This window comes from Cololabis saira, chromosome 9 (assembly GCF_033807715.1).
Source record: "Cololabis saira isolate AMF1-May2022 chromosome 9, fColSai1.1, whole genome shotgun sequence".
NCBI classification, from domain to species: domain Eukaryota; kingdom Metazoa; phylum Chordata; class Actinopteri; order Beloniformes; family Belonidae; genus Cololabis; species Cololabis saira.
In genome coordinates, this window is record NC_084595.1 from 37,163,354 (window position 1) to 37,285,249 (window position 121,896).

At 40.0% G+C, this 121,896-nt stretch overlaps 4 protein-coding genes across 5 annotated transcripts; 3 read left to right on the top strand and 1 right to left on the bottom strand.

The window, feature by feature from the left end:
* The first annotated feature begins 30,870 nt into the window (after positions 1–30,870).
* Positions 30,871–100,221, top strand: gpat2 (glycerol-3-phosphate acyltransferase 2, mitochondrial). The gene is made up of 22 exons (XM_061730252.1): positions 30,871–30,948; positions 58,550–58,660; positions 60,298–60,368; positions 60,487–60,597; positions 61,034–61,156; positions 62,989–63,088; positions 64,548–64,681; positions 64,941–65,040; positions 69,762–69,941; positions 74,753–74,851; positions 75,546–75,628; positions 81,322–81,440; positions 81,730–81,800; positions 82,057–82,217; positions 82,324–82,427; positions 85,808–85,992; positions 86,536–86,613; positions 87,217–87,342; positions 96,632–96,752; positions 97,508–97,576; positions 97,914–97,969; positions 100,088–100,221. The coding sequence occupies exons 1-22, from the start codon at positions 30,871–30,873 to the stop codon at positions 100,199–100,201; spliced, it is 2,394 nt and encodes a 797-aa protein (XP_061586236.1). The 3' UTR covers positions 100,202–100,221.
* A 786-nt stretch (positions 100,222–101,007) lies between these two features.
* fahd2a (fumarylacetoacetate hydrolase domain containing 2A) lies at positions 101,008–108,676 on the bottom strand. 2 transcript variants are annotated; one of them, XM_061729449.1, is made up of 8 exons: positions 108,642–108,676; positions 107,746–108,011; positions 107,408–107,624; positions 106,055–106,114; positions 105,815–105,977; positions 104,006–104,114; positions 103,347–103,434; positions 101,008–101,610 (listed from the first exon to the last, which is right to left on the bottom strand). In XM_061729449.1, exons 2-8 carry the CDS (start codon positions 108,009–108,011, stop codon positions 101,548–101,550), a joined length of 966 nt encoding a protein of 321 aa, XP_061585433.1. In that variant the 5' UTR covers positions 108,642–108,676; the 3' UTR covers positions 101,008–101,547. The 2 variants fall into 2 exon arrangements, with proteins under 2 accessions (XP_061585433.1, XP_061585432.1); XM_061729448.1 differs by having other exon boundaries at positions 108,524–108,648.
* A 425-nt stretch (positions 108,677–109,101) lies between these two features.
* Positions 109,102–116,218, top strand: zgc:152830 (uncharacterized protein LOC767682 homolog). The gene is made up of 16 exons (XM_061729450.1): positions 109,102–109,218; positions 109,978–110,019; positions 110,124–110,214; positions 111,047–111,195; positions 111,273–111,381; positions 112,939–113,066; positions 113,142–113,241; positions 113,337–113,412; positions 113,530–113,615; positions 113,899–114,003; positions 114,118–114,193; positions 114,279–114,397; positions 114,485–114,568; positions 114,677–114,734; positions 115,746–115,927; positions 116,010–116,218. The coding sequence occupies exons 1-16, from the start codon at positions 109,208–109,210 to the stop codon at positions 116,145–116,147; spliced, it is 1,554 nt and encodes a 517-aa protein (XP_061585434.1). The 5' UTR covers positions 109,102–109,207; the 3' UTR covers positions 116,148–116,218.
* A 1,958-nt stretch (positions 116,219–118,176) lies between these two features.
* On the top strand, positions 118,177–121,162 carry pcna (proliferating cell nuclear antigen). Its single transcript, XM_061729451.1, has 6 exons — positions 118,177–118,618; positions 119,676–119,773; positions 119,874–119,941; positions 120,034–120,228; positions 120,492–120,615; positions 120,687–121,162. Exons 1-6 carry the CDS (start codon positions 118,398–118,400, stop codon positions 120,761–120,763), a joined length of 783 nt encoding a protein of 260 aa, XP_061585435.1. The 5' UTR covers positions 118,177–118,397; the 3' UTR covers positions 120,764–121,162.
* Positions 121,163–121,896: the final 734 nt, after the last annotated feature.

The following is a 121,896-nucleotide window of genomic DNA, read 5'->3' on the forward strand; positions in this document are numbered from 1 at the left end:
CACTTTCTTGGAGGTTACATACTTGTGGCCAGGGCTGGTATGGTTTATCTTGCAAGAAAGAAGTGCGCAAAGAGTAGAATTATCCATACTCATTGGGGTTTTCTGTGTGGCCATTTCTCCTGCTTTTTCAAAAGGTGCAAAAAACACTTTTTGTCATCAACATCAACAACATCAACAACAACAACTTCCTCTGTTTTCCAGGCTACCGGTTCTTCACCTGAGCTGTCAGATGACAGCATTGTTTTTTGTTATTATTGTATGTACAATTGTATTTTATTGTTATTAATATTAAACATTTTGGCTCCAAAAAGGCTGTAGAGTCATTTTGGGAGGTACATTTTAGCATATTTCATTGTAGCTATGGATTTAAAGCTCATTAAAAGTCGCCTTGTTTATATCAGGGCAGGGATGTTGTGAGTGGAGCATTCCAACCGCTACCCCAGAAAATCTCCCTCTTTTTCACAGCCCAATGTTGGCAGGTATGGGTATGTATAGTTTAGTTCAGTTTAGTTTAGTTTATTTAAGGATCCCCATTAGAAGCACACAAATGTGCCTCTAGTCTTCCTGGGGTCCTGAACATAAAAATACAGTACAGTGCAGTCATACAATAAAAAAAACGACAACAAAAACATTTTAAAAAAACAATTAATGTATAAATGTAAATGTATACAGTCCATGACTTAAAAATATAGAATACAAAGATTAGTAATTGACAGTGATTACAGCTGGAGGTTCCTGTGAACAGTTTTAGAGGCTTCTCTTTTACTATTGCGGTCTATGGGAAAAAAGCTTTCTGGGCCACATGGGATTTTTTGTTGCAGTACCGCGGTTGGCCACTGGAAAAAATCGGCGTGCTGCGGAGTGCGAGACCCGGGGGCTGGAATGTCCCCGGTCGGTCCTCCAGATGGCGCTGACAACAAAAAACGTCACGTGACTGATACCAGAGTTCTTTGTATCTGCACTCGATTGCTGTTCCTCCAGAAGACCCGGATGTCTGGCACAGTAGAATTGAAATTGAATTTCAAGAACTGAATTTGAATTGTGAGAGCTGAATGTAGATTCAGTTTTTCGGAATGTAGATTCAGTTTTTCAATGCAATGTTTCAAATTAAACAATACAAATTCAAATTATGTGATTCAGATTCAGTTTTTTAATGCAATTATTCAAGTTGAGCAATTCAAATTCAAATATAAATGATTCAAATTCAGTTTCTAGTGGCACATATTTCTGCCCATACTCCCCCAGCAATACACCCCGGCTAAGCAGTGACCTGAAAGGGCTGCTGAACATAAGAGACAGGGGTTTATTGATGTTGCTTAAAGGAGCCGTGTGTAAGAAATGGCCAAAACTGGTACTGCAGTCACTTTCAAAATACTGTTGAGCGGCGTGTACCCCGGAGGAAATTGGGACTGGCACAGCTGATTTAGCGGAGCTCTTTAATGCAGAAACAGAGAATGAAGACTTCGATGGGTTTGATTAATGTAAAAACTGAAATAAAGTAGCCTACAATCAAACAAAGTTTTGCTCCCGCTCTATTTTTAAATACGCACACTCGTGTGTGTGTGTGTGTGTGTGTGTGTGTGTGTGTGTGTGTGTGTGTGTGTGTGTGTGTGTGTGTGTGTGTGTGTGTGTGTGTGTGTGTGTGTGTGTGTGTGTGTGTGTGTGTGTGTGTGTGTGTGTGTGTGTGTGTGTGTGTGTGTGTGTGTGTGTGTAGACGGCGCCTTTAGGTTCGGTGCGCCGTGTGGGTGTTTTAAATACAGAAATGACACAAAACTTTCCACACGGCGCCCTTATGGTCGCGAAAATACGGTATTTATTAGGGGTGTGCAAACAAGGGTACCTCACGATTCGATTTCGATTATTGGAGCTTCGATTATTTGATTCTTCGATTATAACGATTGTCGATTCGATTATTGGTGCCACGATTCTTCGATTATTGTGATTTTTAATGCTTTTTTCCATACAAGATTGATTTTGTCTTCATCTGTGGCTACATTTGTAAATAAATAGCCAATCAATGAACTCAGTTCCTCTAACAACACTCATTAAGTAAATAACAAGGTTGTTTGAACATTTGACATTTATTTTTCAAAGACACAAAATAACGTATTCTATGACTATGTAAACATTTGCTCTTTGACTTACTTAACTTTGACCAGGGAAAGCTGCACTTGCATGAGAGCGCCCTCTATTGGTGGAAAACACTGAAAACGGTCAAGCCCTGGATTTAATGAGTTCATTAATTCAAGTAAACAAGATATGTACTTCCATCAAATTTATTTAGTGTAAACATATCTGCCATATTTCAAGTGAACAGTAAGAAATGTGCATTCTTGAAAATGAAATGATTCCGCAGCTTATTCAGTCTGGAATCTGGATAGGATAACTTAAATTTTTTTTTTTTTTTTTTTTTTACTGGACCATAATCGATTACAAATCGTCACGTGACGCATCGCGATGCATCGACACATCGATGAATTGCACCCACCTCTAGTATTTATATATGAAATGTCAGATAGGTCATTTTTTGACGACACCCCAGGGTGCTGCGACACCCCGGTTGAGAAAGGCTGATGTAGGTCAAGAGAGATTCATATTGATTTTCACACTTTTTTTAACATGACCCCAGCGCAACTCACTCGCACAAATGCGAGTGGATACATATTTCTCTTCGCACCGGATTATTTTTATTCGCAAATGCGTTTAAAACTGTCGCACTGTACAGCCCTGCACTGTTACTTTTTCCAAGTAAATTAGCGTTAGCCAAACATTTAGCTATGAATCTTACCTGTCCAGGAGAAAATCAGCAACGTTGGCGTCTGTCTTCAAATTCTTCTCCGCTTTCAGCCGTCTCCATCTATCAAAAGCATCTCCTATACAAATCCTTGTTTTATTTCGGACCTTGTCACGACGTAACTCGGATTCATAACGAGGTCTTTTAGGTTTTGGAAAGCTAGACATTTTTTCATCCAACACGTTCGTAGCGACTGCTGTGATAATTAGAGTCGAGCTGGCAACCCGGATGCCGAAACACTACTGACTTCGTGATTGGGAGATAGGTGGAGGGTGGAGCTTCAGGCCAAAACAAAAAATGACAACATCAGTTGAGGGCTGCAACTCCTCTTTTTAAACGGGAATATTGTGGCTTGAGTGCTGTTGTCAGTGACATAAGTATTTGAAATGAACATGATTTTTAAATGTCTGTTGACATATCGGGGTCATTTTATGATGTGTTTTATTATTGCACATACGGCTCCTTTAAAGCCAAGCTTGGAGAGGGGAAGGAAGTACACAGTAAAAAAGCTGGAGAACTGGACAGCAAGCTGGTCAGAGATGGAAGAGATGACGGATTTCAAGGACGATCAGAACGATGGAGTCATTGGACTTGATGTTTTTCAATAGGGTCACCTCAGAAGGAAGCTCAGCATCCTCCTCACCTGCCCCCAGCTACACAGACCTATCTTGTCTGCCTGGACACAGATTCATACATGTATCAGTGAAACTCAATTGTTGTCCCCAACCATGTCGGGAGATGCTGGGGCCCCCTCTGTCTCCCTTTATCGCTCTCTGTGCCCTGGGGTCCAGGGAAGAGGCAGCTGGACTGGACAGGAAATAGACTACAGATCCAGATGGTGTCAGTTCAGAAGGCCTGTACAGACCAGCTTTGTGTAATTCTGCAGCACCTCTTCAATCCTAGCCTAATCCAGGAAAAAAAATCCAGTGCTGTGGATGATATCCTGCCTTATTCCAGTACCAAAATGAATCTCACGCAATATTTCAAAAACTATAATAACTGTAAATAGAGGCCTGCTTCTTGTAAAGGCGTGATACCTGAAGCAGTTGAAAAAACATCCTCGACTGGTAAGCGGTCTGACCTGTGTAAACCTGTGTCCAACTGGACTCTCAGCAGTCTGACCAGCACTTATCCTCCTGTGATGTTCTCTCAGATGTAAGTCGCTTTGGATAAAACTGTCTGCTAAATGACAGTAGTAGTAAATGTTACACAAAGATGCCTCAACAACAGAAGCAGTTCATAGAATTGTAGAGAGATTGAGTGAGGATATCAAATGTGTTTGCCAAGATAAGTTAGTTTTGTAGCATATCCGTGCATTCATGTAATCCTGTGGTAGGTAGAGCTGTATAATGCATGAACATCTGAATGAGAAACATATCAGAATCTGCTTTTTAATACCCATATAAGTGTGGAACATATATCTATATTTACTTCTTGCATAAAAAAAATATCACATTGCACTTTACCTTGCACATTACTGTTATTACGCCCACTTGCCCCATCTATAGAAAAAAAAAAACCTACCTGTCTGTCCTAATCCCATCCTGCTGAGCCTCAGTGAACATTTGTGTGTTTCCAGTGGAGCAAATGCAATCTGCAAGTTTGTTTGACTTTAGGGCTTGAAAATTACTTTGAAAAAATTTGCATAACAAGAAACAAAAAGAATTATATTGACTCAATGTGCCTGCTACAGCCTGGGTACCAAAGCCATGTTTTTATGAGAAGGGTTGCGTCAGAACTCACTGGTGGCAGCAATATGATGAAAGTTATTTGTTAATGTTTTATAATGATCACTGTTTTAAGGTACACCAACTGGTGCACAGGATCATCGGGGGTTTCGGGTCTTTCAACAATTCGGCCCCCTCCCCTAGGCGACTCAGCTGGGGTTGCTCAACCCCCCAGCTTTTGTCCAGGTAGCACTATTGCCCTACACGCCTCTCCCCTCTTGATCCACAGCCACTTTGATGCCACTTCTGCTGCATCAGTGACCAAATTGATGCTCCTTCACTGGCTCGTCCCAGTGATGCCAAGCATTTTGTAGGCCCTGCACAGGGATTGGCCCACAAACCCTCAACATCCCACCTTAATGGGTTGGCATCTTGCCCGCCAACCATTGCTTTTGCACTCTACTCCACTAGCTGTGAGCACTTTGCTCTCTTCCTCTTGTTGGCAGCCTTCAAACTGTCCTCCCAAGGCACTGTGAGCTCCCAGAAAATTACCTGTTTTGAGGCCACTTAGGTGAGCACAGTGTCTGGCCTCAAAGTTGTTATGTCAACCTCGTCAGGGAACTTCAGGCCAGAGGAGTTGTTCCGTGCAGGCGGTGTTGGCTTTTCCCTAGCTCTGACAAAAGCAATGTTCTTTATTGGGTAGAGGCTCTTGCTGTGGCTGATCCCGCTGCAGATGGAATCTGCTATGGTTTACAGGACCTGGTCGTGTCACCAGTTGTAGCGCTCTTCGTCTAGAGCTTTTGGACAGCAGCTGAACATGTGTTCCAAGGGTCTTATCTGTCAAAAGGAGCAAGCTGATCACTCCACCTTCCCCCAGGTGAACAGATTGAATGGACTTGGCGCCATAGACCGCTTGGATTAGCAATTTTATCTGATGGGGTTTGGCTTTCCACAGCTTGGCCCATGTGACCTTGCGCTTCACAGTCTGCTCCCATCTCGTCCAGGCACCCTGCTGCCGCATTCCCACCATCTGGCAGACTCGTTTTTCCTCAACTCCTACTCACACCTCCTCAAGAATCAGAGACCTCTTTTCTTTCCCCCCTGCCTTGGCTAAGTGATGTTCTTCTGCTGCCTAGGCCACCTATATCCTGTGCCATTCTGCCCACCAACACCCTTTGCTTTAATCTAGACCTTACGACGTCCACAGCCTCAGCAGTTCCCCACTTCCGCTCCATCCTGACTTCAATCACCACCTGGGAAACTTTGGGTCACTGGACTCCCAATATAGTAGCAGCTCTTTGTCCGCGTCACAATGAACTCCTCGCTCAGGCTGCTGATGGGGAGCTTCAGCTTGTTGTTCTGCCTGTATATAGCGATACTGCTTAGGCTTAGTGGCTGTCAAGTGTATTTAAATCAACATGGCTTCCCACACTTGAAAAAGGAAGAACTTGACGAGACTCAGGATTTCACTCGTTTAACTGGTTTATTAATCCAGTGAAAAAGGAAGGTAAAAACTGGTAGTCCATTTGAATTGAGTCCTTTCCCATGCATTTTCAGGATTGTGAAGTGTTTCTTTAGATCGCTTCGGCTCTCCTCCGCTCCGTTGCACACAGCCAAATGTTTGTAATGTCCTGTTAGCTGCTGATTAGTTAATTGCGCTCACCTGCAATTAACGAATTAACTAATTGGTGGCGGAGTAATGCGCCCGCTGTCACGTAAAGCAACACGCTACTGTCACGCCTGCAGCCGCACCTCCCGGCAGGTCGCCGCAACAGTGGCAGTCCCAGCCAACTATGCAGGAACCTGCTGATCCTCATCTAATGCCTTCCACTGTTGAAATGGGTCTTCATAGACAAAGAGGGGCCAGAGGATCTGAGGGAGATTATCATGGTGGTAGATCCATGCCTTGAACTTTCCAGGGAGGCTGGACTTGTCAGCCACGGCTAGCCAGGTCTCCAGGTTTTGGTTGGTTGCTTTTGTAGAGGCTGAGTCTCTCAGGCTTCAGTTGAACACCTTTCCCAAGCTCTTCACAGGTTCCTCAATGAGTGATGAGAGAAGCAGAACTTGCCAGTAATCTTCTCTTTCTTCAACACAAGGGACCCCCACTTATCTGGCTTGAAGCTCATGCGAGCCCAGGAAATCCTGAAGACTATTTAGGATCCACCTGCAGCCGAGGACAGGTGTGGTAGTCACTCTCAGGTCATCCTTGAAGGCTCAGATTGGTGCCTGCCAGACTCCAGACTTGGACAGGGGCCTCCTACACTGAACTTCTGCAGACTCCAGCATGTTCATGACGAGTGCTTTCTGGAATGCTGTATCAATGTAGAGGTTCTTCAGGACGTAGTCTGTCAGTCGCCTGGCAATGAGGCTGAAGAAAATCTTCCCTTCGACATTAGGCAGCGAGATTGTTTGGAACTGATCAATGTTCTGAGACTTCTCTTCCTTTGGGATCCACACACCCTCTGCCTGTCTCCACTGGTCTGCTACCTTTCCCCTCCTCCAGATCTGCCAGTCTGTGGAGCAGTCTTGGACAGTTCTTGTACACCTTATAAGGTACTCCACTGGGACCTGAAGCAGAGTTTGCTTTTGCTACCTCCTGGATCTCATTCCAACCGGACTCCTTCCCCTCAAAGTCTAGACTTGGTGTTGGTTGATTGATCAGGGACATGCAGTGGCCTAGGTATTGTTCCCTATGTTCATCACTGTAGATTTGCTTGAGGTAATGGTCTACCTCAGCTTTGGAACAGGCAAGTTGACCGCTGCGCTTCTATCTTAGCATCTGTTTCGTGAACCCAAATGGATTTGCTAGAAAGGCAGCTTTCCTCTTGGGCCTCTCCTTTCCTCATCCTCCTATTCCACTTAGCTCTTTTCAAGGTCACCAGCTTCTTGCGGATTATGCTACATAGCTCCACAAGAGCTCCGCTCTCCTCTTTGTTTGCAACCTTGACCTGCTGCCTAAAGCCCTTCAGCTCCTGCCTGAGCTGATGCATCTTACTGGCTCTGTTGTTCACAGTGTAGGGGAGCTTCACTTCCCGATTCTCCTCAAACCATAACGTATCTACAGCTAGGCTGATGATACTGGTCGTATCGTATTGAGACGTCATTCCGCTTTCCCTTTGGCAGTTGCTTCCACGACGGTGTCAGCGTCTTCATCAAACTGGAGCCACTTCTTCTCCTTGCTAGCGTGAAGCCACTTCACCCGACAGTGTTCTGATGTCCTGTGTACATCAGGTGCTTGCATTACCTTGAGGCTCCAGGCCCTGTTTACCCTTTTCCACCAAACCGGTTCCAGGGTTCGTTCCGGGCCAGTGCTTAATTTGGAACAAGGCTTTCTGTTTACACTGACAAAGAACTGGCTTCGGGCCAAAAAAAACAGTTACAAGACGAAGTATGGATCCAGCAAAGCAGCAGTAGTCTGTGGATGAGACAACTTGTCTTTTGGCATTGGATCTGCCGTTTTCAATGAAGTAGCCTAAAGCCACAAGCAGCAGCTGTCAGTGATAGTTGTTGCATAGTTGTTGCTACGCGCCAATGCAAACTACGTAACTAACGTTCGCAGCAACGTATCTGACGTTCGCAGCAACGTAACTGAATCACTGTATCAGGACACAATGAAATTGCAACTGCCTAGTCCAGTAGTATTAAAAAAACAAAGAGACAAACATACAGTCACATGACGAAGCCACCCATTGTACAACACAGACATATTACATCAGGTAGGAAAGACACAAGATATAGACTTTACAGAGAGCAGGATAAAGTGTGAGTGAGAATATAAATACATTATGTTTGAATTTGAACTGATTTTATGCAGTCAGGATGTATGTTTGTTGAGAGACTGAATGGCTGTGGAGAAAGAATTGTATAATAGTCTGTTTTGTGCGTGTTTTAATTGACCTGTAAAACCTTCCTGAAGGCATCAGTTCAATGAGGTTAGAGGAGTCCTTTTATGATATTTATTGCTCTGGAAAGATGACAGGTGTGAGCAATGTTCTTCAGTGAGGGAGGAGCCTATGATTTTACCTCCTGACCTAATAACCCTGTCCAGGGCCTTTTTGTCAGCCGCTGAATAGCCTGTGTACCATCCTTTGTTCTGTCCAGTTGGATTCTCTTCTGCCCCTGAATGAGAGTGTGTGTGTTTAAGAGTTATGTGTGTTGTAAGTGCATAGCCTATGACACACTTCTTCAAATTTTCATTTTCATAGATTTAGATTAACAATCATTTTTGCAGGGAACGCACGGTACTCTATATACTGTAAAGTCAACCACTCCAAAAATGAGTAATAGATGAGAGCCTGTGTTTCAGGTCAAGACTCTGTGCTACAACTACATCTCACAAAGGTGGAAAAGTCATTTAAATGTGACTTAAATTACTCAGAATGAATCTCCCAGTAATTGCAGTACTAGACATTTAGAATTGATGAAGCCTTTTGGATCAGAGGTGAAATGTCTTTTATGAGCAAGAGAAAAGAAATCCAGTGACTGACTCGAGGGTTTTCTCTATGAACGGTCATTAAAGCTTTAAGCACTTTGTGGGCAAGTTTGAATTAAAATTGATCACTTTGCTGCGAGGATGATATCAAAGTTAAAAAGAAAAAACATCATTATGATCACTAGCTGATATTTGAAAATGTTCACTATCTGCCTGTAGTTGTGTTTACTCAACTGTGTTCAATCAGGGTTCCTGGTTGTGTGAGAGATTTGGACCTGACGAAGCATAGTATGGGTGACAATGTTTTTTCTCTAATGCAAAATTACAAAAAAATTGTCAGGCCAACACAGAAATATAGAATTGCAAAAGCTCAAAACTTTGCCATTTAACCTTCCCCCTTGTCTAATATAGATATACCAACTATATTGATCAATTTAAATATATAAAAAGTGCTGTTAGAATACATCTGGAAATGTAGCAGATGTTTCATATAGTATTGATGTCTTAATCTGAGCCATTTACAAAACAGTTTTGTTCATGTGTACACCAGTGGTGTGAATTGCGAATGATAATACAGATTTTATCTATCTAATCATGTATTTGATGGTTCCAAGAGATTTTTCTAACTAGTCCTTTGTTGCTACTTCTGTGAACCAAATTGTAATCATCTTAATGAAGTCTGGTTGTGGGGCTGCCTAAATAGAAGGAAACTATAGATCCACTATTCCACAACCATGGACAGGACCTTTATCAAAAAGGTTTTTGCATTCCTTTGAGAGGGATGATTATGCAAATAGTAATGAATGTTTGAGGATGGGAAAGGTCTCCAAAGTCCTTTTCCGTGTAATGATAATAACGATGAATTCTACATATAGCATAGAGTCCCATGTTCCTTTTGTAGCCTTGGACTCAGTAAACATTACAAATATAATGAGGTCTAACATAATCTCTAGTGCTAGGGTCTTAATTAAATACATGAGGTCACAGTAGCTTCCATTCTCACTGGCCAGAGGTGCAGCGTGACTGAGAACTGAACAGTGGGTTGCAGAAACTGGTAAAGAATTGGCAATTTAGACTGCCAGATAGCTTGCTTGTTTGAGCAGGTGCACCATATACAGAGGATCCTCGTGGAACAAACCAAGGGTGAGGTCCCATCTGGGACTGTGCCCCAAATTCCTCTCAGTCACTACTTTACAGGAATGGCCATTAGAGCTACAAAATCTTAAGGATAAGAAAGAAAATAAATTAGGAAGCTTTCAAATATTATCCTTGAGTTGAAACTGAAATCTGTATTGTAGGGATAATATGACTCATAATTAGACTGTAAGCTGGAGCTTTCTTTAAATTTCAGGGTAAATATGTTTGTAGCAATTTTAGCTTCTATATAGGCTGCATCACGGTTTCAATTACACAGTTTCAAAGGTAATTTGTGTAAAATTATGATGAAAGCCACCCACAAACTCATATTGACTAATCTTGTGCTCCCTACTTCTCACAGCAAGAGGAAAGAAAAATCTTTGATGGAAACGAAGGACACATTGTACATATGATGTCACCGGCATAGAATCCATTGTAAACTATACATTATACACTGGATAGTGGAACATTTTTGAATCAGTGTTGTTAAGGTTCATGAGACTGCATTTCTATTGGCAGGGCTTTCAGTGGTGTTGTGGCTGAATAACGTGTTTTAATACAGGCAACCTGAAAACCACAAAACATCACGTGAGGGGTTGCACATGGACATTTTCAGTCTCACCTCAAAAACAGAAGAACTGGAGATCAGTTCTTATGGCAAATGGGATTATATTCTTGTGAAAAGTAATTATGTTGTTTGCAGAGCAGGAGTGTGAAGACCTGGATGATTTTGATGTAGCTGAAAATGGTCTGTCAAGGACAGCTAGGCAAGTGATGCATTTCAATGACTTTTTTTTTTTGGTGAAATGCACATCCAATCCATCGAGATTTTTCATCTTCCTGCTGACTTCGCTCATTATCCTGCTCTTCTTGGGGTTAGATTCAGCTTCACTGCAACATTCTAGGTCCTAATACCTCCCTTCTGCAGCTGCAACAAATCTGACATGTCTTGTTTTTTCTTCAAACAAATATACAATCCCTCTTGCTGTAAAATCCCCTCTTAACTCTCTCCTTGATTTTTTTTTTTTTTGGAAGCCATGTTGATTGATAAACTCTTTCAGCATTTCAATTTTTGAGGCAAGTCTGGATTTGTGGATTGGGTATGGATTTTCACAGAAATTTTTAGTATTTGTACACAAGCAGCATTTATTCTCAAGTGTAATAGTGGCAATAGTTGTTTTTTTGGCATTTGATAAAATTATTTAGTGCATTGCTCCACTAGTTGTTAATACCATGTATTGGTAAATACAAATAAATAGTTTTAAACAGGATGACGGTTGCATTACATTATTTTGATGTTGTTTTTTTCCTTTCTGGCTATATTTAAAAAAATAAAATAAAAATTAGACTAGAGCTGCTCTGGACTGGACAACTAATTAGATAGACTCGCTTTTAGCAGGGCTACCTAAGCTCTCAGTCATAAACCATGAGCAAAATATACTGGTATCACATAGAGCTCCAATCTTTTTATCTGTACCAACAAAAGACAACGCGTCCCTTAACAAGAAAAAATACCCCCTTCCAATAACACCTGTGCGTCTGATGAAAGCCAAAGTAAAAAAACACTCTTCAGTGTTATCAAGTTCCCAGCACATTTTAAGAGTCCTTTTTCCTTCAGCGTACAAATCTGCTGCTCAAAAGCCATTATGTCCTAACTGGATGGGGGGAAGGTAAAGTATCTGTCTCTGGCTGTGGCTTCTAATGCATATATTATCATTCTTTAATGCACCCAGGTAATAGACATGATAGCAGTAAAAAGTTTTTTATGAAAATTCACTCCCCCATACCGTCTGAATGCACACAAACTGGACCATATACATGGGATCATTAATATTTATATGTCCACACACTGGATACATAAACATGAATGAGAGGGATGATCATTGGGTTTTACTGTCCTCAATGCCTTTCTAAAGAATATAGCAATGTTAAAAAAGACACAAAAAAGTATATACTGTAATTATTGTAATACTGTACATTGTCACTGTCAAGGTCAAATTTATTTATAAAGCACATTTAAAAAGAACCAAGATTGACCAAAGTGTGCTTTAGTGGCAGAAATCAAACATTATGACTAATACACATTAAACCAAGAGAAAATCACAACACAAACAAAATATTAATGCTTAGCCCACATTGATGGTCACCACGTAGAAATGAGTCTTGAGCAAACATTTGAATGTAGCCACAGTTGGAGCTGTTGTGGTAATTTTTCCGAAGAATGGTGTCAACGAGAGATGCTCCTCAATGACCATCTGGCTTGAAGATCTCCCACCTTTTTAAAACAATCAGTAAAATCTTAAAAGCTTTCCCAATGCAGTGGAGTGGTGCCAAAATAGAAGTGATATGCTTCTATTCAATCTTGCACCTAAAGCTGACGACTGATCTAAACCAATATACAAGGAATTGCATATATACAATCGTGGTTATACAAGCATTTCTATCTCAAAATCATAAGATGTGTAAGGGTTCACTTTGGCCAACATTTCCAATTGGAAGAAAATGCTTTGAACTAATCTGTTAATCAAATTTATATGAGCTGTCAAAAATCTTGCCAAATTTTTTTTTATAATCAAATAAAAGCCAAGAGAGACATCACTGTCCCTCAGCTAGTCAGCACATCCAAACATACTTTCTATTTCACTTTTGTTGAGATGGAGAAAGTTAGTGTTCAACCAGTTTTTCTTTTGTAGTAAATTAGAACTACTTGATTTTATTGGCAGATAGGTTAGGATGTTGTCTGCAAAACAAAGGAAGTACAAATTACATTTAAATATTGACCTAAGGGTAGCATATACAAAGAAAACAGTAATGGGCTCCAAAATGGACACTTGAGGGTACCCTCCACAAGAAGAGAGGGGCCACAGAAGAAGAAAACTCTGAACTGATCTGTACAGAAAAACATATTTAACTGTCAGTAGAATATAACCTAAACCAAGCAAGAGTTGTGCCCTTAATGCCCACACATGGTTAAAGATGTGATGAAACAATGAGGTGATGAACTGTATCAAAAGCAGCAGTTAAATCTAAAAGTACTATGTGGTTTATCGTGCTATTGTGTTTCAACAGTTTCAACTTTTCTGCTCTCGCTCTCTTGCCGATGTGTGAAGGATCAAAAAGATTGCTCACCCAGCTTTTAAATGCATAAAAAAAGTTTATTACAATAAAAGAAGGCATAAAAACAGACTCTGCAGTATCTGGTTTCTGTCTGAGCCAATTGTGAAAAAATCAACAAGCATGCAAGAAGATCATTAAAAATTCATAAAAGGGCAGTTTTACATTTGTGGTGAGACTGAAAACCAGACTGAATCTTTTTTATAAAAATATCTAAAAAAAATGTAGTTTGTTAAAAACAACTCTCCAAGACTTGAAACGAAAAAGGGTGTTAGGAGTTGAGCTGAAAATAGGATGATGTAACTGAAAGGTCTTAATCATTCTTTTATGCAAGGAGTGGAGCTGCCTGATGCCCCAAAAACACCTGATCTGAGAGACATGATCAATAAAGCTAAAATACGACACATGGTTTCAAAAAAGGTATACTATGTTTGAGATATTATTTCATTGTCTGATAAATAATTGTGAGTAATTGGCTTAAACTGCTGGAAAACAGCTGAATCCAAAAGAGAAACTGAGGGCTTGTTAATAACAGAGGTTGAAGAATGCAGAAGACCTGACATTTTTCAGTAAAGAAATTAAGAAAGTTCTCACACACCATATTTGATGATACCACCAAAGTAGTGATGATGATGATGATGATAATAATAAATCAAATAATAAATCACCTTATCCAACCCTTCCTCTGCCTTGAGGAATGTATTTCTCCTTTAGGAACCAATGTAGCTGTGATTTATCCACTCATACATGCGGTACAGAAAGCTGGAGGATTGTTGGCCTGCAAACACAAAAACTCCTTCAGTTTAACTTTAGTTTTTCCTGCTTATTTATTTTCTACTTTCACTGGCCAGATGAGTTTATACTTAAACAATATGATTTCCTGTTTGGAATTAATTAATTGTTGATCAATTAAATTCAATTATAGCTGTGTCCAGAGTTAAATAGTTTTTCTCAAAATGGCATGATTGACAGTCATATTTGTACTTTGGCAGTTCCCGTCGGTGTGGCAGATGGGAAGCTGCACTGTTGTTGTGGCTGCAATATCCACTTTGCTAAAGCAGCTAAATGCATTCACTACTTCATATTTATACAATGGTGTATTTGTATGACTTACGTGACACAACTGTCTGAGAAGAAACAATGCATTGCGATGCATTTCAATGAATTCAGATTACTTTTGGTGAGTTTGCACAGGCCTGACAAAGTTTTGCCCTTTCAGCCATGACGAGAGAGCAGTGAATGTAAACGCACTCGTAAACAACATAGTCACCTGACCATGGCAACTTATTCATCCTTAGGGGATGGTTAGAAAATTGTAGCAGCAATGTCTGCACTACAAATTATCAGCATTTTGATACTGACCAATCTAGACGTGGTACCACTTTATAACTTGTTCTTGATACCGTTGCGGTTGGCAATAGAGACTGATGATAAATTATATTTGCAGATGTAAATTATCTTTTTATTAAGCAGCTTTTCCACCCTTACACGATTGTCAACAAGATATACTGTACAGTTTTGCATTTCCAAAATTTAAAATCACTGACAAAAAGTGGATTGCTGTGGTAACCTTTCATAAAAATCTGTAAAATTAGTATCAGAGGTTATTGCTGCATATTTGGAAGGAAACTAAATGCTTGACGAATGCTCTAGGTTGAATATTGCAGGCCACCATGAGCACTGCACTGAAATAAAGTTAACTTTATAGAAATACTCCCCCTGTTCTTTTGCCATACATTTTACGTTTTGTGTTTTTCCTCACGCAGTCGACTCTGCTACAGTAAAGAATTAAATGGAGGATATGTAAACTAAAACATTTGTAGAGAAAAAGTGATTAATTTTTAAAATCCTCAGTGGCTTTCAGTAAACAAAGAGGCAACTTGTGTACGGTATAATGATATATTTTAGTTTGAAGTGACCCTAATTGACTTAATCAGCAGAGGAGAAAATCAGGCAATTCCTGGTACAATTAATTAATTTTTGATTTATCATTATGTTGATTGGTCAGGCTGAGACAAATTATCCAAACAACAATGTTTGGTTTAAGTTTCAACGGATCAGTGCTTTGCTGTTAAAATATATACAATAAAAATTGAGTTCCCAGCACTTCTTATGATCTATTGAAATGACTCGTCGTCCAAAGGAAAACCTCTTCATTTGGACCAAATCTGACTTTCTGTATCGATGGCTGGGTATGCAGCTTTCTCCACTTTTTCAATATATCAGGAATCTTAAGCCAAATTCAACTCCTGGGGCATCTGTTGGTGCTCAGTCAAACTTGGTAATCTTGACGGGCAAATTTGCATCACTGACAAATAGCAAAGCCATCTAGACAGTGCTGACCTTTGAGGGAACAGAGAGCCGGAGCCGGCAAAATGGAGAAGACTATTGTGTTTTATTAGCTGTGTTGTACAATTCACTGCTCCGTTATAAGATAAAGAGCTTAATGAAAAGACACAGTTTGCTTACATTTATGAGTTTATTAAACAGACCTATAAATAACCTGTTTATTAACAGCCTTCTTTTGTTACTGATTGATTGTAGATGTTCAGTCTGTTGTTGAATAAATCATGTAATTAAATTCCAGCATGTATAAACACTGCAGGTGCATGGAAATCATCTGAGCTATAGTACCCTTCTGCATTTTTGCATTTTGCATGGAAGACAAGAGGGGAAACGTGTGACAAAAGTTGTTTTACTGCGAGAGAGGACAACTTTTCACTCTTATTGGTTCTTTATTTGGGGGGCTATAACTTTTTATGCTTCTGGCTCTCTGTCTTCCTCTGGCTAGGCACATGTCGACACAACCCTCTTTTCAAGGTAACGATCCTTCCCAACTTGACAGTTTGGACGGGTACTGCCCGTCCAAACGGTCAAGCTACAAACTAAGTTTAAGTAAACATTATTCACACAGGGGCTTTAAGGTCGGCCTGTAAAACAGAAAAGCAGAGTAGAGTTCTATTTTAACAAGTACACTAGAGTCAGAAACAATGGGAAATTATTTACATTTCTTACAAGCTAAAATGCATTTATTCTTTTTTGCGGTATTTGGTTCTGTTATTAAATATGTGTATTACTATCAAGGACAGTGGACCATAGCCTTGAGATGAAACTTGTTCTCTGACACGGAAAGCAACATATTAATAATATATAACTCGGAGGCAGAACAGACCGTCTCAGTAGACCGCCAGTTGCTGTTTGACTGTTTGATCCTATACCCTCTGCCTCACTACCACAGGATTTATTTATTTTTATGTTTTGTTTTGTTTTTTTGTATAACCAGTGTATAACCAGGAACATTTTTAATGAACTCTATGGTTAGCTACTATACTACTTCTTTTACTGCTACTACTGTCATTTAGCAGATGCTTTTATCCAAAGCAACTTGTATCTAAGAGAACAACACAAGCACAAAATGACAGGAGGGTCCAGCTGGATCAGTGCTGGTCAGACTGCTGTGAGTCCAGTTGGACACAGGTGCTGCCATGCCAGTGCTATCTTTTTTCTTATTTTTTCCTTTGCCCAACCCAACAGTCCCTTTTATACAAGAAAGCTACGCCTAAAAAGACACCATCTTGTCATAAGTGCATGCAGCTTATACAGTGCTGATGCAGAAGTTTGCTAGATGCAGAAGTGCTCCTTAAAGAGCTGAGTCTTTAGCTTGCTCTTAAAAGTAGGTACAGACCCTGCAGATTGGACAGAGTTTGCTAGGTCATTCCACCATCGGGGAACCATCAAATCAAACTTTATTTGTTAAGCGCTTTTCATACAAAATAAAAAATGCAACGCAAAGCGTTTTACATAAAACATAAAACTTAGTAATGCCCCCCCTCACACACACGCACACAGACACACACACAGACAGGTGTAAGCACACTGCGATTCACACAAGTATATGGCTGGGCACTGAGGATGCAGGTGAGGAAACGGTATTAGGGAGCCATCCACGCCAGGAGGTCTCATAACCCACAACCACAAGGGGAGCGTCCACAGAGACCATCCCAGCCCGGACGGATAGAGAAGTCCACACCACAGCCGTAAAGCCCTGGTGCAGAGCTCCACAACCATCCAGGCCAGAACGACCCCCAGGATGACACCCCTGCAGGCCAGAGTTCACTCCCAGCATGGAGGCTCCCCATGAGGAAAACACTGGGGCTAAAAGCTACAAGAAAGCAGGATAAGATGGGCTATAAGGTTAAAATATACGCTAAACGAGTTTAAAAGTGTAACATAAAATACTAAAAGTAGGTGTAAAAAGCAAGACCTGCTAAAACAAACATAACAACTTAAAGCCATAAGAGCATAAGACCTGGGTTAAAACAACAATAACAGCTAGTTTAAAACAAGGGTATACAAGAAAGACTAAAAGGAATCAGCTAAGAGCCAATTTAAAAAGGTCAGTCTTGAGCCTGCTTTTAAAAACATCAGCAGTCTCTGCGGCCCTGAGGTTCTCCGGCAGGCTGTGCCACAGACGTGGGCCGTAGTAGTGAAATGATGCCTCACCGTGGGTTATGGTTCTAACTTTGGGAATGATTAAAAGGCTGGTGACGGAGGACCTCAGGGTCCACGAGGGTTTATAGGGTAAAAGCACATCAGACAGATAAGAAGGCCCAAGACCATTAAGAGATTTAGAAACTAATAAGAGAACCTTAAAATCGAGTGGAGAAGATGAGTGTAGCTATTGATTTCACGCCATGTTGTGGTGGAAGCACCAGGTGTCTTTCACTGGCTGAGTGGAGCTGTCGAGAGGGAGTGTATCTCTGGATCAAGTAGTGAAGGTAGGCAGGAGCCGTTTGGGTAATTGTTAGGTAAGCCAAAAAGCAGCAATTTGAACTTGATGCGCGCTGCAACTGGAAACCAGTGCAAAGTGATTAGCAGCGGAGTGACATGAGCTCTCTTGGGTTGTTTGACGTGCTGCTGCATTCTGTATCATCTGCAGAGGTTTAATTGAGCACGCAGGAAGGCCGACTAACAAGGAATTACAGTAGACAATGACCAGAGCCTGAACCAAGAGCTGTGTCGTAGGTTCTGTCAGGTAGAGTCTGATTTTCCTGATGTTTTAGAGAGCAAATCGGCACGACCGGGAAACCGAGGCAACATGTTCCTTAAAGGTCAGCTGGCTGTCTAATATGACTCCAAGATTCCTAGCAGAAAATGTGGACACAATTGTGGTGGAATCCAGCTGCACGTTTATCTGAGGAGGTAAGGAATGACTGGCTGGACAGACAATAAGCTCAGTCTTGGACAGATTTAGCTGAAGGTGACAGTCCTTCATCCATGTAAAGATATCAGAAAGACAGGCCGATATTCGCGTTGAGACGGCCGAGTCGCCAGGTGGGAGGGAAAGGAAGAGCTGGATGTCATCGGCATCGCAGTGGTAGGAGAAGCCATTAGAGCTGATGATTTCACCTAGTGAAGATGTGCATAGTGAAAAGAGAAGAGGGCCAAGCACCGATCCCTGTGGCACCCCTGTTGCCAGCTCATGCGATCTGGACACTCCTTGCCATGACACTCTGAAGGATCTTCCTGCGAGGTAAGACATGAACCACAAGAGGACAGATCCTGAAATGCCAAACTTTGAGGGTGTGGAAAGGAGGATGTGGTGGTTGACCGACGCAGACAGGTCAAGCAGTATGAGGACTGAGGATAGACCAGCAGATCTGACAAACCGTACTGACTCAGTAACTAACAGAAGAGCAGTTTCAGTTGAGTGGCCCTGCCTAAAGCCAGATTGATGTGGATCATACAGGCAGTTGTCGTTGAGAAACTTCGAGACCTGACTGAAGACAGCTTGTTCTAGAAGTTAAGACATGAACGGGAACAATGAGACCGGCCGGTAGTTTTCAACATGGGCAGGGTTGAGTGTGGGTTTATTCAGCAGTGGGGTGACCCGAGCTTGTTTGAAGGCATAGGGAAAGATACCAGATGTAAGAGAGGAGTTGATAATGTGGGTTATTGCTGGTTTGACTGTTGGTGAAATGCTCTGCAGGATGTCGGTAGGAACAGGTTCAAGAGGACAGGTTGTTGGTTTTGAGCCGACTAGAAGTTTAGAGACTTCATCCTCATTTAGAGAATGGAGGGAGCAGTGAGAGGCGCCAGTAGGAGGCAAACTTTTCTGCAGACAACATAGTAGGAGGTTGGGCATGTGGTGGAGAGAGAAGAGAGTTAAATGCCATGAGCATTTCTGATTTTGTTCTACCTTGGATACCTTGGCAGCCTTTAAGCTGGATGTGAAAGATTTTTGTCGGTACTCAGACAAGTCAGTGTGCTCTTTGGATTCGCAACACTTTTTTCTGCTACCCTAAGACCAGCTCTGTGGTCCCTCAGAACCTCTGTGAGCCATGGACTGGGAGGTTTCTGTCGAGCTGGCTTGGACACCAGAGGACAGAGTTTATCCAGAGCGGAGGTGAGTGAGGAGCAGAGAGTTTCTGTAGCCTCATTAACAGATAGTGTGGAAAAGTCTGAGAGGGAAGGGAGGTTAGAGCGGACCTCATTAGACAGCTGTGTAGGGCTGAGAGAACGTAAGTTTCTGCGGTAGGAAACCATCTTTGCAATCAGATGAGTGACATGAGGAAGGGAGATGGAAAATTTAACCAGGAAGTGGTCTGAGAGGTGCAGTGGTGTGAGAAACGCATCAGCTGTAGTGCAGTTTCTGGTCATCACCAGGTCAAGGATGTTACCAGCTTTGTGTGTTGGAGGAGTCTGGACCAGTGTAAGATTGAAAGAGTGGATGAGGGCCAGAAACTCATTTGCCTGTGTTTTGCCAATGTGAATGTTCATGTCTCCCAGTACAATAAGTGGAGAGCCATCATCAGGAATGTTAGAGAGAATCATGTCCGGTTCAGAGATGAACTCATCCATGTGTCCTCCTGGAGGGCTGTATATGACCAGAATGTAAGCAGTGAAGGGCTTAGAGATTTTTACTGCGTGATATTGAAGCGATGAGCAGTTAGCAATGGGACAGATGGATGTGAAAATCCACTTGCTCGTACATGCTGGTACAGTTTACAATCATAAGCACAGTGATTGCTCTTGGGTTTTTGATGTGTGAGGGATATTGCAAAGCCAGTGCGTATTACAAATGCTCAGTTTTAGTCAAGTCAAATACACAGAGGACCAATCGCCCAACTATGGGGGCTATAGACAACTCTGTTGGCCAGATAAAGCTGCAGAGTTTCAAAATCTCTCAAGTGAACTACAGTATTATGTAATAGCACAGTTTTTCGGAGACATTTTTTAACTTGTGTTTACTTTAATCATTAATAGGTATTAAAAGACATCATTTTAGCCAGAGTTGGAGAATTGGCAGGTTGAATGCTGATGCTTGAATTATTCCCCTTCAAGTAATAACACATTATGCCTCATATTTAGCCTTCTGGTGACATTTATTAAAAATGGAGTAAAATCTGCATTTATATTGCGTGTATTAGCATAATATAGACTCTGGAGGAACATCTTTAAGTTCTTGTGGAAAGAGAACTTTTATATTTAGCGAAACAGAAATAGTTTTGTGCCGCCGAAGCACGTTTACTTCTCATCACATATATGATTTTTTATTAATTAGTGTTATTTTATTCATGTATTTTTTTACACTGCATTCAAAAATTGTGAACAAAAAAGGATTGGAAAAATCAGAGGTTGAAAGACAAAAAATGAGGGAGTGGGAGACTGTGGTCTTTGTTAAGCAAGCTGTTATTATGGAGCTAGAACAGTCTCATAATTCACAAATGCACAGGACAAGTTTTACAAATGCACGGACCGATTTGCAAATACACACACCGTTTCACACGTGCACAGGACAAGTTTTACAAATGCACAGACCGATTTGCAAATACACACACAGTTTCACACGTGCACAGAACAATTCACACGTGCGTAGGACAAGATACACAAATGTATTTTTGATGCACACACAAATATAACCTGATTTACACATGTTTTTTTGTCTGTGAGCTGCGCTGGATTTGTGTGTGAGTTTTGAGACTCTCCTGACGTGACAAGATCCACACGTAGGTTTTTTTTAACACGGAAGGATCTGCAACCAATCAGATTAAAGGGGCGGATACACCTGCTGTTTGAGCTGCGTTAGCGCTGGTTTGTCGGGCTGATCAACCAGAGCCGTCAGGAGACTGCACTCCAAGTCCTGCCGATGCAGCAACTGATGATGAAAAACAGCGGAGATTTTTATATATTTGCTCCGTTTGGTTTCACGAAGTATTACTGTCCCGCTGATTCATCTCAGAACCAGACAGACAGCAGAGAGCTGCTGCGCTGCCTGGCGGGGACGAGCAGCGGCCAGGTGGAGCAGCATGCGCATGTCAGGAGATTAATTTACCCAAATATCTGGAGTAACGTCGGTATCAGTCGACTGATAACCGAAGAACCTCTGTATCAGCTCAGATGTTTGATGATCGGTGGACTAAACCCCGACCAGCATCATCACGGCTGCATCTTCCCATGCATGACTCTATCTGCACCGGGAATGTGTTGATCTGCCACCGCTGTTTTGACACACGTTTGTCTCTGTGTGGTGGCGATGTCACATCATAAATGTGAGGATAACAGCTGCTTGTTTCTGACCTCCGTGTCTGGTCCCTGGTCAGCTGGTCTGACCGGGACCAGCGCCACCCACGGCCAGAGCCAGAACGAGACTGCAGCAATATTCACCCCCGTCAACAGGCTTGTTCTCCTGAAAGACACCTGTAGTTCAAATATATATATATCTCCGCTGTTTCTCATCAGCTGCTGCATCGGCAGGACTTGGAGTGCAGTCACCTGACGGCTCTGGTTGATCAGCCCGACAAACCAGCGCTAACGCAGCTCAAACAGCAGGTGTATCCGCCCCTTTAATCTGATTGGTTGCAGATCCTTCCGTGTTAAAAAAAACCTACGTGTGGATCTTGTCACGTCAGGAGAGTCTCAAAACTCACACACAAATCCAGCGCAGCTCACAGACAAAAAAACATGTGTAAATCAGGTTATATTTGTGTGTGCATCAAAAATACATTTGTGTATCTTGTCCTACGCACGTGTGAATTGTTCTGTGCACGTGTGAAACTGTGTGTGTATTTGCAAATCGGTCTGTGCATTTGTAAAACTTGTCCTGTGCACGTGTGAAACGGTGTGTGTATTTGCAAATTGGTCTGTGCATTTGTAAAACTTGTCCTGTGCACGTGTGAAACGGTGTGTGTATTTGCAAATCGGTCCGTGCATTTGTAAAACTTGTCCTGTGCATTTGTGAATTATGAGACTGTTCTAGCTCCATAGTTATTGGTGACATCGATCTGTGTGCCAGAGATGTTGCGGACAGTCTACCTGCAGAGAAGTAGGATTTTTCTTATTGCAGTTTTCTTTTACAAACAAAACAGTGTGCAGGATTTTATCAAGTACGATCTCCTGATAAATTTTTACATAATGATTATTGCAAAAATATAAGGTCTTTGAAGAAAAATTTACTGTTAAAGCCTTAATTGTTATGGTTGTGCTTGTAATCAGGGATTTATAATTATGGAAAAAAAATATTAATAAGGATTATTTTGATCAATGTTTAAATCACAATTATTGAACCGTCCTTGAAGCGTGTTGCATTTATGAGACTGTTGAAATTTCTAAGGTAAATCTAAATTATGGATGAAATAAAATTTTTGCCTGAATCACTTTTATTCAGGCTAACAGGAAATACTGGTATAACATCACTCTTTAATGTTTTTGGCCAGAAACACCAGCATGACTGTGGTACTGTATTACTTAAATAAACAACCTTACATTGCACACAAACAAGAGGAAGGAACTACTCCACTGGCAAATGACACACATCCTGAAGGATGTGTGTCATTCAGAACACCAGACAGATATGTGGCAAAACATTCTGGATCACATTGTTTGTGATTGTCGGGGACCAAAATTTATGTCAGTTACTAAATATTTGTATGTCAGTCCGATTCCTAGTAACTATTTGAGAATATTTGGTTTATTGCCATATGTGGTTACATACCGTATTTTCCGCACTATAAGGCTCACTTGAAATCCTTAATTTTTCTCAAAAATTGGCAGTGCTACTTGTAATCCGGGACACCTTATGTATGAATTTTGTTGTGCTTACTGACCTTGAACCAATTTTATGTGGTAAACTGTGCTCAAAAATGTCTGTCAATGTTTCAGTGCGACTTTGGTAGTGATGAAGCGGCTCCGCTTGATTGATTGTCGGACCATTCACCTAACACAATAAAGTCGTTGGTTGATACAGGTTGCAACATCAGACAACGTTAGATAACTAATTATGTAGTGCCGGCAAGCAACCAACATCCAACACCTAGTCCATGTTACCTTACTATAATTAGATGTAGAGCCAACGTTTTCCCAATTTTCCCAGACCCAATTTTCAAATCTATATCATCATCCAGTTATAATCAAATGTTGGAGTACAACTTCAGGTGACCGCTATCGCTGGCAACGATGAAACAATCAGAGAAAAGTACGTAGTACTAAACTTACCTCCACCAGCTTTTATTTGAGGATTGATTAAAAATGTGAGTGTATTTTTCTGTATTAGTTACAACTGAACAATATTTTGAGTTATTGTGAATGAGTTGAATAAAGTTCGACTTACCAGACTGTTTTGTTTCACTTCATATATGTTTTATCATGCGCCTAAAAACCTGGTGTGCCTCACGTATGAAAGTAGACCTGTTCATTAATATTGCCCCTTGTAATGCGGTGCACTGAATGGTCCGCAAAATACGGTATTTGATTTAACTGATGATGGATTTGAGATTAAGCTGCAAATACCAACTGGAAGCTGTTGTCTCACATGAAGGTTCCTTTGCTCTCCCTCCAAAACATTCACATAGATTTATGTCATGAAGGACATAATTATCTATTTTGTTTTCTCATTGTTACTAGGAATTAACTGAAATCAGAAATAACATTTGTCCAACCATATTAAATGATTAAATAAGGCATGTTGAATGAAATGCGCTTTAAAGCAGCACAATGTAACTTTCATCTTTTGTTTGGCGGCTCCTTTGGATAAAAGCGGTAGTGCTTTACCAGTAGTGTGGCAGGGTTCCTACCATGCTCCTCAAAGTTACATAGTGCCAGTGAAGGCGATACAGACCCCTCAGACCATGACAGAGGTGTCATTAAACCTGTTGGAAGTTGATGTACCATCACAATGACTCTGGAAATATTAGATTAAGGTAGAAAAGTTACATAGTGCTGCTTTAAGGAAAAGAAAATTTTAATGACAGTGCTTCTGTCCAACTATGTTCCTTCCTGTTAGTACTTTGCAAACAGTGGGGGGATTCTAAGAATCTTCCAGTTGCTCAGGCCACTGTTATATCCTGACTAATTGATTGCGAGTCTCTAGAAAGACACTTAATGAATTAGAAACTTATAACTTGATTGTAACATAAATAAGGTTTTTATATAGCTTTAACTTTCTTGGAATGGATTTTCTTGCAATATTTCTTTGTGCTTGTGCAAGAGAGTCAAAAAGAACATTCATCCAAGATAACTTTCTGAGCCACTTCTTATATCAACAGCACCGATAATGCAGGTATTGTTCTTTATTACCATCATCAGTTTTATTGGTGGTGTTAATACTGTGGTTTGTTCCTCTGGCACTCTAATGCAGAAGAGATGAGTGGATAAATCACAGCTAGATTGGTTCCTGAAGGAGAAATAAATTGTTGAAGGCAGAGGACGGGTTGGATAGAGTGAGCGGCAGAAGGACATTAAAGGCAACAAAGAGAAAGTAGGATGTTATGAAAGAATGAGCCAAATAATCTAACAAACAAATGGGCAAATATGTGCTATTTGTCAAGTGAAAGTTAGAGGGAAAAGGCAGAAAGAATTGACTTGCTCTTGATTGTATTTCTTTTGTGGGCACAAATGTGAATAAAAGAAGAAAATGCGCACAGAATGGTCGAAAAGATAGCAAGACGATACAAAGTTTTTTTTTATCCGAGTTTAGATAACTATTTTTCTATTTCTTTATAAAGATACTAACATAACATGCAATAAATTGGCAGATTAATCAGTTGGCTGATTAGTGATCTTTTTTTCTTTTCTATAATGAGCATGCACAGAAAAATAACTTTAAACCACAAAAGGATTTAATTAACTCAAGACACCAGGTAATATATTCATTTAGGATCCTGTACTTAGATTAGACATTAGCTCAGATCAGTCCCATCTCTCTTGAGAACAAAATTACTACACGTAAACATCTGTGTGCCCTCCCTCATAATCAATTAACTTTTTTTTTTAACTCTTAAGCCTTTATCTGCAGAGATAATGTCCCATGAGTAAGTTAGAGTTCAACTTTTAAACACGATATGCTAGGCAATGAAGACCTTTATGAACAAACAGTATGATAACCAGCCACATAGTTATTCTTGTCCAGTGAGACTTTTTAAAGTGTAGTAAATGAGACACTACAGCCAGCATGGTGCTTGAACTAGATGGGAATTGAAAGGAAAATCTCTGCTCACATCTGAGTTGTGGAAGGCTGAACCTTACAGCAATAAGTTTCTAATCCAATCAGTATTTAACATCCTCCCCAGTCCTTCAAACCTCTTCTGTTCAGGCAAGTCTGAAACACCAGTATGTACTTTGTGGCAAGGAAGAGGAACCCTGGAGCACATGCTCAGCAGCTGCGAACAGCACTTAGCGAAGGTTGCTACTGCTGGTGTCACCACCAGATGCTGAAGGCGGTTGCCAAGACCTTATGCACGGCCATCAACCACAGCAAGGAACTCAAAAGAACATCACATGAGAAAATATTCATCCGAGCAGGAGAATCCCCAAATTCTTAGGCAAAACCTCTGGGAGGTCTCCTGGGAACAGCACATGATTGGCAGGTGAGGGCGAATCTGGGGAGACATCGGAGGTTTCCAGAATCCATCACAAACACAAGCCTCCGACCAGACATCGTCACTGTATTCTGAGGCATCAAAACAGCTGGCCACACTGAGAACTAGCTGTGGGTGGACTGGATGGAGGAGGCCAATAAAAGGAAGAAGGGAAAATATGCAGAAGTATTGGAGGATTGCCACAGTCGGCCAGGGAGCGTGGTGTATGCCCAGTCAAGTGGCTTAAAGGGGCTTTGCAGGCACTCTGCAAAGCCTAAAACACCCTTGGCATCACTACAGCCTGCAAAAGGAAATCCATCAATAAGAACCCAGAAGATTCAGAAAGGCCTACAGATAGCTGTGGGCCATTAGAAGCAAGGAGTGGGCTAATGCTACTTGGATGCAAGCTGGGAATTGGCCCACCCGGGAGAGGGGTTCTGAACTTGAAAGACCTGAAACCTCAAATGACTCCAGGTACTTCACTGAAGATGTATCCAAATGCATCAATAGATGTATGATTCAATCAAGACAGGGTTTCTGTGTATTACAAGTGGTTGTTTCATTGGACAGAAATACATCCCACTTATCTGAGGAGATATTACATTATAAAAAAGTGATATGGAGTCAATTGTTTCTTCTTGCAAGATTTATTGCCAGTGTGTAGATTTTGAGACCCCTTAACGCAATTCTGGCTTAGATCCTGATCATAAAAACGTATGTAATGTCTAGCTGCATTTTAAACAATTGTGATCTTTAAAATAACAAAAATAGTTGTCATTTTGGTTTTGGTATAATCAAGCAGACCTAGCAGGTAGAATTCAAAACTATTTTACTGCATAGGAAGATAGCAGATAGACACTGGAGCTGGAATTATTGGCACTATTGTTTTCCTCAAATGAAAGTGGCCATGGAAGGGTACTTTCTGTATCTGTAACCTAATTTTTCATCATCAAATTTGATTTACAAAAAACTGGATTGCCAAATGTACTTCTGAAAACAATCACAATGCCATTTCATGTATTTGTTTAAATGGGACAACGCACATTAATTAACATGAGCACTGGAGTCCATCATGTAAATGTGCCAGATTTAGCCATACAGGCTAATTTACATCTGCAGTCCTTGGCAGGTTGATGGCATATATAAAAAACATTGAAGGAGAACACACTAAAGCACAGAGTACAAACAATTAGTAAAACCATGACATAACTCCGAATAATGACAAACAACATAAATGAAGAACAAGAGCACACAAACAAATTAGCTCACACAAAAGCACATAAGCACAAACAGGTAGTAAAAACAATAACCTGACCCCTATACCAGATTATGACAGCATGTTTGATCATCAAGTAACCACTGTTTTGTATTTTTAGAGAAGGAACAAAGAGATGTGATGTTCCTTAGTTCTATGGGTATAGTGTTCCAGGTATGAGCTGCTCGATGATGATAGGAGGAAATGTTGATATGTTTGTTTTTTGATACACTTGTCGCCAGGTATGTGTAAGAATTATTTATAAACTGATCATAGATCTGACCAGCATTTTAAGTGAAGACAGCAGCTGCATGTAACATGCAATATTTAATCAGCTTGGAAAGGCTCCCCCATGACCCTGACCAGACAGGTATAGAAAATAGATCGATGGGCTGAAAAAAATGATTTACTTTTTTCCTGACTAGTGTGACACTGTCTTGCTCACTTCCGGTAACAAAAAATTTAAAGTTGAGGGAATGGTAAAGAGAACACAATCCTTCATGCACAATGGAAGATGATATCACAGACAAATTGAAATAAAAATGTGCAATGAAAGACAAATGATGAAAAGTGCCAATTGAAATTGGTGCAAGTCAGTGTTTTACTATAAAAGTAGACTTGGAAAAACATAGCTTCAAGCTTTTGGCCATGGTGGTAAAACATAATTCAACAGCAGCAAGGATTGGTGCAGTGACTGGGGAACCAAGGAGGAAGAGTAGAGAGAGGGGATGACACAGCAGGCTGAAACAGAAGAAAGCAAGGCAGTGCTTTGTGGAGTGATTAGAAGTGCTCTTACCCCTGGCTACCACTGGGGACGTCTATGTTCTCCATTTGAGAGCCTGGTTGTTTATCTGAACAGCTGGTTCAGAGAGGGAAGGGAGCAGGGATTCGTGATTAAGGGTGTGTTGACACTTTTGGTCCGGACCAAAGCAGATGTCTAGTCCTGCTTCACTTTTTCTTTGGATTTTTTTTCTTCTTCCAAACAAGCAAATCCCTAATAAAAGATCACTCCCTGAATGGTTTCTCTCACTTATAATAATGAAACTTTTAAAACTTCCGTCTATTGTTGAAAATGAATTATGTATGGTGTAGGCCTGGGCGATATATCGAGATTTTAATATATATCGATATATTTTCAAACGCGATATGGTACGAGACAATATCGTTTATATCGATTTAAAAAAAAAAAAAAAAAAAAAAAATTACATTTTTTTTTATGATTTTGATATAGCTTATTTTGTGACAAATTGACTTGAATGTTTTATTTGAGATTTGCATAAATGTTTTGTTATTTGCACAACTGTCAACCTCAGTGGAAAAGTCTGCCTGTTACTGTCTACATTGTATTAATTGCACAGTGTATTTTAATTTAATTGTTATGCAGGAAAGGGATATTTGTTTTATTTTATTCAAGAAGCATTTTTATTCTATATATGCAGGCAGTTTATTTTTATTTCATTTGTTTTATACATTTTGATATTGTGCAGACCTCTGTTAATAAAGGAACCTGTGTGACATTTGGCACGAGGCTTTGTATTAAAACTGACTGTTTTTTTAAGGGTTTGCCTCAGAAAAAAATGAAGCTAACAGAGATGCTATGCTATAATGCTTTGGGGGAAACCCCAATTATGGCACAGAAAAAATATCGATATATATCGAGTATCGCCATTCAGCTAGAAAATATCGAGATATGACTTTTGGTCCATATCGCCCAGCCCTAGTATGGTGGTATTTGTATCACCTGAAATGTCAGAAAGAGCTGTTAAAACATGTACATATGAACAAAATCACCGGTTGGGCATTATAAAAGCTTGTTTATATCCACTTGCCTATACTGTCTGTGTCCCTATGAACTTCCTAAGTGCACATCAGACTGACATTTCTAGACATTTTTTTCTTATATAGAGTACATCTTTTGTAGCTTGGCAACTATCATACCTCCAAAATTACATATATTTTTTAAGACATTCTGGAAACAGAATAACTTGTACCAAACGAAAGCTTATCACTCCTTCCTTAGTGCACTGTCAAACTTTCACTTTCAAAATGAGCATGTTGTCGTTTTTTAATGCGAATACCAGTTGTATGGCTGTTTTCCATTGGCTGGGCCGGTGACAACATGATTCATAAATAGTTGTCATCCTCAATAGTGGACATGGCCAATTAGTCTATGGTAAAATTTGACCAATCAAGACAATCCCCATGTTTTATTGAAATCCCCAAATAAAGATAAAGTATTTTATAGTTTCTGATCCAAGGTAAGAATACAGTTACAGCACGTTTTTAAGAACAGAAATATGAAACGGCATGCTACTTTAAGAGCATCATTAGCTGTATGAACTTAGTGCTTTGTGGTTAGCACTGTTGCCTCACAGCAAGGACGTTCCTGGTGTGACTCATGCATCTTTCTGTGTGGAATTGGCTATTCCAAAATTGTCCAGAGTTGATTGTACGTGTGTGTGGTTGTCAATATGTGCAATGGACTGGTGACGTGTCAAGGGTAGGCTCCTGCCTGTCACCTGAAGAGAGCTGGGAGACGCGCCAGCAGATCTCCATGACCCTGAATAGGAATAAGCAATTTCTATTTTTTGGTTTGAATTTGTTGGAGTAATCTCCATATGCAGCCAAAACACTGGCCCACCTGGGTGGAGGAGAGGTGGGTTTATACTTTAAGTATCTTTACAGTGAGTTTGACAACTAAGACAAAAAGTTAGGATTCTTTAAAGCTCTGTCATGGGTGCTGTGATTTATACCACTGTTTCAGTGAGAGAGAGAGAGAGAGAGAGCGCAAGAGAGAGAAAGAGAGTCTTTATTCATGATGTACTAGAGAGACCACCAGAAGGGTGTGATAAATTAAGTGTCAAGTTGTTCGCATGATGAGTCTACAACACCAGAAGCCTCAAAATGAGCTCTGTCTTTCTCTTCTTTTTCTCCTGTTTTTATCATCCCGATAGCCTTTATCGTTTTTCTTTGTATCTTTCTTTATATATATATATAGTGATGTGAGTACCTCAAGTCTCTGGATGTTGTAGGGCTGACTGGCTTGACACGCCTCTGCATTGAGGGGGGGGAGAGGGCAAAGTGGAGGGGTCCCCGAACCGGGGTGGTGGTCCTTCTTTTTAAAACGGGGGACCGGAAAATGTGTTTCAACTATAGCCTCTTGTTCCTTGGACTGCTTTTGCCTTGACTCTTCTCTCTCACTCTAATCTTCAGTTGTGCTCTGAGTCTCACCTTCATTTGACAGAGGTGGTCACCTGACATTTTTATATGCTGTAGAAACCCTGGCACAGACAATCCAAGAGGACCTCTTAATTAAAGACAACAAAATAACCTCAAGTTCGGCTCAGGCAAGGTAGAAATGGCAGCTGAAGCTAGGACAAGAGGTTTCTTGATGTTATTTGGTCTTATTGTGAATCATATCATACCGTACCAACTTTATTCATAAAATGTTTAAAACAACCACAGCTAAAAAAAAAGTGCTGCACATGGGCGAATACTAATAACTATAAGAGACTTAAAAAGTCTCAGAGATTGAAAGCCAAAAAATATAAATGGGTTTTAAGACTAGTCTTAAAGTGGACAGTGAAGGGGCTTCCCGAATGTAGGATATTCCACACATGGGGAGCAGCAATAGAGACAGCCCTGTCCCCTCTGAGCGTCCTCCTAGATCTCGTTACCTGCGAGTGACCGAGAAGGTGAGTAGGTCTGAAGAAGCTCATAGAGGTAAGATGGTGCAAGATCATTTAAGCATTTACAACAAATGCAAGAATTTTGAAATGAACACTATAAAACGCTGGCAGCCAGTGGAGTGAAGACAGGACAGGTGATGTGCTCTCTTTTAGAGTACCAGTTAAGAATCGTGCAGCAGCGCTCTGAACCAGCTGCAGATGAGAGAGAAAAGACTGACTCACTCCAATGTTCTTTGTGTGGCTGTGATTATAACATGAAAATATATTATTTATGCCATAATGCCTTACCCAAAGATGTGTAACTATAACAAAAGTAGATGCCGTATATCTGGAGACACACACATATCAGAGAGGACACAAATCTATGGTCTGCAAGCAGCTTGTCAGTGTGACCCAAAAACAAATGGGTCTCTTGACTAATGACAAGGTGTGATACTGTTCCAATACTTCATCTAGTATAGACAAGACTAGTAAGAACAGGCAAGTCGGCCAGCTTGTAAATTCTGTTTTGTAAATTTATTTTCAATTTTTTCTCTGTCCAGTTTTAAATTGCAACTGGCCTGCAAGAGACTCACAGCTGTGTTTGAAATAAGATGCAAGCAGAAACTGGAGTGGTGGTCTGATATTTGTATCACACCACCATCTGATAAAATCATCAATCTTCAGGTTCAGGTTAGCAAGACAAGAAAAATGATGCCAGCATCGTGGAACAAACTGGTTTTCTGCAATAATTTAGCATAAAATGTCAGTGTTTCCCCTACCATTATATTGGCCTGGCGGGGCCGCCAGGCCAACGAGACCCCCCGCCAGGCCTAAAAAAAAAAAAAAAAAAAAAAAGAAAAAATCAATGATTACGTTTAGGAGCCTCTGCGCAGCGCTGTTCTGCAACGGGAGTCAACCTGCTTCGTTGCCTAGTAACGCTGCTGAGAACGCGGGCATATTATTATGGGATGTATAGAGTTTGTAGCTAGTCAAAAAAAAAAGAAAATATATCGCGGGCGACAGACAACATGATATAAAGAAATGTTTCTGCCAGGTCCGTGTGTTTGTGTTTGCATGAGACGCTGCAGGGAAGCATGAAGGAAAACACAGCCCGACGACGCACCATGCGTCCGCGGGGTCCTAGTGCCAGCCATGTATGAGCGTCAAGGCTGATTTATGGTTCTGCGGTACAACAACGGTGTAAGGTACGCGGCGACACGCACCGTACGTGTGAGTCGCCTTGTACCCTACGCCGTAGGCTCTGCGTTGGTGTACCGCGGACCATAAATCAGCCTTTACCGTCGCTGACACCGGTCCGACTGGTGACCCAGTAAAAAACAACACATTTAAACATCTGGCTGGGATCCCTAATGGCTTAATAACCATAAATACAGCCCTTGGTTGTACCACAGTCCCCATGGTACATTTCCAATTTGTTGTTTAGCTTACATTTTTGTTCTGATTGAGCTTTTTTTGGTAAGCAATAATGATGAAAATAACACAGACAATAGATTGTCTTTCCACTAGAACCACTAAAGGTTTTTTTTTCCCCAGTCAAATGCATGTACCGTAACTCTGTTATAAAAAAACGGGTAAAACAAATATACAATGTTTAAATAATTTATAACTGATATAATCTCAATTGTGAATAGGGATGTTTTGTCACATATGCCGTCAGCACAAGCAGCCGTTAAAAGATGATCATCCCAGAGGGTTTTCATAGAGATCCCTCTGAAATATCTAGAAAAGATGTGCTCAATGCCCGTATGGGTCAGACTTTTCAGGCCCATGACACTTTGGTTAAAGGTTAGATTAAATGTAATTATTTCATTGAAGTGATATCATTCAGCAATATAGGCCTACAATGATTTTTAATGTAAAACTTTGTTATATTGCTACATGTCCAATATGCCGTCCCACGCACCTCGTCTGTTTAGGATTTTTTCGGTGGGTACCACCGGGCCTGAAAAAAATTCTAGGGGAAACACTGAATGTGATATATGCCTCATATAAATTTAAATAATTGGCAAAAACACAATGTGCTTAAACTGATTACACACAAACGATAACAGGCAGATGGATGGATAGATTCTTTGTCATTGCACATTTCTGTACATAAATACTATAGCAGTTGGATAAAAGGGAATCTATTGAAAAAATAAGTGTGAATCGAATTTTAGACTTGTTATATTGGCTATTTGTAATTGATGAGGTCATACAACTTGAGTCAAGTTTTGCAGGATAAATAGATAGCAGGAATGGGATTAAGTCGGTTCAAATTAAATCTCGAAAATACTGCAGGTTAGTTGTGGAATTAAGTGGTAAATTCAGACCACCCATTAAAGGGGACCTATTATGAAAAACAAGTTTTTTCTTGTTTTAACATATATAAAGTGGTCTCCCCTCACCCTGCCAGCAGAGGGGAGATAGGGTACGTGTCGATTTAACGCAGAACCGTGGACACGCTTTGATACGCAGCCGCTGCTCTTCTCCCCAGAGCGACGCTTTGTCTCCTCCCCTCCTACACGTCATTCAAGCAGCCAATCAGCGCAGAGCCTCATTATCATACCCCCCCCCCTAGGAAAGAAGCACAGAAAAAGGCTTTAGAAGCGGTAAAACTAAAGACATGGCCCACAGGCTGAATTTCTGATTTATGTAGAAAAAACAAGCTTTAGATTGTTTTTAAGACATTCAAGGCCTGTTTAAAATATACATTAAATGCCATAATATGTCCCCTTTAACTGTTAATTTTACAGGAAAACGTAAATGAACACTTGGTGGTAATAGTTGATTGAATCTCCTGTGGCAGCACTGCCTATATAAACTAAACCTTAGTTATGAAGACATTTATATTTATAGAATTAAATCTCATTAAGAATCATTGCAAACACCTGTGTGGGAGGTTTGTACATCCCATGAAGAAAGTAAATACTATTCAGGTAAGTCGAGGCTATTCTTGAATTTTTGTAGAAATAAAGAAATAGTGAGTCTTCAAAAAAATAAAAAAAAAGGAAAATAAAGAAACATATTTTTTGTTTGTTCAGTTGCCCATCTTTGCAAAAAGTGAATTTTCTAACAGCTTCACCCCAAGAGTAGAAGGATAAAATACAGAAATTGGGGAAAAAAGAAGGGAGATACATTCTTGCATCAGTTCATCATCAGTTAGAAATATTACCGTATTTTCGCGACCATTCGGCGCACCGTGTGGAAAGGCGCACCCTCATTTTTGTGTGTCATTTTTAGATTTAAAACATACATATGGCGCACCGACCCAAAAGGCGCAGTCTACAGAGCAGAGCTGCACACACGCGTGCCGCAAAACACGCCGGCCGGAAAACACACACACCCGCTGCAGAACGCACACACATGCAGAACGCACACACAAGCACACAAGCGCTTATTTAAAAAATAGAGCAGGAGCAAAACCTCTGTTTCTGCATTAAAGAGCTCCACTAATTCAGCTGCGCCAGTCCGAATTTCCTCGGTGTCAGACACTTTCTGCACAACAGTAAATAAACTTTTCATACCCCGTTGTGCGGATCCTCCACCGCGCAGAGCCCGTCTCTCCCCAGCGGGGTGGAGCAGCGCGCGTCACAGCGGCTTTAACCGGGAATGTGACCTGTTCGGACCGGCTGGGACCGAAGCCACCCACCTGTATGGGAGCAGGGGCTCCCGGGGAAAGACCAGCGGCATTTCGGCCGGATCTGCCCCGGGGATGGTGCGCCCTGGCCCGGCAAACCCGCGGCGGGAGCCTGGCGGCTCCTGAGCGCATCCTCTGCATCTTGGTTACCGGAGATCAAACCGACAGATTTGCCTGAAAATCTCGCAGGGTGAAGTTGTTCCGACCTGGGACAGACCCCTGAATAAATAAAGGTAAGAAAATAAACGTTTCATACCCCGTTGTGCTGCGTTGTGCTGCGGATCCCGACCGCGGCGGTCCCGGGTCCCGCGTCCCGGGTCCCGCGTCCCGGGTCCCGCTCCGCGCTGGTCCCGGGTCCGCTCCCCGTCTGCTCCCCCGCGCTGGACCCGCTCACACACGCGCTGTCGGGGAGCCGGTACCGGGGTTTGTATCCGACAGGAGCTCCAGTCCGAATTTCCAGACCTGTCTCAGCCACCTGATCATCATCATCCCTTCATCCAGCCCCCCCTTTCCATTCGTCCTTATAATGACTCCGGCTGGAAACGTCTTATGCAAAGTTTTTCTTTTAAAAATCACCATAGGTTTCTGTCCATCAGCTGCGCCAGTCAAGCGCTACATAAATGAGAATCTGTGTGTGTCGCCGCGAATACACACCCGCGCATGTCGGGGTCCGGTACCGGGTTTGTAACCGACAGATTTGGCTGCAAATTTCGGAGGGTGAAGCTGATCAGACCTGAGACAGACCCCAGAAATCTCTGCTCGCAAAGCAGCCGGGAACCAGGTCGATTGGACCGCTTGGGGAACCAGGAAGTCGGGTTGCAGCAGCGCCCATCACCGCGCTGCTCCAGCCGCTGCTTTAACCGGGGAAAGTCACCGGTTCCGACATGCAAAACACGCGCGCGCTGCAGAACAAGTGTGCTTATTTAAATAGAGCGGGAGCAAAACTTAGTTTGATTGTATTTTATTTCACTTTACACATCAAGCAAATCCTTAAAAGTTTTCATCTTCTGTTTCGCATTAAACAGCTCAGTGGATGGTCTCATTCAGCTTCACCCGCCCCCTTCTCCCTTTACCGTTCTCATGGCCGGCCTTACATTACCGTAATTCAGGTAATAGACACGGCGCACCGTTTCTTAAGGCGCCCGGCACATTTAAAAAAAAAAAAAAAAAAAAAAAGTTGCGCCTTATGGTCGCGAAAATACGGTAATCACTAAAAGTTGGAAATGATTACAGAAGTATGGCTTATTTGAAAGGATTGTACTGAGAAAGCCTCTTCTCACATGCTTCTGGAACAGTCTATTGTAAACAGACATGACCAACATGGAGATATTTGGGAGGAGATTCAAGAGATCCCGTCAGCAAATGCCCTGCAAACCTCAATGAACTGAATCAAATTTGTGAAGTAGGGAGAATTTCTTCACGTTATTAACACATGTGGAGCTTAGCTGTGGGCACAGGATAAAAATCCATTCGTTTGAATGATACAATGATGATAAACCTGGGGTATCCCAATACAACTTCTACACAGGAACCACTGGGAAGCCATCACTTATTTAAAGAGGCTTATAGTTCTGTAAATCCTTGAAACTCTTTTTTTTTTTTTTTTTTTTTTTAACTTTTGAAGTTAACATAACCAAAAGAAGAAGTTTAATTATCTCTAATCTTCTTATACTTCTGACAGCATGTTTTATTTCAGAAAAAGCAAAGCTGCCCAATGTATTACTGTCTTCATGTCAAAGGTAAAACCATTTGAAGAGTATCCGCTTGCAAACAGCTTATAATTTGGCTTGAGGAATACTAATTAAACAGTACTATAAGTAAGGTTAAACTGTGTCAAGTTTAACTCCCTTTTGTGTTAATTTCCTTGAAACTTGAGAGGACTAATTTCTAAAGATTTGCACTCTGCATTAGAATTTTATTTGGTTAAATGGATTTTATGAATATGAAAATCCCAGTGAGCATGACCTGAGGTCGGATAAAGTTTGCTTTCAAAAATGAATGTTGTGTGCAGATTTAGAAAATAAAGACATTTTACGTGACGGGCTAGCTTCTGCACTCTAGAATACCATAATTACAATGCATTTCTCTTAAGGGTTTGAAGCATATGCAGAAGAGAGGAATTCATGAAAATGTCAGCATAATAAAGCAGCCTTTATACCTACAACTAGTATGTTAAAGGTATTTGAACTGTTTAAATCAGTACCTGTCATTCATTTTCTATCATTAAATATAATTTCCATTTAGTAAAAAAAGAAACACAGAACTCTTAGGCTGTCTCTCAGTACAATTAATAATGCAAGTCATTACTTTGATTGAGATAAAATGAATGTTCTCTGTGAGGTCTTGAATAACAGTTCAAATGTCAATATCACCAAAAGTGCTGGGCAGCTTGAGTGATGACATCTAGGTTATTTGACAGTACTGCACGTCTTTAACCATAATGACAATAAAAAAAGAAGAAAACTGCCTTGTGATGAATCTGGAATTTAGCTATGGATACCATAGTAATTTAGTTTTATTTATGTTTATATACGAGACTGTAAATATGTTTATTAATGCTATAAAGCTGCACATCTTAACATGGGGTTCAAGTGAAAATGACTAATTCTTAGAGCCAGCCCCTAATGGTCAATTAAACTACTGCGTATTTTAGAACTTGCAGGTTACACTTGAAAAGCAAAATCGTATATTTGCCATGTTGAATAGAAGCATATTCTTGAGGATTAGGTTGTTTTGTTTTTTTTGTCATCCATACATCTTATCCGTACATCTATCCATCATATATACATATTTTCTATTCCTGCTTTATCCTTCGCAGGGTCACAGGGGTCTGCTGGAGCCTATCCCAGCTCATTACAGGAGAGAGGCAGGGGTTCACCTTGGACAGTCCATCGCAGGGCCACATAGATATACAGACATGCACACTCACACCTACGGGCAATTTATCAATTAACCTCCTACGCATGTTTTTGGACCGTGGGAGGAAGCCGGAGTACCTGGAGGGAACCCACGCAAGCGCGGGGAGAACAAGCAAGCGGGGAGTCGAACCTTCTAACAGTGCTAACTAAGCCGCCCTGTTTAAACTCATATTTATGAATATTTTCTTTTATATTTGTTATATAAACCAACTGATTTGAAGTAAAATGTGGCACTTGTACTCCACATTTTCATGTTTATTTAATCTTAGTTGGTTTTCTTTTATACTTATTATATAAGCTAAAAAAATACTTTTCTATTTGTTTCTTGTTTTGACTCAACATAAAGGAAGTGCTTGAGAAGTGAAAGCTGTTTGCTTTTCCAAATATAGTAATAATAAAGTAGTGGTGCATTCTCTATCTCTGCCGTCGATAAAATCACATGGATGAGAAACAACGTTTATCATTATGCAACCGGTTCGTGACTACACACAAACACACACACGGATCCATGTGACACACACTCGTTCAGCTCTTAGTGATTACAAGCACCTGACTTTTAGATTTATTCACGTTTGCCCCATCTGTACATGCAGAATGTGTTAAAGTGTGTGCATGGGTCCCTGAGGCTTTATACTTCAGAAAACCCTGTTCCCACACTGTTCTAATGAAAGATTAGTAGCTGTCAGCTGAGCTCTGTGACTTCACATTCTCACACATTTGGCGTAGTGGTTGTGTCGCTTTGTACAAGTGAATTAGGAGACAAGATGTTTGCCTCTTTCTGTCCTTCTTTTCTGTTATTAACTGTTAGGAAGACTTTTCATGAGAATATATTAAATACTAAAAATGAAAATAACTTGAAAGACTGTGGGATCACGTATGTCTATTCTGTTTTTTTAGTTTTTTTTACCAATAATCAGTTCCCTGTCCTCCATCTTTCTTGAATAGCTTTTCATATAAGCTTAAAGTTTAGTAGTTTATAATGCCCACAGACATGAACATAATTTCTGGCCCTATCAAAGTCCTATTAAGATCCACAAGATCCCCATCTGCTGCTGTAAACCTTGTTTGTATTAGAACATAAATATCTGGGCTCGTCATCATTTGCAGTGTTCAGTATCGGTCTCATATTTATTCAGCTTATCAGCTACAACAAATGTTTTTTGTTTCTTTTATGTTTCTTCTCCTTTTACACTAAATTGTGTTGTAATTGGAAACGATGTGGTTACTCTTACAAAAGATTGGCTGGTCAGGTCATAAACTATGTTAAAGAGCTGTAATTCAATCAAATTGACCTTATTGACAGGGGCACATTATGTACATTTATGAACCAAAACATTGAAAGAGAAACTGTATGCCCCTTTTGCAAGTTAACACAAGTTCCTGTGGTTCTCAAAACATTGAAGAAAGACTGTTTAAGTTTCCCCCTCCCTATTTTCTTAATTGACATTGTGACATAATACAAAAAAAAAATCAACCCCTCTTGTCATCGATGTGACATCAAAGGATTGAGACCAAAACGACTTTATGAATCAGGCTGTAAATATGTTTACTACTTCTATGAAGTCGGACTTTTCAACATGGCAGTCAGTGGAGATTGACTCAGTTTTGGAGTCATCCTCCAGTGGCCAGTCAAGGAACTGCAATATATCTTATTTCTGCGTTGCTCGGGGGTCATGCTCAGGTCCTCTGGAAAGCACCTACAGACAACTTCTGTTGTAATAGACGCTATATAAAATTGAATTTAATAAAAAAATGTAATGGGATTCAACACACACTTGGATGGTTTGTGCTTGGCTAAAGTCATCTGTTATGTACAGATGTTTAAACACATGGTTAACTTTGTCTCTGTGGTATCTCCCTATGCATGTCTCAGATTTTTTATCAATGGACAATGAAATTATTTTTGTTTGGGATAAAAAGAGTTGCATAATATACAAAACAAATTAAAAATTAAACAAAAGACTTTGAAATTCCTTTTTCTAAAGGACAGCAATGCAGCATGGTTTAAAGTTGAACTCTGGGTGAGGTCATCTGTCAAATATGTTTATCTTGGATCATCTCTGATACAAAGAGATGAGTTCGGATGCAACAAATCCTCTTCTGATCTAAAGGTTACTTCAAACAGTATGTTATCTATTCTCTCCAGTGCAGAACAAAAAGTAATTATGTTCTTAAATATCATTTTCTAAGATCTCTGATCTAGTCTGTATCTCCTTTATGCTGCAAAACAGCTCTGATCAGATAGATAGGATCTAAAGAGGGATCACACTTCTCAGCACCCCTGATAAGGTCTTTGGATGGCAGTGTGGTTTCTGTCCTGGCCATGGAACGGTGGACCAGCTCTGCACCCTCAGTGGGTCCTGGAGGGGACAGTCTGCCCAACCAGTCTACATATGCTTTGTGGCCTTGGAGGAGCCAGTGAACCATGTCCCGCAGGGACTCCTGTGGGAGTATGGCGGGTTGCAATCCCTTATAAGGACTTTCCGGTCCCTGTACATCCGGTATCAGACCTTGTTCACTCAATCTAATGTCAATCGACATAACATGAAGGATGGCCTTTCTTTCTAACTAGATCAGTATTTATACAGCCCATAGATAAAAACAACATGCAATGATTTGCAAATCTCATTACCAGGGGTGCACACAAGCTGGGACTCGAGGGCTAGTCTACTGCATGTTTTAGATGTTTGCCTGTCTTCAACACACCTGATTCTAATCACTGGTCGTTATCAACATGTCATCAAGGTTTACACAACTCTGTTGGTGACCAGAGGTGGGTAGTTACATTTACTCCGTTACATTTACTTGAGTAAGTTTTGGGAAATTTTGTCCTTTTAGGAGTAGTAGTTTTGAATCACTATACTTTTTACTTTTACTTGAGTAGATTTGTGAAGAAGAAACTGTTATTCTTACTCCGCTACATTAGACTGCATTGAGCTCATTACTTTTCTTTTATCCCTTTTATCCGCGTACGCGTCAATCTCATGACATCACTGAGTGATTCTTTGGGAAAAATGTTTGAGTCTGTGTATATGTGACAAAAACACACACACACACACACACACACACACACAGAGTTTATATGAGTTCATGGACTTGTTCTAGTTCTGCCTGGTTAAAAAAGAAAAGTACAAAGGCTCTAAATTTTGTGCTACTTGTGCTTAATTTATTTTTTCATTCTGTTATTATTTTATTTATTTTATTTTTATTATTAAAGTACTTTAATTTATTTATTTCCCTGAAGATGATTATTTGTGCGTGTGTACTTTTGTCTGTTTGAATGGTTGTTAAAAAAATAAATCAGACGTTACTCAACAGTTACTCAGTACTTGAGTAGTTTTTTCACCAAGTACTTTTTTTACTTTTACTCAAGTAATTATTTGGATGACTACTTTTTACTTCTACTTGAGTCATATTATTCTGAAGTAACAGTACTTTTACTTGAGTACAATTTTTGGCTACTCTACCCAGCTCTGTTGGTGACACAGCCTTGTCTATCAGGGTTGTGTTGAGGCAGGGAAACATCTAAAACGTGCAGTAGACTGGCCCTCGAGTCCCAGCTTGTGTGCACCCCTGCTCATTACCCTACATTTTATTCAGAATAGAACATAAACAACATATCAGATGTTCATTTTGTGGAAAATATTGGCACATTTTGAATTTGATGGCAGCAACACATCTCAAAACACTTAGAACAGGGGTAATAAAAGGGTAAAAAAGTAATTGGCACGGATTAAAAACAACTGGAGGAGCATTTGAAGGTTAATTATGTTAGTGGGCAACAAGTCAAGATTCTTTATTTGTCATTGAGCCAGTGTCCTGGCAGAACGAAATTTCATTCCAGCAAAGCCTGTTCAACAGCATGGCTTTGCAGAAGAAGTGTACGGGTGCTTAACTAGCCTGCCTGTAGTCCACATTTTGCATCAGACAAGAATGGTTGCAATATTCCTCTCCTAAAACTCCAGCAACTGCTGTCCTCACTTCCCAGATGATTACACACAATTGCTAATAGATGTGATTCTACACAACAACATCGCCCTGTTCCAACCTTTTTGAAATTTGTTGCAAATTCAAGATGAGCTAATGTTTTGCATAAAAAGGCAAAATGTCCCAGTTTCAACATCTCAGATATTGTTTGTCTTCTTTTGGGAATATTTTTTCTGGATTCTATTTTCATTCAATTTCAGACAGCATCCCGGAATTTTTGGATTGGGGTTGTATGTTTATGATACATTATGGTGTATGTTTAATGGGCCGGTGTTAGAAGCAGATGCTGTTAATGACGCTGTGATGATGTTCATAAGTTCCCATAATATATTTAAGAAATATGTCCCTCCACAGCATTCAGATCATTCAAGGAACATTTCACATTACTGTCTCCTTGTTTATAATTTACAAATATGAAGTAAGCTCTGTTAATTAATTAGGCAAGTTTAATTAATGTTTAAACTAATTTAGACTAGTTTAAATAGCCATCTAATGTAAACACTTAAAGAGGTTTACATTAGCAAGGGTCCTTCAGGGTAATTTTATCGGGCCTCACAGATGGCACATATCTCCATTACTAGGAATGGCCCCCTAAAGAGAAGTTCTGGGAACTAATACTCTTGTGTGGAAGTGACGGTGTTAAACCTGACTTGGTGATGATTGGATATGATGTGGGCAGGAGATGATATTGTTCAGCTATTTCCTAGTTCTCGATGAGTCCTTTCTTCTCATTTGTCACCAACCGCTACTGCCGTGCATGTAATGGCTGCCCTCTGCCAACCCTGGAACACCCTGCTGTCTCAGAAACCCCAAGGTCATCACAGGAGACCCTTCACACCCTTCCCATCCCCCGTTTAACCTTTTACCCTCTGGAAGACACGTCTCAGGTCAATCAAGTCGCACACCAGCTGCCTGCAAACAGCTCCTTACCCTGGACCAACCCAGCTGCAAACATTCATGGACGAACAAACAGCCACTCACTCACATGCTCCCATAACACACACACACACACACACACACACACACACACACACACACACACACACACACACACACACACACACACACACACACACACACACACACACACACACACACACACACATTTTACTACATTACAGTTACTTTCAATTTATTTCTCACTTTGTACATTTGAATGTGTATATGTATATACACATATATATATATATATATATATATATATATCCTCGCTGTATACACACGATTCCTCTGCAGGAGCACCCCTAGTTTCTTTGTATTCCACAGTACAATGACGATATGATGATAAAGATTATTCTATTTTATTCTAAGCCTTATGCAGAAACTCTGCAACCATCTCACCACCTCCTATGTTGATCACATTTTTTTAGTTTGTTTTTTCTCTTTGAAACCATCTTCTTTTATTTGTTGGTGGTCTGGAGTGGCAGTTTACCTGAGTCAGTGGGTCTTATCGGGTCTGTCACACTAAATGGAGACATTATGACTAGAAAGGACTGTGTTATGGTTTGATGTTTTATTTTGAAGCCCGGGCCTGGGAACGTTGAATCGTTAAGGCGTTAAGGTCATTTGGAAGCAGCTTTAGTTGTTAAGGCTACAATTGGTTGATTTGTGTTGAAAATGCCTCTGATTAACTTTACTATCCACACACATGCTCACTCCAGAATATGGACTTCTGCATTACCAAACAGTAAATGTATTTTTGTGGACTGCAGTTGTGACACAAAAATATCAGGCAGCATTAGACACTCTGGCTCAACATTTATTTAGTTGTTGGGATCATCCATGTGGGGATGGATGAAGGGCCCGAGTGAATCCCTGAGCTTATACTTTCCTGTACATATTTATTTCCACCTCCACCACCATTTCCAGCATTATGACTTATTGTTATAATTACCCGATATGGGATTTGCTAATAAACTGCTTTAATAAGACTCATCATGGCAGATCTCATTTGTTCCAATAAAGTTACCGTAGAACAATTACCCATCTGCCTAAATCATTAACTGCATGGCCCGCAGTGAGATGTAACTATGCTGCTTGTTTTCCCTGTATAATATTGTGTTGCATAAAATAAATGGCTTCACGTTAAGACAAGGTACCTCCACTATAAAGACAATGAAACCCTGGAGGCAGGCGTACTGTAATAATAAATCTGCTGAAACTACAAGGAAAGCTCAGCTTTGTGCTGTTGTTTCAGTATTCCATCTTTTAGGTAATTTGCCTTTAATTTGAAAAGTGAAATACAAAGTTTACCAAAAAATCCTTTATTTTATTTATTTTTTATTTATCTTCCAGGACTCCAGCCGTTGTTGAAAGCATTTGCAGACAGCTTAATCAAGAGTCTTTTAGGGTTATTTGAAAGTAGTTTTTAATCTTTTGACAAAAACATTCTTCATTTTTCTATTTCTGTTGGATGTGTGCAGTCTTGTTTCCATAACACTTAAATAACTTGTACATTGTTTGGAATTGGCTGCTGAGGAAGCTTTGGTTTTTCTCACTCTAAAGGGGAGTGATGGTGAATGGTAAACTGTCAAACTACTGTTTTCTTTCACCCAGTAACCTATAGCCAAAGGGAGGGAAAGCGGAGGTGGAGATTCACGTAAAATATTCACCCTTGACGGCCCAAAGACTGCTCATTGGACTCACTTAATGGCGCTCACATGTCTCCCTCTCTCACTCTGACATATGATATAATGTCATTTCCCTCAACCCCAATTGTATTAGATTAATCTGCTGGTAAAGTTGTGATCATGAGACTAAATTACCTTATTTTTCTTTTACTAAGAAACCTTTTAAGGCATGTGGCAAAATTGCATCCACTTTTGTTACTATTTTACTGTCTGTAAACAGGAAAATGGATAAAGATGGTGGGAGTGAGTGTATCATGCCCCTTAGGCAAATATGATTTGTGGTATCTGAAAAGGAAATTGAGTTGATCCTGATAGGCATCGGCAGCTTCACGTTGTCAATAGACTAGATTGTAAGAAAGCTTCTCCCTGTAACTGTTTGGGTAACACCAAAAATTTGTTATGTTTAATAATGACCATTCCGTGTCCTGCGTAAACAGAAATGGAGTCACAGAGGGCTCTACCTCACATTGCTGCCAAATCTACATATGAAACTTTACAGCGCCTCCTGCATGTGGAGGGACCACAGGCAGGTAGATGTTCAGGTATACTGGACTGGATCCCATGGCCAAGGCACACACGCTCGCCAGAGAGCCTTTTTTTTTTTTTTGCTCATATTCCGGTTTTTAAAAACCCAAACATGACCCCTGGGTTACTCCTTTTCTAACCCGAATATTTGGTCATGTATACGCCTAACGGGATATCCACATCAAAAAGAACATGAATTTGTTTTCTGCGCATGTTCTCTTCGCACGGAATCTTGGTCTTTTGAGTCCAGGAAGCGACATACGGAAATTCTCAGGCCAGTCGGCGTCTGTGAACTCCATCATTACTACCCGTTCACACCGGTCCTGACTGCATCTTCATCCAGGGTGTCCGGGGTGCTCTGGTGGAAACGGGTAGCATGGATATGCATGGCACATCTCTGGCTCCATTTGCCATTTCTTCACGTTCTCGTCTTCCATTAATGAAGAAGGCGACGAGGAATAGTGTTAAGTCCTGGTGGGTCAGTACCAGCACCAAAGCGCAAAAGAAGGCGACTTCTACTGGGCTGTTGATTATCCACCGTGCTGCTGTTATTGTTGTTGTTTTGGATTTGGATACAGGAAGAAGAAGCAGAAATGACGGGAATTGCGTTATGATGTTCTCGCGTCGCTGGTTTGATCCAAATTAATCCCAAATGATTAATTACCATGTATACAGGGATAACCCTGTTTGCTCACGCATGTAAACAGATTATTCTGAATGTTTCAGTAACCGGAATATTGATCTTAACCGGAATTTTGACTTCATGTAAACGTAGTCACTGTTAAGAGACTGATATTCTATAGCTTTTCCCAACAAAAAAGGGGGAGGAAAGAACAAAAACAAATATGTGAGTATCTTCCATCCTGAAAAATAGGAGGATTCTCTAAACAACTTGGTTCAGGAGCTTGTACTACAAAGGGTTAGAAAAGTACCTCAGTTTGCTGGATAGTTTGAAGAAATGTTGCAGCAGCAAGTTTTATGCTCAAAGAAGTGGAGGAGCAAAGAGCCGCTTGACCCAGACGTAACTGTGTAATAAAGTACATTTTTGTGCTATTTAGAAGTCCCATCAGGTTATAAACCTTTTTTCTCTGCATCTTTAGGCCATTACATACTGGCTTTTCTTGGCAGAACATTTTCCCGGACTCTTGTACCTTTATGCAAGTGCCACTTTCTGGGAAGGCGTAAAATCTGATCCCTCTTTTTTCCATCTCCCAGGCTTAACAAAAAGGTGTAATAAAGGAGAAACCAGTTACCACTACTACTACTTTCATTTAGCAGACGCTTTTATCCAAAAGGACTTACATCTGAGAGAACAACACAAGCAAGAAATAACATAGGAGGTACAGCATGGAGAAGTGTTTTTCCCATTTTCACATAGAATTGAATAGAATTGTGTTTTAATTTTCTGATTTACTGCTTTGCTCTGTGAGTCGCTTCCATTTTCTCACTTTCTAAAAGCACTTGTCAAACACGGTTATATATGTATGTAAACAATCACTCTTTTCTCTACCTTTTAGCCTGCAAGAAATGGCCCAACATGTCATGCAAGTAATTATATGTAGCTCACTCTTTCAACTCACCAGTAAGCCGTGATGCTTGAACATCATGAGTGATAGTCATACAGGCAAGTCAGCTGGCTGTAACTTCTCTTTTCTGTCTTCTTATAAGTGTACCTTTAGCTCTTGTTTCACAAGCTCGTCCTAAAACTCAAAAAGGAAATTATTTGTCACTGAAGTATTTTTCAAAGAGCCCAAATTAATGTGGATTGTCACTACAACAATCCCAGCATGCTGTTTCTTCCTTTGTGATGCAGAATATGCAGTCTTAACTGTCTTACATCTGCTCAAGAAAATGACAAATTGTTGGAGAAATCAGCTATTTCCGTGTATCCGCTCATGATGAATTTATTTCTGAAAACAATCCTTCTAGTTTGGGGTGAGCTTAAGACGGTGACATTCATTAACTGCCTGCATCAGTGGCTGTCCCGTCAAAGTCATTCCTTATCAGTGAGGTATTTTACTCATGCTACACATTAGTCAAGGCTTTTCTGCTATCACTCCTACCTGTGTATTCTCTCTTTTCTCTGTCTTCTTTCTTTCGTCACGTGTGATGAACAGCTCATCTTGCTACAGGTGGAGGATGGCGCTGGGTCAGAGATGGAAATAAATATCTGTTTGAAGTTAAAGTCAATTTGAGTCATCATGCAGCTTGTTTTGATCAAAGAAGCTCACCATGTTTATCAGTGTAGCCTTTGGAGAAGTCTGAAGTTTGACTTTGTCCATTGACACACTTTATTAGGGCTGAACGATTTTTGAAAATAATCTAATTGCGATTTTTTTCCTCAATATTACGATTTAATATGCGATTATTTTTTCAAGGTCCTGTTCTCATGTATTTTTCAAATACACAAGCAATAAATCAGTTTGTTTTATAATAAACAATGTAAGATTTATTTAAAGCACAGATTACAACAATAAAGAAAACAAATCTGTGGCTTTACCTCTTTAACACGTCTACACACGTCTGTACACACGAGTGTTATGGATCGTTCTCTCTGAACCCAATCGCACGACACCAAACCGGGTTAAACTTTAGCCAAATCGAGGCGTAGTTTAATAGAAAAACACAGAAAAAACTCCCACAGGGAACAAAAAAACCTTCCTCACAGGGAACTCAGAACTTCTTCAAAAATAATTTAAAAATCACAGAGAAAAAAACCCACCAGCAAACTAACAAACAAACAAACCAACAAAGCTTACAGAGTTAACAAAACGAACCAGCGATGAACTCGCAGCCCCGCTGTTTAACCTCCTGATGAGCTGACGGGCTGCAGGTTCAGGCTCACAGTGCGACTCAAGGCTGATTTATGGTTCCGCGTTAAATCGACGCAGAGCCTACGCCGTAGGGTACGCGGTACGCTGACCGTACGGTGCACGACCGTAGCCTACGCCGTAGGCTCTGCGTCGATTAAATGTGGAACCATAAATCAGGCTTCACAGCACGACTCCACTGTCTGCCGGTGCACGCCCGGCTCCTCGCCACGCCGACTTCGCGCTCATATATTTAATACATTTATAAAGCTCATATATTTATTTATAAAGCCCCGCCAATCCGAGCCCTAACACTGAGGCCATGGTAGATTTAGGTTACACGCGGACACGAGGCACTGTTGACTTTTTTCCCCTGCCGGCAACGTGACCAGGGATCACGTGACTGGTCAAATCGCAGCCTTTGCAGTTAGAAAATCTCGTTTTATCATATTGCGATATTATCGCAAATGCAATTAATCGTTCAGCCCTACACTTTATCGCGTTTTGTTCTCATCAATTGCAGAAAAGCTGTTATCCCTTCTTCAATATTCAGAAGACGGGTTCTTGGATCAGTTACGGGATATGCCAGTTGCATAAGACATGTTGCATAATGGTGTTTTGTGAATTACATAAACGCAAGGTGTGTTACATGTACATGTACACAGAAAATGTTGCTCATATAAATTCAAAAGTTGGCAGTACTGCACGCTTGAATATTTATGTGTCTGTGGCGTGTAAAGGAAGCAGCGCTGCAGGTATTTATCCTTCCACACTTATCTGAATATGTCAGGTCAGCTCAAGTGTTTCTTGTGGTTGTTAATAAAACATGGTTGTCAGCAAGAGTCGAAGGAAGAGCTCTTTATAGGTTGGAGAGAAATAAGGAGAGCGTATGCCCCGTTTGACATGTAATTGGAGTTCTTTTTTATGTGAATCAAAGCAAGGAAGAAACCTTTTTATTTTACACAGGCAACGAGTTAGTGATCGTCAATGTTACAATGTCTTGTTACAAACATCAGATCCTGTTTGTCCTAAACACATTGATCAGTGTAATTATCCAGTCCTCTTAGCCTAAAACAATCTGATCCCCATTTCCCTGAGCATAACATTTCTCCTGTGTTTCTGTGATGATCTTGCAGTTGTGTGCATGCTCTATTGTTGATTTCATATGAGAACCTGACAAATTTTACATATTGGCAGTTCAGCATGACTGCTATTTCTTCATCCACACCCCACAAAGACTAGCGCATTTATCAGTTTCCAAGCTATGCATTCACAGGTTGTTAGATTTTTTTGTTTGCTTGTTTTTTTTTTGGTGGGGGGGGCAGTATGTCGTTTTTATACCATTTTTACTTTGGGTTCCTCTGGTCGTCAATGAAATGGAAAATTGACATTGCCATTATCAACCTTTTTTCTTTGGTTACCAGTTAAGCTTGAGTTATGGTTCTGCGTCAAAACGACGGCGTGCCTATGGCGTGTGGTACGCGTCGACGCAGACCACACGCCGTCACTGACGTGCACCTCCCGAAAATTGTAACTACGTGTCGAGGCGACGCAGACCGAGAGGACTGTGATTGGTTCACTTGGAAGCAACGCATTTCCAGTTTCCGGTTTGAAGCAGTCGTGAACTTTCAGCGCTCTTTTCTTGTGTATGTGTGATTTTTTTTTTATTTTTTTTTGTTTTTGTTTTTTGCACCTGTCCTTGTCCTTATCTCTTTGATTCACTGTGACCGGAAAAAGTCGGATAAACCATTCAGGAAAAGATCGTGATCTAGCGGTCACGGGGGTACTACACCACGTCAAAATGGAGTGACGGAGAAGTCCGAAGGGTTCACGACGGTGTCACAGCGTCACGGCGACGGCGTGTGCTCTGCGTTGGTTTGACGCAAAACCATAATTCAGGCTTAAAGAGATACTGTTCATAAATGCTTGTATTTCAGGCTGAGAAGTTTGTTTAATTAAGTATAACATTGAGCCATTACAGATGGACCGTGAGCCTCTGTGCACTGTGAATCTTAGCAACCTAAACTTTTATATTCTTATCTACACCACACACACTCAATCGCCCTTCCAGTTTAACTCGTCTCGCATTTACAGTTTGTTTTTACATTATGTAAAACATTCCCGAGGGCCATGTTAGCATGTCCCAAAGCTGGTTTGATATACTTTGAAATGGAAAGAAGGCCCGTTTCACCCTCATAACACAAACCAGTGTTACAACTTATTCCAGTTAGTCAGGAAAAGGAATTCAGCAAACTCCACTAACAAAAAAAAAAGGCCAATACAAGAAAGGCAGGAGGCCCAGAAACTTTTTGAGCTCCCCCAGGTCTCTTATTCATTGCCTTTTTCCCCCCTGTTAATTTTGCAGCATATGCTGCTCTGAATCAGTGCCTCTCTTCTGCAAGTGTGTGTAAACCAGCACTACTGTACCTGATACACACTACTGAATGTTTATTACACCTGACATGCAGTGCATGATACAAACGGAAAGATAATGCACTATGTCTGCCAGGACTTAAAAGCTATTAAATAAGTAAATTAAAGTTTACCCCAGCGTGTATTCCCCAGCTTTACCGAGTAACGATAAAACTGAAAAGTGGGCTGGGAGGTGATGTCAGTCAAGTAAAGTCTGTACACTGTGACACTTTCCCAGGATGAGAACAAACCATGCATGTTAAATAAAAGCATTTGTGCAGTTTAAATATGGACGTTTAGAATCACTCTATTAACAAAACAGATTTACTTGGTCTCTGGATGTCAGGCAGGTTGAAGGAATGACTGTGTTGCTTTCCCCACCAAAAAAGAAACGATGAGGTACTTTTTAACGTTAAACATATTTTTGTGAGTCATCTTTAGCTTTAACTACACTGATGTAATTCAAGTTAGTGCAGGTATTATTGTTACTCACTGACTTCTATATTAGGTACACCTAATATAGTCACGGGTGGGTGTATTCCTATGAAGACACCTGTTGAAACATCCAGTTAATCAACACAGGAAAGAGGAAAGATTGAGACCATCGTGCAGAAGAGTGATCTTTGTGCAGCTGCTGAAACAGGTGAGTGAGAGATCTGTCAGATTAATGCTATAAAAGTCAGATGGTAAATTAAATATCTTTTTTTGACAATGGTTATTTTTTCTAGGTATCCAGGGTGACCCTTTCACTGTCCCCCTACTGTGATAAGTGGTTTTGTTTACACATGTGGTTGTCGAAAGAAATTCCAATATATTCAACTATAATTTGTTTAAACCATACTATGCATTCATTTTCTAGATAAAAATTGTGTGAATAGCTACATGTATACCATAATGCAGAAAAAGTCAAAATTACAGGACTGTCTCAGAAAATTAGAATATTGTGATAAAGTTCTTTATTTTCTGAAATGCTATTAAAAAAACAAAAATGTCATACATTCTGGATTCATTACAAAGCAACTGAAATATTGCAAGCCTTTTATTATTTTAATATTGCTGATTATGGTTTACAGTTTAAGATTAAGATTCCCAGAATTTTTTGAGATAGGATATTTGAGTTTTCTTAAGCTGTAAGCCATGATCAGCAATATTAAAATAATAAAAGGCTTGCAATATTTCAGTTGATTTGTAATGAATCCAGAATGTATGACATTTTTGTTTTTTTAATTGCATTACAGAAAATCACAATATTCTAATTTTCTGAGACAGTCCTGTATATATGCAATCAGTTTCAGCTCTGGAACATTTGGTGGTTAATTTTTATTTATTTTTTCCATTTGATTGGTGGCTTTGGGCATGTTTGTATGAGTATTTTCAGTAGATGTTTGTATTTGGATTTTCTTCAAGCACTATCCCTGACATGAAAGTGAAAGCTGTGTGCTACTACAGCGAGAAAGAGCAGAGTCAAGTTATAGAAAACCTTTTGTTCTGGGAAATCAATGAAACTCTCCGGCTACATGACACACAGCCACTGATTCACAAATTGATTTTCCCCGTGAGTGTGCAGTGAAGCGGTGAGACAGCCGGCACATGTAGGTGCGTAGTTGTGTACTTTTACCATATTAGCATTCTTTTTGAATAGCCTGCACTACTTGTGGACTATAAATATAAGCCCATGACATTGCTGTCCCTGCAGCGTTTGCCTGCTCAGCAGAATCCTCTATCGATTGATTTCAAAGATCGATCATAAGCATGTTGAAAATGAGTTATTAATATCATATCTAAATGTACGATAGCTCTGCACAATCTTGTACATTTAAGCCAAAACTGATGACCAATAATGGACGACTTCTGCATGGCCAATGCAGATTAGTTCATATTTTTATATAGTTTTTGGACCCATGAGAATAAAATAATGTGAAGAAAAAAAAAGTTTATTGGCCCCAGCCAAACTATTAAGAGCAAAGAATACTGATCATTTATTGTAAGCACCACAATACTTCATAAACATGAAATGCTTGGGATGGTTAAACTTTGCTAATTTGAATTAAAAAAACAAAGTTCAACCACATAGCCACAGAAACATATTAACTCTTTATCTCTGAAATATGTGAGATATCTAAATCAAATTAATAGTTGACGGATAAAATAGTTTGGAATCAATAGGTTACGTGTCCCATAACTAACCAACCATGAATGTTACAGCTTGGATATTCTGGAACATCAACGTCCTCCTCCACCTTCCTCCGAGCTGCATTCATCCGCTCACTGTCCTGATAGGCAGTGTCATAGAACAGAGGGAAACCTGCTACAGCCATAATTAGCTGTTTCTCCACACCGTTGTATGAGTATCCCCCCTCCACTGCAACCACGGGAGCGGCGGACCTGAACCTCCCCGAATGCAATGACACAGAGAGCGATGGCAACTTTGATTGGATATCGCTGTCATTTGCATAAACTTGAGCAACGCTCAACTTTTGACCCTGCCCGGACGCACTGCCTTCCCAAGATCCCTTGCACTGCCAATTAAAACGCCTCTTAGCTTTCCATAGAAAATGAATGGGGTGCATGCGATGGGACACCTCCATAACTCATACCTGTCAAGTTTTGGATTTAAAAATACGGGAAATTTTCCGCCACCTACTGTCCCACCAGCTCAACCGAGGTGCAGTATCTTAAATTTTAAGACAGATTTACGAGAAATTCAAAATAGCTACCTGTCAACCACTTACAAACTACAATTATGTTCTGATAGCCTGATAGTCCGACCTTTGTTGACACTAAAATGCTGTGGACACTCCTATGTATGTAATTCCTGTAATACAGCCTAAATAAAAACACGAAAGTGAATTAAACCACACTTATTTTTTATATATATATTTTCAGTTTATATATACATCGATTGTCTTCAATTGAAACATTTACATTTTCTTTTAATTTGTCATTTTCACTCGTGGCTCTCTGCCTGGTGCTGCTGACGGACATCGGTCCTTCCCCCGTGAGAGACACTAAAATCACCCCATCCTGTTCCTCTTTAGGAAAGTAAATTTAAAATCCCATTATAGAGATATTTATATGAAGTCTTCGCTTTTTGGGCAGAAATGCCTTCTCTCTGGTTACATCCATCCATCTCTTGATTTGTTGTCCCGTGTTTGTTCCTAACCTCGCGAGAACTGCCACCCATGCTACAGCAAGCAGCAGTTCTTGCGAGGTTAGTGACAATTCAGTTTGCAGTTTATAAATTATTATACTATAAAACGGGAAATTTACGGGAAAATACTAACACAGGAGGACTGCGGGAAAGAGGGGTAAAATACGGTAGTATCCCGGCCAAAACGAAAGACTTGACAGGAATGCCATAACTCGTGCTCCCGAGCTCCACAGTCACAGGTGTTTCCTCTTCACTCCTCTGTGGTTTTTGACTCGGATATAAACTTCGTAACCGTCCACTTTAATTCACCCTCGCCATATTAGCATTGCCATTTCCATTTTGTGACTGCAAAAGACAGATATATTTTTGTAAATTTAATGCACCTTATTTTTATCAAGTACTGCTTTATGATATGACATTTTACTTTTAAATAGTTTAACATTATGTTGTTTTTTCTATAAGCTTACAATTATTTTTTGTTTGTGGTTTTCTGATACCACAAGATTAATGTTATTTTTGTATGCAGATGGAAAACCATTTTTTCCAGACCTTCCCTTTAATGTTTGACTGACAGGTCATTAGGCTGCTGCAGCTGCAGCTGTGAAAGGGTCTCAACGACCTCACTGCAAAACTATCACAGAGCCGGGGATAGCTCCTTTTGTCTGCATATTTAACAAACTGGACTCATCAAATTGCCTTCTCCTGGTAGGTTTTTAAGAGGGGTTATGAATTAGTGGTAGTTTTGCATCTCTTTTTAATATCTAAGAATCGCTAACATGTCCATCTTAGCTATCAATCATAAGCCGCCTTTACATTGGCGTTTAACGTGCAGGTCTGGCGCGTCGTGCCTTGTTCGTTGCGCTGTGTTAGGGCTGGGCGATATGGACCAAAAGTCATATCTCGATATTTTCTAGCTGAATGGCGATACTCGATGTATATTGATATTTTTTCTGTGCCATAATTGGGGTTTCCCCCAAAGCATTATAGCATAGCTTCTCTGTTAGCTTCATTTTTTTCTGAGGCAAACCCTTATAAAAACAGTCAATTGTCAAATGTCACACAGGTTCCTTTATTAACAGAGGTCTGCACAATATCAAAATGTATAAAACAAATGAAATAAAAATAAACTGTCTGCATATAAAGAATAAAAATGCTTCTTGAATAAAATAAAACAAATATCCCTTTCCTGCATAACAATTAAATTAAAATACACTGTGCAATTAATACAATGTAGACAGTAACAGGCAGACTTTTCCACTGAGGTTGACAGGTGTGCAAATAACAAAACATTTGTGCAAATCTCAAATAAAACATTCAATTCAATTTGTCACAAAATAAGCTATATCAAAATCCTAAAAGAAAAAAATTTTTTTTTTTTTTAAATCGATATAAACAATATTGTCTCGTACCATATCGCGTTTGAAAATATATCGATATATATTAAAATCTCGATATATTGCCCAGCTGTGTTCTTTTTATTTTATTCTTCTTATTATTTTTATGTATTTTTACCGGTATTATATCATTGGTTACTGCTGTACCTGTTTGCTCCTCTTCCAGCAAATATATAGAGAAAATAACTAAATATGACATATATGGTCCAGTTAATGATTTGATTTGGTGCCCCCTCATTGGCTGGTGCCCCTGGGCGCTCGCCCGGTTCAGTATATAGATAATCCGGCCTAGGTTTTATTATTTGTGACCTCTGGTCTGAAGGTGAGTTGAGGGGAGGGAAGGCGAGACGGGAGGCATTAGCAGGGAAACATGACGTAACATGACAATGTGGGTGGGTAGAATGACCTATTGTCAGGTGTAATTAGACAGGTGTAATTAGCTGGGTGGCGGGTGTTGGGAGGGGTTTGTTGATAACGTAACCTGAGTATTTATTATTTTATAAAATGAGGAGACGGCTGATGAGAGTAACAACAGCAGCAGGAAGTCACAGGTGGGATCTATATTAGCTACGGAGACGAGGAGATCCGCGAGCTGAGCCGAGGACGACATAATCCGGCGTATGTCCAGAACCAGAGAGGATAGTCCATTGTTTGAACAAGTGGCCACAAAAATGACATCTGGGGTTTTGCGAAGAATCAAAACCCGGCCAAAGAAATGCTCATCTCCATGTTCATCTATCCTCGTTTTGAAAATTACACCTGTCTGACGGCGATCAAGCTTGCTGATGTCGGGATAATACGTAATTCTACTCCCCCACGCAGGTTATGTATCTTGGATAACGCCTCCCGACTCGCCTTCCCTCCCTTCAACTCACCTTCAGGCCCGAGGTGACAAATTACTCACCTTGCGTTTATGTTAAACACGCGTTCATCATCCAGCGACATAAGCAGGACCCAGTCTAAAAACGCCTTAAGACTGTTAGTGAAACAGTTTTATTTCATCTGTGTGGTTGAATTTTGTGCATGTAGTATTCACACACAATTTTGTTGAATTCATAACTCCATTTGGCATTCAAAATACATTTAATATTTAGTTCAATGATGGAAAGGTGCTTTAGTGCTTTCAGATGATTACTATTACTACTATTTTTAGATTAGATTCAGAGTCCACCTGCCACGTCACCTTGTTTCTGAATGGTTCTTATATTGCTTTTACATAATATAAATCTATGTATATTGATATTTGAGCCTCAAAGTTATGTGGCAGTTAATTATTTGATGTTTATTGCATGTGCAACCTCTTAAACGCCTATCAAACTGTCAAAGCTCTTGGATTAAGATTCCTCTCTAGCTCTTCAAATACTAGCTTTTTTTTTCATTTTTTTTTTTCTTTAAAGCCCCCGTAGTTCACTAAAAGGTTTTTTAGAATAGACCTGAATGCACCACACTATCTCTGCAACTGCTGCTTTATCCACACTATTCTCACCTGGCATCTTGTAATAGCCTCTGCATTTTAATAATTCTTTTTCAACTTGGGCCCACTTAAGCCTTGACTATTATATTAAGAAACTGCAGCCTATTAATTATACACTGTAATTGATGTATTAAGTGATCAATTAACTTCTAGCAAGCGCTAACCAAGCATACATTAAAAAATATTAAGGAGAAACATGTGGCTTAGGTCTGAATGCTGGTGCAACCATGTGTATTAGTGTGCAAAGTTGTTTAAAGTTAAAACATCACACAAAATAACGTGTTCCACAGCTTTGGCCTGGGCACACTGGTGTCTTCAGCTGTTTCCATGCGGACGTGCATTCCCTCTGGACTGCCTTACATAACCATATTAGACCCTTCTGATTCAATGGCTTTTGATTCACTGTTTTATATCTCTTATTCCCTGTTTTACTGCCTTGTCTCATCCATTACCCACTATACCTGTGAAGAATCTCAGAGCCCTGGGAACCTCTTATTGTTCCCACTGGAAATAGTAATGAATGTGGGAACGTGGATCCTGCTGAAATGGAGCATCTCCCCATGGCAAAGGCTTAAGTTTTAATTAGCAAAATTAATGGGATGGTGTGGGATCGAAAGTGTGAGAGACAGAGAATTAGAGAAGTATCCTTGGGCCTAATGAGTTCGCCAAATCTAACGGATGTGGCCACAGAAAGATATAGCAGAGAGGAGTTGACATCACTTACAATAATAGGCCGTGTTTTCATCTTTTTGTAACAGAAACAAGCCTGCACCCACACCAAAGGGAATGTCTCGATTGGTGTTTTGTGTGCTGGCTTTGTTCTCTCCTTAAGAAGAGCAAACCACTTCTTGAGCTACTGTAAATCTGCCCTAATTTTACATGAATACTCACTTAAGGACCAGTATAGCTAGTGGTATTAATTAACCTGTTTAAGCTGAAATACATTTTGTTTTGCCAACACATATTAATGCATTTCTTAGTAGGCAAGGGACCAGCATAGGTTATATAAGAGCTGTTTCAGATATGGCTACCTTGGTTTTAATGATTTATTGCCCACTATCGAGTGTCTGCCCTGCTCAAAGACAGCCTCAAGTTTGCTACTGTTTCTTACCACCTAATGGCAGTTCTTTCCTTGTTTTATTACCTCCTGCTTGCACAAGAGAACAAAAAGACTTTGCCACATGTCCAATGAAATGACATAATGAGGAAGCCAATTCGATGAAACCATCAGCAAAAAGATGCCTTTTTTTATTTCTTAACTTAAACAATAATGGAAGGACAGTTGGAGATTCCAAAGAAATGCAATGGGGAGAAAAAGTGTAGGTTAGATGGTTGAAATGGTAACTGTGCACTGGGTGATTGCAGTGCTGTCAACACTGCCCTGCCAAGGGCGAGAAGCCACAGTGTTTGTTTGCTTGTTTTCCACACTGAGATTGTGTGGTATCAAATTGGAGGGAGACTGTCAAACTTGCCCAATTAGTATTAAATTCAGAACTAAACATATACATGTGCTCACAGGGCCTCTTCGCCTATTAAACTCTGGAAATAAACTGGTTTAAAAATGATGCGCCATAATGTACTATTTTTTTCTAATCTTTTTCTTGATAGGTTTCCGAGCTTAAATCTGCAGGGGCTTCACCATGGTGCAGGAGAAGAATGATGGCATAAACAACAAGATGGGCTTTTCAATTCAGCAGAATAAACCTGCGGTAAGAACTCTGCTTGCATGCCTTTCTCCCACTGTCCTCTCCCTCTCACGCTAATCTCAAACCCTTTGTTCATTCACAATCACCAAAGAGCATGCTTGGCCCCATGTGTTTAATTCTGTTTGATGTTTACCAAATAACACAATGCGATGCATCTGTGAGTCATGGTGGCCCATTAAAAAAATGAACAGAAAACAGAAATGAACAGGATTACTAAATACCATATGAATACTAAAACTTGCTGCCTACATACTTTCATTCACTGTTTCTCCTCCGCCATCCTTTTTTCATACATGTCCTCTGAGCTTGTGTGGTAATTTAATTATTGATATTGCAATCCAAGCTTTGTCTTTGGAGTAATGTTTTCTCTTAATTTGTTCTCTGTCGTTTGGTGTTTGGTTTCATACTGTTAAAAAATATGTGTACAATTAAGAAGCAATCAGGAGGCTATGAAACATTTCAAATTGAGTTAATTAGCAAATGTTACACAATCTAGCCTGAGTGCATGACCTGTTTGACGTAGAGGAGTGCATGATAGTTCTCATTTGAGATCCAGGTTGATATTTACTGCCCTGCCTGTTATTGCATGCTGACGTGGATTCAAACTATAAGCAATAAGAGCAACAAAGATATCTTAATAAAGCTCAAAATGAAATCAAGAGCAAAGAATAAGTGTTTTATGACTGTTGTTTGTCTTATTCTATTGATGGTGCCCTCCTACTCAAGCTTTTATATTCAAAAAACCATAAAATATAACAGTATAATGTAGTAGACTCCAACAGTAACTCAAGCTGCAGCCAGCAAAATGACCACAGTTACATCAAGATCTATAAAATAGTTTCAGCAAAAATTACAACATTAATAAAGGCCGATTTTATTGCAGGACATTGGTTTATCTGTGAACTGGCACTGGGGTGTAGTTTCACAAGGGTTGTGATCCCTTTGTATATGGCATACGTGTGTTTCTGTGTAATTCAGATGTCATGGGAGTTCAAGATTAAAAAAAAGGTGAAGATGGTGCCTTCCTGTCTGGGCAAGTTGAGACCAATCGTGGGCCAGTGCTGCCACCAGTGCACCCCAGATAGTCTGGTAAGTGGCTGAAAAAAAAGAGAGGAAATGCAAGGTAGAAACTATAATGATGAAGCTAAATAAGAGAGTTACAGTGTATAACATCCTGCAAGCTTGTTTTCTGTAATGTGCTGTAGATGTGTCTCCCTTAAAGATGCACCCTTTGATGTCTTTATTCGAATTTATTTTAATAGTATTTTTTAGCTTTGGCTGCTTTTCATATAAAGACCGATTTTGTCTGAACCCATTCTTATTGTAGCTCGGAGAGATTATCCCGCTGCAGCCCCGGAAAGCAAATAAAAAAAATGACGTAATGAACGTGTCGGGAATGTTCTGTAGCAAGACGCAAAAATGAAGAGACCAGACTGGGATTGTTAGTGTTCAGATTAAAGTAACACATTTAGCTCTTATGTCTTTTCATCAAACCTTTTATTTGGTTTTGGTTGAAAAAATTAAAATTGGCAGATAAGGCGCAATAAAAATGAAAATTTGTCTCATTGAACAGGATGTTCAATGAGTCACCATCTTAATTGTGCTAAAAGAAAAAGCAACCCGAATATTGCTCCAGAATTTGCACACTGTGACGACTGTAGTTTTATTATAAAGAGGATTATAAAGGAAGCCCCTTTTCCTCACTATATATTTTGGTCCGTCTCTCCCTCACTCCTGTTGGTGTGCTGCTCACTCTTCTTACTTTTGCCACTGTAAAATGCTTTTGGCTCACCATTTAATTTCCTTCTAGTGGGGCAGCTGCAGTGTAATAGCTGGAGTTGGCAGCCCTCCAAACGGAGGGTCGATCAATCCCCAGGCTGGGCGCTCAACCCCACGCTGCCTCCCTTGCCCCAGTCACTCAGGGGTCACAAGCCTGTGTGTTCTGATAATGCTGCTCCCAAAGCCTGGATAAATGGGCAGGGTTGTATCAGGAAGGGCATCCACCATAAAACTTGTGCTATATCAATGTGCAGAGCATAATGATCTGTTGTGTTGACCCCAAAATGGATAAAGGAGAAACACGATTTGCTAGCCTGCTTTCACTGTCTCTGACCGTCATGTAGTTGTACAATAGCCCAGAGGGTCAAACAGGGTGATGTATGTTTTTTGTCGTTGTTTGGAATAATATCGCTCAATCACACAAAAATGTTGCTATTTCAAGTTATTTCACAGCAAAGAAAATATAGTTTTGAGAATGTAATTTGCATTTCTTTACCTTGATTGCATTATAGATGTGTACTTGAGAGATTATAGACTGACAAGCTAATGATGAGCAAATACTGTAAATAGAGAAACTAGATTTGCAATGTAAGTTGCTTCTACTATCTGAATAATTTTGATCAAGATACAGATAACTGAAATAAATAAAGAATGCTTGCATGTTGACTAATTTAATACATCGATCTCTGTCTGAATAACTTACTGTGTCAGTGTATCAGTTGTGTTTGTTTTTTTCCCTGCAGTTCTTGCATACTCCCCTTTTCAGTCAGCTCAAATTTTTGGTATTGGAATGAGTTGTGAAAATTTTCCCCACATTAATTTTACATGTAGTGTCTGATTTCATTTTGTAAGGAAGATGCTCTCCAAATTTCATGTGTTAAAGCTCAACTGCAGTAAGGTATCGCTTATGACCTCCAGATCATTTGTACATTTTTGTCATTTCTTAGCGAAAGACACTCGGACAAAACTCCTCGCTTGGCTTCGCCGACCTGTTAAGTGTCAACGAAACACAAACCAGGTGGGAATGGTATACACATCGTCCAGGCTAATCCTTAAAAACTGCTGTCTGCGAACTGACCCCAGCTTGTATCTATGAACTGTGCCTGTTTCTTTTTCTTTTTTTTTTTTTATTGCAGATACCGAGGCTGGCTGGTGCGGAAGGTGTGCTGTGCCCTGTTTGTAATTGGGTGCAAGGTTTATGAGAGTCCTGTTGGCGACAGGCTGGAGAGAATCTATCAGAGCAACAGGTACCTGAAGGGGGTGAGAAAAAGGAGGGAGATGGGAGTAGAGATGCCAGAGGAAGGTAAATAAATGATAGGCAGAGAGACGGCAAATGAAACGACTGATGGAGCTCTGCGATGAAGGAAGGAAATAGACCGGGAGGAGATAAGACACACAAACAATGTTCCAGAAAATGGAGCCTATCATGGGTTCTGTGCAGTGAAGGAAGAGAAATGGGATAACTTGGGACATTGTTCACACTTGCCCTATCTTTGTCACCAACTCCTCAGTTTGGATTTGTTGTTTTCCCTCCTTCTGTATAATTGAGTTTAAGTTTTATGTAACAGTGTCACTCAGGGAGGCTGTTGTTGTTTTCTTACTGGAAGGCGGATGTTTGTCTAAGTGCAGCACAAACGACTCTTTGTGCCGTCTCAGCCAAGCTGTCCTGTGACTGTGTTTCAGGGTTAGGGAGGCGTTCACAGCAGACCTTAAAGTACCGGAGGGGGGAGACGGCCAACAGCAGCTCAGTCTTCTCTCACCCTTTCTTCCCCTCTTCAACACCTGCATTTCCTCTGGCCTCTTAAGGTTTGTGAGGAGACTCAATAAATGAGGTTAACGTTGTTTTAATTTACAGATTCTGTTTGTTTTCCACAATCTTCTTCAAAATGCAAATACAAGTTTTTTTTTGTTTAATTTAAAGGTTTTTTGTTGTATTAAAGAACAGTCTTTTATTCTTGTTTAAAGATTTTGCAACTACATTTATAAATAGATGCGCTTAGACCTCAAATGTACTATTCCTGGGGAAAGTTTGATATTTTCCTTTTTTGAATTTTCAGCATTAAACACAATGAAAAATAAGCAAAACAATAACATAATGCTGCTTGTGTAGAATTTATGAAAATAATTTTGTATAATTTATAAGGATCTTATGTAACTTAATTTTTGCAATAAACTCTGTAGGCATCCAAAAACTTCTCCAAACACGTTAATGAGCAACTGGCAGACATGTTTTTCATTGTAATGATCAAGGACACCTTTTGAATATCGTTGAACTTGCATCTATTTTTGTACCTGAAGCAATTATCAGAGGTCTGAAACTGTTTTGGAAAATAGTGCATAACATTAATTTCACAAATGCATAACATTAAGAACCTACTGGATGTTTGAAAAAGAAAAAAAGTCTTAAGGATTCAATATGCATTGCTGCCTTCAGTATTTTTATTGTATTAATTGATGACAGTCATAAGCTGCAGCTGAGGTTATGTTTGAGAAAAGGCCAAAGGAGGAGATACAAAGCTGTTTGGTACAGAGGCAAAATATTTAACACCATATTTGCTAAATAAATCACTGTTTTCTACATCTTAGCACAAGCAATAGAATAGCAGGCTATGTGATAACATTTTCTCTCTAACTAAAGTGTTCTTATTTTAATCTACACAGCTTTTTAATTTAGACTTTTTGCCTCAGACATTTTCGAAAACTGTTTAATTAATAATTATACAGAGAATGTTTCCTGCCTTGCTAAGACCTTCCTGTGTGTTCTGACAGTAACATAACATTGTCTGCAGAAATGGGAGCGTTTTATATGTGGAAATGTGGATGCATAAATCATTGTTGCCTTTGGGTTACTTAATGAAAAACTAGAAAGAAACAGCATACAGTAAAGCCACACAAGGCTCTGTTTCCACACCTGATACCACTTCAGGGAGCCAAACATGGATATACCTCGCGCACCACCAGACATGTAAGATGTTTGTGAGATTGCTATGCTTCAAATGTGACTGCTTATAGATGCATGACTACCTGTCAAGCATTCCTCATGCTCCTCAAGATGACTGGCAGGAGGTGAGGCATAAATATGTCAATGAACACTGGAGGACATGCGGCCACTTCAGTCGTCTCAGATCAAAAGATGCGAGCTGTATTTTAAATTTGAATGGGGGGTTGGGAATCCGGGAGGTCTTAAGGTCTTGCTCCTATAGCCAGACAGTGTTAGAAATTCTGTAAATGTCTGATGAAATGGAGTTGAAACTTCTTGCCGCCCCCACCCCCAAAAAAAACTGTTTTGCCTGTCTTGTGGTCTAAAGAATTTCTTTTTCAAAATCTCATTCTTTCTTTGTCATTTACAGCTGCAGACTTTATCATTATCTGCAGCTGTCATCCCCACACCATGTCCTCTTAACTGCTTTCCAGTCTTCCTCTTCCCTATACCATCACTCATCCCGGTTTTGCCAACCACGTCTCACTTCCATCAATCTCGTTTACATGTTTCCACTAACTTTTGCCTTTTCTCAATATTGGCAGCTATTTCTTTTAGCTTATCTGCAGCCTATCCTAAACACCCATTTTTGTGGTCATTAATTTTTTTTCTTCTCTCCCTTCTTTTGAAATGCTTCTACATACTGTCCTCCGACTAGATTCATGGGCTGGCTGATGCTGAAGATGTTTGCTTCTGTGTTTGGCAGTATTCAAGTTAACGTCAACAATTTGTCAGCTTCACACAAAGCCTCACAACAGGTATGGATTCCTATTAATGCAAACATGCTTTTCACGATAAAATATTGTAATTTTTATTAGCAGATGATTTAATGTGACTGGAATACTTTCCCCAAAAGGGTGTCCGTACAATCTACAAAACACAGAAAGTTCACTTCATATTTACACATTGAAACAGCTCCACTCACATCAATACTTTGGATGCTAAATTAAACTATGCTCAGCCAACTAATGAGATGGTACACACTCAAAGCCTTGTTTGCACTCATCCACTACAAAGCATGATAAACATTAAATACATGAATATTCGCAGTACACTGAGATGAAAACATCTAAACATCTAGAAACTTGGTTTCTCTTGTGTTTTTATACTTAATTATTTGAATTCTTTTCCTGAACACTGCACAACTCTAATTACATGGTTGACTTAATGGAAGAAAATCATTCAGGCTGCTGTTGCAGAATCTCAGACAGGGAATAAATGAATTTTATTGGGATTTTTCTTATGCATTAATCTCGCTGAAATGCAGAGCTTAAAAAGAAAAAGCCAAACTTGTAAAGACGAATTACTGTGGCTTCTGGTTTTTATTGCCGGCATGTCAGGACATTATTAGAATTTCTCGCACAATTGGAAAAAAATAAATTATTCCTATCCTATACGGTCCATGTGCAACTGTGAAAAGGCAAAATGGCTGTGTTGGTTCATTTGTTGAATTAGTCAATGCATCCCGTTTACCTTCCAATTTGTTCACACAGCTTGCCATTTAAGAGAAAGTGACCGACAGACTTGACAATGTCTAATTATTCAAATGCTTGTTGAAAGTCGTCATGATTTGCATGCCGCCAGCCATATAGTGCCATGTAAAATCTGGCCAGTATAGAAACTTATGAAAAGGATTTTTGTGCTGCTGTTTATAAATAGATAAATAAATAAATCGTTGTAATGGGCTCGAAGAACCAGCCATTACTTATTATTGCAGCACTTCAACTCTTTTGTACTGAATTGGTGCCATTATATTCATGAAAGCACAATATTTTATTTATGTGACGTTGCCTGACTCAATATATAATGGAGTTATGCAATAGAGCCCTTTGTTTTTAAGTGCGTAATGAAGAAAAAAAAATTATACAACAAATATGGAGGAAAACAAAACAAATTATAGAGCTGCTATACTTCAAATTAAAGCACTCACTGCTGACAATTTCCACAGTACATAGAGCAGTTAAAAAATAGTATCCCGCTGTGTACTTCATCTCTGCTTGTATCTATTAAATATTAAGAGTATAAATTGTTTGAAGATTGTTATCTGGGTGTAGATGTATTTTCTTGGCTTTCCATTTGGCTAATACTATCTGCAGCTTGTGATGTTTAAATATGAGCTCAGTGTGTCACCTCTGCACAGCCTATCTTTGTTTGCCGTAATGAATGACGATGTGTGGTATTTTGTTTAGCTGAATCTTCTTCTGTCCTCTAATTCAGGACTCTCTGCTGGTTTATGTGCATTTGCGTCAGAGTTACATGGACTGCGCTCTCATCCCACTCGTGCTCTTCTGTCACAACCTGAGAGTACCATATACTGTTTGTCCTCTCCACGTTAACAACTCCTTCCTAAGGTATATTCACTCACGCACTCACCCACCCCCACAAAATAGCTGCAAGGCAAGTGTAGCTGCATTATGAAGTAGGTTACCTTACTGAGCATCTCATGTTTGTTTTTCTTTTGTTTTTTTTTAAGCACCAGAAATTAGATTCTGAATTTATCAGTTTTTCACATAACCATATTTAGGCTGTAAAATAAATTATAAACAGGACAATAAACCTTATTCTTTCCAAGTTTCTGAAATGGCATGTAACATTTTGTTTAACCTCTAGATCAGTCCTCCAGAAAGTAGGTGTGATCCTCCCGCCACCCTCTGCGTTATCTGAGTTGGAAGCTGAAGAGGATGCTGTGCACGCTCCTATGATGACCTCTGTAAGCATTTTGCTTTAGTGTTTTTAGTATTTGCTTTTGTTTTTAAGGCTGATGCCATTTATCAGTTGTTTTTTTAAATGATAAGTCATCTGCCTCTAATATCAATGTCTCCTATTTATAACTTAATACAAAACCAAAAATGGATGCTCATTTACACTTTAATTAAACAAAGCAAAATGCCCAAGACTTTTGCAAGGCACTGTCTATTTTATTTGTTTTATTTTTAAGTTTATTTGATCATCACCACCACAGTGAAATATTTGGCGCCCACATGTAGAAGCTGTTCAGTTTTTAATCTTTGGCTCAAATCTGGGATCAGCTGAGAAAGTAGTTTTGGTACCTTGTGACTCTACCTAGCAACCAGTCCAACCAAAACACTTTAACTACTTTATTATTTGATAAAAAAAATGTAAAAAGCCACTGTATTTTTAAAATCACCAGTCTGATGGGCTGCATGAAGTGGCACTAACACTGTGTCATTTTAAAATCATTTGGTGTTTCAATAGCATCTGCAGGCATTAATGGATTCCACTGAAAAATGGTTGTAAATCCAGTTTGCAGCAGCATTTGTAAATATAACTCGCCATTTTAAGACGCTGTTCAGAAACGCCAACTGTTGTCTTATAAGACTTTTATCAAGGCAGTTGCGTATTATCAAGAAATCTGTGTCTTTTTGTGGACTGTGGTCCTCAAAGAACTTCAGAGTATTATCTCATGAGAGGTTAAGACACCAATGAATAGCCGATGAAAGAGACATGATGATGTCATGACAAGGCTCTTTAGTGGTTTTATGTGTGTATATGTAAAAATCGATGTGAAGGTGAGCCAGCTCTGAACCAGCTCTAGCAGCAGCCCTACATCAGCGCCTGATTCAGTTTGGTCAAAAACAGTTAAATCAGGGATAGAAATCTTCTGTCTCAAACTCTAATTAGAATGTACTTTTTATGCATCTTTAGTTCTGTTATAACTAAGATACATGAAGACTATAATTACATTATATGGACTCATTGTGTTACTCTGCTAAAATTTGAGGTATTTCACATCACACATTTTGGAAAAATGACAGATCCTGAATTATAGCTCTTAAACATATTGAGGGATTTCAGGGACTCTTGACATAATTAGATACATTAACATAGCCATGAATAAAATATAAATTTCTAAAAATACTAATGCAGCCTGAATCCTCCAACTCATGGGCAGCCAGTTAACGGGTAACAGCCACTTGCGATCCTTTGTCAGATTTTTTTACTGCAGCCGTTCACAGCTGATTGATAGTGGGTTTTTCTGCCTTTTAGTTTACCTTCAAGTGAAATGCAGCTTTAGGGACTGATCCAGGCCAAAATATCCCACTTCTGTACGGTGAAAATCCCTCTGACTTTACATGTTTGGATCATTGTCCATGTCTACTTTGAAGCATTTTCCAGGCAGCTTTGTTGCATTTGACTGAAGTTTATCCATTTATTCCCAACACATACAAAGTCCTCTGTCTGCTTAACACTGGTACTTGGGGGTGTTAGAAGCTGTTGCTGCTTCCACCAGTTTAACAGGTACTGGTGCCTTTTTCAGATTTACATGTACAGACCTTATGAATAGCTTCAATTTGTGGTAGATTTTTAAAATGATATGTCTGCCTCCCGAAGTGTGTTCTTCACTTGGCTGGATGTTGTGAATAAGCTTTTCTTTACCATGGAAGGAAGCTGCGATCATTAGCCACCAATCAACCACCTGTTGTAAGTTTACTTAAACAGCTTCCAAATGTAAATGCCACACGCACAATCAACTCCAGACCTTTGAGTTGCTTAAGTGATGAATAAATAATCATTAAATGATTGATTTTTCTATTTTGCATTAAACCACATGTGAGCCCCTGAAAATAAGTGTTATAATTACGTAAAAGCTGAATTTTTTAAGTCTTCCTCCTATATGGATGTAGGTAATCTGATATGAAAACTCATTGCTTTAAGCACCTACAACTTGTTAAACATCCGAAATGAATAAAATTGCAGCAATATTCAAATGTTTATTGAAATTGCTAAAGTACAGTAACATCTGCACAGTTTACAGAAGTTGTCTTTTCATTTCAGTCAATCAATTCAATTAAGGCCAGAATATGCTAAAGTTGTACCCCAGCAGTAAAGTCATAACTTAGTTCAGGTTATCGTTTTGTCAGTTCCCAACCACACATAAATAAAAAGCATGATATAAAATTTAAACAAAAAAGAAAAATAGATAAAAATCAGATGAAATCATTAGTTAAAATATGATCTAAACCCAAGTTTAAAAGTAAGAGTACAGATTTGGAGCCTTATTCAAAAGCAGCTGAGTCTTTAACCTGGACTGAGTGTTTCAGCTGATCTGAGGCTTTCTGGGAGTTTGCTCCAGACATGTGGGGCTTAGAAGCTGAATGCAGCTTCTCCATGTCTGGTTCTGACTCTGGGAACTGATCGGAAAAAATGAAAAACAAATCCAAATGACCCGAGGGGTCTGAAAGGTTCATACTGGGTCAGAATGCCACTGATGTATTTTGGTCCTAGATTATTTAGAGCTTTATAGACCAGCATGAGAACTGTAAAGTCTGTAAAGTCTAAAGACCTCAGAGCTAGACTGATGTGGTCCACTTTTTTACTCTCAGTGAGGAGTGGAGCAGCAGAGTTCTGAATGAACTACAGTTGTCTTACTGACTTTTTTAGGCAAACCTGTAAAGATGCTGTTACAATTATCAAGCTACTAAGATAAATGCATGGACTAGTCTTTCCAGGTCCTGCTGAGACATTAGATCTTTTAACCTTGATATATTCTTAAGGTGATAGTAGGCTGACTTTGATGTTGCGACCTGTTAGAACGTTCAACAGAAGTCTTAGAACCTTTCACTAAAAATACAACCCGTCTGTTTCTTCTCTCCGTCATTCTCAGCACCATCCCACTTTCTTTATTCAGTGTCAAAATTATCAGGGGGTTGAATTTTGGTAGAGATTTTAACTTTGCCATTGGAGTAAGTCCCAGATATGCTGGAGGACAAATTTATTTATCCTAGGTTTAAATACTCATTTGTGCCTGCCGCCATTGTAATTCTTAACAGCACTTTGTGACATGTCACTGTGTGTGGATGAATTTAATCGTCAAAATTGCTGACCATACAACAAATTGACCATCTGGGGTAGTAGTTTCCCTATACCATACCAAGAGACAATGGGAGATGAGAGGAATGGTGGTTAGAGTGATAATGTGGCTTGAGTGCACAGATAGCTCTCTCTGCCCAAGTTCCTTTATATTTTTTCAGTGAAGATTCAAGCCAGTTCATCACTTAAATTAAGTTTATTGTCAGTGCAACATTCAAAAGAAGCACATACAATTTTACTGTATCATATAGATTTTGTTGTTTATATCCATTGTTCTGCCCAGCGGTGAACTAGTAACGTTCCTAGTCTGACCGTTTTTTGAAACAGACGCGTGCAGCTCCGGCGACGTTAACGGTTACCATGCCAACGGGGGTGAAAAACGCAGCATGAAAACAGTTACAAGTTGTCTCTCAAACGGAGCTTGGTAAATCTTTGTCTCTAAGTAATGACGTATTATATTGTTAAGTATACTATGATTTGTAGTGTATACACTTACTTACAGTTCAAGTTTGGTTGTTATTTCTTAACGTAGTTTGTCACCTTTACCGTTTTATCGTGGCAGCGCACTGTTTTTATTTGTCCACCAGAGGACGCCAGTTAGTCCGTCACAGCCGATTTAGCTGGTTTTATTTATCTGTTTAATCAGTAATAACGTTAGAAAAAGTGACATTGTTATTACTGCTTATGTTTGTTTCCATTTTACTATGTAAATATGTTTGCGTGAAAAGCATCCAGATATAACAGACATTATTTGTAGTAATGTTTATCTTTGTTTATTTGTTTGCAGTCTTACAAAAATAACTGACTGAACTGGAGAGAAATACAAGAAATAAAACTGAAGACCAAAAGAGAAGAAATCCTCAAACAAAATAATTTCTTCAGCCTCTCCTTTTCTTCAGAATGTTAGCTATCTGTCTAGTTGTACAAGCTGAAACGTACTGCGAGGACAGAATATCCATCTAGGAAGCTAGTTATACTTCGTATCCCGATAAGATACATTTTGTCTGGAGGAATAGTTAACTGAAGTAAATACAATATTGTGCTGTCAAGCTGTATGAAATTACTTAGTTGAGATTATTATGCAAGAGTACGGCTACAGTGGTACACAAAATAAGTAATATATTAGTGATGTAGTAGTATTTAATCTTTGTGTTTTGTTTTATCAACCATATGTGAGTAAACATATTTGCTTTGCGTGAGAAAGCAGGCTTGTTTATTGGTCGTATTTCAATGTTAATAGACCTTTATTGTTTATTGAGTGTGGGTCTGCTTAGCTGCTGTTCAATGGTAATTTAATTTCTCCTGTGTGCGAGGGGAAAACAGTACTTGGGGCAAGGGAAGTATTGCTGAATGTCATAAAGTGTCCCCTGCAGTCCCTCTTTCTGCTCTTTATTGTGCTTCCTGCATTTTGATCAGTCTTCCTCCAGCTGATGCTTTCTGCCTCTCTTTGGTTTCAGCCCACATCCAGTGTTTCTATGTTAATATATGTAGGCCGATACTGGGCATTGTATGCATGCTTAATGTTCCTCTACTGTCATTCCGTTTCAGACCTTTTTATTTGTCATGTTTTCCTCTTCTTTTCTCCTCCCATCTCCTCAGCTGTTACGTGAGCTGCTACATGAGGGTCAGGCGGTGTGTGTTGGTGTGTCAGCAGAGTCTGGCCACGGTGGCCAGTGGCTGGCTCGCATCAGAGAGCTCATCAAAGAAGGATGTGTCCCTGATGTCAGCCTGGTTCCTGTGGGCATCTCATACGACTGTTTGACCAAGACCAACTCACAGGTGCATGCATGTAAACTTGAAAGTGCACACATAATTCATAACCGTTCCCCACAGGAGAATTGGAACAGATTTTTTTCAAGCTGAGAGAGGAAGAAATGTGAGGCAGATATACTCCATGAGGTGAAAGGAGCACGAAGTGCAGTGTTTGCATATCAAGAATAGCATGTACTTGTAGATCTTATACTTTGGTCAGTTTTTTTTCCTTCCCTGTCAGTTTGGAAGGCTGTTTTAGGTGTAGAAATGTGAGTTAGAAACACGTTTAACACTTATTTTGGCCCTGTTGCAGCAAAAACAGTTAGAACTGAAAGAATCTAAGTACAAAGACCTGGGGCCTCATGTACAAAAAGTGTGGATTTCATTGTACATCCCTGCATAAAATCTCTATTAACACAAAAAAAAAGTTCAAATCTGTGTGTACTCCCGAATCTCCGCATGTTTTCTTTGAGCATTGCAATCAACATGAAATTGAACGCACATGCAGGAGCACAACACCCCCCCATGTTCTCCCTGAAGTAGAGTAATTTGAAGATGATAATGAATATAAATAGTCACGGGAAACCGCTCAACCAAATGATGGAAATGGCAAAAGCAAGCATAAAAAAAGAAAGTATACTGACTGAGCTAGAGACAATCTTCTCAGAAGTGGAGGCCTGGAAGGCCGTCTTATTTGCTTCCCTGTCGTCTGAAGTTAGTAGTGAGAGGAAGAAAAGAGAGTGGGAGCTTGTGCCGGAAGACGTAAATGCAGTGGGCTCAGAAAGCCGCATGGTGCAAGGATTGAGAAAGAAATGGTCAAATATGAAGGTGAAGGTAAAGCGGAGAGCCTTCAAAGTGCAGCCAGGATGGGTGGAGGGATCAGCAGTGGACGACCTCGCGCCATTTGAGCCGTGGTTTTGCGCCATCGTGGGTGACACTGTCCTCACTGGAATATTACCTGTTGGTGAGTGGGACTGAATTAATTCAGCATCCAGATCAAGGTAGAATATTCACTCATTCCAGTGTACCATAGCCCACAGTCAGGCAACTTATTTAAGCCCACTTAGAAATAATAGACTGGAGTGCCTGAATTCATTTTGTGACAAGTTTATTATTCACTTCAGAATGTCACGCTCTCATCCCTCCTGCCTGAAGAACCCTGGGCCCCCGGTCCTCAATTCCAGCTGACCGGCCGTGTGTTGGCCCAGACTGTTCTGGAGTGGCAAGAAAAAAGATAAATCGGTCAATTGCTGAAGTCAACACAAGCTTAAAACGCATACATTCATCAACTTCAATCAAACATTAAAGGATATCGTTAAAAAATGAACGTCTGCTCAGTTTTACATTTATATTTTCTCAATTACACGGTCTCTGGCCCTAATGGATAGTGGATGGGGTTGCACTAACTGTGGGGCAAAAAAGTATTTAGTCAGACACCAGTTGTGCACGTTCTCCCACTTAAAAAGACAAGAGTGGCCTGTAATTTTCATCACAGGTATATCTCAACTATGAGAGACAATAAAAATCCAGAAAATCACATGGTCTGATTTTTAAAGAATGTATTTGCAAATTATAGTGGAAAATAAGTATTTGGTCAATAACAAAAGTTAATCTCAATACTTTGTTATATTAACATTCTCCCAATCCTCTTCTGCATCATCCAAATGCTCTCTAGCAAACTTCAGACGGGCCTGCCCTGGACATGTACTGGCTTCAGCAGGGGAAACGTCTGTCCCTGCAGGATCTGAGTCCTTGGTAGTGTAGTGTGTTACTGATGGTTCCTTTGTTACGTTGGTCCCAGCTCTCTGCAGGTCATTCATTAGGTCCCTGTGTGGTTCTGGGATCTTTACTCACCGTTCTTGTGATCATTTTTACCCCACGGGGTGAGATCTTGCGTGGAGCCCCAGATTGAGGGAGATTATCATGGTCTTGTATGTCTTCCATTTTCTAATAATTGCTCCCACAGTTGATTTCTTCACACCAAGCTGCTTACCTATTGCAGATTCAGTTTTCCCAGCCTGGTGCAGGTCTACAATTTAGTTTCTCACATCCTTTCACAGCTGTTTGGTCTTGGCCATAGTGGAGTTTGGAGTGTGACTGTTTGAGGTTGTGGACAGGTGTCTTTTATACTAATAACCAGTTAAAACAGGTGTCTTTTATACTGATAACCAGTTAAAACAGGTGCCATTAATACAGGTAACGAGTGGAGGACAGAGGAGCCTCTTAAAGAAGAAGTTACAGGTCTGTGAAAGACAGAAATCTTGCTTGTTTGTAGGTGACCAAATACTTATTTTACAGAGGAACTTACCAATTAATTAAGTAAAAATCCTACAATGTGATTCCCTGAATTCTCCCCCCCCCCCCCCCCCCCCCCCCCCCCCATTCTGTCTCATAGTTGAGATTACCTATGACGAAAATGACAGGCCTCTCTCATCTTTTTAAGTGGGAGAACTTGCACAATTGGTGGCTGACTAAATACCTTTTTGCCCCACTGTAGAGTGGTGCTGGCTTTCGGTGGATAACCGCTGTCACCTGATGGGATTATTATGAATGGACACATTAATAAACTGTAATGTTGCTTTATAGTCCCCATTTAAACACTTACCAAGAAGCCACCCATCCTGCACCCTTCCTGCTTGGCGGCTCATCCCCAGCAATCTGTTGCTGAGGATGTAGGAGTTTTGGTCACCTTGCCACAACAATCGTCAGGCGCCTTTGTGCATCGCATAGGATTTGCACGTTATTTATGTTTGCACATTCATGCACAGATGGCGCCTTTATTGCAATCTATGTGCAGTCGATCATTTCGATTAATGACATTAGGAAAACTGGCAGTCGCTGCAAATTGCGTTTTATGATGGTGGTCAACGGCATCAAATGAAAACCTGCGGTATCTGCCAGGCATGCCCATGTCCCATACATCTGGCATTACACAGCTCAGTGTGCAGACTGATTCCTGACTGGTCTGCCAACTCCCTTTTGGATGGACCCGGTTGCCAGGAAACCAAGCGTCGTCAGCACTTGTAGGGGAACTGATAGTACGTGGCTCCTGCCCGTACGTCTCTCTAAAGTTGGACCCAATTCAGCACAGCGTTCCAAGAGGATTGCTTTTGGAAATCTCAAACGTCTGAACAGCTAGTCATCATCTTGGGTCCCTGAACACTCATTCCCTCCCGATCCTGCCATTAGCAATTACGTCGTCTTGTGCATGTCTTTTATATATTCAGACTGTGTGGTTAATTGTGAAATTGTTGCATTGTGTCATGTGTAAGTTGGGGACTGCTGTGCTCTTCACCTGTGCTAGTGTAGTTATTGTTATCTCAGTTCCTCATGTTTTGGACTTCACTACATCACCAATGTGACAACGGACAAAACCTTAGAAATGTACTTGCGTCCACATTTTTGTGTGAGGGATCAGTCATTTCACTTTTTGAACATCCAACCTTGAGTGTGGAAAATGGCATATGCAGGTTTTTTTGTGCGCTGCACTTTTTATACATGAGGCCCCTGGTCCACACACATTTTTAGATTCAGTGTGACTTCTTCCCCTGTCAATGGCCAATAAATACTCATAGTGCACCTTATCTATCCATCCATCCATCCATCCATCCATTTCATCCTATTACAGGTCATGAGGGTCTGCTGGAGCCTTTCCTAGCTGTTATCAGCCAAACGGAGAGGTATAGCCTGGATGGGATGCCAGTCTATTGCAGAACAGCTTGGGAAAATAAAATCCTTCCCGTGACTTGCTTTGAAATCACACAATATTTAGTTTAACTCAAATATCAAGACAATTCAATAATTGTATTCAATATTTGCCTGACTGCTTTGCAAACAAAAATATTTGTGAATTGCTAACATAATTTTGACAGTGCCACTTTACCAAATTATATATTATGAGTATATCCTGAAAAAAAAGAAAGTTATAGCCACAATGTTGCTTGTTGGGTGTACTCTTTTTCCCACAGATGAAGCATAAGTATAAGACGGAGGGCTAAACTTTTTAACTTATTGAGATCAGATGCTACGTGTACATTTTTTTTTACACAACACCTTAGATCTAAATGGATCAAAAAGAAAAGAAAATGTTTAACACTTCAAAGAAAACATGGATCTATCGGAGCAATCAATGTGGGATGACATAGTTGCCTCGGCAAAAAGACTGCCCTTCTGTTCCTGTCTCAGTACACGCCGTTTGGCCTGGATGTGCATGTACACCAGTTTAATTAATTTGCTCTTTCAACAGTGCAGACGTCACCTATTTTACTGCACCGTCTATAATTTGTGCATAGCTCAGGCCAGAATGTCGGTGGTGGCGACACAGTTGTTTCAGCTTTGTCTCATGGGTGAACTCGGCATCTCCTAATAAAGGTCTTGAGGACAAGCTTTTCCAGTGATGATCCAGCTTTTAGAGCCTCTCACAACTTCACTTTCTAATTTTTCACTGGCCAGCTTTGGTTGATTAGCAGCTGTTTGTGATTCATTTTTTTCAAGGCATCAGCTATTAGTCTCCATTAATCCTGCCCTCTGTTATCTGCACTTTGAGACTGTACTAGAGTGGGTGTTGCTTTCTGTTAATTGCAATAATAAGGTCCTCGCCCCATCATTTTGTTGTCCTTCAAGCACACGACGCATACAGTACCGTACACTTAGTTCTTCCACACATGCACACTCAGACACGTTGTTTATCTTGGTGCTTCTCATAAACCTTGCTCATTAGTGGTATTGCCGTTTGAATATCCTTCCTAAAGGCAAAGGCCTAATTATAATGTAATAACTGACTCACTGCACGTACAACTGGTGTTAAGTTATTGTGTGTGTTTTAGGTATCCACACAGGTGGGCTTACGATCCGTGTTGCAGTGGCTGTGGTCTCTTTTCTGGAGGAAACCAGAAGGAAGTGTGACGATCCACTTCGCCCAGCCATTTTCTCTCAAGGTGCACAACAAACCTTTTTTGACTTGAAACCCAAAAGTGCTATGTCTACTCTTGTCAACACACTGTCACAGTGATTCAGTGGGTCGGATATTGGCCCAGAAGTCCTTTGAATTCTGCTTGAGTTAGAGAGGTGAAAGAATCATATTCATGCATGAACATTTTTATATTCTTTGTTGGCTCCCAGACAGGGCGCCATTGATTTATACTCTCTTGAAGTGAAGAACAATAAGCCTTTTTGTGAATCACGCTGACCTTTATAAGCAGGCTAAGTAAATTTGCTTTTACAAATGAGTGTTGAAAAAATGTCCTTTTGTTTAAGCATATTAGAAACACCTCAGTGTGTGCAATACAAAACAGCACACCAAAAAAGTGATTAATAGTTGAATCAATGTCTCTCCAGCGACGTAGACTTTTTAAGCTCCCTAAAAGTAGGACTAACTGAAGGATAACTTAACTGAACTCCATTACTTTTTGTTCAGTGTATCAAATAAATGAGAAATCTATAATATGTTGTTAATGATAAAGAATGAGTTTCAGGGGAAAAGCAGTGCAAAACATTAACTTTCTTTACTTTTCTCAACTCTGTTAACTTGTACATCAGAGTAAAAGGATCTTGAGCTGCTGCTTTCTTGCTCTTTGAGATTGTGTGTCTGTGTACTTAATCTTTTTGGGTGTATATTGTGCGTATTTAAAGGAGATGTGCGACTCAGGGAGGTGCAGAATAGATGAATGGCTCCCTCTGCAGGACCTGTTGCTGCCAGTTATCCTCCACAACAGGTAATCAAACCACCTTTGACTTACCTGCATACGTGAATGAGTATTAATGCTGTATGTGAACAAACCACAACAGGGCTTAGAATTCAATTTTGTTTGATCCAACATCTGTGAAATGGAAAAGTTTCCCTCTTAAACTTTTAAGATTTTTACTTAAAACCTAAAACCTGGCAGAGCTATAATAACAAGCTCTGATGAGAGTTTTATCCTCTTAGACTCAGCCCAATTACCATCAACATTACACAGTCTGCCAGTGAAAAAAACAAAACAAAAGTAGTATCCCTGCTCAATCTGTGCCTGGTGCCTTATAATCAAAGAGGCTTCTACCATCATATGTTTACTCCCGCTGAGATGGTTGTGACAAAAAACTGACTTAAGATGGAAATATGGCAAACGATAAATCAAGTAGTTAAGAGTGCTCATTATATTTGGTTGTGATTAACACTTTAAATTGTTTGTGCATGTTTAGGTAATAATTATGCTTTAGTTATCAAAGTATGTTAAAGTTTCCGCCCTTGTAGTGTTTTTTTTTCTTTCTAAATCAGAATCTGCATGTTGTGGAAAAAATCTATTAAAAGCTCTTTAATGTGTTCTTTCCAACGAGGCGAATAACTGGACTGAAACTGAGTGTCTAAGTTACCAAGAATAAGACTTGAGAGATGATTCAGATTTCAATAGATTTAATTAAACAGTTGCACATAAAAGGGTCAGAACATACATCAGGCGTCTCGATGCAGAATGGCAATGAAACGAAGGAAGCATACTGATTTAAGGCATAAAGGATGATTCATTCTTACGATTCAAGTAGACAAAAACATCTTTAAGGTCAGTGTTAATCTCTTTGGAGCAGACTACCAGTCTGTACATTTAGTTGGGCCAAGGCTAGATTTTGCTGCTCTCAACAGTTTTGGTTTAATCAAGTGGCCAAGACTAGATTTTCCATCACACCGCACATATAACTGTAGTATTTATTTACTACCGTGCACAATTTCGTGGGACTTAAGTCGTTCTCAGTTTATTATTTTTTTGTATATTTTTTTTGTTGTTGTTCTAGTGACCTTTATTTTGAAAGTGGCTAGACAGGAAACTTGGATAGAGAGAGGAGGAAAGACACACAATAAAGAGCCACAGGCCGGGATTTGAACCTCCACCGCCTGCAGAAGGGCGAGAGCTTCTGCATACGGTGCTGGGGCCCCTACTCATTTGAAGTGAACAGGGTCAATATAAAGTCTTGGACATCAGCAAGGACAAATTTCAACCCTTTTCTCTTATACTCTTTTCCATATGTCGCTCATACACACAGAGTTCAGATGCACGTGTGATTTTTATGCCATACCTGCATATCCACAGACCAGTGGTGCGAAAGATTTATCAAACACACCTCCATTTATTTATCAGTGATGCACCTGCTGTTGTTTGTATGTGTGCTTCACAGGAATACAGTGAACCTCATCCACTGTTGTACAAAAATAACACTCAAATACACTGATTTATGTGCAGAAAATGAAAGTACATCCTTTCTCACATCTAAGATTTTACATGTGTAATGAGGTAAATGCAATATGTAATGAACAACATCAAAGGTATCATTATTTACTTGGAAAAGATTGAAGCAGTAGTAGTATGTTGGAGCCCACAGCTTCTGCAGGTTATAAAATAATAAGTATCAGCCAGGTGGTGCTAATCAAACGCTTTTGATTAACTGATCAGCAGCAGCTGTGATCACCTCTATAAAAGCAGAGACCTTGGCAGCGTGCTGGTCAGGAGACTTTCAGCTTGTGCCAGCACAATGCTAAAGAGGAAGACATCAGCAATGATCTGACTGAAGCAAATGTTGTCGGCCTTGGATCTGGGAATGGTTAAAAGGTCGTTTTTCAAACAATTTGGAGTCCATCATTCCACACTCGGAAGGTTTCACAGGAGTGGACGTCCCAGCAGTTTCCCCCCATTGACTGCATTTACATGCACTCAATAACCCTTTTAAAACCCGAATATTGGCAATAACCCAAATTTGCACGGCCATGTAAACACCAATAACCCCTTTGAATAACCCAAATTTGCTCATATTCGGGTTTTTAAAAACCTGAATATGACCCCTGGATTACTCCTTTTAAAACCCGAATATTCGGTCATGTAAACGTCAAATGGAATATCCCCATCAAACGGAACATGAATTTGTTTTCTGCGCATGCTCTGTTCACAAGGAATCCTGGTCTTTTGAGTCCAGGACGTTCTTCTAAACGCGGCTAAACTCAAGACCAGGAGGAGACTAATCACTTCATTAATGTAATGAAGGATATGAACATTTTGGCATTTGTAGACGGTAGAAAGTACGGGGATAGCGAGATTTAAAAGAAGGTGAGCGAAAAGTTGCGCGAAGCAGCATTTGTTTTGAATTTGGATACAGGAAGAATAAGTGGAAATGACGGGAATTGCGTCATGATGTTCTCCGTGCGTCGCTGGTTTGATCAGGTATCCCGAATGATTAATTACCATGTAAACAGGGATAACCCTGTTAGCTCACGCATGTAAACGGAATATTCCGAATGTTTCAGTAACCGGAATATTAACAATAACCCAAATTTTGACTGCATGTAAACGTAGTCATTGTCAGAATGTGCAATACTCAGACCAAAAAGTTGCATCTCAAACTCTACAGTCAAGTTTATTTCTATAACACATTTAAAACAACCTCGGTTGACCAAGGTGCTGTACAATATAAAACAAGTAAAGAGCAAAAAAAAATTTATATAATAACATTTCTAAAACTACTATGATGAAATAATAAAACTGAAAATATTATATACATATCTAAGGTTTGGACAATAAAAGGTTAAAGATATTGTGCTCAATCTGGAGGAAAAGCCTGTGTTCAACATTTACAAATGTAACTAAATGATAGTAAAGTTAGAAACAGACTGCATAACTTTGGCGTGTTTGGAAGAGTTAGCAGGGCCTCTACCCTATAAAAACAGGTCGGCTCCGCTGCATAGCAGTGGCATTTGGACGGACAAGAGTAAAGTGGAGATCTTTGGCTAAACTACACAGAGCTGTGTTTGGCAAAATTCAGGCGTCCACTTAGAGGCCATCTGTCTGACGGCTAAAGCTTGGGTGAAATTAGGTCACGCAACAGAACAATGATCCCAAGCACAGCAGCAAATCAGCAAGGAATGTCTGAAAAGAAAATGATTGAGGTGTTGCTCTGCCCTATTGAGAGTCCACATCTCAAGGTCCTTGAAATGCTGTGGCTGGTCCTGTGCATAATTAAATATCCCAAACAGTGAAAGCAACATTTTAAATATGATTGGGTTAAAATTCCTCCACAGTAATGTTGCCATCATACAGGAATAATTAAGTTTTTACTGCTAAATGTGGTTCTTCAAAATATTGAATCATGGCATGAACTCATTTTTCCCATCCACTCTTCTTTTACTTTAACTTAGCTTTCGTTAAATATTCAGTAGTACCATATCAGAAGTTGTTCTTCATCTGAGGTTGCATTTGACTAATTTTTAAGACTTAGCAAAATTAACACTATTCTTTCACTATATCCTGATAAGTTGATGAGTGGGAAACGTTTTTTCACATGACTGTATCCACGTTGACTTTGACTGCAATGTGCAGCAACATGTTCTGAAGGTGTAAAAACTACAATTTTTATATCTATGAACTCAGGCTGCTAATTTTGTGGCATCATAATCCTTTTTAGATATATTTGTTTCTGTTTATTGGCCACCATGGTTACCATGGTAACTGTGCAGTGCAGCCACATACACACACGTTTTGATGGGGGTGTGTCGTCCCTTCAAGACTAGACTAGACTTTGGCATTCACCCACCGTGTATATTCAGACAGTTGTAAAAATAAATAGATAAAACTATTAGACCAGCAATAGGCTCCATTATCACTTTTACTGAGGTCTCAATGTTCATTGGGCTGATCGCCAGTATACTGGTGTCACACTAATAATCTCCTTAAATGCTAAAAAATACTAAGGAGATTTTTATCGACCTGATGAAGAGGAGAGGCCAGCAAGCCCCTCTTGTTATTGGTGAGACCCAGGTGCAATTTGTGGAAACTTTCAAACTATTTGGCACCAGCAAGGGTCCCACCTGGATTCATACACCAGATCATCAGGAAAATCTTGGCAGCTGCTGTACTTTTCTTAAGCAAGCTGAGGAAATTTTGAATAACTTCAAAAGTCATTTCTTCAGTTGTGCAGTGGGGAGCATCCTGACAGACCCCATTACCATGTGCTACGGAAATTGCATTGTACAAGAGAGGAAAGGACTTACATTTAAACACTTTGTCTGTGGAGCAGCCTTACCATCCTTTTAGGACATTTAAAGGACCTGGGTAGGCCTGGGCGATAAAACGAAAATTTACCGTTACTGACATTCACTGCAAATTTTCCCATGTCGGTAAATTCAGTGTTTTGATTTAGAAAAGAAAAACAAACAAAAAAAACGTTTTGTCTGTTTTGACGGTGCTGATAGGTTATTTTCCTCCCTCTTTATGTGTGTGTAATCGCGTGACTCCACCCATCCAGTCCGAACGAGGAAAGGAACCCAAGAAAATGGCTGGTTCACACGAAGAAGCGGTTGATGTAGCCGCAGACGAAATAACAGGGCTCTAAAGTCTCACGCATTGAGCGTGAGACTCACGCATTTCAACAAATTCCCACGCTTTCACGCCACACAGTAATTCCAACAGCAAATCTTACAATGCACAAAATAAATGCACAAGACTGTCTATTCACGAAATGAATGAGGTTAATGCAGTGTTTCTCAATCCTGGTCCTCGTGGGCCCCTGTCCTGCATGTTTTAGATGTCTCCCTGCACCAACACACCTGATTCTAATTAAATATCCTCATTAGCTTGTCACCAAGGTCTGCAAAGCTCTGTTGATGACACAGGCACTTGTATCACGGTGTGTTGAAGCAGGGTAGCATCTAAAACATGCAGGACAGGGGCCCACGAGGACCAGGATTGAGAAACACTGGGTTAATGAGACAAAACATGAAATGCCTCGGGTTTATGCTTAAACGAGTCACGGTACGCTACTGCGTGCTGAGCTCTCAGCTCTGAGCAAATGTCTGTAGTTACCAACCAATCAGCCAATCAGAAAATAGAATCTTTTGTTGCCGGGTAAGGTCTGAGTCTCAGCTTCAAGGGTTCCATGAATGCGTAGCGGACGTAGCCTAAGTTACAACACACATCACATGCATTTATCGTTATTGAGGTAAAACTGCCCAATTTATTGTGATATTGATTTGAGGTCATATCGCCCAGACCTGGACCTCGGTCACAAAGAGGGTATTGAACATTACTGAAGACAACACCCCCCACCACACAAGCAGTTCATGCTCCTGTCTTCTGAGAGACACGACAAGAGTATGAGAGCCAGAACACTGAAAGTTGAGCTTATGTTTTGTTGGTGTAAACCAGTTTTAAGTTCACTGTCCAGGTAGACTTGCTTGTTGTAAGCACTTGTCTTTTTATGGTGCATATGACAATAATCATCTGGAATCTAAAGCAACTATATGTATTTTAAAAGATACTAAAATTATAATCATGATTAGATTGGAAAAACTGTTTGGCATTCTGAAAATATTAATTTAAGTTAGCTGAGACACCAAAAGTACTTTAAAGTCCATCTGAACTTTGTCCTTTTGTCTTTCACTTTTTTCTTCCAGAACTCGAAGTGTTTATGGTAAGAGGCAGATGTCGTGGCTCTTGTCTTCTCATTATGTATCTGAACTAAGCCTTTCAGAGAGAGACCTAAGCGTTGCCATCATCCTTCACCTCATCTTCTGTAAGTCTGGGATTATATACCTCTGCTGAATTGTAAATTAATCTCTATAAGCTTTTGTTTTTAATGGTATGCAAATTGCACTGTTATCTCGGTATATATTTGTGTGTGTGTGTGTGTGTGTGTGTGTGTGTGTGTGTGTGTGTGTGTGTGTGTGTGTGTGTGTGTGTGTGTGTGTGTGTGTGTGTGTGTGTGTGTGTGTGTGTGTGTGTGTGTGTGTGTGTGTGTGTGTGTGTGTGTGTGTGTGTGTGTGTGTGTGTGTGTGTGTGTGTGTGTGTGTGTCTGTCCCTAGCTGCAACTTCCTGCATGGCTGCGATGTCCACCAGTGTCGTATCCAGCCTTCTGCTTTACAAACACCGTAAGGTACATGCGTCATTCCTGTGTTGGTGTGCTTGCTAAGATTTCCCCTCAGTGCTCTCCACATTAAAATCTGTCTCTGCCTCCAAGTAATCATCAATACTCCAAGAGGCTCATAAACAAAATGGGTTTTCAGGTTAATGTGGTAGAATGTGACAGTGACTCATGTATTACGCATCGGTAATGGCTAATATCACCAGATGGTTAATATTCGTGCTGCTGTTTTTGGAATTAAAAATCCTCTTCTTCCTCCACTCTGCAGGGCGTGAGTGCGTCTGTCCTGTGTCGTGACGTGGCTTGGCTCACAGAGGAACTCTTGTTTCGAATCAGAGATGTTGGCTTTGGGGGAAACTTAGCTGAGATTGTTCAGTATTCACTCACACTGCTTGCCCCTCACCTCATCATCGCCGCAGCATCGTCCAGGTTGAATTTCCTTCAAAGCAGAAAAAAAGAACACAGATGTACCACAGGACATTATGACAAGTGTAACATGGATGCAACATAGATTCAAAGTTTTTTCCTCTTTTAGGAAGGACCCTTATATCATGCCTCGTTCGTCTCCTGCTGCAACTCTTCATCTCTCCCTCCAGGCCCAGATAGTGACGCACACGTTTATACTGGAGGCAGTTGGAGGTGACTAACTTTGAATCATGTGTAATTAAGAAAACTTTCCTGTTACATTTCAGCTTGATTATCATTTTAAACCTCTCTCCTTTATGTTCCTTATTTGTTGTGGGAGGCCTTGGCAGTCACTCTTGACTATTGGCATATCAGTGTGTATTTTAAGAGATGATAAATTAGTTTTTGTGATTTTTGGTGGTTTATAGATAGTAGCAGTTCCAGCAAACTTAATAAGCAGACCTGATTATTTTCCTCCCCTATGAAAATGAAGAAACTGATATCAGTACACAATTCACATCGTTCCATCAATGTTTGTTTTTAAGATCTGCATTAGAAATGGCTGATGCAAGTGCCAAAACTTGAAGGGAAAAAAAGGATAGTGTCATTGAAACAAACAATGTGCACAGTTACAACCCATTAAAGCTGAGAGGTATTTAATAAATACAGTACGTTCTGGTGTAAAATTGCTGATCAAACTCAGGTGACATAAATGAGTACTCAGAACGTACCCACCTGGATAGAAAGACGCCTTTCATTTTTAATTTCATGTATCACCACAACCACAGTGGATTCCTTAAGCGCTGACTGTCATCTAAATAGCCCATTAATTAAAAAAGCCTGTCAGCTGCATTCATTATTTGATACTTGTACGGCCTGAAGACTCAAGTTGAAAAGCATAACAAATTACGCAGTACGGACACCGCTGAAACGTGCGTTTCTGAATCACTTGTGGCCACTCAAGCTGCATATGAAATTATAATCAGATGAAAAAATGCTGCAAGCAGACAGGGATGTTTTTTCATTTGCAGTGTCCTAAATTATGGTCTTCTAACATGTCTTTTAGACTAAACTCAACCAATGCTGCATCCACTGCTCAGGATCTCTCAGACACGGGTTGGTGGAGTACAGAGCTAAATAGAGACGATTTTCAAAAGATTGAACCTGTAATTTTGTCATCAGCAAGGGGTTCTTTCTCAGCAGGATATATTTTACTGGCAAGGAACATGGCTGTATCCTGTAGTGTAATGTGTCTATGCCGCATTGCAACAAACAGCAGAACAATGATACATCCTCAAGTAGTGGCTCTGATGGAGGGGGGGGATCGGCACGAAGTGGCCATATTTGAAGGAAATACCTCTTTTAAAGAAAAGCAGTGGGATCCCTCGGCTGGTTTTCTGACCCTAGACCAGCTCAGACCTTGGCATTTTTGTCTTGCCTTAACCATTTTAACCAATCGGCCAAGTGTCCTGTCAGACGAAATATCAATTTGTTGAAATAATGATGTGTGTGAAAAGGTGAAAAATGTTACCATCTTCACAAAATGCCCTGGAACAAATACTGTTTGTGGCTCAGAAAAGATTTACATTGGTCTGTAAAATCTGCCTCCAGTCCTCTCTGATGAGTTAAACTGCATTTGTGTCACTAAACTGCTCTCACCCGTACACTCACTGTGTTGTGTATGGAAACCTCTAAATCATTTTTATAATATATAGATCTTTATTGTCCTCCCCACTATTCTTCAGTTTGTTTCCATTGCTGTAGCACATCTATATTTAATTTTACAGTGACTGTGCCAGTAAATTCAAAATAAGGTTATTTTGTTGTTGTGGTTCAAATACACCATGATAGTAAAAATATGGAATTTATGATTTAGTTTTGGGATAAAGGTGGCCACACGAGGCATTACTGGTCTGCAATGATTTTCTACCTGTTTGCAATAAGAAATGCAAATCTGTTAAAAAGTGCATTAATTACATGTTGCATTTATGAAAAAATAGTAGCATTAGAATTCTTTTTACTTGTGTGACCAAGACTTTAGTTTCAAGAGCTCTACAGCTTAAGATTTCAAAGTTATTTTGCTTGTTTGGGCTGTGATTGTCAGTTTCTGTTGTGATGTGTGGAGTTTAATGAGTTGCAAGAATCTAAAGTCAGCCAAACGTGGAAAGGGAGCAGAAATACACAAGGAAGATCTCAGTTATGGTCTTTGTTTTTACTCCAGTCCATTATGTCCTTCAAAATCTCACAGAGAAGTTCCTGCATTAAAAGAATATCAAGGGATCAAAATGATCATATAATGAAATGAGAAAGTGCTTGTTTCTTACACTAGTATAAGAAAACGTATTATTCTCCCTAACATTAAAAACATCTGGATGCCAAACACCATCATCCCAGTATATTTAACAGCTAACTGGGTTGTATGACAAGGTCACATTGTCCTTTCTGACAGGCTCACTCATATTTACGTGTAAAGTCATGGTGTTTTTTATTTCTTCAAGTGTAAGTTTTACTCGCTGGTATATAAATAATGCATGGGAATGTTTTATTTAGTCTGTGTGCTCCACTCTGGCTTTAGGGTTTTGAGCAAAGCATAATATGTAAGAGTAATATATGGTAATCATCTAATGGCAGAAGCCCTAGAATCCCACATCCTCACCAGAGTCCTGTATCCACGCATCCTTTGGCCTCTGTCGGCTAAATGCAATTATCATGCCGACTAGCAGGCTGGGATGAAGCCATGACTACTGTAACCCCATTTTAACATTGTTGGTGGTGGAGGTAAAAATATGATGTTTTGAAGTACAGGAAACCTCTCCTCCGGTATGATTCATTATTGCGGTATGACTGGCTTTGGGTGTACAGGAAGGTGAACAGAAGGCTTTGTGCCGCTGAAAGCCCCCATGTTATGTATTCATTCCCGGGTGCTAACGTCAAGTGGTTATGCTATATCAACTACATTTTTGCTGCAGCACTGCATCAAATTTAACCCATTCCAACCTACGGCTACATTTAAAAGAGTAAACCAAAAGGTTTTCTGCAAAATCACTCAAGTCATTTGAGAGGTTAAATCTTCTGATTTTTATATATGTATTTAATTATTTATTGTAATTGACTTTGCTTTCATAATCTCTAGATTAAATACATTTTTTTTAATATGTATATACTGTGTGTGTGTGTGTGTGTGTGTGTGTGTGTGTGTGTGTGTGTGTGTGTGTGTGTGTGTGTGTGTGTGTGTGTGTGTGTGTGGCTTGGTGCAACATATTGCATTCAGATCATAACAGGATAAGACTCATGTACTACAGTGTAATTTGATGATGCCTGAAGTGGAGGTTTCTCATCCTCTAACATGGTTTTATGTTGGCTCTTGAGTATTGGGACGTGTGAAGGCTGCAGTATTTTGCAATATAGCAATGGCATCATAAGAAAAAGGATAATTGGATAGCAAGATAAAGAAATCCTGGAAATCTCATCAAAAGGTCCTTTATTCATAGGCTGTGTTCACATGCTTCAAGATACTGATTTGCTCATTTGTTTATTTTACTGAACCAAATGCCTGTTTTCTCCTATGTTCTTGAAGGATAAGACCAATTTCATCGTATGTTTTTTCTTCTTAGCATGTGCAGTGTCTGCCATGCTGTGTGAGGTGGTTTTCAGCGGCGTCGGCAGCCGGGTGAGGACTGACGGTGTGGAGGAAGAGCAGGTCAAGGGTGACATGGAATTTGATGTGGTCCTCTGCCAGTCAGAGCTGACGGAGAAAGCCTTGCAGCTTTGCCATCTCCTGCCTCCGGGCGTCATGCCAGTGAGTTTGTATTCATATCACACGTACACACACCCAGTGTGTCTCATTCAATAGATGTTTAATGGAGCCGAACAGCCATTCATCCTGCTCTGCTGCCTCTATCTCAGGCAGAGAAAGGTTTTGGATTGTGTGTGTGTATGTATGTGTGCGTGCGTGTGTGTGTGTGTGTGAGTGTGCCCGCACACTTCATCAGACTGACTTCAAGGGCTCCCATTCTGAGCCAGTATCACTTTTTCTTTCTGTTTGCCCACCTTTCATTTCGCCAGCTGCTCTTTCTTGTCTCTTTTGCTTGAAGCTTTGTTTCTCATCCTATTTTTCCAGGAAAAATGTCTCTCATTGCTCTCATCCCCTTTCTGGCTCCCTCTCACTCTCCCTCTATGATCACTGCAACATCTTTACTACACACCGTATGCTCTTGGTCATCTGTCTTCCTCTGCACTTCTCGAACAGCTGATGGACTAAAGCTGGTACTTTTTCTTTTTCTTTCCTTTAATCGTACTTCATGATTGAGCTAATCTGTTCTTCTTCTCTTACTCTCTGCAGCCCTGTCAGTCATCCCAGAGCTTTGCTCTGGAAGCCATTGACAGTCTGGTTCGCTGCAGCATCCTGATTATGGAAGAAGTAAGAAATACTGAAGCCACTTTAAACCCTCATCATTTGAATAAACTTTAAAAAAAAAATCTAATCTTGGCATTCTATCTTCAAATACTTTTTGAATGCTGCCTCCTCCCCAAGATTTACAACTGTCTTTTTTTTAAAGCCATTTACTTTACTCTCACTGTGCTTCTTTTAATTTGAATATCTGTCAGTTATGCCTAAAACAAAATTAATAATTCAGTTTAAGAAACTGATTTTTTAAGGGTTCAGTCTCAGGTCTTTTGCATTGCATTAGATTTGGTGTAGGGTTAGTCCACATGTCAATTCTTTTTCCCAAAGGGTCACCATCAGGCAAAAGCCTGCGGTTCACTCTAGCTGTCAGGTTGTGTCTTTAATTCACATTTGTTTAGCGAGCGTCCCCAATTCTCATATGCCATTTTCAACAGTCATGAGACAGCTTGTGCAGAAAAAAAAAAAAGATAGAGAATCCTTGGCAATGTTTACCTGTATTTGGTTTTAAACCAGACCTAAACAAAGCATGATTATCTTTAAGAGCTTGAAGTGCCAGCAAAAAATCTCTTCAGCTGCCAGATGTAAAATGTCTTAATTTGTAATCTGCTCTTCTAGATTCCCAGAGATCATCCAATCTGTGATTTCTGGAAGAGGGAGGGCACTTTGAGCTGGACCACCAGTGACCAGGACCCTTATCACAGCGACTCTGAGTGCGAGGAGCAGGAAGTGGGTTCATACAAGGTATGGAGAAGCTTTCCTGACGCCTCTTGGCTTCCTGATACGCTTCAGAAAAGCATGAGGTTATAAAATGTGACGAATGTTTTATGTTCATCCAGATTGCTCTCTTGGGTGGCTACCTGCAGGGGATGCACAAAATATCCAAATCACAACATGAAAAGGAACTTTGATGTAACTAAATCTCCATTACAAAAGCTCCTACACAGATAAATGACACATCTTGAATGCTAATTAGCAGGATGTGTCATGTGAAGAAAGATGCTTATACGTGTTACATGTGAGTTTTCAAAACATGTTGCACCAGCTTCCTCTCAAGAGACTGAACAGCCAATGCTTTGAGGTGCTAAAGAGTCCTTCAAAATTTCAGTTTAACAGAACCTTTAATTACATTTGCACTACAGATTAACGGGACCCTTGTTATGTTTGTGGAGTTTGTAGAATAAACGACAATTACAATAACAATTTGTCTTAATTACAGTTGTCAATCATTAACTATGCAATGTCTGACAAAGATGTTGCCTTGAAGGAAAAATATTTAGCTTTAAATGTCTTTTCAGTGTACTTTTCCGCCATCGCAGGGGTCTAACTTACATCACTCAATGGCACTGATTCGATTCAATGTCTTTTGCCCTGAGCACACAGATCTTATTTCTTTCCAAGAAAGATCTGGAATACTGATTTGTCTGAGCACAGTGCACATTTCCCTCACGTGACGGTCCATGGAAGACGACTCAGAGCTCAGTCAAGTTGACTCTGCCTCTTAAACGTTAACGTAAAGGCTTCTTTTTTAAGACAGTGAAGTTTAAAGTATCATTTGTGAAAATAGTTCTGTATTGAAATACCTGACAAAGGTTTCCCACACTAGTTCTTTGCCCATGTGTTTGATATCAGCTGTTGATGAATGAGGATTTTTGAATGGGTGCCCTCTGAGGGATTGGAGACCACAGGTGTCGAGGCTGGTCTTCTGCCTTTCCCTTTGAGTAATGAAATTCCTTGAATCTATTCATATTATTTCCTGCAGGTACTCACAAAATGCATACAGCATATAATCCTGCCAAGCCCTCATTTACATTTTGCTTTAATTCAAGTAGGGTTCATCATTATCTCTGTGACTCTGCTACATGCTCTTAAAAATGAGTGTAAATACAGTTTTGTTGTTTTGTTTTTCCAGGATAATTGAGAATAGTTAACTTCATCAGTATCCAAATCACATTGGGGGCCAGACTGCATTAAGATCACAAACAAAACTTCATACTGTTATAATAATTGGTTAAAACTATGAGTGGAGTTTTCTGATGGAGCTTGACATACAAATGGGAAAAGAGGTCATCCACTCAGCATATTGCTAGCTCCAAAAATTACTGACGACGGAACATTTTGGCTTCAGATTTTTTTCATGGTAAATTATTTTGGGATATGGACTGGTAAATGGACTGCAGTCATATAGGGCTTTTTATTGAAAGTGCTTCACAGTTTGCCTCCCACCCACCTATTCACACACACACACACACACACACACACACACACACACACACACACACACACACACACACACACACACACACACACACACTCACACAAACTCACTCACTCACTCTCTCTCTTTCTCAAACACACAGACAGACAATAGTGGTCCAAGCAGAAGACATCTCATTACCTTTTTAAAAACACTAACACACACCTAACTTAAGAGCTAAAACTGTTGCAAAACTTACAAACACTTTTATTTCCGCTGCAGGGCTGTCTGAAATTATTGTTTTATTAGTCTTTTAGGCGATTTCCACATGAAGACGAAATGCTTATCATTTCAAAGACGTTTTTTCGCAAAGACAGAGATGTGTGCATCCCCATGGATGTACTCAATAGACCTGAAAACGTGGTAAAATACATGTGTATATATACTGTCAAAGTTAACGCGTTAACTTAACGTCCTCTTAACGCCGACAATTTTTTTTAACGCACAGGATAAAAAAAAAAAGCGCATTATATAAGTTCCGGCCGTCGACGGAACCTGTAGTTTGAGGAAAAGTATAGTGAACTGAAAGATGGAGAATGAAAAGGGACTTTTGAACGGCTAGTTCACTTTCAAAAAGATGCAGATGGTTTGCTGGACAAAAGTCAAGTTATTTGCATGTACTGTCGATTTGAAATTAATTTCCATCGAAGTACGTTGAGTCTCACTTGCATCCAAACACAACCGATGCAGAGAGCGCAGCGCAGCCGCCGCCCCCCCCCCCCCGTCAAAACCAGACAACGCTGGATAATTGAGAGGGAAGGAGGTTCCTCACCTGAATACATTAGATGAGCAAAGAGAGATCTTTTCCAAAGAATCTGAAGTATTAGCTTATTATAGCCTAACTGCACTTTATAGGTTGAGTTACACTCCCTGCTGTTACATGTGCACTTTTATTTGTTTGTGATTTCTTTTTTTGTCACCCTGTTTTGATCCCACTTAGGAGAAGGGGATATTTTTTAAGCCTTTTATTTTCCTCCATATGAGGTTAGACATAGTTACCAGGATTGTTTTTACATTTAGCTGCTTAAAAAAACAAGGAAACTTAATTTAGTCTTTACAAGTGTAAAGTTGGGGACTACATCGTGTTTGTATTAATGAAGGAATGTTACATTCAGGTCAAAAGCTTTTTTTGTGGAGTTGAATAAACATTGGCATAAAGCAAGCATATTTGCCCTTTCTCATGTTGTTAACAGTATTAAAAATACAAAAAAAATACATTAAAGTAATTTAGAACAGCAAATAAATGTGCGATTAATATGCAATGAATCGCGAGTTAACTATGGACAACATGTGATTAATCGCGATTAAAAAAATGAATCGTTGGACAGCCCTAGTATATATAAAATACATGACCTGTTGTCCATGTTCCTGGTTTGTGAAGACGGCTGTTTCTGGAGTCTTTTTTACATCCTGTTTTAGTACAACATATAAGAAGCATCGTAACAAGCTATGGGGTTGTTTTTTATGTGCAATCAAACTATGATAAAAAAACAGTTGTAGAGCAAACTGCAATGAAATAGTGTTTTATTGCATAAAATAAAATAACATAATACATTTCAGTGTGAATACATTTTGTTGGCAAATCTAAAAGATTTGTGAGCTGTTGGGTTGATTTCTGGGATGATGTGTGCCTGTTGGCCTTAGTCTTGACTGAAGCGACACCTGGCAACATCCACATCACTGATTCTGTATCACGGATGCTCATAACATGACTCTCTTGTTGACAGTAAGACAGGAATTTGTGGAAAATATATCTGCATCCTGACTCTGTACCACCTCCACTCCCACTCTTCTTTTTTTGTTCATGAACCGTGTGTAAATGCTGTGGATGTGGGTGATGCCTTTATTTTAGTTGGGATGGGATTGGAAAAAATACAATTTACATTTTATAACTTAGTTATGCTCAGAAAATTCACCCCACTAGTTTGCATAACTACTGGATTTGTACACAAAGCTTTTAAATTCACATAAAAGAAAAAAGATTGTTTGGATTTGCATGAAAAAGTTTTTTATTTTTGTATGTTTTCACTTTAATTACTTGTAAATAATTAAAGTTTTGCTCTTTTTTGTATCAAGAATTATTTTTGTTTATTGTGCATTAAAGAAATCATAACTTCATAACTAGCTGGAGTAGATGATCCAAAATGCCACTGGCATCTTAATGGGTGACTACAGTCATCCAGTAAAACCATTTCCACCTACACTGGTGTACGGCCTTTTGTCTGACTTCAGCTTTGGCCACAGAACAGACAACCTTGCCAAAGTTAAGACAACATTTCTGTTTTGAACAACGGATTTTAACTTTCTCAGTCCAGTACACTCGCTCCTCTTCTCCCAACGCCTCTGCTCTGCTGCCCACTGATCAGGTGCTGGAAGAGGACAGCAAACGCCTCCAAACCAAGCATTAGAAAACATTCTCCAACCACCTCCCCCCTCTGTTTGTTCAGTTTACCTCCATAAATCCTCTTCAGGTGATCTCAGCACTCTGGCAGTTCTCCAAGTTAAATCAGCAAAATAAGTCAGAAGAGGTCTGCTGCTGGGGCGTGTCACTCCCAAACAGCTAAGCTTTAAAATATTTATTTTATTCACTAAAATGTTTGTTTTTTCTAGAAAAGCAATTTATTTATGATGTTTTTTATTTATGTTTTGTCTGAGTTGTGTAAGCAGAAGAGCAACAAAAATGTAAATGTGCCTATGAGCCTTCCCGATCTGGTTTGAATAGCACAATAACGGCAGAAAAACACTGCAATTCCTGTCTGTTGATTAAAATGCAGCTTGTTTTTTTCCATGATTTTCTTTTCTGAAATGTCTTGTTAATCATTAGTGTTTTTATCTTAATTTGTTCCAGGGCTCGTTTGGGGTCATGTGATGCAATGCTTCAAATGCATTTTAGTATTTTATCTCTTTGAAAAGTGACATGTCCGGCCTTGTACCGTATATAAAATAATGTTGGCAATGACATTTTGCTGGAATTAATTTTCACCGCTCATACAACACGAATCGGTGAATAATTCTGACGCTCATCTTTCTCCTCCTTATCTGTTTTGGCTTTAAATTTGATTGTGCTTTGCTTTTAAGTGCTGCATTTTCTCCATATAGTGATTGAATTAGCCTACTAAATAGGTTCTGCTCAAGAAGAATTGGATAAGCTCCATTTTGAATGTCATGCTGAATAAAACACCTTCTTGTTAATCTTATTTTTCAATTTGCCACATCTTTAACAAATTTTATTTGGGGGGAGCTCAGTATACAAAACAAATAGAATAATAGTTGACTCCTTTATGCAGCATCCAACATGAAAAGTAGTTCACGTGTACATTACACATAAGAACGAAATATTATTATCTCTGCTCTTGTATTTCTATGTGACTTGATTTTAAAGGGGGGTGCTTTCATAAACAGACTTACTAACTGAGTTACATACATAAACAGGGGGCTTTTTGCGATGGCACATAAGTGGGGACCATTTAATTAGCAAATAGACTAAAATTGCTAACAATCTAAATTTACAGCAAAGATCAACTTCCAGCTACCTTATATGAAAAAGTATGTGAGAATCATCACCCACCTAATTTTGTGTACTTGTGCTTTTTTTGCTGAATCGCCTGTTGTCATTCAAGGGAGAATAGAAAATGTACACAATTTCATTTTTAAATGGAACTGCACTTTCTGCCCAGGTTTTTTTTTTAAAGAAAAATCTTCCTAAAACCAGAATGGATCTGTTTTGCCTTCAGAAACTGCCTACATTTTTCATGGCATTGATCCAACAAGACGCTGGACACCTTCCTCTGCAGTCTTGATCTGTATTGACATGATGCATTGACATTCTATCATCTGTTAGGATTCTTGGGTTTTGTTGGTCTTGGGCTTCTTGCGTTTTCTCTGCTGCCTTTTCTGTGTGTATTATTTTAAAAGCATCTTCCTGTCTGCTTCTTGCACTTTTTCTATTTTAGAAATAGTATATTGTGTAGTGTACATACAACACAGTATACAGTATGTACTGCAACTGCATACTCAGGAATACAAAGCATGTTACAATGAAACCCTTTACACCAGGGGTATTCAACTAGATTCGGCCGGGGGCCACATCTGCAAAAGGACTGTATGGAGAGGGCCGCACAATTTGAAAATCTGGGGGTATATACTTATGTATATATAATACATTTGTATTATACATTTAAATATATCTAGTTTACATATGAATTATGTATTAATTGTCCCCAGATATAGTCATTGTGAATGTTAAATATAATATTCAAATAAAGAAATATTATTTTAAATGCAAGTTCATTTTGAAACCATGCATTGTGCAAACTTAATGAAATTGATATTGACCTACTTTTAATAAAACACGCCATAATGACAAAGCACCACTTTCCACCAAGATTTCCTTATTTGAATATTATATTAAGCATTGAGCACAATCATTTTAGTCCATAATAGCCAGTTTGATGTTATAAATAAGCAACTAAAATATTAACCATAAGCTTCTTTATTAATGACACATCTGTGCATTATATCAGCAAAACAAAACAATCACATGAAATTATAGGAAGCTTAGAAGTTCCATCTGAAATGCAAAGTCCTCACTTATTCAAATGAAAAAAATGTCAGGCCAATCCTAGAAGCCTAATGATGTCAACAAGTCCTCTGTACAACGGAGGTTAATAATAATGTGACAAACATTAACACTGCAACACTGGCAAAAAATCTGAAATAATTTTTTTTTTTTTTTTTTTTCTTCAACAAACAACCCCTTTTTTGAAATATGACCAGGGGCCACATAAAAACTCCTGGCGGGCCGCATGTGGCCCGCGGGCCGCCAATTGAATATCCCTGCTTTACACAGAACCACAGCCGCATGACCGCTGTGACCGGGATACAGTCTGTTAGGTAGACTGCACATCTGGCTATTTTTTGAATGCTTTAAATTGGGCAATTGCCCTCAATATGCATGCTAAGATTTTACAAAATCAATACATATATTGTAGTATGCTGTTTTAAAAGCAGCTGTTTTATTAGTTTTAGATGTTGTTCCTGCAGTGCAGCACTTTTTGTGGTAAAAAAGTTGAAAATATTATTCCTACCTCACTTGCCCACTGGATGTGGGTCTTCAGCTCCAGGACCCAACGGTGTGATTTCCTGAGTAGATAACTGTCAATGAGTAATTAAAATGGCTGGTGAGCGTAAGTTTCACATTGTACATTTGAGAAAATTCTTATTCAAAGAATTGCTAAAGAGTCAGGAGGTTGTGTCCCAGAATGGATTTCACTTAACAGTGAACCTTATTTGCATTTCAGATGGGTGGTGTTGAGGTTAGTTGCCGCTGGAGTAGGCCGCGATGCGGCAGCAACAGCTAGCCTCAATAAAGACAAATGACAGTTCATTGTTACTTTAGGTCACGAAGGTCAGTCGATTTTCCTGGAGAGTTTCTTCCAGTGCAGTCATACAAACCATCAAACACTATGATGAAACTAGCTCTCTGGCGGCCCGCCCCGGGAGAGGTAGACCGAGAGTTCTCTCTGCCGCAGATTAACCCACATCAAGGCTTCCCAGAGTTCAAATAGCAGACACATCTCAACATCAAGTGTGTGGATGAGACTCTGTGAGTCAGACCATCATTCTGTTGCAAAGACAAGTAGTGTCTTTGCAATCGAAGGAAAAAGAAGAGAACAGTTTGGTCCAAGAAACCCAAGGAATTGATATTAGACCCGTGAGAAATGTGAGTAAAACTTTAGTCGCAGCTTTTGTGAGAATCAGAAGATGAGCATCTCATCCATTTGAGTACGTACCAGTTTCAGTACACAAGAGCATCTGGATCTGTAGGTCTTTAGTTTTATAAGTTTTATAAACAAATCCCAATTATTTGTTATTGCTCTGAAAGCCAGCACAGGAAGTTACACAGTACTCTCTTGCAACTTCCTGTTATGAGTTGGCAGGTGGAGAAACGGTGGAACTTGAGTTGTTGGACCGACCTTGCTATCAAGCATTAGTATGTTGGAAAAATGGCAGAAACGGAGATGCTGACTGTGCAAAGCTGTGGTTTCTAGAGATATCACAATTGTTGCTCAAAAAAGCACCAGCACCCTTATTAAGCTTTTAAGGAGCCATTTATTAAGCAAAGGGGATGGAAAGAGAAGCATGGCAACCTTTCAGAATTCAGAGATAATCCCAAAGAGAGCTAGGAAGCCACAGCATTAACAGACAAAACTATAGACTTTATTATCCTGAAAATACCGGATTTCACTGTTTAAATGAACATCTGGAGCTGCAGTAGCGTTTCCCAGGACATGCATCTCTGAAACGGCTCTCTCCAAAGGGTAGCAGACCAAGTAGTGATTAAAAAGAAATAAAAGTACAGGCAATCAGCTGTACAATCATCCAAACATCAAACATTTTTATTTCACATATTTGTGGCTGCATTCCAACTTTGATTCTTGAATTTCTTAATTTAATCTTTTTTTTTTATTGTTTTGATTTATCATGATTATAATTTAATTTTTATTGCATCACTTTAATTTGAACTAGACCATATGCCAGTGACACTAATAACAATAAACACAGTCATGCAAGATTAGCTGGAAATATTTTCAAAGAAAAATTACAGTGATTGGTACTCTGTGTGGCCCAATACCCAAAGCTTTTTGACATTTACCTCAAATTAAAGACCACTGAACGGACACAAGACCCTGCAGCAACATGGAGTTTATTCAGGGGGGAACCATCATTGATCCGTGTAGTGTGTTGATCCGTCACAGTTTTTAGATCTTACACAAGAGTCTGTTGGACTTGGAGTCGCTGGAACCCAAGGGCTTCATCACGACCGCTGCTGCGTCAGCCTGATGATTATTAGATGCTGGATTTTTAGCTCCTATTATAACATCTTACAACACTTGGTTGGTTCTGAGCCATTACTGCTTCACTGAAATGTTTAATGAACATTAGTGTGGTAAATAAATACAATAGGACTTTTTAAAGTTTGAGGTGCTCCTAATTAAAGAATTATCATGTTTTAATTGGTAAAATTGTGACATTATTTGTAAGTAATCCAGCAAAGAAAAGTTTAAAATTATGCTGTGCTCAAGTTGGGAGCTTTCTTATTTACATTTGTGTTACGTTTAAACGGTTATCCAAAGCAACTTTCAAGGAGGACCCTGGTGTCCTCAGCATTTGAACACACAGTGCAAGCAGATCAGAGAAGTGAGTGTCAGACAGATGGATATAGATGTTTTAGAGGTGTTGACAGAGGTCGTTGTCTGAAGAGTCTTATTTCATAAAATTGATCTCCCAGTTTGATCTCTGCTGTGGAAAGTGAATAAGTATTGTCAAAACTTTTGATAGGAACTCTTTTTTTTTTCCTCCAAACTTCCACCCAAGTAACTTGAAATCATACCACTTGTGGGGTTTTTTTCTTTGCCAAGGATTATCCACCTCACCTCCTTTTACATATATTCGCTGTGCATTCACTTTTCCAGTCAAGAAAAACAAGCAGCAACAGCAGTGAGCTTATAGGTTTTAATTTGCATCAGTTTATAAATTTTGAATGTGTAACTTCAACAAGAAAAAACGTGTCTCAAAAAGTGCTGAAGCCTCTGAAAACTTTTGTTAGTAACTAAGTTTGTGTTATTTTGCTGCATCTTGCAATTGTGCTCTATCCTCCTGACGGCAAGTGTTAACAGTCTGCTCAGTGTAGTGGAAATACTGTTTCACTCCTACAGACTTTCTGATTTCACCTTTTCTGACCTCCTCCCTTTCCTCTCTGATCTACTTTCTCAGATAAGCCGGCCCAGTCGCTGTCCAGACCTGCTCTTCTTCCTCTGCAGTATGCTGGCTGGGCATCTGAGGGCGCTGTGCTGGATCATCACGGCCCTGGACGCCCTGGACGCTCCTCTGGCTGGTATTTGTAAAGTATATTTAGATGGGTTGTGTTTTTTCAAGTCTATGTTTAAAGGGTTATCCAGTTTTTGAGCACCAGCCTTGTTCCACTGGGGACACGGCCCTGCATGTTTTAGATGTCACTCTGCTGTATCACACCTGGTTTAATTAGTTGACTATTGACAGACTTGTAGATAGTAGATGGTGATGCAGTCGGGTGTTTTGAGCAGGGAAACGTGGAAAACATGCAGGACGGTGTCCCCGAGGAACAGGGTTGGGAAACACTGCACTGGATTTCACATTGTGCAGCATAAAATTAACTGCACAGAGGTTGTAACTACATGTTTTAAAACCCTGTGGTACTCTGACTAAAGCATGTGACAGACATTTAATTGATTCTTATTTATTCCAATCTTGGTGATGCACAGTTTCAAAAAGAACAATGTGTAAATAAATAAACCTTAAACTTGTGGCTACGTACATGCCATGAGTAAAAAATGAGCAGGAAGGAGAAGATCTCGGGGATTGTGTCGACCTCTAGAGAACGTCAGAGCATATAGGCAAAATTTGAATTACTTTGATCTTGTTTGGAAATGTAAACATTTTTCTTGGTTGGGATGAAGTGCTTCGGCTGAGCTGAAGTGAATGAATAAAAGCTTCTTTCCCCCGAAGCCAGCGGCACTGACCTGCTGAATCAGCTACAAATGTACAGTATGGCAGCACGACGGAAAGACTCTGTCGTAGTTTTTTCTAATTTTCTTGCCTCTCCTGCTGCAGAAGCCGAGTTTATAGCTCAGATACACTCCCGTCTGTGTGACAAGGCAAGTCAGAAGAAGAAGCACTACGGTAAGCCACAGCTGACATCCTTTTCCAGAAGCACATACTTCCACAAAGGCCCTTCATTTCTTTTAGTCACCTCGTCTTTTCCCACTGATTCGGCGTGTTATAATATATCTGCAAATAGGAAACAGAACAACTCCCACACTTGCATCACACACTCTTTCATTGCAGAAATAACACAGAAAACAGTGCGAATCTACCTAAATGGCAGCCATCAATAATATGTTGTATAAGAATTACAGTCCCACTGGTAGTTGCTTTGTTCTGCTATCCCGGCCTGGTTTTCTATAATAGATATCTGCCTGTTCTTTTGATTCATGCTCACCTTTGTGCTGTATTTCAGAGAGCTGCTCGGAGGAGGCGGCACACACCGCAGTTAGAACACTAATAGACCTCGGGGTGAGTGACGGCCTCTTTGTCGGCGTGTGCGTCTGTGTATGTAGTGGTCTCTCAATATATCTGCTGAGAATTGGAGCTCAACTCTGGAACTGAAAGTTTTAGTGCGATCCAGCTTAGAAGTTCTGCTCTAACATTAATGTTTTCCCTGGTGTTCTGAAATGCAGCGTAAATCTCCGATAATTGATAATCTGCCGCTCTTTCAGCTACGTACTCTTGAGCCTCGAGCTCGGCATGAACAGGTATCCGTTCTGATTTTCACTGTAGTTAGATAAAAGACAGAAATGCCTCTGAGAGAATTCAGGGGAGTGAAGGTCACAAGTGATTTAAAATCAAAAGTTATCAAAGACAAGCACAAGAAAGTGAAGGTCTCTTGTCTCTGGCAAAGTGGTTTACATAACACTTTCACTTAAGGGTCTTTCCACTAACACTGCTGTGGTGTGGACGTGTAATCCTGTTATCGTTGTTTGTACTTATTGTTAAATTGCAGGATATAATTTAGATTTAAAATAAATAATCCCTGCCTGTGAAGTAAGGCTCCCCTTTTACCTCCCTGTTTTTACTGTATGACTCATATTGTATCTTGGTATTTTAGATAGATGTTCTATGATAACATGTTTCACTTGATCCATTAACATTTAAAACTAGTAATAGTAATAAAACCCTGAAAAGAAGTGACCGTCTGCTTCATAACTACTTGTCTAACATACTAGAGCAGCTTCTGTCGTCATACTCATGGTAATCCTCAAAGGTAGCTGGACTTCTTTTTCTCTGTTTCTGAAGATGTTCTACCTTTCATCCAGAAGGATTCTGTCAATTTGAGCAATTTGAAGTCAATTTAAAGGCCTTGTGAATTTGAACAAAGGCTTCTGGCTGGAATGTGAAACATCTTGAACAACAAGAAATCCAGCGGCGGTTAATTGAAGCCTATGAGGATTACTTTCTGATGTGATTTTAAATAATACTTCTATCTTTAGTAGGGTTATTAGTTGTGTGTGTTGTTTTTCCCATAATTTTGTGTCTTTTTTTAAGTATCCTCTGAATTAAAGAAGGGTTAAATTGTCTCCATACTTGAATGGGGTTAAACAAGTAAAGAAGTTATTTTTGAGGACTCCTCTGTGACATGCTTCCTGTTTTTCCTGTGAGATGAGAGATGGCTTGATGAGAAAACACTCCTCTCACAATGAACTGATGATTAAACAGAAACTTTGATGAGGCCAGATAAAGTCTCCTTGTTTCTCGTTATGAATTTTCACGCAGCGGCACTTCTAAAGTCTGGGAAAGTTATCTTTCATTCAGTGTGAAAAAAAAAGAGTCTAGAATGTGGTTTGTTATCTGGTGAAGAAAATGAGCATCTGTTCGGTTTGTCTGCAGAGATTCAACAAACAGCAAAACTAATGAGAATCAGAGGGGCAGCCTGGCCCGCTGGACACAACACTGAAGGGAAAATCACCTTTCGTAGGAGGCAATCCTGTAAAACGTGCAGAGAAATCTTTCATCTTTATAAATCAATAATTCGCCACTTTAGTAATTCAGCACTCCTTTCTCAATCAGCAGTGGTTTCTCCTCTGAAGGTTGGGAGTTGCTTTCTGTAAAAATAGAGCATCATTGGCCCACATATCTACAAAGAATCCCTTGTGGCGTTTGAGTTTGTTATCGAGGTTATCAGTTGGATCTGTTTGCCGTCGTCCTCGTCTTCACTGTCTGAGCAGTAATCCTGCTCCATGAGGTCAAGGAGGCACGATGTCTGAGATCTCCAGGTCAAATCAAATCGGAAATGTGCCTCCAGTGATTTTTGCCGCTGTGAAAGAAGAGAGATGATGGCACAGGCAGATCTTTGTTTCTCAATTGGCCTATTTTATCTTTTTCTTCTCCCAGACTTTGCCCAATGAATAAACTGGTGTTTTTACATAACAACATGAGCTTTGTTTGTCATTCCGTCCCAAATGTTAGGACTATGTACTTTATTTGGTTGCGCACAGAAAGCACTTTACTTGAGATAAGAAAAGGCTAAGCCCTCGTTTAAAAAAAAAAAAAAAAAAGAAGTTATTATCCTAATTTAGCTTTGAAATTGGGGTCTTCAATAACGTTGACATGTTCATGTTCTTTTATTCTGTTCAGGTCCTGGAGGAGCGCCACGCAGGAGGTGTCGTCCTGAGTGTTAGTCCTTTGTTCCAGTTGTCAGAGAACCGGCAGAAACTGCATCGCTTCATCTCGCAGTACCTCTACAATTAGTGTTTAAGTGTGCGGCATGATTCAGGGCCTTTCCTCAGCTTTGTTCATCGTCACAATTTGACCTCGTCGTCGTCTGGTGTCGAGGAAGCCTTTGTTCAGATACACACGCCGAGTTAACGCGCTTTTGTTTTTAGGTGTATTACAAGTGGGATTTTTCCAGTGAGACTTTGATTTTAAGTTAATCTTCAGTAATAGCATTAGCATAAAGCCGCAGGAGATGATGTTAATGAAGTGTCTGTAATTAGTTGTGATGACTCATAATTTAGATGATTCTGCCTCGAGCACCTTGAGGTTCAAAGATGCGATGATTCCTGCTCAAGTTTTATTTGTTCCACATGAAAATGTAAAATTCAATTTTGTTCAAAGTGACGAAAAAACAAAAGCTCTTTTTCTAACTAAATTCGAGTCATGCACGAGGGAACCCTGTGTGTATTGGACCTGCTTCTGCCCACACAAGTGATCATTCTGAATAAGTTCACCTGAGCGAAGGTAACTGCTGAGTCACATCCCTGGAGGGGCTCTTTGGCATAAATCTTTTACATTAAGATGAAGAGACAAATCGATGTCTCACTTCGATGGGGGACATTTTTTGGCAGTTGTTAATATTATGCTGTCTACGGCTCACTGTTTGTGTAGTTGTGAGTACAGGAGAGCTGCAGCGGCTCGGCCGCCGACACGTTACTGCCCCCTACTGTTCCAGCTCAACACGCTGAATGGACGTCCCCATTAACAGGACGGTGTTTGGACGCAGGTTAGGTTTGGTATCAGTTCAAAGCTTATACCTTAAAAAGCCAACATACATGCAAGGGAGAAAAAAAACATTTATTTATTTTAAATGGGATAATTACTGGCGTTTAGGCAAAAAGAAAATAGAATAAGCACAAACATACATCAAAGAAATGATTGAAAATGTCTATCAAACATTATGAGGCATAAAATGAAAATGCCACATCGGAATTTCTCTCTATTACAAGTAGTCTGTATTATTTTGATTGGTCACCATACAAGTCCTTTAAGTTCATTCCTGATATGATATCAAGTTTATCCTAAAAACATGAGTAGAATAACTTCTTATGTGATTAAATAAATGGCGAGGTTCCCGGTTTCTGCTGCAGCCTGAGTGGGTGGATGCTGGTGACCACTGTGACTCTGTAGGTTGGATCACATAACTGCAGTTTGAAGTGGTTAAAATATCACACTTTCCTTCCTCACTATTACTGTAATAGCAGGGATAAAAAAGATTTTTACACATTTCATGCTGCTTTTAGGTGATGGTGCAGAGCGTGTGATCGGAAGTGTTGTTAATTAAACAGATGACCTTCCTCCGTGGATGCTTGTCTCAGGGTTTATACAACTTTGTTGATGATAGAGCCAAGCTGGTCTATCTGGCACTCAACCACGTCTCCTTTCTGGAGAAAGAAGAAATAATAATTCAAGCTCACATTTACTCAGTATTTCAGTGGCATTCAATAGTTTGATAACTCCTGGTCAAAGTTTCTCCCTCTGTAATTCCCGGGAGCTTGAAAGAAAAAGATTTGAGCCAGTCCTCCGGTGGAAGGCTTCTGGTTCTTTCTGCAGGATCAAAACCTGCCACTTGCCTGGTTTCATATGGGGAATTGCGATTATTGAAAGGTTTTTGGGATCATTATCCAGTTTTGGAGCACATCATCCTTTCTTTTTCTCCTTTTTAAAAGGTTTGCTTCCATAACCTGGGGCTTTTTTTTCCTCACTCAGTTGATTATTTCCCCCCTCTATCAGTAAAATACTCCTCGTACCACTACAACATAGCTCAAACTAAGGTGCTGTCCTTCCTTTCCTCATGTCATCATTCAACAACACTTACTTCCAAAATGCACCAGATTTGTTTAGATGTTCTTTCGCAAACTCTGAGGACATATTTTGTGGTGGTGATGCAGGAACATTTACTGCAACTCACCAACTCAAAACAAGTCTGCTAAATCATCCTGACAGTCTTTTGCCTGAAGAGGAACTTTCATTAGCCTTTCTGAATTTGAATAATTGATGCTTTGTGTGCAAGTATTTTAATTTTCAGACTGCTGGGTAGATTATTTGGAGGAGCTCATGATTGCTTATTTTTGGAAGAAAACTTATTAAGTGCTAAAACTTGCATCAACTGGTCTGTCCAAAGATGTTGTGAACGACACTGCTGAACAGAGTAGGTATTGTCTGAGACCTTAAAAGTCTTAAGAAGTCAAAACTATTGAGATTCATATATTTTTGCACAGTGCTCCTTTTATTTCAGAAGAAAAATATACCTCATCTTGCAAAATGCTGGCAAAGTTTCATCTAACTTTACAGTACGAGACATGTTGACTCTACATCTATTTAACCATCTTGACAGCTAAATCATGTCAGGAATCTGTTTTAAATAAAACTTAAATAAAACTGCAACCTGCACCAACACGACATTGTTAAACTCTTTCAAGCTCAATTCTCCAGCAATGATACAGAATTTTTTTTTACAACTTTTTTACACACTGTAAATATTCAAGCTCTGTCACTACTTTAACTGCGGCAGCAGTGATGGTTACAATTGTGCTTTTGGACATCTCTCCTTTACAAAGTAAGGTTAACCTTCAACCAGGTTGGGTGGGGAGGATGGGTAAACAGATGTTGTCAGGTCTGTCCAGCAACTGGGACCAAACTCTCTCTAAACTCCAGGACTTTTACTAAACCTCTGCCTGTATTTTCTTGGTGGGATTTTCAGGCCCTTGTGAAGCTGAAATGTGAATCTTTGTGAAATCCGGGGCTCAAGAGTTTTCCCCTCAGAATTGCTATAAATTTTTTCCCAAAATGTAGATATCCTTGCCTCCAGTGTAGTCTCCAAGTTCCCGTCCCAGAAACATGTTTTCAGAGCGGCGCCGTCGTCCCTGACTCTGACCGTAGGGACGGTATTAATGAGGTGTGGCTCGCTGCCTTGTTTGCTCCATAGACGCCTTTGGGAATCTTGGTCAAATAATTCTTTGTGTCTTTAGATCAGAGGACTTGTGCTTCTTGTGATCTTGAAGTTGTTTAGGCATATCTCTAAGTCTGACAAATAGCCTGTTTTAAAACTTGAAGCGTTCTAAGAACTTTCTGTCGACTCTCTGTGATCTCATTTTTGTTGGCGTCGTCTTTGACTCACCTTAAGAAACACAGGTGGCTTCCTGAACACGCCCACACCTGGAGGAGTTCCGGTCAGGAACACGTCTCCTGGAGTCAACGTCACAAACCTGGGAGAAGGGGAAAAAGGGGAAAATCACACTGAATTAAAATGGGCAGAACCCGTTGTGTAAAACAACAGAACATTTAAGTCTTTTAGTGAAATTAAGATATAGGAATTAGGCAAAGGCGTACAAAATAACAGCTGAAAATCATAATAGTGTCCATACTGAGCCTGTAAAATGTGCTATGGGCTGCAAATATTAAAGAACAATAAACAGTGTCACCAGTAATTCAAGGGAAAGAGGGCGAGGCTTTATCGTCCAAAAATTTCAAATGGGATCAGGAACGCTCCAGCGGATTGGATGGTTTATGGTACGGAGTGCCAGTTGTGAGGGATAAGCCTTATTTTAGCCAAGTCTGTGATGAACATCATTTGCTCACGCTGTGTATTTAATGCAGTAATTTATTACATGATTTGCAAATTTTCTTAAGAGGAAACTCAACTCTGTTCAAGTTATTAAACCCCGGTTCTGCATGTATTATGTAAATAATACAAAGCCTAATACATGCAGAACTCGGTGTCTGTGAAGCTCTCAGGCAAAGACAACATCCTAGTGAGCAGCGACGCAGGGGAATTACTTTGAGACCCATGCGACCAGCGCTGGCGTCTTGAAGATCATCTGAGCCGTGCTGCTGCTCTGGACCGTTTCTCCGTTCACCAGGCAGCGGACGCCCAGGTTGTCGGGATCTGAGAGAGAAACCACACGGAAACATCAGAACTGCAGTAACGAGTCACAAACATAAGCAGTCAGCTGCTCTGCACAACATGCAACCACTCAGTAACATATCCATCCATCCTTCCATCCATCCATCCAGTCATCCATCCTTCCTTACAGTCATCCCTCCTTCCATCCAGTCATTCAACCTTCCTTCCATCCAGTCTTTCATCCAGTCATCCATCCTTCCTTCCAGTCATCCATCCTTCCAAAAAATGTATTATCATAAGACTAGGACATTACTTTAAATATTGGTATGTATAAATTTCTGTATACAACACACAATCAAAATTAAATGAATAAATTTAAATAGTATTTTATGTAAGGATCTTTATAAAACAGGTACAATATCAGCTTACTGATTTTCTTTCTCTTTCTGTGACCATGTTTTCTTTAAATTGATTAGATCTCAAACCAGTAAAGTTGGGATACTGAGGAAAAACCAGCAATCCTGAAATGTCCAAATCTTTGCAGACACTATCAAGACACATGATGTCTTTGTTCTTGTCAAATTAATTTCTCATTGCGTCCCTCCCTGCTGGGACCCCCGGACACGGTTGCAGTGGCGTCCTTCAATTCTGCCCAGAATTCAGACCCTTCCAAGTCCAGCCTGACCTTTGTGCAGCTGTAGTGTTGTAATTGTTTATATGTTACGCACTTGTGTTGTTACCCTGATAATTGATTGTTAATCTTCTGTGCAGCACTAGTTTCTTGTTTAATCTGTTCTCTACTCTCGCAGCTCTGTGCAGCACCTGTTGGCTTTTTTGCCTTATAAAACTAATTAAGAGGCTTTGTTCTGTTTTCTTTCTCTTTGTGATTTGATGTCCTTGATTCACCTCTTTTTTTTTTGCGGTTTCTCTTTTGACATTATTGACTGTCCTTTTTTCTTATGGTTGAATGGAGAATTTTGAACTCCAGGATTGAATAAAATACGTTTTATTTACCAATTCCATCTTTTTTTTGTAGTGTCATTTCCGCGGCAAATCGGAGGAAAAATAATGTTGATTTGGTTTAGGAAATGTATCGATGAAAGGCTATATGGAGTGTTTAAGGAGCAAAGAAGGCCACTTTGACGACATTTTGCAGAGAAAATCACTGAACTGTTCAAAAGTATAATGACTAACCACATGGATGGAGGATTACTGCGGGAAACCTGGGCAGAACAATTTAAATTCTAGCTACATTTTGAAATGACCCTTGAAGTTACTTTTATTTTTAACCTTTTCCAGACAACATAACACCTGATATGCTCTTACATTTGTTGTCCAGAACACCTGTCAGAACTGTCTCGACTTAAAAGTGGTAAAAGCTTTATTGAGCAAACTTCTTTTTCATTTCTATTTTGCAAGCCTGAAATGGAAATATGATTTCAATATTATCAAAAGAAAATGAATTGATAAATGATTAAATATCTCAGGTTCACACTTTCTGCAAGGAAACAGAAGTCAAAGTAAGTTTAAGAATACAGTATTTCAGCCTTATTATACAATCACCTCGGTTTCCTGTCGTGCATTTGTACATTTTCATGGAACCGACTCTTCACAGATTTGCAGCTTGTTATCTCAGTGATAGCTGACACCGTAAATTACAGGTAATTGCATTTTTCATCATAATGACTTGAATCCCCCCCATCTCCCTCTCTCTTCCTGCTCTGGCTGCTCGTGTCTCTTACCCGTCACAGCATCAGTGGTTACTAAAGCAGGGCCAAGAGGACAGAAGCTGTCAAATGTTTTTCCCAGCAGCCACTGCTTTCCATTACGCTTCATCTGCCAGTCGCGCGCGCTGACATCGTTGGCCACCGTGAACCCGGCCACGTAGGAGAGCGCGTCTTCCTCCTGAGTGACGAGAGGAGTGGAAAAGAAGTCGCAGTAGATGCTTCACAAAAGCGCATTAAAGATGATGTGATGCTCACCTTGATGTGTTTTCCTCTTCTACCAATCACAAAGGCCAGCTCCACCTCCCAGTCCACCTCCTTCAGTCAAATTTTTAAGGAATAATATGAATATAAGGGTGTGTCATGGGATAAACCTCATTTTAAACAGGTTTTTATTTCCTACAGTCAAGAAGAAAAAAAGCAAACCAGTCGGCCCACTTTAAAACAGTTCCTATAGATGAAGTTGACAAACTCGAAAACCGTCAAACATTTATGAAATAAACCATGAACCGCAAAGAATAAAGAAAAATGTAGTGCTGTGCTGGGAAATTAGGAAAATATAGACTTCCACAGACGCACTACAGTCAGCAATAATGATGGGATTCTTTGATGTTCGTTCACCAATTCAAAGGACTGATCTGTGACAGTCTGAGCAGAACTTCTGTGATGGATACTTCACTCGTCATCTCTCATGGTGTGTTGTAATTACAGCAACTTCAAAACAAAACTACAGCTGGGACGCCTCAACCTCCATCTGATCTTTGATCAAAGTCATGGAGGTCGGTTTTAGGTTTTGCTCCACAAACTTTATTTCTACAGGGAGAAGACATACTGAGACATTCACAGGATTTACAGACGGGCTATCGCCTTCTACTGACAGAATAAAACATAATATAAATCTCATGTCCTGGAGAGTCCTTGCTTTGACGTGTGTAATAAATTGGGTGAGGAACCCAAACCTCTTAATGACCTTTCAAGTCATCCTGGCTTTGGATTCTGTGCAAAGGATAAGAAACAAAACCTTGTGACACTTTCCAATGCAGTTGAAGTTATTTACACAAGCATTATACCCTTTTATCTCTATCTCGCATATGTAAAGATGTCACATGTGCTCATATATATCTTGCATGCTTTCTTCAAAAGCGATCCAAATTGAATTTATTCTAGGGATTGATGTTTAGCAGATGATGAAGAGCATAAACCTATAACCCTTTTCCATTTAGGAGGATGAACATTGAACACCTCTGTGTCATACTTATCACACAGTGGTACAAAAGCACCATCCAGTGGACAAAGTAATTATTGCAATTAATGTAACTTGTTTCTAGAGACCTGAATACTACGTCATTGCCATGTTTAGTTTTACTCCAGTAAAACCAGGGTTGAATATAGTAATTTTTTTTGTATTAATGTATTGGTAAGAATTGGGGGGGGTAGTGTATTGGCTACAGAGGTGAGCTTGGGTCTGGAGGATCCAGGTTCAAGCCCCTGAGCAAGGTCCTTAACCCTAATTGTGTTTGTTCTCTCAGATGTAAGTCGCTTTGGATAAAAGTGTCTGCTAAATGACAGTATTATTATTATTATTATAAGAATCACTTTGCTTAACCTCACCTTGCTCTCTGAGGGCAGAATAATATCATCATACGGCCCCGTAATGGCGCTGGGGAACTTGCTAAAGATGATGGGTTCCTTTGGAATGGGGGCGTTCTGCTCCAGACAGTGGTCCCGATAGTTCATACCCACACACACCACCTTCTCTGGGGCCAAAACAGGCGACAGTAGCTGGATCTGTGCTCGTTTCACCACACACTGGCCGGACTCCAACGCTCTGACCAGGGGGAGTGAGGAAAAAGCAATAGAACAGGTTAATGTTCTTGAAGATAAAGAGGAGCTTCTGAGGAGCAAACGGGTAAGTTGAGAACAATTCAGCATTTGTCAGTTTGTGGTACCTCTGTGCACATTCAAGGCCTCTGTCTCCCATTTCCAGCAGCTCTCTCATGGTTGAAGGCATGGAGGGGTCAAATGCCTTCAGGTCCACCACACCGAGCCCCTCACCTTGCTCCACTCCCACCCTGATGCCATCTCCATCACCTCGATGACGAAACTGCACCAGGCGCATTACTATCCCCTTGAAGCCTCGTCTCTGTGTAGCGGCCGCCGGACTCTGGGAGAGGAAATGACGAAAACTGTAGAAGGAGCAAAGGGGAAGTCTCATCTGTTGAAGAAGAAGACCAATAGTAAAAAGGTAGCAGTTGGTGAGCAAAAAAGGAATTGTGCAGTAAATTCGTTTTCTGATTTCTCTTCCTTGGTTTAGGCAGAGTAACGAGCAAAAGTTCAACTTATTATAGTTTTTTTGTTAAAAGACCTCTTTTGCAACCATAATGCTCCATTGTTGCCTCTCTCCGATTCAAATCCTACAGTCTTAAAATATAGTTAATTATTAAAATAATGACTGATGAAACTAAATAAATGTTTTTTTTCAAATGTCAGTGATTATAAGAAATGTCATAAGAAAATAAACTGTCTACACATATTACATAATTTTTATATTTCTTAATGAAAACTGAAGAGTTTATCATTTGATTCCGAAGTTGCAGGACTTTTAAAACCTTAAAAACAGATTATTATGAAATCAGTTTCAGATGCAAATCTTAAGAACTAAGAGCAACTGAACCCAAACTAAGCAATAAGCAATCCAAATAAGCAATAAATATGTCTGCTGCCTACCTGTTGCCCAAGGCTTATCTGTGTTAAATGTCTTGTCAGGGCGAATGAGCAACTGAATAACCTCAAACCAACTGTCTTTTTTCTGCACTTTGTACCTGGTTTTTTGGTCAATACTCACCTTCGCATCTGCAAATAGAACACATTTGAACCATTTCCGGACAGTACCGGAAGTCAGTAAACTCGCTAAAGTCAATACGTTAAACAGCGTAAGAGACAATGGATAAAAGCCACCACTGTTATTAAATTACTGTTATTGTGAAATGTATTTATTTTTATTATTGTGTCATTATTATTTAATTGTTTTGGCGTTGTTATTTCAAAAACTACAATTCCCGACAACATCCTTAATTGTGCATTAACGTGCAGTTGGATCATCCCTCACTGGACCAATCTACCACTTACATGACAAATGTTTTCACCATTTATATTGCCTACACATTTATACCTGCACTTTTACAAACCATTACTTGCTATAAAGTGTATAAATTGTATTTATTTTGTACCAACTTTAACATTTTACGCCTGTGATGTCCGTGTGTCCGACCGGGGTCGGTCCCTGAAGGCAGCACCAGTGTATCCCCATGGCGTCACGTGACCAGCCGGCTAGCCTACAAAGGAAAGAGTCTTCTCTGCTAGATTTCTGTTCTTTCACCTCGAAGACTGTGCAGGAGGAAGAAGACGGAAATGTGCACCAGGTGGGATTGGCGCTTCTTGTTGCAGGTTTCATTTCATTTGATGATTTAAACAGCTGATTTTCTAAAATAAATGGTTATCTAACGTGCAGCTTTTTTTTTTGGTGTGATTGTTTTTTTTTTTTTAAGCTAGAAATAACAGTCAGGGAGCCTTTTTTTATTTCAATTTAGTATTTACTTTTAAGTGTATTTGCCCATCGCCGTCAAAATATGACCAAGTCCCTTTTAAATGTGTGGCTTTATTAAACAATTGTATTAATTTACTCTAGAAATGTGATGACTTGCTTATTATTTGATTTCACTTTCAAGTGTAATAGACTTCCCTCACTGTCACATGATGCCAAAACTATCAGACTGGTGTGAAACAAATCTGCCTCCATTCAAGCTTTAATGTTGTAATCCAGTAGAAACAGAGTAAGTTGCACCATATAACGTGCACAGTCTCGCGACGTGAAATCTCCTCACGCAGATATATTTTTACACAACTTCCACTCTGCAGACAAGGAAGAAGAGAAGTGTGAAGTGCTGACCAGCACACTAATAATCCTGCTGTCATGCAGTTTCTCAGCTGCAGCTGTCAAAGGTCCTGCAGATAGGACTTTTATTTGCTCTGTTATCATTAACAGATTACAAGACTTCTTAGAGTGAATGAATGCATCAGACAAAGGAAATCTGGTTTTGACACTCCTTAATCAGAGTTGTTCTGTTGGACATTTATTATGATTTTATTATTATTGACTGTGCAGTGTGTTTCTTTTGCAGCGTCCAGCCCGTTGAGTGGACCACTGACCTCAAGAACCAGAAGTGAGTTTCAGGAAGAATCCTGCTCTTAATCTTCACAGTTTCTGTCAAAATGTTTGGTTGGTTGTTTTTTATCGTGTCAGATGACTGTTGGGTCCTCTTTCTAGTTTTGATGGCATCATCCTAGTGACCCAGAGCCATGACACGCTGCCTGACAAGCTTGAGTGCCTTAAGGCCCCTCTGCAGGACTACAACTCTGTAAGTGAGAAAGATTGCATCCTGCAGTTGTCTTACCTCTATCTGTAATGTGCTTCAGTTGAGGATACCAGCTTGTGTCAAATATATTCAATGTTGAAATAAGTTCTTAGAGTTTAGGGTGTTTTTGTTCTGTTTTATTTGATCAAGTGACACAGAAATATACATATTTTGTGGGCTTAAGGCATACCTGTATGTAATTCCTATAATAGAGCCTAAATGAAAACACAAAAGTAGATTAAAGCGTGTTTATTTATTTTAAAGATTTTCAGTTTATATATATAAATATATATATACATACATTTTCTTAGAGTGAAACATTTAAATTTTCTTTTAAGTTGTCATTTTCACTCATGTGGCTCTCTGGCATTAATGACACAGACGCATGTTTCTATACCTCCTCTTTAGGAAAGTAAATTTGGTTCCCCATTTTTAGAGATATTTACACCAAGTCTTCTTTCTTGTCAGAAATGACCTCACTCTCGTTACATCCATCCATCTCTCGGATTTGTTGTTCCGAGTTTGCTCCCGTTGTTGCCATTAACCTCGCAAGAACTGTCACCCAGGCTACAGCAAAGGGCAGTTATCGCGAGATTAGTGACAATTAAGTTGGCTGTTTTAAAAATTATTATATTATAAAACTGGAAAGGTATGGGAAAATACTAATGCGGGAAAGAGGGATCAAATACGGTTATTTCCCGGCCAAAACAGGAGACCTGACAGGTGTGATGAGTTGAAAGTTTTAGTTTCCTCTAATATTCAGATCTTACTACCGAGGATGATAAGCTAAAGAGGCAGCGCCCTCCAGTGATTTGTTGTGATACTTTTTCCACAGATTGACAGCGGGTTGGGAGAGGAGGTGGTGATCCTCAAGGTTCCTGGTCTCCCTGGCAACCGCCTAGTGTTTTCCTCCACTGGTCCTGTAAACCGTGACTACGACGATGTCAGGCGTTTTAATGATGCGGCAGTCAACGGCATCAAACGGTGAGTGAAGAGTCGGGTTTTCCCTCCCTCTGGGACTCTGACTGGGGGATTACATCCAGGTTTCACTGTCCTTCCAGGGCCCTGAAGGCCGGTATGCAGCGCCCCCTGCTGGTGTGCCCTCCGCACAAGGACTACAAGAACAGCACCTTGGTGGCCGTGCTCGGCGCTCTTCATGCTCTCTACATGGTGAGAAACGTTTGTGGAGAAGCTCCTGTTTGTAATTTGTCACTTTTTAACATTTCTAACTGGCCACCAAAACATGTAGGAGACATTTACTGAGCTTTTTAAACCTCGAATAAGCTCACAAATCCAGACGAGTGATGAGGAGTAGTCCGGGATGTGTTTGCTTAATACAAGGGAGCTGATTTTGATCTTTGATTGTCCATGGATATGGCAGAAACTGCAGATGGACAGGTTAACAGATGATGTAACATGTCAGTGTGAAGGAGCGTCTCTGCACCCTGAATACCAAACTGCTGTGAGTCTTCATCCATGCTGATTCAGCTGTGTTGGATGCTGAATCTGAATATGACGTCATCAGCTCAGCTGTTGCTAAGCAACACACATTACAGTCACTGGAGTTTTTGTTTGTGCTGTACCTCTTATTTTGTTATTTAATGCATTTCCTACTTTATTTTGTCACTCTATAATTTTCATGGCATTAGTCATTTCTCTGTGGGGCATTTATAAAATATAATTTAGTTCAATTATTTTCTGTAGCATGTAGTGTTGCAGAAGTTGGATCCACGTTGGGAGCAAAAAGTCGGGCTATCTTAGATTTGTTGTATATATTTTTTACTGTTTTGGTTAAAAATCTTTTCTGAATCCTCCAACTTAATCGAAGCCCAGAACATGATGTCTAAAGTATTCAATTTAGTTCAGGACAGTTGTTCTAATATCAGCATTAGAAATTCTCTCACCAATTCTACCTAAAAGAAAGGTATTGGTATCTGTGATTATTTATTTCTGTTCAGCGTCTGATACCATGTAACTTTACATAATACTGCCTTGCAAATTCCTGTCTTAAAGCAGCAGGTGGGGCATGAGCTGTTGGACTGAGCCAACTCTCTTGCACTGGCATTATGTTGGACGTTTGCTGTTATTTTACGCCAGAATGCTCATTATGTATAGTTGCAGTTTCCGTACGTGGCACAAATGCTGCCAAATTTTAAATGAGTCTCATTTTTAAGTAGTTAAAGAGCAATCAGGTGAAGGGAGTGTAAGTTTATCCAGTCAAAGGGGAAGACGGAGAAACTGTAGTTCTTCAGAAATAAGTAATTCACCACAGAATGTCAACAACATAGTGCGATAAGAGACAGAATTGTTGAGTTAATTTGATCAGCTCCAGTTAGCCAATGAAAACTTTGGATTTTACTACTTAATCATACTCTGAAACTGATCCTCCTAAACGGTATGAGACTGTGGCTGAACATGTCATGTAAAGTAAAACAAAACACAGGCAGTCGACTTTACGATGGATATTTGGACTGACATGATATCTGATGGGTATCTGGTACCACATCATTATTTAGTACGAGCCGGTTCTCAAAGTGCATGTTACATCGGTAGCAGAAAGAAAGGAAAATGCTGCCATTCGTTTGTGAATCTCACATAGTATTCAAATACAATGACTTATAGCTGACGTTAAGTTTCCAGGTACCACGTATGATACCTGAACTGGGTCTTTTTTTTTAATAAAAAAATGTATGTTTTCAAAAAAAAAAATCTTTTTTTGCTCAAAAGCCACTTGAGGTGCGAGAGGCGAAGGTGAAATCCTCCGACTACAAGGTGTGTGTTCTGGGTCTGTGGGCGGCGCAGGAGGCTGAGGGAAAGCGGCTGGTGGAGCTGGCCAATGCTCTGGAGAGTGGCAGGTGAATCAGACACCAAGTTTTCTTTACCTCTGTTGTTCACTCGGTCATAACTTGTTTAAATTTTCCCTCTTTCAGACTGGCTTGCCGCGACATTGGCGGCTCAGACCCCGAGCGTATGGCTGCTCCTCATGTGGCTGAATACGTCCAGGAACTGTTCAAGAACACCCCTGTGAAGGTAAAAGACAGCGTTACAGATGTTTTTATCCAAACAGGAATAGAAAACACTTGTTTCTCCAGTGACCCTGCACGTCTGTACGTGTTGACCTTCAGGTGGAGGTGGTGAGCAGCGTGAAGACTCTGGAGAAGGAGTATCCGTGTCTGGCTGCAGTCAACCGCTGTGCCAACAGTAGGACGTCCTTTTCTTTTTCTGACTGCTTTACCTTGACTTCCAGCTAGACAACTAGATTCTCATTTTATTTATTTTTTTTAAGATGGGAGCCTGATACCCGTTTCCTTCTTTCAGGTGTTCCTCGTCACCAGGCCAGAGTCATCAAGCTGCAGTACTGTGGGGAGGGACCGATCCAGAAGACGCTCATGCTGGTTGGAAAGGTGAGACGGGACTGTGGTATGTCTGTACAGACAGAAAAAGGAAGTTATATTTGCACTCAGCACAAAAAAAATCCCACAACCTCAATATCCACAAGATCGTTTTCGTGTTTCTCCACATTGTCAACTATGATTTTCAGCCTTAGAAGCTGATTCAATTCTATTATGTTCCATAATTGCATCATTATTTTTGATTTATTGATGAAGTAAAACCATAAACGCGAGTTGTTGGTTGCAGCCGTCTTGCCGACTGCTCGGTGAACAGATCTGGTTCTGGTGTTTTCAGGGCATCACCTACGACACCGGCGGAGCAGACATCAAGGCCGGCGGCTTCATGGCCGGCATGCACAGGGACAAGTGCGGAGCTGCTGCTGTGGCTGGATTCTTCCAGGTCGCCACCGTCCCCCTCCAAAACCAATAAACAGGAATAAAATCATTCTTGCAAGCTGACTTTTGCTGGATTTGGAGATTAAACCCTCTTCTTTTTTTCTTTTTTCTTCACCAGGTATTGGCCCATCTGAAGCCGAAAAACCTGAAGGTTGTGGGCACAATGGCCATGGTGAGGAACAGTGTGGGCGCAGGTCAGTAGTAGCTACTCCTGATCTCTCTCTGCACACCTGAGACGTGCGTTTCTGCTCCTCCTCACCTGCCGGTGTGTTTTCTCAGACTGCTACGTGGCTGATGAGCTGGTGGTTTCCCGTGCCGGTCGCAGAGTGAGAGTGGGAAACACGGATGCGGAGGGACGCATGGTGATGGTGGACCTGCTCTGTGAGATGAAGGAGCAGGTAGGGAAAAGCTGCTTAAAATCACATCAGGACTAAGGAGTCTCCACCTGCAGGAGGTATTTCTGAACGTGACCGCTGTCTCTGCAGGGCGTGCGTGAGGTTTCTCCGGAGCTGTTTACGATCGCGACTCTGACTGGCCACGCGATCAGAGCCATGGGACCCGACTACTCTGTAAGTCCTGCCGGAGTACAACACAGACTTACAGCGTGTAAATATGTAACGTCCTCACCGTTAATCATTAAATCAGGATTAAGGATCAGTGTGAACCTCTTGTTGCAGATCATCATGGATAATGGACCGGCCCATCGCAACGGGACTGCTACTAAGTGGCAGAAAGGTGAGATGCGGTTCGGCTAAATATTCATAATTAAAAGGTTTACTCGTTAAACTTTTCAACCGTGATAAAAGAGGAGTTATTAAAGAGGAGTTTTTTATTTTATTTTAAATATACATTAACATCCACTTCAGTCCCGGTGAAATGTTTAATTTGGCACAGGATTGCAAGTATTGAACTGTCACTAATTGATTGTATGTTACGCTTGTGGATGAGACATGATTTTGTTTGTTGCTCTTCTTCATTAACTCGAACTGAATCCTGTAATCAAAGATCGTGTGAATTTATCCTGATTCTGTTCATGTTGAAGTCTTTATCAACCATTTCGGCTTAATCCATCCGAGCAGAGGGATCCTAGTGTATCATGGTCCGCACATCAATTTGGCCCGATTTTACACCGGATGCCCTTCCTGACGCAACCCCACACGCACGGGGAGAGACGAACAACCATTCACGCTCACACACACACACCTACGGGCTATTTAACGCTGTCAGTCAACCTAGACACGCATGGTTTTTGGATTGTAGGAGGAAGCCAGAGTACCCGGAGAAACCCACGCAAGTTAATGTTAGTCAAATCTGTTTGTTGATACGTTTGCTCTAGTTTCTACAGAATATACTGTTGATGTTACACTCCAAGCAGACTTGTAGACAATTTATCAACCTATCACATCGGTTTGGTGGATTATTTGTACATGTTTATCATTCGAGAGCCAAAAGGTTTAGTATTTGCTTTTAAAACCCCTGCTCTTGTTCAAAAGCAGAGATTTTAAAGAAGAGAATGAACGCCCTTTTTAATGTTTCTAGTTTTTGTAGGATGTAACTATTAATAATAATTATAATTGCGACTGCAGTTCAGTTTAAAATATTTGATTTTGCTCTTCTCCGATGTAAGACTTGGTCTTGTCCAGCAGATGTTGCTCTGTGACGGCATCATTTACTAGGAAACCTGGATCTATATCAACATAACCTCCTGCAGTAATTGTTCACTGATCTGCATCGTGTCTCCTACAGCGGGAGAGGTGCTGGGAGATGTGTTTGAGGTCTCCAGCATCAGGAGGGAGGACTATGACTTCCACAAGGGCAAGTCTGAGTACGAGGACATTCTGCAGTGCAACAACCTTCCATCCTCAGCCACACCGCGAGGACACCAGACTCCTGCAGCCTTCCTCATAATGGCCTCTGGCCTCGACAAGGTGCTCTCAAGCTGCCATTAAAAGTCATCCATAAATCACGTGAAGGGAAATGCAGTGATTAATCTATGAATTTTCTACACAGCATGGTGTTGATTCCAGCGCTCCTCTGCCGTACTCCCACATCGACATCGCCGGGTCCAGCGGGCCTTTCCCTGGTGTCCCAACTGGAGCCCCTGTCCTCGCCATGGCAACCCACTACATCCTTACAGGCACCATCTAAAGAAAATCATCCAATAAAAGACAAATTTGTAACTGTCAAAATATAAATGAAGCATTTGTCACAAAAAGTTATATTGGCATTTTTTTTTTTACAATTTCTGTTTCTTTTATTTTCTAACTCTTGGTTGCTCTCTTTTCTAAGATCTTGAAACTTCCCATTTTCCTTTCTGAACCAAGTATCCAACAAGTCTGGTTGGTGTAAATCATTATAGTCTCAGGGCTCTCGTCAATCTTTTTTTTAATTTTTTTTTTTAATCACATTTTCACAAAATGAATACAAAAAAAATAAATGTTTAGAGATATTTTGGATTTGGAATGGGATCAAAATGAAGGGGGTGAGCCAAAAAGGGATAATTAAAAAAAAATAATTAATTAAATGGCATTTTACTGGGTGTGTTTTTAAAATTAGATTTTAGGAGAAATTTACATTTCACTTGAAATAAAATATTGAGACAATGGTCAAAATCTTGGTGGTAAATGCGTGTTTGTACATATATTCAAAGCATGTAAACCACTAATTCTACAATAACTACTAAGAATAAGACATTTGTACATCATACTACACTAGTGAAATAACTTCTAGTTCAATTCAAGTGCAAGTTTTAGTCAATGGACTTAGTAAAGGGTCTTATCAGCTTGGTTTTGTGATATTTGATGGTCATATTGCAGAAAGGTCGCACAACTGGTTTGTGTCTCCACTGAGATCTCTTAATGCGGTTTACAGGTTTGGTTGTGTTATGAATACATTCACATCTGCAGTCTCATCTAACTGATACATCATGCCGCCCTCTGCAATATTTTTTGAAACATCTCCATAATCAAATTCACCAATGAATTCTTACTCCAGTGAAGTCGAACCTGCTGTAGATTTAAACTTAATGAAGACCCAAATAAACACAATGTGTAATAGTGTTAACTGTGTGAATCTAAAACAGGTTCCTCTTAAATGTGGACATAATTGATGGACTTGAAAGGGGGGTATTTGTTTTTTTTCACTTTGCTTGACAAAAATTAAACTCTCCTGGGAAAAAAAATGTAAAACTGTTCACTAAGAATGATTCCTTTTTATTTGCTAAACAATAACTATTTTCAAAATGTATTTACTTAAATTTTTTCTGGATTAATGTCATGGCAGAATTGATCAATTTGAAAATCATGTGTGTCTTGTAGAGTGTGTTCTTCATCTAGAAATAAATTAAGGAACATAAAACAGGCTGGTTCGGGAGAAAGGACAGGTTATTACAATATCAATAGTATTTCCATTGAGTCATTAGTGGGTCACTGGGCTTTTTTTTATTTTATTTTTTTAATTATTATTGACAGATATATACAGAAAAGGTACAAAACTTCAGGATAAATGCAGTTACAAATTAAGAACAGTAAATTATATATCAAAATAAAATAGAAAGCTTGAGGTTAAAGGAGGAAAAATAAATTAAAAAAAACAAAATCAGGAAATATATTTTTCGCATAAGCTTCTCGTTTTAACCGCTTGGGGCTTATGCTCTGTTTAAGACTGTCTGAATATGATATTAATATAGCTTTGAGAACAATTCTATTTGGACTTTAGCTAGCAAATTTAGTACAGTGAATATGATATTTAGCAATAATTAAGAGAAGGTTGATTTAATGTACTCTGTCTGGGCTTGTCATATCATTTTTTGATACACCAAATAGTACATGTTGAATGCTCAACTTAAAGAAAGAATCAACTTTAGCATTTAAATCCAGAGAATATGAGTATATGTGCAATTGCAGAATAAAGCCTGAATTATGGTTCCGCGTTAAATCGACGCAGATGCTACGGCGTAGGGTACGCGGCGACGCGCAAGTACGGTGCGTGTCGCCGCGTACCTTACGCCGTGGCTCTGCGTTGGTGTAACGCGGAACCATAAATCATCCTTTAGTGCATTACCACAACAGCGGCTCATCGGGCACATATGGGGAGGGGCTTGCGTGGTGACGTCAGGCGGAAGACCCGCGCGGAAGTGACGTAATGAGACCGATTTATTAAAAGTTGACGGCAGCGCGGGCTTACAGCTCAAAAACTTGTCGCTGCCGTGTGAGAGGGAGTCTGTTGTCGCTTCTCCAGCTCTACAACAAAGCCCAGGCTCTCCACGGAGATCACTGTCCCCGCTCTTGTGGCTCCGCGACACCGCAGTCTCCTCTCCTCCTCTCCTCTCCGCCAGCACGGCGACAGAAGTGTGTTTTTCTCGGTTTTTCCTCGCAGACGTGACAGTTCCCCGCCGCCATGTTCGAGGCTCGCCTGGTGCAGGGCTCCATCCTGAAGAAGGTGCTGGAGGCCCTGAAGGACCTGATCACCGAGGCCTGCTGGGACGTGAGCTCGTCGGGCATCTCCCTGCAGAGCATGGACTCCTCTCACGTCTCCCTGGTGCAGCTCACGCTCAGACACGACGGCTTCGACTCGTACCGCTGCGACAGGAACCTGGCCATGGGGGTCAACCTCAGCAGGTACAGTCACTGTCAGGGAGAAACTAACATAGGCAGGGGTCTGAGGTCACATACGTTCAGTATAGTTGACCTGAACACCCCCACTGGGCTCAGTTCTGTGATATTTGTTCTTTTTAAGGCTAGTAAAGGAGCCATCTTGGTCTATGCCCAGACATGTCACTATGTTGCGCAGCAGCTTAACTATTTGTCGTCTGGTTTTCAAAACGAGACGGTTTTTTATTTTTATAAGCGCCAGGGTTGTGAGTGACTCCCGTTTTGTACAAGGCTTTAGTGCGGTTGGACTGACTTTGTTCCTTTGTGATCATGTAACAACAGCTCTTTAGCGCCAAATCCTCCCGCTAGGGTTGGCGGGAAATCTCATTTAACCCGGGAACCTCCACTTCCGGTTGCGTCATATCCGTGTAATATTACACCGGTGCTAAGTGTTCAGGGATTTGTTTTCTTGATTTAAACAGTTTTCACAGTATTGGGATATGTTTTGACATTGTTGATTACTGGTGCAAAATTAAGTGGCACTTTCCCACATTATTTCTATTTTACAGGACTGACTCGGACAATTAGAATATTGTGATAAAGCTCTTTATTTTCTGTAATGCAATTTAAAAAAAAAAACAAACAAAAAAAAAAAACAAAGATGTCATACATTCTGGATTCATTACAAATCAACTGAAATATTGCAAGCCTTTTATTTTAATATTGCTTATTATGGCTTACAGTTTAAGATTAAGATTCCCAGAATATTCTAATTGTTTGAGATAGGATATTTGAGTTTTCTTAAGCTGTAAACCATGATCAGCAATATTAAAATAATAAAAGGCTTGCAATATTTCAGTTGATTTGTTATGAATCCAGAATGTATGACATTTTTGTTTTTGTATTTGCATTACAGAAAATCACAATATTCAAATTTTCTGAGACAGTCCTGTCTGTATTTTAGTTGATTGACACTACGGATTATGTTTTATTTCAGTATTTCTGTTTGTGTTCTCTTATTTATGTCTATGTATTTTGTAAATAACTTGTTTTGTTTTTTTTCTAATGTCACTACTTCTTCCAGTATGTCAAAGATCCTGAAGTGTGCAGGGAATGAGGATATCATCACACTCAGAGCAGAGGACAATGCAGATACACTAGCCCTTGTGTTTGAGACCCTCAGTAAGTCTCTAACATTATCATATAGTAAAATCAGGTCCGTAAATGCAATCTGGCTGGATATCCTTATTCTCTGTTGTAACCTTTCTTCTCGTTCTCGCAGACCAGGAGAAAGTCTCCGACTATGAGATGAAGCTGATGGACCTGGATGTTGAACAGCTAGGCATTCCAGTAAGTGACAGCTGTTTCTCCTTCAAATCTACACCTGTCCCGTTTCCCTGTGCCATGTTTCTGACGTCTGTGTCCCTCGTGTGTCCAACCAGGAGCAGGAGTACAGCTGTGTGGTGAAGATGCCCTCTGGAGAGTTCGCTCGCATCTGCCGTGACCTGTCACAGATCGGCGACGCAGTCATGATCTCTTGCGCCAAGGACGGAGTGAAGTTCTCGGCCTCCGGAGAGCTCGGTACGGGAAACGTCAAGCTGTCCCAGACCAGCAACGTGGACAAAGAGGAAGAGGCTGTGAGTGAATAGTAGCAAAATTATGACATAGATCACACATAATCTGACCTGCCCTGTCATCACAATGGTGATGTTGAGTGCCCCAAACACATCTTTTGTCAAAATATTGTTAAGTGTTTAAGCTCAACATTTTTTAAAGCTGTCATTTGTGAAGTTGTTTTCCGATTGCTACTACTTTTTCCATTCTCATAACATCTGGAAGATGATCTACACAGCTGGAATAAAATGAATTTACTAATCAACTTATTGCCGTTTGTTTTTAGGTTACCATTGAGATGAACGAACCCGTCCAGCTGATCTTTGCTCTGAACTACCTGAACTTCTTCACAAAGGCCACACCACTGTCCAAGACAGTCACCCTCAGCATGTCTGCCGATATCCCCCTTGGTAAGTGCACGTGCCCCATCGCTGAATACTTGACCTGAGGACCAGACATTGACTGATTTGTCTTTTCACAGTGGTGGAGTACAAGATTGCCGATATGGGACATGTCAAATACTACTTGGCCCCGAAGATCGATGAGGAGGCTTCCTAAATTGTGTGTGACAGACCAAAGAGGGAAGACGGAGATGAGCAAATAACTGGGACTCTTCCTGTGTGATTGAAGGACTGAAGTCATCTCATGGCTGACAATTCCTCTGAATTTGAAAACATGCAGTCTTAAGAGGATCTTCACAGATGTGAGCAACGTGATCAGACTTCAGATGTTCAGAGCAGCGCGCTTTGGTCCGGACATCTCCAGTGCAAATTCCAGCACTTGTTTACTGGTTCTTAAAGTCCCTCTCTTGCCCCCTTTGCCTGTGTTGGAAAAGCAGTTTAAAGTTTTTGTAGATAACACATTTGTAAATAAGTACTCGGTTGGGTCCAAACGTTTTTGTATTCATGAATTCAGTCTGAAATAAACAGTTCAAGTTGTCTCAGAGATCTTGTTCTACATTTGTGGGTATGTGGTTGTTTCAGCATTTTGCAATTTCTTACAGTCCCAATTTCAAACCCCTTCCCAAAGTCCCCCCCCAATAACAGGGACATTTTCAACAAGTGCAATAAATGAGTCATCCTAGTCCAAGTTCTCTCACATGGTTAAAATTTATAGTATATGGTTCTTGAACACTGGTTTTTATTATATTTTAATATTTGTTGATGCAGCTGCTTTTACACTATATCAATGGTTTGTTCCTGGAGGAGTTCATGTTTCGTTTTTTTTTTTTTTTCCTCCCCTTCAAAGTTTGCTGAGGGTAATTGGACAAATTCTGTAAACTGAGCATATCGAAAAGAGAAGTAGGTTCCGGATGCAGCTGTTGGACTACTGTTTTGGGGTTTTTTTTTTGTTGTTTTTTTTTTTTACATTACCTTACAGTATTTAAACTAAACTTTGGATAAGTACAGACTTGTTCCCGGTTTAGAAAGGAAACAAAAGGATGGGTACATTGAGTATTATTTTGATAAACGCTTAAGTGGATATGCAATGTGCTTGTATGTGCATGTAGGGATATTTGTGTAGGTACGTCATAAGCAGATAGGTATGCATGTATATGTGCAAATGCTTTTTGTTAGCTATTATTCATTTGTGTTTATTTCATACAAGGAAAATGTCTCAAACATGTCGGACAAAAGACATTTTGAAATGTAAGAAGGGGTGGTGTTGTGCCAAAAAGTGATTGCCTGCCA

Excerpts from the sequence above, each read along its gene's own strand:
- gpat2 (XM_061730252.1), top strand. The coding sequence starts at position 30,871 with ATGGGGAGCAGCAATAGAGACAGCCCTGTCCCCTCTGAGCGTCCTCCT. Across the intron at positions 63,089-64,547 it reads CACACAAAGCCTCACAACAG|GACTCTCTGCTGGTTTATGT; the intron begins GTATGGATTCCT and ends CCTCTAATTCAG. Across the intron at positions 65,041-69,761 it reads ACGCTCCTATGATGACCTCT|CTGTTACGTGAGCTGCTACA; the intron begins GTAAGCATTTTG and ends CCATCTCCTCAG.
- fahd2a (XM_061729449.1), bottom strand. The coding sequence starts at position 108,011 with ATGAGACTTCCCCTTTGCTCCTTCTACAGTTTTCGTCATTTCCTCTCC. Across the intron at positions 106,115-107,407 it reads TTCTGCCCTCAGAGAGCAAG|GAGGTGGACTGGGAGGTGGA; the intron begins GTGAGGTTAAGC and ends ATTTGACTGAAG. Across the intron at positions 104,115-105,814 it reads AACCACTGATGCTGTGACGG|ATCCCGACAACCTGGGCGTC; the intron begins GTAAGAGACACG and ends TTTCTCTCTCAG.
- zgc:152830 (XM_061729450.1), top strand. Across the intron at positions 114,004-114,117 it reads CTGTGGCTGGATTCTTCCAG|GTATTGGCCCATCTGAAGCC; the intron begins GTCGCCACCGTC and ends TTTCTTCACCAG. Across the intron at positions 114,569-114,676 it reads CCATGGGACCCGACTACTCT|ATCATCATGGATAATGGACC; the intron begins GTAAGTCCTGCC and ends CTCTTGTTGCAG.
- pcna (XM_061729451.1), top strand. The coding sequence starts at position 118,398 with ATGTTCGAGGCTCGCCTGGTGCAGGGCTCCATCCTGAAGAAGGTGCTG. Across the intron at positions 120,229-120,491 it reads TGGACAAAGAGGAAGAGGCT|GTTACCATTGAGATGAACGA; the intron begins GTGAGTGAATAG and ends GTTTGTTTTTAG. Across the intron at positions 120,616-120,686 it reads GTCTGCCGATATCCCCCTTG|TGGTGGAGTACAAGATTGCC; the intron begins GTAAGTGCACGT and ends GTCTTTTCACAG.